Consider the following 134,030-nt stretch of genomic DNA (forward strand, 5'->3'; position numbering starts at 1 on the left):
CTCACCTTCTCCCTTCTTCTTATTCCACTGACCATGCATGTTCCAAAAACAGATCTCATTTTCATCCACTGCATGACCCCCCCTTCACCCCCTCCAGCCCCTGCACCACCACTCTCCTGCATTGCCTCCTTTCCAAATCTAAGCCTTGTCCTCAGTTCCTGTCCAAGTGCCCCATCTCACCTCCCCATTGCTCCACCTCGAGCTCCACCCGCGCCAACCCCCCCACCACCACCATGTCCTCCAATGCTGGAATTTGGAGGCGTGTGTCGGCGGGGTGTCCACCAATCCTGAGCCCTTTGGTGGTATAAAACCCTGAGCATGTATGTGCTTATTCGCTCTTTCTGTCAGTCCAGCACTCTTGAATTGGAGGGTGCCACACTTCTAGGTGCGGGTGGTGGACCAAAGGTAAAAACTGCAGAGAACAACAAGAAGTAAAAGAGCGCGGATAGGTACGGTTAGACAGGAAATCCCTTGTCTCTCCAGAAAGGATGGAGAACGCACACGCAAAGACCCCGGCAGAATGCCTGGCTTACTTCGGGGTGAATGAGAACACCGGTCTCACTCCTGACCAGTTCAAGAAGAACCTGGAAAAGTATGGCCACAATGGTGAGAGTGCGGGCATCAGGGATGGGGTGGGAGGCCTACTGACAGAAGAAAGGGACCACATAGAGAAACTTCTCTCTTCTTTCTTTAACATCACAGTTAAAGAAAGATCTGAGTGTTTGCATTCAAAATATTCAAACAAAGTACAGCGACTTTTGCTAGAACAGTTTCTGGAAGAGTCAAAACTTTTCCAGAGTTTCCAGAGACACTTGTTGAGTTGGAGCTGGGTTGAGTTTTTTGCATGGGATGCTTTTTTAGAGAGGAGTTGCAACAGCTGGTAGAAATGCAGAGACATTGAGAAGCAGAGACTTTGAGGGCTTTGAAGAGCTATTTAAAGATAGCCAAAGAAGATGGCTGAAGAGCGAGAGAGACAGGTGATGGCTCAAGAAGCTTCCTGGGTGATATATGGGGCAGGCATTAACAGGAGAGATGGATAATTTTAGGCTGGGTAAAAAGGGGGGGTCCTTAGATGGCTTATGGCTAAATTATCTGTAATATGATTGCTAATCAATAACCAGTGGAATGGCAAATTAGATAGCAAAGGCTCTGTAATATAGTTCAAAAGCAGCAACATTCTTGTTGTTTCTGTTGCCTTGAAACAGTTAGAGAGCTGCTATTAAACATAGTGTTTGTTTAAAAATTAAGGAATTTATAAAGTGAACAGTCACTGCAGCGTCATCAGGCCTAGGTTAGAAATCAAAGGAAGCTGATTCAATATCAAATAAGTGAATACAGTACAATGTCTTTTTAATACCAGGCATCCAGGTACAGTGCTTAAAGTCACCAAGTATAAAGCACACAGGGATTTTTGAAAAGGTGGAAGTTTGAGAAACCAAAGATCTTGAGGTCACATGTATCATCTTACACCAAGAAGTGTAACTTTTCTCCTGAAGTTTTGTTGGAAGTGTTTCTCAATGAAAGCCATCTCTCTTTTCTGAACATTTGAACTAACCATCCTTTTTCCTGTCTTTCTGTCTCCACACCCTTTCTCCTCCTTCATCTTTCTGTCCAACTCCAGAGCTGCCTGCTGAAGAGGGTAAGTGTTTATCCAGCCACATTCACAAAAATGTGTAAATCTGAACAAGAACATCCAGACACCTGATTTGACCCACATGGGAAGACCATCATTAATACTCTAAACAATAAATACATGCAGGCAGCATTTTGATTGTGTGATGCCCACATGCTAATGACATTCTCCTGGCTATGTATATTATATTTTGACCATCTTTAGCAACAAAGATCACAAATCCACACTATAGACTGTAAACACTTCCCTTTGCACCAAAATGCACTTTCACTTTCACATATTTCAGTAATTGCATTTAGATTTTGTGATAATTATCCATTGATTTATATTGATTTTTTTCTTTGTCTCTCTTTGCCTGTCTCGCTCAGGTAAGAGCATCTGGGAGCTGATCGTTGAGCAGTTCGAGGACTTGCTCGTCAGGATCCTGCTGCTGGCTGCCTGCATCTCTTTTGTAAGTAAACAAGTGTTAGTATTTTTTTTAATCATGTCAGTAACTTTAAACCATGGTTATTCCTGTCACGTTCATTTTAAACTCAAGTAACAGTAGTAGGATTTGTAGTAGACATAATAGTAGCAACAAATTCCACAAGACACTGACAACATGTGGGATCAGACACTTCACTTGACCTTTTTTCTAAAAAAGAACAGGTGCACACTTTTACAAATCTCATTAACAGGAATAAACTCTTCAGATTAAAGTCTGGCAATCAACCCCAAATTACTTTTCTCACATTTCCATTTTTGCCACAGTAATCTCTGGCCCCTCTTACATTCTTGATTGCCATCTTGAAACAGGTAATTTATTGCATTTAACTTTAAAAACCCACCACACAACCTCTTCCAGTGAGCATGCTGTAGGTGATCATTTCTGTCTGGTCACTATGTCAAGATAACTTCCCCCTCCAAGTCCCTCCACCCATCCGTGTATTTTTGAGGACGACAACTTGAGAGGAGGGAGACTGCGAGTGCTTGTAGGAGGTGTATTAATTCCTATACCCAGCTTTCACCCCTTCGGGCAGCTGTCATGATGGCCTTAGAAGGCGAATATTGAGGAGCTAGTGAGAGATGGGGGTCAGGAAAGTATAGGGGGGCTGAAGGGTAAGGGTTTATTTTAAGAAGGCCTCAAGCTGAGGAGAGAAACTGAATCCTTCGGGAAAGGTCAGGCCTGAAGGAAGGAACGAAGGGCCTCCACAGAAAGAGGTTTAAAGTCAGAAGGAGCAAGGAGTTATGGGACATTGAGATCAAATTAATATCAATTATGTAATCATATTATAACATACAAAAGTGCTATCAAAATAACAGGCGCTAACACTGGAAAAGAAAGGAACTGATTAAACATTTTAAAGTAAATGAAGACATGGTCTTGAATATGGCAGTATATTTGAGCTTTTAAAATCATTCATACATTTTTTTTTCGCATTGTTTGCATGTTATTATATACTATATGCCATGTGAAACCATGCTACATGCATACAAAGCTATAAATGCCCATGGCAGCCTCCATAATCCCAGAAAATGTACCCTCTTATTAGTCAGACTTTACACATTATATATGTGAGGAATCTTTTCATTCAGACACAATGCAAATATTTAGTGCAATTTTATTTAAGGTGCATTAAATACAGAGGTTCAGACATATTTGCATGCTGTTTCACAGGAGCAATATCACCTGCTGTCCCTGTTGTCTCCATTTCTGTGCTCACACAAACACTGATTTGCTCTTTACCACTCTGACCTCAGGTGCTGGCCTGGTTCGAGGAAGGCGAGGAGACTGTCACCGCCTTTGTGGAACCCCTCGTCATCCTTCTTATCCTCATCGCTAATGCCGTTGTTGGAGTGTGGCAGGTCAGTGACAAGGCCCAGCACATTGCGCAATAAGACATATCCATTGCAACGATGACAGAAAGTACACAGGTTCCAGTTACTGCTGTGTTTTCCACCCAGACGCGGTTGCGCAACTGTAACATTATCACTTTTACAGCTTTGAAGCTCAAAATAGTTAGTGTGTGCTCTAAAGTTGCTGTTACAACATAGAGTAAATGTTAAATAAACAATTTTATTCACTCTAATTTCAATTCAAGAATATAAATAAATGAGTTACTATTTTAGCAATTATTTGCAGACCTCATGCCCAGTTTATGTTTGACTGCAATGTCTGTTTTGACAGCAGGCCGGATGGATAATTCACATTATGCAAGTCATGCTCTTCTACATGGATGCCATTAAGTAATTGGCACTGCTGTCAGGCATCAGTCACTATGGGAACATTGTTATAATCACATCCACGACATGTGTCTAAATCAGCTGCTTCATTCCTGTTTTTCTCAGCGAAAACGTAACTGACTTTGGCAACCTGCTATAAGAAGATTTATGTTGTGCTTCCCAGATCAAATTTTAGCACTCCCAATATTATCTCTAAACACAGCATGTGTTTTTCTTGTTGCAGAGTCCCTCCAGTTATATGATGTGTATAAACATAGATGCACCACTTTCCACACAATAATTGGTATTTATTTGAAAAAAAGACAAGAAAACCTGTCATAACATATGGTAACTTAAGATGGAATAGCACACATCAGATCATAGATTTGACCTACTCATGTGTCATCAGTAGGTTGTGTATCAGTGTGTAATTGCTGTGTGTAATGACTGAAAGCCTGCTAGAGAACATTGCCAGATCAAGGTCAAAATGAGTATGGTTTACATTCAAGCAAGGATAAACAGGCGTGTTGACATCAGTTAATTGATCATTTTTAGAGTGTGCATTAGGTTTTTTTCTCCATGAAGTTTGGCTCAAAGTCTGTGAATGTGTATTTCTGTTGTTGTTTTAGCTGACCCCCTTTACTTACTTTGACTTTTTAATGAGTGTTTGTGTCTTTTTGTCTGTGTGTGCGCCACAGGAGCGTAACGCTGAAGATGCCATCGAGGCTCTCAAGGAGTATGAGCCTGAGATGGGCAAAGTTTACCGCTCTGACAGAAAGAGTGTGCAGATGATCAAGGCCAGAGAAATTGTCCCTGGAGACATTGTGGAGGTGTCAGGTGAGAAATGTCAAGATTGTCCATTAGTTGTCTCGGTTTTTTAAAGGCGGAAATGTAGCTGTGAAAAGATACAACAAACATCCAGTGAGCTACATTTCTGTTGAGGGAAAGAAAGACAGACACAAATTCAGGATATATGTGTCTGCTAAAGGCTGATGGCAAAGCCTCATCTCTTTTTAAGGCAATGTGAGTGAGGCAGGATGGACTAGCAAAAACATGCTGACTGAAGGAAAGCAAAATCATGAGTATAAATACCCCCACTAGCACCTGCCGCACCTCTTCTCCTCTCCCTGCCATCGCCCACTTCTGTTCATTTGTCAGCGTACACCTGTTGCCTCTCTAGCTGGCTGTCCCCACCCCCCACCATGTGTGGTTCATTCTCATTGGGCCATGCAAGTGTCAGTTTAGGTTCTGTCTAATTATGGATGAAGTATAGAAAGTTATTCTGAGCATTTGGCCCTAAATTTGGAATAACTTCTACCACAATTTTGGATGTTTGTTCAAATATTTTTCAGTGAGGGATTTCATTATGGGCGACATAAATTGTGCTACTTACAACTAATACAGTCACTAACTACGCAAAAAGTAGTCTGCAAATATACACAGTCACCATAGCTGCATTTATTTTATGTTTTATGTAAATTAAAGAAAAATATTTATGCATTCTATGACAATTTAGTAAATAATAACAATAATTAATTTTAATGATGGCTTCTTTGTGATTCCCACAGTTGGTGACAAAGTCCCCGCTGACATCAGGATTGTTTCCATCAAGTCCACCACCCTGCGTGTTGACCAGTCCATCCTTACTGGTAAGCTTTCAAGAAACCTTAAATCTGCCAAAACGTGTTTTTCTGTCCTAACTCCATTGGCAGTTTTGAGTTAATTTTCTGTTTTCTCTCTCAGGTGAGTCTGTCAGTGTGATCAAGCACACTGAGTCTGTTCCCGACCTCAGAGCTGTCAACCAGGACAAGAAGAACATGCTTTTCTCTGTAAGTGCCACAATATCAATATTTTATCTTCACTGTTGCAGTGTTTTCTCCCTGTTACTCCTTACTTCATTTCCCTACTATTACCTGTATTTTTACCCTTTGCTTCTTCTCTCCTCTGTAGGGCACTAACATCGCTGCTGGCAAGGCCATCGGTGTGGCTGTGGCCACCGGAGTCTCCACTGAGATTGGCAAGATCCGTGATCAGATGGCTGCCACCGAGCAGGAGAAGACTCCTCTGCAGGCAAAGCTGGACGAGTTCGGCGAGCAGCTGTCCAAGGTTATCACCTTGATCTGTATTGCTGTCTGGGCCATCAACATTGGCCACTTCAACGACCCGGTCCACGGAGGCTCATGGATCCGCGGTGCTGTCTACTACTTCAAGATCGCTGTCGCTCTGGCTGTGGCTGCCATCCCTGAGGGTAAGGGAAGCACGATCAGAAAGTGACAGTCAGAGTGAGTGTATGAGAAGAGTGTATGTTTGTTCTTCCTCTGCTTGGTTATCACACTCAATGTGTGGGAACACAATGTTCCTCAGGTCTGCCCGCTGTCATCACCACCTGCCTTGCCCTTGGTACCCGCCGTATGGCCAAGAAGAACGCCATTGTCAGAAGCCTGCCCTCTGTGGAGACCCTGGGCTGCACCTCCGTCATCTGCTCCGACAAGACTGGCACCCTTACCACCAACCAGATGTGTGTGACCAAGGTGGGTATCAAAAATGACATTGTGTCGTCAACAGTTCGTCTACAAAACTAGCATACTGTACTTCGGACACAATTAAATCTTTCTTTGTTTCCTCCGCCACAGATGTTCATTATCAAGAGTGTTGATGGCGACCATGTTGACCTTGATGCCTTTGATATCTCTGGCTCCAAGTACACCCCCGAGGGCGAGGTGTAAGTTGGCCATCATCATTCAAATCCAGGATCAGCCATACATTAAAGTGCACATGAACCACCTCTCATTAATTTGTAATTCTCTCTTTGTCCTTCAGTTCCCAGGGAGGTGCCAAGACCAACTGCAGCGCATACGACGGCCTTGTTGAGCTGTCTACCATCTGCGCCCTGTGCAACGACTCCTCTCTGGACTACAACGAGGTAAAGTCATAAAGTTATGCAGTGTATTTGCTACACTGAAACCCTGTGGCCTTCCACAGTTTAACCAATTCTCTCCATCACCCTCCTTTTCTCCAGACCAAGAAGATCTATGAGAAGGTTGGTGAGGCTACTGAGACCGCCCTGTCGTGCCTGGTTGAGAAGATGAACGTGTTCAACACCAACGTGAAGAACCTGTCCAGGATTGAGAGAGCCAACGCCTGCTGCTCAGTAAGTTTTCTCCTGCCGTTTGCCACATGTTGAGGATAATTCACATTTTTATTGTTAATACAGCTAATTGTGAACCACTGAAAACTATTAGTTAATTAGATCAGTCTTAGTTGTCCCAAAGAATTGCAGTGTTTAGTGTTTAACCTGTGGCAAGGTGACTGCCTATCTAATAGAAAAACCTTTTATCGCTGTATCCTCCAACAGGTGATCAAGCAGCTCATGAAGAAGAACGTCACTCTGGAGTTCTCCCGTGACAGGAAGTCCATGTCCGTGTACTGCACTCCCTCTAAGGGTGATGGTGGTGCCAAGATGTTTGTGAAGGCTAGTTTCTTTCTTTCTTTCCTCCTTCTCACAGCCTTTGGTCAGACACCCGCACTTTTGACTGTGCAGCATTCATCATAACACAAAATAATCATCCAGTTTCCTCCACAGGGTGCCCCTGAGGGTGTGATTGACAGGTGCACATATGTGCGTGTTGGCACCACCCGTGTGCCCCTGACCAACGCCATCAAGGAGAAGATCATGGCTGTTATCAGGGACTGGGGTACCGGCCGCGACACCCTGCGTTGCCTGGCCCTGGCCACCCGCGACACCCCACTGAAGATGGAGGAGATGAACCTTGAGGACTCAACCAAGTTTGCCGATTACGAGGTGAGAACTAAAAAACTTCATGGACTTGATATTGAAATGCGTGAATACAACTGTGACTACATGTAAAAACTTGGATTGAATGACTCCATTCACACGTCTCTCCTCAGACTGACCTGACGTTTGTTGGCTGCGTGGGTATGCTGGATCCCCCTCGTAAGGAGGTCACTAGCTCCATTCAGCTGTGCAGAGATGCTGGAATCCGTGTCATTATGATCACTGGTTAGTATCATGGGTGGGATGAATTATTAATACATAAATGTGCTATGATGTGTTCTCTTATAGAACATAATCATACATTTTTATGTATGTACATAGTATTTTTGGCAACAGTTGCTATTTTGAGTTAGCTGTTAAAGGGAAAATCTATTATCTAAATGTTAGATAAAGTGTAGCCTTATAAAGTTTTTGATTCAAATTTAGTATTTTTAAGTATTTAAAAATGAAGTTTTTAAGTATTAAAAATGAAGAGAGTAAATACAATATACTGTATATTCAATTCTCCTCTCTTTTAAAAAGGCCAGTTGCCATTTTATTGGGATGTTTTCTTCATCAACTACACAGAAATGTATCTTAGATCCTGGTATATCTTACACCACAAAGATACCTGTGTTAAATACCATTCTTATTGTGTGTAATGTATTTGTAAAAACATCCACTGTAACCATGTGTATCTACAGTATACAGAATGTAAAACAGCTGTATCTACTCCTGTAGTTTTTTGATATGTTATCCACTCCCCCGTGGTGCAAAATGTGTGTTTTACACCTCAGAAACATCAAATGTCATTTCACCGACTCTCCACCAAACTTCTCCTTCGCCATATTTCAGGTGACAACAAGGGAACCGCTATCGCTATCTGCCGTCGCATTGGCATTTTCACTGAGGAGGAGGATGTTTCTGGCAAGGCCTACACCGGACGTGAATTTGACGATCTGCCCCTCCACGAACAGGCCGAGGCTGTGCGCAGGGCTTGCTGCTTTGCCCGTGTTGAGCCATCCCACAAATCCAAGATTGTGGAGTTCCTGCAGGGCTTTGATGACATTACTGCTATGGTAAGAGCTCAGCAGCATAGGATACAACCTAAACTTGACACAGACACAGTACTTGTCTCTTTTAAGTGTTTTTCAGCTGTTCTATAAGTGGTTTTTTGCCCAGTATTTACAGTATGTCTGTCTCCTCCCACCCAGACTGGTGATGGTGTGAACGATGCCCCTGCCCTGAAGAAGGCCGAGATCGGCATCGCCATGGGCTCTGGCACTGCCGTTGCCAAGTCTGCCTCTGAGATGGTCCTGGCTGACGACAACTTCTCTTCCATTGTGGCTGCTGTTGAGGAGGGCAGAGCTATCTACAACAACATGAAGCAGTTCATCCGCTACCTCATCTCCTCCAACGTCGGTGAGGTCGTCTGGTGAGTGGCCTATGTGACGCACATTCTGATCCACACCTAAACGCCATCTTTCTCTAATCTCGGCCCCCCGTTTGTTCTTTTATTTCCTTTTTCACTCTCTCAGTATCTTCCTGACTGCTGCTCTGGGCCTGCCCGAGGCTCTGATCCCCGTCCAGCTGCTGTGGGTCAACCTGGTGACTGACGGTCTGCCCGCCACTGCTCTGGGCTTCAACCCCCCTGATCTGGACATCATGGGCAAGCCCCCACGTTCCCCCAAAGAGCCCCTGATCTCTGGCTGGCTGTTCTTCAGATACATGGCTATTGGTGGTAAGTAGGACTTTGGACATTGCGTTTGGATTTTGTTTAAATGCAGGGAAAACACTTGCCTAAACTGACACTTATCTTTCCTAACAGGATACGTCGGTGCTGCCACTGTTGGTGGTGCTGTCTGGTGGTTCCTCTACGATCCAACTGGCCCCAATGTCAGCTATTATCAGCTGGTAAGTAATTGTCTCTCTTTCATGTTGTCTTCCACAAACACTCACACGCAGACACCGAATAACCTTACCTCTCCTCTGTACAGTCCCACTTCATGCAGTGCCATGATGAGAACGAGGACTTCGCCGGCATTGACTGTGAGATCTTTGAGGCTTGTCCTCCCATGACCATGGCCCTGTCCGTGCTGGTCACCATTGAGATGTGCAACGCTCTCAACAGGTAATACTTTACATGTGTTGGAATTGGGTTTTACAGCTAGTACAGAAAAACACTTTTCAGCATTACAAATTTAAAATTTAAATGACAATCCACCAGGCTTCGAGTTCTTCTTCTGCTTTTGATGATGACTCCAGTGGTTTCTTAGGTAACACAGATAGTTATTCGCATAATTCCTGTTTTTTTTTTCAAGCTTGTCTGAGAACCAGTCTCTGCTGCGCATGCCGCCATGGAGCAACTTCTGGCTGATTTCTGCCATGACCCTCTCCATGTCCCTGCACTTCATGATCATCTATGTTGACCCTCTGCCCGTAAGTCAGCCACCAGTGCTCCCCTTTTTGTTGTATTCGCTTTCCACTGTAGTTTCGCAGCGGTTCTGACTCCCACACTTTTGCCCCCCAGATGATCTTCAAGTTGACCCATCTGAGCGTAGACCAGTGGATGGTAGTCTTGAAACTTTCCTTCCCCGTCATCGCCATTGATGAGGTGCTGAAGTTCATTGCCCGCAACTACGTTGAGAGTAAGTAGCCTTGCATTTTTGCACATTCACTCTGACATATTAAAAATATAAAGATCTACCTAATTTCCCAAAATAACAGTTCTGATCTCTTTTGAAAAGCTTTAATATCATTTTAATGTATTAATACTGTCATCTTTTTTGTTAATTATTTATTAATATTTTAACAAAGTGTAATCCTTCTTCATCCTGTACTGTCATTTCATTTTATCACATCATCTCTTCATCTATCTACAAATCTATCATAAAAGTTCGATAATGCCTCTTTTCATCTGTCTGATCTTTCTCACTACTCCCTCCTCTCTCCATTCATCATTTACTCACTTAACCCTTTTTGTTTACTTCCAGACTAAATTCAGTCAACCCACCACCATTAGCCTGTAACTAAAGAAAGGTATTCCAACAACTTGCACTGCTAGTGGCTATCACTGTGTATCTAGAGTTTGTGTGTATGTGGGTGTATTTTCTGTTTTGTGGCGTATATTCCTGCTCTTATGCAAATCTGTCTTCAGTGGTGTCTACTATATACTATGACACTCCTGTTGAGAACTCTGGGTTCTCCCTACTACTTAATGACATAATGGAAAAATTCATCTAACATCTGTCACAAAATGACAAGGTACCATGCTATCTCTATCTGATGTCCTCCTCTGAGCTTATTTCTGATGTCATGTCGGCTCATGAGATGCCTCAGAAGGCGAGTTAATCACCTCTGAGTTGCTGCTGTCAGCGTCAGCATTACAGCGTGTTTTTTGGGTTGTTCCTGTCTGCGGTACGAGTGTGACCAATACCTGTCCTGGTACCACTTGTAAAAAGGCTTGATATTGTCGGAGTCCCACAAAACCCCTTAGCAACACTTTATTTTAACCCTCCCATTTAGCATTTATAAGCAGTACATAAGTACATAGAATAAATGTTTCATAACACACTATAATGTAGTTGTAAGCAGATAAAAAGGTGTTTTAAGTGTTTATTGATGCAGTTATCAACAAATGTATCTCTTAATATATGCAGATGATGAATGACAAGATAATGTAACAGTTGTAATTATATAAGATGTGTCTTAATAGGAGAAGTTATAATTGTTGAAAATACTGTACATTCATAAAAACTTAAAAATGTCCATATATCTGTTTAGAACTGCACTATATATGTTATAAACAGTTTATTATATGTGTACATGCTGCTTATAAATGATAAATAGAGCAGGATAAAGTTAAGTGTTACCAAACTTTTTAATAAAATATTGAGACTCTTTAAAAGGGATTGCCATGCACGTCCATGTTTAAGACCCTCTTTGGGAAAGTTCTTGTACTTTCCTTCCTGGAAAATGGTGTTTTCTGTAGAGGACTAACACTGTGATTATCATTCAGGCCTGGTCAAGCTACTTTTGCATGCCATGTTTCTTATTTTACAACATTAAATTTGCCTTTTGCTTTAAGGGCCAGGTGGTTACAGTTTGTCCCATTTAATGATCTCTATCACTGGACCATGGATGGGCCATCCATGTGAACACGACAATATTATTGCATTGCTCCTCAACCGACTCGAGAAGTTTGGGCCTGCAGATAAAAGCACAATGACTTAAGCTTAGTGTCACACCACTGGCACAGACTTAGTTTGCTTGCTGCTTTAATTAGGGAACTTTCTAACACTTTGACTTAGTAATAATCATGTTTGTCTGCGAAGATATAGTTTAAGTGTTGGTCTATTCGGTTTCCATTGTTGACCAAATCATGTGTCCAAACATCCTTTCCCTCTCTGATTTATCCATTTCTCTTTACCAGGTACAGAAGCTAAATAGAGATGTAGAAGAAGAGGATCTTAAGAGTTGGAGAGAAAGAGGCGGAGAAGAGAGAGAGGAATATCAAAACCAAAGAGGAGAGCCATAGTGAGCCAACCAATTAAAGAGAGAGGAGAAAACACAGGAAAACGTACCAAAAAAAAACAATAAAACTTGTCAAAAATCTACAGAAAAATAGCCTCTATATAAGGAAGGAGATTGAATTAAAATGAAGGGAAGTATCCCTGCCGATAAAGTATAACAATATTTAAGGTTTTATTCTAAGAAATAAAGTATGTATTAAAAGTGATTTTTTGTTAAACTTGGATATTCTCAGCTGTTGTGTTTTTGTGTCCATTTTCATATGATTGACTTTCCAGCTCATTATTTTTATTCTAGTCTTTGTTGCTCGTGTCTCGTGCAGCCTCCCTGCTTTGGCTGGGCTCTGTACAGTGTGGTGTAGGGTTGCAAAATGACTTCATATGGGCAGAAAAATCACATGCCTCCAGCTGCCAGCGCTCTCTATAGGCTCCATGCAGTCAGCGGACTCTGTTGGAGGTCTCATGACATAAAATGGGCATGTCCACTCAGTCACAACACTTTTGGTCTTATATATTGTTTACCTGATAAGCTGCAATAAAGTGATTACAAACTCATGTACTTGTATTGTGGCGCACATTTTTATTGATCCTTTAAACACACACTTGGATGATTTTCCTCTATCTACACATCAGGAGGTGCACTGATTACAGTGTTTAACATCCAGGCTTCAGAAGTGAGTCAAACAAATGTATTTTAATTCATTCATTGTTTTGGTTTTTCGCTTGTGTCAAATTTTCTGTCAGTATTTCTGCCCTCTGAGTGCTGCACAGTGTCAGTTCATCGGTCTTTGGTTTGCAGAGCTGCATCAATTTGGAAAACCCAAAATCTGTTAGATGAGGGTCCTGAATGGTATATTCACTTCCTTCATTTGCTTTTCATAGTCTTCATCAAACATCTTTGATTGCTCGGGTGTGAAATGGTTTGTCCAATCACCTACTTCACCTGTAAAGAAAGAAAATGCAGAAGAGAATACAACAGTGTTAGATATATAAATGAATAACTATATATGTTGTAATTAGCAAATAACTGAGAAGTAAGTTCTTCAGTTATTTCCCCTAAAATAATCTACAACTAATGATTATCTTCCTTAACAATTAATCTGCCAATTATTTTCTCATTGTTGAATTGATTAATTGTTTGGTTTATGAAATGTCAGAAAACAGTGAAAAATGTAGTATTTCCAAGAACCCAAGCTGACGTCTTCAAATTGCTTGTTTCGGCTGAAAAAAAGTCCAAAACTCAAAGAAAGTCAGATTACTATACTACAAGAAAAATAATTTTTTATTATTATTATTAATAATAATAATAATAATAAAAAAAAATTACTTGAAAAAGTATCTAAAAAATGAAGAAATGATCAAAATAGTTGCCAATTAATTTGCAATTAATCAACTAATCATTAAACTAGTTGAGCATAAAGTTCTCATTGTCTATTAAAAAAAAACAGAAGCAAAGGCAAGAAATCCAGAAACCTCTAGGGGGCGCCACTGTACTGTAGAATGTGAAGTACAAGGAGAAGACAAAATATCATGATACAATCCAATACAATGACAGAGTAGTGAGTCCTGTCTGTTGAGTTTTTGTTGACAGAAAGGTTGACTTAACTGTGTTATAATATTATATTACATTATAAGCCATTCATGGTATTTTGTCAGCCCTCCTCCCTGTGCGACAAGATGTTCTTGATATTGTATTCCTAATTTTGAAACCTTGGTACATGCCCTGCCCTGCTCATTTCTAATCATTTTGATCAATATCTTGCTTCTGGACAAGGCTGGGAGCAGAGTGATTCACCTTTTCTCATGAAGGGAGATATGGACTGATCAAAAACAGGTGCTGGCACGCAGGAGTAGTTGGCCATCGGGTTCTCCTTCATGTTCTTAAAGGACGTGAGCTCCACAATTCGGCTGATGACCTCATCAGACACCGACAAGTCCAGGTACCTCATGATGCGCTCCACTTCACGGCGAGGATTCTGGGGGAGTAAATATGATGATAGGAGTGCGTACAACATGATTTGGTAATACTGAGTCGTTATATGTTATAGAAAGGTTCTCCTTACCTCTTTCATGTCCTCATAGAAGAGGTAAAGGATATTCCTCTTCTCTCTCTCCACCCAGTAACCTTTCACATGGTCATACCAGGACCCCCATGACACTGTAGAAACCAAATTCACTGAGCATCTTTCATTGAAACATTACTCCCACTACAGTTAAAGGTTTATGCCAACTGTGACCAATGAGCATTTAAGTAGTAACTAATGTTTTACTAATGTGAATAAATCATTTACTTATGTTTATAGGTCATTAACGTTTGGGTTGCCATGTTGTGAAAAATCCCTTTGGCTGGTGTTTTTGTAGTGAGTTCTTTAATTTTGATGCAATGATTATTACAAAGTGAGAAACCCATGAGTATCTATTAATGGATTATCAACATTTATAATTGCGGATATGATGGCGTATTAGAAAGTGAGACACTTTGAACCTGCAATTACTGATTTGTTTGGCCAATTGGGGCAGCAGAAACAAGCTGTAAACATAGCACTGACATGTTATCACCAACAGTTGCCTATATACACATCCAGCAGTTACGGAGCAGCATCAGCATTCATTTGAAGTCGTGTTTCTGGTTACCAGACAAATGTAAGTCCAAAATTAATTCTCTTTTTAGCTCTGTTGTTGGTCTCCACCAACTCCTGAGGGAAATATCTGGCTCTTTAGCTGCTAAATGCTCCATTATGTTCACCAGCTAGTCGCTAACTGTGTCTGCCTGCTGTTTGGTGCTGAGCAGGAAGTGTGCAGGTGGTTTATCAAAGCTATTTTGCTGAAAACAGCTGCCTGTTGTGGCCAAAAACAAAGGTATGAGAGCGGTGAGAGTGAACCAAAACAATACGCTGAAAGATACTAAAAATGCTCCCAAGAGTTGATGGGGAACTGCAGAGTAACATGATCATTCTCTGTAGGTTCATCACTACGAACGACACCTTTCACATACAAGTAGTCATGTTGTCAATTGTTAGCAGAAAAATATTGATTAGCCACTTTAATAAGTGGCTGTTTTTTACAACAGTCCTTAAGGTCTGCAGTTGCAAATGTTTATAGGTTGTTAATAAATAGATTTTGTTCCAGGTGGTGTGGAGCCCTTTCCCAGAAGATAAGTGTTCAAAAGGTCTTTAATTCATCTCCCTGATTAATTAAAAAGCTAAAAAGACACATGTCATGCTACAGGAGGTTGAAGGGATTTTTCACAATCTGGCAACCCAAAAGATGTTCTTACAACTCTCTGATCTGTAAAGCATTAGCAAACAATTTCTCACACATTAATAAAGGAATTAGTTACAACTTGTGAACCTTTAATAAAGGTGCCTCAATTAAAAAGTACAAAATACAAAAGGCAAAAAGGATTCCAAAGTCCTGACCAAAATTTTTTTAATTGCATCTGTGTCAGTAAAGTAGTTTACTGATTGTAATTGGACACCAAAGAAGAAATAACAAACCCTAAGCGTAAAAAATACAACAGCTGAAATTCTTTTGTAGATCTGATGGAACCTTTTCTTCTGAATGGTATTACCTTCACTCTGCTGCCTTGCAGGGTGCTGCTAATCTTGTCATGGCTATTGAGGCATACTAAGTTTCTCATGGTGAAAAACAGTGAGATAAGGAAACTAACTCATTCTTCTAAGGTGTCATGGATTGCAGAAGTCACCGGCCACTTTTACATGTTTACTTTTTTTTTTAAATACACAAGAACCTCTGGTAAAATGACACTCAGGAATGTGATTTAATCTACTTACACTCTCCTTGCATGAACTTGTGGATGTAACCCTCCCACGGCCCTGGCTCAGGCTGGGTCAGATTCATACAATCAAAGTAGTAGTAGCTCACCATGTTGTCTTTGGCATTGCGTGCCACGTAAATAGCCTTTACACATGATCAGGAGGGAGAGATGAAGGCAAGATTTTCAACAACAATCCAGAGAATTAGTAACCTAATGAGGCAGTTGCATGGTATTGTATTGTTAACCTCTCACCCCATTTGCTTGCATTGTATAACAAACCTTTCACCATATTAACATGCATTTACTGTTCAGTGTGAAGCAATACAAGTCACTGCAGGAATTTGCTCTCAGTTGAATCTGACAGATCAAGTCTTACCTTGCACTTGTTTTCCCAAAATCCAGGAGGCACCAACTGAAAAGGAAGATGTGTCTTGATAACTCTTGGGGGATCCATTTTCTTCAGAAGATCAAGGCCTGAAACATAAGTTCAGGGAAAAGGATATGTCAATCATTCAATCAATCCAACTTTATTTGTATAGCACTTTTCATACAAACAAAATGTAACTACAGCTACAGCGAGCAGCCACTTAGCTTAGCTTAGCTTAGCATAGCTTAGCTTAGCATAAAGACTGGACACAGGGGGAAACAGCTAGGCTGGCTCTGTCCAAATGTAACAAAATCCTCCTACCAGTACCTCTAAAGCTCACTCTCGCTGTTTCCCTGTTTCCAGTTTTTTTAGGCTAAACTAAGCTAGCTGGCTGCGGCTTCATAATTACCGTACATATACCGACATGAGAGTGGTATTAATCTTCTCATCTCAACAACAAAGCAAATAAACGTATTTCCCCAAATGTCAAACTATTTCTTTGACAGTCTAAGCTGCTTCCATCAAACCCCGTAGGCAGCCATTTCTAGCAAAATAACTCTGATAAACAAAGTACACGCTGTCCAGGGGAGCATATCTATGTTCCCAGCGTCCTGTGTTCCCAGGGTGCTAAGTTCCCTAATCCCTTAACCCTAACCCTAGAACTGGGGAACATAGGACCATTTGTCATGTTCCCTTTATGTGCCATATAAATCTGGGGAATGTAGGACCCTGGGAACATAGGAATGACCCCCTGTTGACCACCAAAGAGCAGAAATACAAAGTTAGCCACTAGCTAACACAGTCAAGCATCTAGCAAGGTAAAGAACCAACTCAGGAGATGGTGGAAACCAAAATGTTTGTTCATCAGGTGGTCAGAAACAAGACTCGAAATGAATGCTAAACTTTCTCCATGTCTGAAGAATGTGTAAGTAAGCCCTTAGTGGCCAAAAAATCAATTAACTTGTTTGTTTGTTTGTTTTTGCCACCAGCAGAAACTGCAGTCTTTACATGTTTGAGTCTGTCACTCAGCTGTTTGGGTATTTTGGCCTGAGGGAAATGTTTATGGGTTAATAGCTCATTAACCCTGATTAAAGCGGAAGAAACAAGCCATTATGAAAACATTCCTCCAGGAAGTGGATTTGTGAATTCTGACATGCCACAGTCAGACGTAGTTGGAGGATGTATTTGGATCAAAAGCTAGTGGACACAAAGTGCACTTGGAGTGGATATTTTGGACAGAAGGTGCAGAGGAAAATAGGAGGTGAAGTGGAAATAGCTCAACCCCTAAATATGAATTTATTTTAGAAATGTATTATCCATATAGAATATTGTACTTAATTAAAACTTGAAAATGCAGTCACACACATGCAAAGATAACAACATGACTACACACCTGAGGGGATGGGTGGTGGGGAGCAGATCTCTAGGAAAGGACTGCGGACAGGTGTGGGGGCTCGTTTGCAGACTTCAGCATCTCCGTTGTGAAGAAGCAGGTCAACTATTTCCTGGGTCCACGTGGTCCCTTATGTCCCAGAAACACAAATTAACACTGAGTTGAATGAATAGGATATTTTCCATGTATTGAATCTCACCAGTTTGAGGAGAAATCCCACCTTTCACCCACACCAAAATAAAATACACATTAACTCCTAGAAATGTGTCTTTTCCACTCTGTGACAATTTTATGTCCTGTCAGACACTGACCCACTTTCAGGGTGACACAAAGACTTGTCATTCTTTATGGCCTTAAACACTGGAAAAACAACAAAACCACATTGGCTAAATGACTTGTCAGGTGTCCACCTTGAAAGAATCAGGTTTGCTCTGAAGGACAAACTTGAGGATTTTAGGTAAATTTGTTCCCCCTTTATTGCTTTTCTGGAAGAAGTCCGTCTGGAGGATTGGTCTAGTGTGGTTGCTGGTTTGCTTGAATTTGTTTAGTTTATGTACCTTTTCTTTTATTTTCTGTTTGTTTTGTCAGCTTCACTACATGATGGGTGCATCATGTTCTGTGTTCTGTTATACTAGCTTTATTTCAGTGGTGGAAGAAGTATTCAGATCCTTTACTTAAGTAAAAGTAGTAATAAACAAGTTCATTGAAAATAAAAAGTACTTTAAAAAGGACAAAAGTATCAAAGGTAAAGGTACTCATAATCCTGAAAAATGACTCCTGTGAGTGTTAAACTATTATATATTATATTATTGGATTATTATTAATGTTGCATAATGTGTAAGCAGCATTTTACAGTTGTGGTTTGTCAAGGTGGAGCTAATTTGAACTATTTTATATAGTGTTGGGTAGTGTAATTCATTACAATGCATCACATTTTATAAGATTGTCATATGATTTGTGTGCAAACTCTTAATCTGAACAAGTAACTAAAGCTGTTAAATAAATGTAGTGGAGTAAAAAGTACAATATTTTCCTTTGACATATAGATAAGTGTAAAGTACAAGTGCTTTAAATTTGTACTTGTGTAAATGTACTTAGTTACCTTTCACCACCAGCTGTGTGAACACTATCAGAACCTCAATAAAAACACACGTACAAGTACAGAGTACCTGCTTTAGGGTAAGTGGCGATGAGGAGGTCTGAGGGGTCAGGACGGAAATCCCAGATGGAGTCCCAGTTCTTGGCGATGTAGCTCATGAGAGGAACTCCTCTGACAGGGATGAGAGGGAAGCGAGTGATGGAGGCGCTGGCCTTCTGAATGGCTTCGCTGTAGGACAACTGTCCCTCCTCTGACATGACTGACGCTGTCAAAAGTTTGCTTGAGAAAAACAAAGAACCAGAAGCCAAAATTCGACTGTGAAATGGCTCAAATGAGGCCAGTACAGTGGTTCTTCCTGAAATCCTGTCTTCTGCAGTTCCTCTCTCAGCTGGCTTTTGGTCCTTTGTCAAACATTCACGTCTGACTTGCTTTTGTACACCATAAATTCCAACTGTGTGCAGAGCTCTTCCTGCTTGATTGTCAGGCCCACAATCACTGTGTGTACATCCTGGTCACTCTCTCATTATCTCTTCCTTGTTTCCGTGTCTGCAGGAATCTTTAGGTTTTGTCTCCTCTTGATTCTTTGTGGTTTTCAGCCTAAATCCTCTCCAACATCTGAATCCAAAAGCAAGAATCTCTCAGTAGGCTCTCCCAAAAACAATCCCTCCTGAACTGCTTCAGTCACTGTAAAATGTGTTTCTTTTCGCCTTATTTCTATCTTTATAACCTGGCCGTCTGAGTGCTTGTACCAGGTTCTTGTCTGTGTGCGATCACTGGAACTTGCACAGGCAGACCTACACTAAAGTGCCCTTATGTAACATTCCCAGTTACGTATGAATTCCACTTATGCTCACAATACTATCTTAACTGCTTCCTCTGTAATTTGAGGAAGGGACAGGGGAGGGTCTTAACAGAGCTCTGCACACCACAGAGAGGCAAACTATAATCACACACAAAGAGCACAAAAGAGGTTGAACATTTAATCTGACAGCTCAACAAATGATTATGTTAACACTATTATTTCACTCATGCCACTTGCATTTCTTTCTCTTTTACGAAAGAGAACAATAGTTGTGTCACAGTGAGAGGCTTGAATTTGTCTCAGTATTTCATACAGATAAAAACTAACTTGTGAGAGAAAGAAAACATGTAGGCGCTCTCCGGCTGAAACACACCTTTGGACTTTTTAAGTCAACAAAATGATGACCTAATTGCAGTAAAAGATCGCTTGACAAAGGTCTGCTATTCTCATTTCAGCTTGTATATAGCTTGCAAAGAAGAAATATTTTATGTGTGTAGACATGCAACTGAAAAGTTAGCTGGACGTGTTCGGAGCGCTGTGTGCTCAGTTCAGCCAGAAGCAGCTGTTTAGAATTTACATTCCAGGATTCAAACACTCAATATCCTGCCAAAGATTGAAGCAATATTTTCAATGAAAATAAGCTCATCTCAACAGTAGAAACATTTAACAGCAGGCAGTCTGTTAGCAGAAACCCATTGGAATAAATGTTTAAAGCAACCTGAAGGATAATGCTTGAATTTTGAAATAAGTTAAATGAAGGATACAATTCTAAACAACTATAGTTTGCTTCTGTTTCGTTGTTTTTCTATAAAGATGAAGAAAGTTAACACAGAAATAAAAATAAATCACTGAATTCATGCTCTTTGCCTCCATAAGTTTTGAATTTACAAAACATACACAGTGTATTAGATGTTACAGTACAAAAGGCAGGTTTACATGTTAACAGCATTTACAGCAGCAGTCTCTTGTTGATTGATTCGGAATTACTTCGGCATTACTGTTGCTTGAGCTGACAGGAGCTAACTGGTTAAATTAGGTAGCATGTGTTAAACTTGCTAGCTTAAAAGAATCAGGGGGCATGTGATTGGCTGAAAGGTGAGAGGGCTGTGACATCACTGTCATGGAAAATGTTGTTATGAAATAAAACTTGCCAGAATGAAATAAAAACACATTTAAATAAAAATGTCTATACTGAAATAAATGTAGTGAAAATGAAGGCTTAAATAACATTTCAGAATGAGTTGAGTTTTAATAATTTCTTCAGTTATTTCACAAATTGTTGGTTCATTCATATTATTTTATACGATATATTTTTTAATAATGGCTTTTTTTATTTATTTAATATTGAACACTTTGGGGTTCCATATAGAACAACAAAAAAGTAACCCTAGCACAGACAAGTTTTACGCAAAGACATTAGTGAGCAGATCTGGCACTGGACTGCAGTGGCTACATGCAAGTACATGCTTTTGTCACCTTATGTGAATCATCTACAGCATCATGAGGAATTTTCTTTCCAAGAAATAGTCACAGACCTGAGAGGTACCAACACGCAATAAATACAGACAAATACTTGAGTAATCAAAGTAAATGGAGAGGTCACATTGTAATGTTTTCATGTACATTTATTAATTTTGCCCCTGGATTTACGGAACAAACAAATAGTTCCTTGTGTTGCGGAAGGACAAAATGTTTTTCACATATGTTTGTTTACATCACTTTATCCGGATGAAGGTTAAGTCACTAAAGATTACAGACTACAGATGCTTGCTCCAGCAACATCCTGATTTAAATATGTGTAGTTCCACACGTTCACATCTGAGAGCTCAGTGTTTTCTCTTGGCTAGTATGCAGCTCCACCAGAGGAGGAAAGTATTTCTGGAAACAAAACAGCAGTCAAATGAGATCCATTAATAAAACAACAGTATGGAACCATTAAAGATTAAGACAGAGAGTAAGAGTGAGTGAACTTGAGGTTAGGGCCATGTTTCTCCACAGTCACAGAAGGGAACAGTGAGGACGCAGGCGAGCAGTTCACTGTCACCACCTTCATCTCTAACACGATGTTCCTCCTGCATACAGTAAAGCTCACTGACAGCCAGGACTGTTAAAGATGCTGGGTTTTGTGAATCTCAGGCAATCAGAATGCAAGCCCAATGCTCAACGCTGATTTCTGGTCAGATCTGATGTGACTCACATGTTAGTTTTGAATGTAGCCAAAAACTCTCTATTATTCAGGCCTACACTAAACTTCTTACAATCATTTTTTAAATGGTGGGGGTAAACTTTGTTTTTCATGACTGTTAAAACAGTAAATAAATATAATTCATATAAAAATATAAATAATTTCCTAATTTGGTCAACAGAGATACTAAAGTCTCTTTTCTAGCAGTCATGCAACCACCGGGGGGGGGCACAGCTGAAAAGGGTTCCCTATGTACGCAGTCATTTTTACAACAACAAACCAAATAAATGGTTTGACAAAGCTGTACAATAAAAATACGTGATCCATTTCATAATTGGCTTTTTCCACCTGTTTGTTTCAAACATTTAAAAGAGATGAAATTAAGATTCATTTTAGAAAACAATGTTGATTTCTTTGTTATAGCATATTTGATATAATTGTTAATTTTATTATTAGTAGTAATTGTAGTAGTAGTGGTCGTAGTAGTTCTAATATTATTTATTCATTTTTTATGTTTGCATACTTTTAAAGGGGCACTCCACTTTTTTACACATAAAGGACAATTTACTCGTCATGATTAGTACTACTCAGTCTGTGAAAAGAGTTTGTTTTCTGTGTCAAGTCTGAGAAAGTCTTGAGTTTGGTATGAGACTCCAACTATTTGACAGGAAAGCTGCATTGTAAACTGGGAGTTTGAAAGATGAAGGCATCTAACTTGAAGTGAAGGTCTGACAAAAGCAATTTCTATAACTCATGTTTTGCCTTATGTTCACATTTGATTTGAACATGTGAAACACTTTTTCTCTCTCTTTTTTCATATTCATCATTTATTCATCATGTCCAAAACATGTTTCTTAAAAAACTTAAGAGAGCTGAACTTTCTTAAATTTAAGAGCATTTTTTAAGTCGTTAGAAATGTAACAAATAGTCTTCACTCCAAAATCTCCCTTTTGGCAGTTTGATAAATACATTTTATCTTAAATGGGAAAAAACATCATTAACATCATTTGGATTGAAATGGGGCAAAAAATATAAATAAAATTCTTTTGTTACCTGGTGTAAATCTTATGGAACATTTTGTTCCCCTCTGATTGGCATTCACTGCAGTCTGCAGCCTTGCAGGGTGCTGCTAATCTCATCATGGCCATACCAAGTATCTCAAAAGGAAAAACAGTAAGGTCAAGAAATCAGCTTATTTATCCATAGTGTCATGGATCCCAAAAGTTGAAGTAGAAGCTTTTTACAAATATTATCTGTTTGATTGAAGGTAAGCTGACACTCAGGAATGGGATTTAATGTAGGCATACTTACATTCTCCTCACGTGAATTTGTGGATGTGGACAGTCTCTTAATCTCATCTGTATATGTCTTTATCTACATCCTTTTGGATATAGCACAGATTTGAGCTCCTCTTCATTCCTTGTGGTTTTCAGGCAATAATTCCAAAATCTGAATTTGAAAGCAAAATCTTTCAATAAATTCTCCCAATGACAATCCTTCCTCAGCCCCAAGATGAAGATGAAGAGCCTCATCTACTCTAAAAGGTGGCCCAATTGCCCTCTTTTTACAACTAGTTTACAGAGTGTGTCTACACATTTACTTGTGTTCATTGCACTGTACTCAAGTTTTCTGCCACGAATAGACAGCAGTCCAGAGTTTACATTTCAGGAGTTCTGCACATTATTCTACCAAGAGAAAAGAAATGTTTTAATTGAAAATAAGTTCAGCTATATCAGTGGGTCAGTGTTTCTGTTCCAGCTGTTACAAATTACGAACAAACAAACACAGAGTATACATGGAAAAAAGAGCCTATATTATTGGCTTTTACAAATATTTTACAAATGCTCACCTGCTTTTAATAGTGCATTTGCACTCAAAAGTCCTAAAACAAAATATGCGTCTGAGAACAAATCAGATCAAACTGACCATTTCATCCTCTTTTATTTATTTTCCCTCTACGTTGTCTTGTTCTGTTTAATTGTTCAATTCACTCGTGTATTTGTTCTTCTTCTCAGATTGTGGCATTTATGGTTCTAGGAACAACACTGCGGATTGATTACATGACTCCAAGAAGTTGGAAAACATTTCTTTCTTCTCTTTTACAGGTTTTACGGTAGTAATATCTTAGAAACGGAAGTCGCCATGACAATTTCCTTGGTAACAAGAAGGTTGCTCTTCGGCGTATTTGTCTAGCATGTTTAGTTAAATGCATCCATTTAAAACTTTTCTGAATTACTTATTTAATTTTAACGTTGTTTTATTTTATTGTACGTGTTCATGGGTCTCAAATTATAGCGAACGACGTAGGAGAGATAAATCCAGCTAACTGTCAGCTAACTAGTTAACTAAGTTATATGTAGCTAGCCAGCTAGACTTCGCACTGTTGACCGCATTATGTCGCTTTGATGAAATGAATTCCCGCCAGTGGTGTCGCTCAGTTCAGATATTTATCTTCTTGTGTGGACGTGTGGCTAACGCAGTCACAGAATCAGGGGTCACTTCCAGCCCTACAAATGGGGAGCCTTTCAGCTCAGCAACCCCTGCTCCGGGCGGTACAGGTACAGTGGACTCCACCACTGAGGCGGTCACTCTGGACTCCATGGCAACCACGACGCTGACCGTGTCTGAAGCTCCCACTGTGGTCACTGAAGCGCCCTCTGCAACATCCGGCCAACCTGTGGTGATTTCAGAGGGTAACTTACACCTGCCTGCTTTTTCATGTTAATGGACATGGCCTCATGAACTGAAAATCTCAGTCCAGCTACCTTTGTTTCCTCTTTTGTTTGTTAGGCCAAGTAAGCCTCTTACCGTTGTTTTGATGGATTCATAAACAGAGGTGGAACACGAATTAGTTCTCCCAATTTATTCCGTTTATTCCAGTAAGATCTAGGTCATTTCCAATAAGATCAGTTGTCACAAACAGTTTTGAAATCACTTTTTACAACTATAGTTTATTTACAATAAAGTCATTAACATAGCTTAAGATTTAAAATAATTTCACTGACAGTGTATGTGTCTTCTTATGTGCTCTTGTTAAACCAGTTAACCTCGTAACATTCTGTAATTTTACACAAAACGTAAGTTGTCCTGACTAACACAAGTCTTTTCTGTTGTTATCCAGGTTGTCTCTGTGATTTAACCCCTGATTTCTGTGACATTGGCTGCTGTTGTGACACAGTTGATTGTCGTATTGCAAACTTGAGCACTGTCTTCACCGGATGTCCACAGAAAGCCATGTAAGTCTTCTGCACATGCTCTAAAGTTCTAACACATTTTTAGCATTTAAAAGAATTTCAACTCTTTTATTTTACAGATCGGGCGTTTGCATTGAGAAATGGCTGATGTTCAGGGCTAATGTGGATTCGTCTCTTGTCACTGTGACCGACTCCTTGTTTTGTGTCCGGCCTGAAGGTAAATAGATGTAATAAGAATATATTAATTTAAAAACACTATATAATTAATCTTTTAAATTAATTAACAGCCATCAGTGCCATCACCGTGGGAATCGCTGATTATTTTCCAACTAATTTCACAAGAGCGTATCAATGAGCAACATATAAGTGTTCCTTACAAATGCTATTAAAAATCTGTATTTCTTTAAACCTCTCAACAGATAATTCAGCCCAGTCCCTCCCAGCTCTACCTCGGTATCCAGCTTTAGGGGACTCGTACCACTTCTCACCACCAACACCTAAAAGCAGCAGCCACAGCAGAGATTTCTACAGGGTAAACAGATATTGTGTTTTTCTGCTCACAATATTGTATCTAAAGTATTAAAAGTAATTTTAAAAGATTTTAGGCTGCTAGACAATACTAAAGCTGAATCAGAGAGTGTATCTTTAATAAATGAAATGCATATAAGTCTCCTCATTTTTGTAGGTTGATGATGTCATCCAGACATATTTCTCCAGCTTTTCTGTCCGGGGTCTCCTTCGTCAGCCATCTCCAGGGGCTGCTGCTGCATTCTGTAACAGCCGCAATCCTGCAAGTAAGTTCACACCAAATAAAATGTATGTTACACTGTTGAGTATCACAATGTAGCAGAGTTTCCCCCAAACCTTTTCAAATCCGGACCTGCCATCGAGGTTAAGCTTTGTGTCAGTGACTCCTGTCAGAATGAGCAGTCTTTCTCATGTCTAATAACAGCAAAATTACTTAAAAATCATATTTTGCCAGAAGGCCTTTTTATCTCCCTTAAGGATTTCCAACAGTCCCTGAAGTACACTCAGTGCAGTTTTGCATTGATAGTAACTTTTTCCCAAATGATGACCAGGCTCAAACTGAATCTGCAGGCATTTCCTTTTGTATATTTGTGCTGCTTTTTGGAAAAAGACAATATGTATGAACAGTCAACACATTGCTATATGTGTAGTATAATGTGCCTGTATATCACAACCATATCAACCACTATAACTCTTTTTTTCCCTAAAAACCTTGTTTTCCTCTGCTTGCAGAGTTCCTGAGGTCTGTGTCTCTGTCTTGTACCCGCATGTTAACTCCACAGTCATGCACCACCGACCCAAATCTCAGCGCCCGCTCCTACGTCTCCAACCTGAGATTGATCAAGGTCAGCGAGTCTGTCTGCACTAAATGCTTTTATGTAGCTACTTACTGGTGAGAATCTCACAGCTGATAGGCTAACATCAATATTTTTGATTACAGATTCCAATAATGGAGACAACACCAGTGTCAGACTTTCTGGTAAGTCACTGATTGTACATGCAGCTCAAAGCCATACATGACGCTTTCATTTTGCACTTCACATGCCTCTGCTCGAGTTGGTCAACAGTCAGCCTACAAACGCAGTAATTTTCTCCTGCATGTCATAAGGCAAAAATGCTTATATTACATCCCTTATACTGCATCTACTGTATGAAAAACTGTATCTGTAGCATAAAAAATTAACTTGCTAAGTGTTTCGTCAACTAACAAATATGGCCTCTTGCATGTGGATTTATCAGCCTGTAGAGGTACAGTATGTGCATTAAAAATATATATCCTTTATACAAACAGTTAATGCCATTTAAAGATGTGTTTTTTCTTTTTAAAGTAAGGAGCTGTACTAACTCTTGTTTCAGATCGAAGTTACTCCACTGTCTGAATGGCCTGCACCAAGTCAACAAAACAACTCCTGTGTCAATGTGGTGAAAAAGGTGAGTAGATGAAAATGTGTGATGTTTTTTTTCCCCCCACACAATTTATTTCCTAATCACAAAACTTAATTCTTCTTTTCCTGTTTCTCCCATAGGTGGAGTTTGTCATAGGATACACAGGCAGAGGGGAACTCACATATGCATCAGTGAACGTAGTCTTAGCTGATGTGGATCCAAATCAGTTGCTGTTGCAGACACACTCTGTACAGTTCCAGGTAGCCTGTTAAAGCCACAGATTTAATCACTAAATAAACTATAGAGTCAAAGCTTAATTCCATTTCTCTCTTCCAGCTGGCAACACCCAGCCCCACTCCAGGAGGACCGATCCCTGCAGTCGGACTTAGAGCTGGATCTCCTGTCATTGGTCGCTTTGATGGAGAAGTGAAGCCTGTATCCTCTCAAACAACATCATGAACTTCTCTTTAAGTTGTATTGTCATTTATCCAGCTAGCTTTGAGTCAATCATGCATCATAGTTCCTTGACAGTGAGTCAGCTGACCACATTGGGGGTGTCACAGAGTGGGGAGTGTTCCTCTGACCCCAGCAGACGAGCATCCATCCTCTTTACACACAACACCATCACTGGCTGCACATTCAGGTGAGTCTACACTATTTTGCTTCGCCTCTATCATCTCTAGTTTGAATTGATGTTTCTTACATGAAGAGTGGTGGTGCGATAGTGAGTTTTATTTCATCTTCCACGCGTCATTTCACTCTCTCCTTCTGCTGTTTAGTTCCCCATCTAGTGACTGTTCAGAGCTACGTTCCCAGATTTACGGGATCTTGCAGGGGCTTGCTACTCCTGATGTGATCGCCATGAACTTGGGCTCCCAACCAGACTGGACGAGAGTCATCACCCAGGAGTGTCCTGTCAGCCTGCAGGTACAGCTGAATCAGGAATTTAAAGTATTTAATAAAGAAAGTTTAATAACTTTGAGTGTTATGTTTTTGGATGATCTGAAACTTAACATTGTGACCACTGACCTTACACAGTTACTGCTGTGTGCCTGCGTACAGTAGGACTTGAAGATCATTAGACTTGAATAAACATGGAGTCTGTTTGGCTCTGCAGCAAGACCCAGATTATTTTGGATATCTTGGATGTAGTTGTATTAAAAGATAGTTTTAATCTATAACCTTGTGTTCCCTCTCTCAGGAAACATGTGAATCAGGCTGCTTTCTCCCCAACTCTCTCTGGATCAGAGTGCTGTGGGCGCGCCAGGGTCTATTAGACCTTCCCCAGAGCTACATCCTTGGGGCCAAATACCTTTTCCAGTGTCAACATGTCAAGGTAGGCACATATACTGTGAGGCCAGCATCAAAAATTCTTCACATGTTGTTTCACCTCTATGAAATATGTCCAAATACTCTCCTCCCGTCTTTTTCAGTGTCCTCTGTCATCCCCTATCGCTCTAACCACCGAAGTGACATTTGTGGACACTACAGTTTACCCAGAACCCCCCAGGGGCTTGCCTCAGCCTAACTGGAAGTTTCCATTTGGTTTCTTCACTAGAGGCACTGCTGAGCTGGACGGGCACATTGTTATTAATGGCAGTGACACTGAGAAGGTCACATGGAGTTTAATGCTGTTCACAGTAATGTTACTAACAGGATTAGAATTCTTCACTAGGTAGTTGGATAGCTAACAGTGGAGCAGTTAGGGCAGTTTTGAGGGCTTCTTATCATGAGGAAATAGTTGTATATGAAAGAATGTTTACTGCAAAATTTTATTTTGTTAGCCTTTTTCTTTTTTATAATTTAAAGAGTAAAATATGAAATTGGTTCATACTGTATCACTCTTAAAATACCTTAATTTATTCTTTTGTACATTTTCAGGAATACAAACATTTTTACACAACATTTTACGAGTCATTTCACTGAGGTAAAGATGCATTTCTTGCACACCGCTCCTCTTCACCTTCCTCCTTTTGGTCTGGTCGGTTTCTGTGTGTTCTTCTCTCTTTTTGTCCTGCGTGGCGCACATAGTTGAGGAGATGGACGATTGCAGCTGGAGTTATACCTTGCAAACGTGTAGCAGCACCCAGCTGGAGAATAAAGCGTGGTATTAGTTGCATATTCACTTGTCTTTTATATAACACAAATTTTTACTGAAATATAGGCTCTTCTGCAGGAAGACAAAATGTCTTTGGAAATATAAAATAGAACAAAAAGTTGGTAAGCAATAAATACACTATACTTTGAATGTACAGACTCACAGTGCTGGGTCGAACTCTGTCCAAAATCTCTCTAACTTCCTGAGACAGTGACACCGGCAGAGAGAAATAGTCTATGTCCTGGGGGAGAGACAAGCTCTCCTCCTTCTGAATTCTCTCAATCTCTTTCTTCTGTAGGTCACAGTGAGGCCTGTACACAGCTAAATAAGAGGAGAAATGTTATAATAATTATTATTATTAACTATGTTATGGTAGCTTAAAAGACCATAACACCAAAGCAACATTTGAATTTATCACAGGTATTCAGCTCATGAAGGCAAGGTTCCCCTTTCCTGTTGCTTCAAAATGCCAAAATCAGCTTTTACCCTCTATCTTCAGTCTTTGTGAGAATTCCAAGTAAGGTGAAAGGCACTCTGGGAAGGCAGATGCCAACATTTCAAAGGACACATCATTGTACTGCAGCACATGCATACCACTGAAAAAGATGCCACAAAGTAACAGTCAGGACCAAAAATCGATCACAGATGTACTTTTGACTGTATGTTGAGACTAAATATTTGTCTCTCACGTCAGTAAGGTGCTCTTGGCCTCACTCATACGCATGTCGGGCAGCTTTAGTCTCCAGTTGAGGCTGGACAGATGGAGAGACTGAAGGGCTGCCAGTGCTTCCTGCAGACTGTCCCTAACTCTCACAGCCTCCTGGTAGCGCAAGGAGGACACACATTTCACCTCCTCAAACCCTGACAGAGGAAAAAGTTTATGAGAGGAGAAAAACTAAAAGACAGAAAGTAGAACAACAACTCGTGGGATCCCTCATGATTACAGGTTGTCTTACATCCTGTAATCCTGTCTTGTAAATCACGCTGCTACAGTAATACAAGACCCCCGACACTATGCCTACCTTTCAGAGTGAGGCGGAGGTCAGCGTTGTCGGGCCTCAGAGAGGTTCGAAACTCAGCCCGGCTGGTGAACATGCGGTAGGGCTCTGTAACGCCTCGACTCACCAGATCATCAATGAGAACTCCAATATAACTCTCTGTCCGAGACAATGCCGCTACAGGCATGCAGAGCGCCCAGCGGCCAGCGTTCACCCCTGCCCACAGGCCCTGCACAGACAGCAAAAGAGTTTTCCTCCTCTGTTATTATGGAAACCTGTTTCACTGTAATTCATGTACAGTGTCAAGAAAATATGATGCAACCACGGTGCAGTTCTACTATTGTTTTTAAGCCTTTTGCTATATATGGGTGTCTTTTGTTATACAAATGAGTACTTGTGTAAGTATAAAGGATTGTGTGTTCCTAATTAGTATACAAACTAGATCCCCATTTGCCACAAGAAAGAAGAATCCACCCCTCCCCATCTCCAAGTGATACAAACAGCAACTACAAGTAAGACAACAAGCTCCTCATTCTGTTACTCCTGGAAAATAAAAACTACATGATACGCCTAACATTTAGATAACGCCTGCTATTCAATTAAAATGTGATTACGAGGTTCAACAAGCTGTTGCATAATTGCAGGGAAAAGTGATACTACTTATTGATTCTGGATTAACAATATTCTTGTCAAGTTACAGAGCAGGTTTGGAATGAAAATAAGTGATTATTGATATCATCATATCCCACTTTTCTTAGGCCCAGATCATATACCACTAGGCAGAAGCAGAAGACATCGCTGCAACCACAAATAATGGAGGAATAACAATCAATTCACTGGCATTACAGAAAAGATCATCAGCATAAATTATTTGAGAAAATATGTTTTATAAAGCAAATACATCACCTGCTTAACCTGATAATCATACTGAATTGGCAGTTAGTTTCACTTAATTCATTTCTGCAGTAGTAGAAACTATGTCCCCATTCTTAATCCCGTCTACTAAACTCTGAATAGTCGATTGTTTCTCCAGCTAGTGGAAATAGCCATCAATGACCACAACACTAGACCTAATTGAATCGCTGAACAAATATGTTGGCAGTGAATCAGAGGCCTGTAACCAGTCTAACTAGTTCTGTATGGGTATACAGTAAGCTATGTATGTGTATGTGTGTATCTATCTATGTGACAGAGTGTGAAAGAGGGAAATGATCACAAAGTTGATTTGTGTTTTATGACCCTCAATTGCTAAATATAGTGTACAGAAAAAAAGTATCTACCTGTGCAGCAGCCTCCTCGTACCCTGTTGTTCCGTTGATCTGACCGGCTAGAAAAAGACCTTGGGTGCTTTTCACCTGCAGGGCAGGGCTCAGCTGAGTGGGACACACAAAGTCATACTGCACACCATAACCTGGAAAAATATAATAAGAAACATTTTACTGTCAGATCCATTAACTGCAGGCAAGAAATTTCAATACACTTTTACATCAACAAAGGAGTGATGTAACTAGTTTGTAATTTCGTGCTGTTTCATTTTAACTGAGTGACGTGTCAATTGTTACTATGTAGATCAAACGGGATTAAGGCAGCGTACCAGGTGTGTGGATCTCAGCTCGGTGCATGGCAGGAATTTCTCTGATGAGGCGGAGCTGCGTGTCAGGGGGCATGGTCATGGACAGACCCTGAGGGTACAAAAGGTCAGAGGTCACCCCCTCAGGCTCCAGCCACACCTGGTGCTTTCGGCCTGGAAAGCGAAGCACTCGCGACTCAATGGAGGGGCAGTATCTGTGAGTGACGAGAACTAGAGTTATTACTTCTGGGTTTCAGAAATGTGTGTGTGTGTGTGTAGACATTTTTGGAAAGTGAGGACATTTCGGCCGGCCCTCACAACTGCAAAGGTTAGGTTTGAAGGTTAAGACCTGGTTTTAAGGGTTAGGTTATGGTTAGGGTAAGAGGCTAGGGAATGTATTATGTCAATGACGGTCCTCACAAAGATAGAAGTACAAGTGTGTGTGTGTACCTGGGACCCTTGGTGTCTTGCTGTATGTGACAGTTGAGATGAAGACTCTCCCTCACCACTCTCTCGACACCAGGAGTAGTATAGGTCAGGTAGCAAGGCAGCTGCTCTTCGGGCTTAAGAAGAGTTTAGTTTCAAAATAGAGCATTCATTAATTAGAAAGGATTAAATTAAAAGGATATAATGTAGAAGTCCTTTACACTTTTTAGATCTTCTACACTAATGAAACTATGAAGCTTTTCCCTTAATACTAGCGCTGAAAAAACTGTTGGTTAATCAGTTAGTCAACAAAATTCTTGATTAACCCTTTACATCATATATCAAGTAAAAATACTAAACATTTGTTGGTTACAGCTTCTCAAATGTAAAGATTGGCTGCTTTCATATCACTGTAAAATAAAAACCTTCTCTTTTTTGACTATTGGTAAGACAAAATGAGTAACTTCAAGACATCACTTTGGATTTTAATTCATTATTTTTGGTGAATAAAGATCACACAGGTCTGAACCTCGCTCTGTTTGTGTTCTCAAAGTTAGAAATTTATTTCATAACATTTTATAGACTAAACAATTCATTAATTAATAAAAAAAGGTTCACATAAACTTCACCTTGCAGCGTGTGTGTGTATTAAGGAAGCTGAATGGAGTTGGATGACTGTCAGGAGGGTGAAGGTCAGCCAGGGAAAGGTCCACTGAATCCCTCACAATCCTGGGAGGGGTACCAGTCCTCAGTCTGCCTATCCTCAGCCCCAGCCTCTCCCTCAGCGTGTGGGACAGCCCAGCACACGACGGGGCATCTCCAATCCGGCCCCCGGGTGACGTGGTTTGGCCCATGAAGAGGGAGCCAGACAAGAAAGTACCAGTAGTAAGAACCACGGAGCTGGCTGAGATCGGGTGGCTTCCATTTGCTAAGAAGATGTCAGAAGAAGTGCAAAATCATAAACCGATCAACAAACTACTTTCATCTGCTATTACCAACTTATATTGTAAAACTTTGAAAGTGCATTTTACCGGTTGACACATTTGTTAGAGATAGATATCAGATGCCAAACAAACTCCAGATTCTCAAAAAAAATCTGTTATTTAGAATTTAGTTAGGACATATATAAAATGATAGCTAGATAGAAATAGAGAAAGAAAAATACAGATTGAAGATCGGATTTACAAGTCTACTGCAAAAACATTTGTTAAGGGGAAAAAAAGAATAAATAGAAGATGATGAAAATGTATCTGAATTTGATACTAAATATTAACAAGGACAAAAAGAGTCGAACATAAATAAAATGTGTTGATACTTAAACATTACAAAACTGAATATAGAAATTTAAATCAAAGTAAAGTGGTTGCTAGTGTTAATCATTGTTGCTTTACATTTCAGAATTTTAGATAACCTTGTCATTGCATGAAGCCACATTTTAATCTACTGACCACAGTGATTGACATTCAATATACAGTATGAACAATCAGCTGCTCAGGTTTCACACAAAAAAAATTAAGGTTTTGAATAGAGTAGTATTACTACAGGTTTCCTGCTAAACCGACAAAGAAACAAGTAAAGACACACCAGCCATGATTTATAAGAATAGCTTGGCTGCAAAATGTAATTTAAACCCTAATGGTAATAGTAAGACAAAAAGGTAAACATTGGCAGATGGCTCTCATTCACTCCCTACCCAAACGTATCCCAGTGACTCTGTGGTGTCCAGGCTCCTCTGGGTTTGGTTCTGTTACCAGCAGCTCCTCCACTGAGCCCTCCAACACCGTCAGCCTGGGAGTGGACAGCAGCTCAGACTGAATGAGAAACAACAGGCAGACATATACAGCAGTTAATGACATTTTTAATTAATCCACAGAGAAACAGTCCATTAGACTAAATGCAGAAATTTACATCTGTGTATGAGATACCTGAATAAATTTGCGGTAGCGCTGGCGGTCCAGCTGGGCCCTCGGGCCCCACACAGCAGGGCCTTTTCTACGATTCAGGATGGAGAAATGGATCCCAGCCCAGTCTCCTGCTCGACCACACAGCCCATCCAGGGCATCTACCTCCCTCACAAGCTGGCCCTTCCCTACTCCTCCCAGAGACGGGTTACAGGACAGGGCACCTAAAAAGAAAAAAACGTTCTCAATCAAATTGATCACAACAATATGTCGCCAAAACCGTGGCACATGTTTAAAAAAAACTATCTTGATGGACAGACTGCACTAAGAGGAAAATAAGTTTTTTGTAAAGAGCGAGCTGCTCTTTAAAGAAGCCCTTCCTCTCACCTATGGTGTGTATTTTCTGTGAGACCAGGAGTGTCTCAGCTCCCACTCTGGCTGCTGCTGCCGCCGCCTCAGTCCCTGCATGACCCCCACCCACAACAATGACATCATACTGCTGTCGAGCAAGGTGACTTGCACGTCTGGAAACCAGCACCAGGAAACTCTGCAGGGGGGGAAGCTTCTTTGTCAACATGTGAGATGCACACCTGTAGAGTAAGGGTTACATGGTCAGAAATGTGGACATGACAGTAGAGCGTGAGGGCAAAACTGCTTTAATCTTTAGTTAAATAGAACTTACTTGATACTACAGTGGGATATTACTCCATTAAAAGTGAAAGTCTTGCATTCAAAAGTTTGCTTAAGTATAATAAGAAAATGTAGATTGTGTGTTACATCTTCATTGCATCAGGCCTGACAGGTAACAATTATTTTGATATTTAAGCTGATCTTTCTAAGCTGCTGCTAATGTACCCCTTCAAAATAATTTAAAGAAAATAATAAATAAGGAACTATTGCTTCCAAGGCTTAATGATTCAAGCAGTAATGAATCAATAACTATATATGAAGGACAGATAAAGATTTTACACTTAAAGTTCAGTTTACTCATCACAATTACTACGACTCAGCTCAGTTGTATATTGTTGGATTTGAAAAAAATAACCCTGGTGATGTCATCAGGGTTATTTCTCGGCTTGGACTCTACACTTAAAATTTTAAACAGGAAACAAACTGGAGGTGAAATGCAACCGCAAGGGGTCAAATGCAACCGCAAGGGGGCACAAGCCAGTGTCTTCTTGTGCCAGTCCCAAGTCTGGATAAATGCAAAGGGTTGTGTCATGAAGGGCATCCGACGTAAAACACATGCCAAATTTAAAATGCGAATCGTGAAAATGACTTCCATACCGGATCGGTCGGGGCCCAGGTATAACAACGACCGCCACCGGTGCTGTTGACCTACAGGGTACCGGTGGAAATTGGACTACTGTTGGTCAAAGACGAAGAAGGAGAGGAGGAAGGTGTGTTCGTAGGCAGAGAGAGAAGAGGAAAGCTAAGAATGTAGGACTGACAGTAGGGACTTTGAATGTTGGGACTATGACAGGGAAGGCTAGAGAGTTGATTGACATGATGCAGAGTAGGAAGGTGGACATACTGTGTGTCCAGGAGACCAGGTGGAAAGGTAGCAAGGCTAGAAACTTAGGAGCAGGGTTCAAGTTGTTCTACCATGGGTCAGATAGGAAGAGAAACGGAGTAGGCGTTATCCTGAAAGAGGAGTTTGTGAGAAATGTTTTAAAGGTGAAAAGAGTATCAGACAGGTTGATGAGTCTGAAGCTGGAAATTGAAGGGGTGATGTTCAATGTTGTGAGTGGTTATGCCCCACAGGTAGGATGTGAGTTAGAAGAGAAGGAGAAATTCTGGAGTGAGTTAGATGAAGTGATGCAGAGCATCCCCAGAGGTGAGAGAGTGGTGATTGGTGCAGATTTCAATGGGCATGTAGGTGAAGGGAACAGAGGTGATGAGAATGTGATGGGCAGGTTTGGTCTGCCCATCACAGACTGTGAATATATTGGTAGAAGGATGCTGAGGTTGGAGCTGCCAGGCAGGAGGTCTAGAAGAAGACCAAAGAGGAGATTTATGGATGTAGTGAGAGAGGACATGAAATTAATTGGTGTGAGTGAAGAGGATGCAGAGGACAGGGTTAGATGGAGGCACATGATTCGCTGTGGCGACCCCTGAAAGGGAAAAGCCGAAAGGAAAAGAAGAAGAAACAAACTGGAGGTGTGGGGTTTGGAAGAGGTGGGCAAGGGCGGTCTAAAGAAAGATGCTATCAGTTGCATTAGGGGAAATGTGGGCTTGAGCATTTGTGGTCCATACTAGGGACTAAAAGTCATGATATCATACGTGTTTTCTGATGCTTAAATGTTGACTGTTCTTTTTAAAATCTGTCTCTTGTAAGTCCCCCAACTTTATGAAAGTGCAATACTAAATTGCTGGTGTTCCCCTTTAATTGACAAAATACCTACATTACTGCCTGCATTTTCAAATTAAATGTTCTTTGAATTATTAATTACATTTTTTATTTCTGAAAATGTGTGACAATTAACATCCACATGAATTCTAGTTGATCACAGCCACTATAGGTTAGGACATAACTGCCATCTTTCAAGCCTTCAGGATGTGTTTATTTTATATTATTTTTAGATTTTCAGTGGAGCAGTACTCGGAATAAATGAAATGTATGCACAGAACTCATCAGTTCTTCTGCATAGGTATTGGGTGTTGGTCTACCAAATCTACAAAGATCGTAGCATTCCTTAGAGTTCATAACGTTAGTGAGGTAACTGTTAGCTCTCCATTTTACTTCAAATGGGATTAGAAGAACATTGAGACTTAATTTCACAAGCACATGTAACTTACATATATTTTACGAATGTGTTGGTCCATTGCAACTAATAAGCAACAACTATTCAAGGTACTTACAATTTCGGCAGAACACGAAGGAGGTCTTTTGCTTAATTTCAAGGTTGCTGGCAGAGGACAGTCAGATTTAAGGAAATATCAAGATCCTTGGGAAACTCCTGCTATGTAACACAAACGCATTTCATGGAGGCTGCCATGCTGTCTGTAGCTTACAGTCGTAATAACTGTTGTATAGACGCCCTGACAAAGTTGTTGCACTAGGTCAAATCGGTTTGCCTAAGCATTGGCTGTCTCTTTAAAGAAGCCCTTTAGATGAATGAAATGAAACCTAAAGCAAGCAACAGCAACATTGCACATGAAAAGGTGGAAGGTGATGGTGGAATTAATAAATAAATAAACAAAACAATACTGATGTTTTGTGTGGTGACTGCCACGTGTACAGTAGAAACCATCCATGTTTTGTTTATATCAGAGATAAACCATTATTAATTAAATATCGATTCAATGCACAGCACACATCATTCCACGTACGCGCGCTCACTGGTAGGTCAAAGGCGCACGCGCACGTCAACGCCCCCTCCCCCTTCCAGCCGGTTTCCAGTCAGCCGCGCGCGGATTGAGTCAAGTGAACCTACCGAGAGGTGGTGTTGACCGACCGCAGCAGGTTTTCAGTAAGAAACCTGAAAAATCTTACTTCCTAAGGCAACTGACAGTAACTCTAAGACCTTCATTTTTAACGGAAAGGTCAGCGGTGCCGGAGTTAAGGCGACGCGACAGAGAGAGGAAAGTAAATCCCGGAGGGAAAGCGGCCGAAGTGAGCTTGAGGATCAAAGCTAATGCTAACTCAGCTAGCCATTGCTAAATAATTATACGGAAACTCGTGTCTTTTTATTAGTCGCTTGCTTTGACATAACCACGGTGGTAACAAAGTAGATAGTTGGGGGAAATTTGTTAAGTTATATGTTAACGTTACATTTAATTAAAATAGCAAGGCGTGTTGCCTTTACATTTTAGGCCACAAGCGACTGGTATTCACTTAGCGAGATTAGCTACAATAGCCGGTCTTACTGAGGTTACACCGGCTCTGCGCTCCTTAGGACAGGCGATATTGCTAAAGATAGTTCGCTTTCAAAGCAACTTCACATCGACAGGTATCAGTGTTCATAAGTTAGCTTACTCTTGGTACTGTCTAAGCCGTGTGCTTCGCAATGCTGAAACAACAGCAGCAACCCGGCTCAGGCGGGAGAAAAGCGTCTAACGGAACCTCGGGCCCCGGTGGTATGTCTTCCCCAGTCAGCGGCATCAACAGCGGGAACAGGACACCGTCCGGGAGGTAAGCGGTTTGGGGATTTCCTATCAGGACAGTCCGTGGATTGTCCTGTGACTCGGAGGCCTACCGGTTAAAGCGCTGTGTGCTCAGTGGGTGTGTCTCGGAAATAGAGCTTATCTCCAGGCCAATGACATTAGTTTGTGTTAGATTGACAATTGTTGTGGGCCAATCAGAATCCTCAAATTGAACCTAAGCCAGACAAGTGAGGTTGGCCTAAGTTTGGTGAAAGCAAGGAGTAGCAAATCAGCATACAAGCGATAAAAAGTTTATCTGGCCTGTCAGTGCCAGAGAAGGGACGTTGATGTTTTGAAAAATATTAAATTACACGTCTTTGTAGCTAAGTAAAGCTTGATAGAGAAACGTTATAATTAACATCGAAGAGATTTAATGGCCAGCACAAGGTCATATGTGGTCTAAATCTTTGGCATGAGTGTGTGCTTACTGAACTCTTGTCTCAGTTTTTTTTTTTTTTACCGTGTATGTGACTAGCAGTGTTACCATCCCATGTGCGCATTCTTTAGAGGGTGCGTTAGCATCCAGATTGATCTCAGTCCCTTTTATTGAATTTATGAAGATGAACGTATTGTAAATGATGTAGCTGTCCCTTTTTCTTTCTTGAAGAGATAAAAATATGCGACCCATTTTAAAGAGATAATTAAAACTGGAACATGTTTTTGAGATGTTAACCAGTATTAAAGTTTTCTTTAAGATTGAAAATAATGCTACACATTACCTCCTTGAAAAATGGCTCAGTTCAGATGCCATTGTTTTTGCTCAAAGCCATAAAGGTGGCAGGTGGAAGCCTAGCACCTAACACAAGAAAGGCTGACAGTATCTGTAAGGTTTCAATTCATAATAGGTGACTCTAGAGAACAACTATGTATATATAACTGTAGATTGTCAGTGCAGTAGGAATGTTGATTTGAGAACTTGTCAGGCCTCTATGTAAGCTTGTCTAGCCATATGCTGTATATGCGCAATGTGGAATGTGACACTGCCTTGACAGGCTTTGAAAACAAGTTATACTCCTTTGGCTTCTAAGCAGACAAAGACGTTTTAACTGTGTTGTTTCTCACAGGAATCGAACTTCTGCAAAGCCATTATTCCAGTCATCTCCTGTGAGTATCCTGATCCCCACATGTTGGGCAGCACACAAACACACAACATATTGTGAACATTGTTACAAATTAAGGGGCGATACTGAAGAAATGTCTTATCTTTAAGTCTCAATTCATCACCTTTTTGATTACATATTTAAGGTGTAATAATATACATAGTTGAAGATTTTAAATTATAGATGTGCCATTAGCATTTTGCATGTTTTCTCAAGTGTTCATAATTTTAAAATATAAGTTAAATATATCACAATGATGTTTTTTTTAGCATCAAACCATGCTCTTTTAAAAATATCACTGTGATGGTTTTCTTATGGCTTGTCTTAGTGAAACTTCTCTTGATGGATACTTGATACCTTTTCCCATATGCAGGTGTTTGAGGGTGTTTACAACAATGCCAGAATGCTTCATTTCCTCACAGCTGTTGTGGTAAGTCATTTGGCTTATTATCAATGTTCTTCTCAGACCAGGATGATTATCTTAGAAAATTAATGGCTTGCATCACCCCCTTTGACATGTACTATAATAGTCAGAGGTAACATGTAACTTACCTACTGTAAAGCTGCCTTTTCTTTCATGATCTGCTGTGTCTGTCACAGGCAGTGAAGGGTTACAGCAGCTGGAAGAAGGTTGCTGGTTAAAATCCTTTCTCCATCTGACTGCGAAAAATGGGCATATATTATTTTTGTTTGTGAAGAGGCACACTGTATACAGTGTACAAAATAATTAATCCACAAATGCTGTTCCAGTTTTGGGTGTATCATTGATCTAAATAGCTATTTGTTTTTGACTTACTTTTCTGGTTAAATAACAAAATCTTTATCTCTCTCAGGGTTCCACCTGTGACATAAGAGTGAAGAATGGCAGTGTATTTGAAGGCATTTTCAAGACTCTCAGTTCTCGGGTAAGAAGCTCATGTTGAGCGCACAGGCAATTTAATGAAGCACTGCAAGTAATCCTGTTACCATTTTAGTATAGTAATGTTAAACTTGTGTCAAGGGAAAATATGGCTTTCTGTAGTTATTTAATTTCTGCTCTGCAGTCTTCAAATTTCTGCTTCCTTCCCAATGTTTGGTCCTTAGTGTGAGTTGGCTGTGGATGCTGTACACAAATGCAGCAAGGAGGAGGAGGGCACAACATCAGCTCCGCCACGGAGGGAGGACATCACCGACACTATGATCTTCAGCCCCTCAGACCTGGTGACTATGATCTGCAGAGATGTTGACCTCAACTTTGCCACCAGAGGTACAAACACACATTTGCTGGGAGACAGGGTAGCGGCGAAAGAAAGTAACATACAAGTTTTTACAGACCTGCAATGCATTTGCTGCAAAGACATGTAGTTACTCCTGAAAAACAAAAGAGGGCTTTGGGTGAAAGTAAGCATTAGATTGCGTTCATGCTAAGAGTATCCTTGATTTATAGTAAATGGTTTTGTAAATGATGTCAAAGTGCACACTTTGAGTAACAAGGAGTAAAGTATCTGAGTTGACTTTGTGTATGGCTGGTTTGAATTGCCTCTTGATCTTGAGGAGAAAAAGGTTCAGACCCAAATGCAGGCAGCAGACAAATCTTGCCAAAGGTAACACTTTAAGAAAGCTTCATCTTTTTCTTTTTTTGCCTTTTGATTTTAGACACTTTCACAGACACAGCCATCAGCTCCAGCCGCATCAATGGAGATCACAAGGAGAAGGTTTTGCAGAGATGGGAGGGAGGAGACAGCAATGGAGAGAGTTACGATCTGGAAAATGATGCAGTGAGTCACTCTCTCTTTAACGCACACAGAAATGCCAACTAACCATCTAATAATAAAACTGCCCTCAGAACTGGTATAACGATATGCACCCTCAATTATACATACTTTATACATACAGTCTCTTATTTAGTTTATGATTCATAACTCAATCTTTTGAATCCTTTTAATCTGATATGCCACAAGAAATCAATCTATTTTTAAACTGTTCTACTAATAAAGCATTATTATAAAGTACTGATTATTTCTCCACACCATTAATCTCCCCATTTTTATTTGTTTTGTTTGGGGTTTTTTCTTCTTCAGTCCAATGGCTGGGATGCCAATGAGATGTTCCGTTACAATGAAGTGAAATATGGTGTCACATCAACATATGATTCCAGCCTTTCCATGTATACGTAAGTTTCCATATGGATTCATTGCCTCGAATAATTATTGATTAATTATGATTACTTGGATTACAAAAACAGTAGAAAAATCACACCTGAAATTTTGTTATGAAGAATTTACACCATATTATTTTGTGCATTTGTGCTTATTTCTAAAAAGATTTAGTTTGTTAGATTCTGTTTGTGGATTTTTGGCAAGGAGACCAGGAGAAAAATAGAAGTTGGTGGTTCTTTATTTTGTGGTAATCAAGTTAATCAAAACAGGCAATCTAAAGGTGTCAGAATGTAACTTTTTCTATATATATATATATATATATATAAAATGGTGTATTGTGAAATTCATTTTGGTAGCATCTCTGGTATAATTACAAATCAAAAGTGAGAATCTCTTTATAGTTATTTTGGGCCCTAAATGGCAGTATTGTCTGATTATGTCGTTGTTGACCAGGAGTTTACAGGTTTTCATACTAACCAAATACTATACCACTCCTGCTGATCTCACTAGTCATTACAGCTTAAACCAGAGACAAGGGAAACGTTGTACTGTAATCAGATGATTTATTACTTTGTGGGAGTGAAAACTGCAAACCTGCAAACTCTGCCCTTACTGAAGTTTCACTAGAGATACCATCTCTACCTTGCATCAAATTTGATAATAGTCAAGCTTGAAATATATATTCAAGTCAACTTAAGGTAATTCAGAAATACACGTCCTTGGGTAAGACGCTGAATCCTTACCAGCTCACGAAATGAAAAAAAGTCTTGTTGCGGCCAATAAGATCATTATTTCCTTTAAGTCTCAATAATTATGACAGTATGATGCACACATTTGACATGAAAAAGGTTTTGGGCTCACTTTGGGTTTATCAACTATGTAAAAGGTTTCTAGTCCCTCTTTACATTTTGTTTCTTTGTCCCACCTTTCTCCCGCTGTCCAGTGTGCCACTGGAGAAGGGCAACACCGAGGTCTTCCGGCAGAGGGAGGCACGCGCCGCTCGCCTGGCCAGTGAGATTGAGTCTAGCCCCCAGTATCGCCATCGTGTCGGCCTTGAAAATGATGAGTGCAAAACCGAGGAGGACAAGTACAGTGCTGTGGTGCGGGATGGCGGAGATCGTGAGAGGGGCCGTGAGAGCCCCCGTGACAGAGAGCGCGAAAGGGGCCGAGACAGCCCTGGAGCCAACAACAGGTGAGAGGGGCTGCTTGTTTGTTGGGCATGTAAAGAGTGTGTTTGTCTCACCGTAGATTATAGATTACAATCCACCCAACTGTAATGCAGCAGTGTGATCCATAGGTCTTTTTCACAGCAGACATTTTGCCTTTTAATAGTAGGAAAAGCACAGGCGTTAATTAATAACATTAACGATTATTATCTTTCTCTTTCAGGGAGGGCAAGTACATTCCATTACCTCAACGTCAGAGAGAGATGAACCGGGAGCGGGAGCGAGCTGAGCGAGGTCCTGGAGGACCTCCACCCCACAACCGTCTAAGTGGAGGTTATCGCTCCACCCCTCCATCCTCCTCTTCCCCCAGACCCCCATTGCCCTCTGCTGCTGGGCCCCAGCCTGGCGCCTCCCCCTCAGAGAGAAGCAGCCCTCTGTCAGGTAGAGGTGGGGCCTATGTTCCCCACCACCCCCAGGGAAGCCCAAGCCCAGGCCCGGGCTCTCCAGGAGGACCAGCACCCACGCCAGCCTCTGCTTCCGCTGCCCCATCCGCAGCCAGCCCCCCTGCCTCACACGGACACACAGTCCCTCATTCCCACTCACTCCCACACTCGCTGTCTGACGCTGGCAGGCCTGTTAATGGAGGTGTGTGAACTTGTGTTAGAACGTGTTTTAACAGCATGTGTGCATGTTGCTAAGGCAGTATGAATTGTGAAAAATAGTAAAGAGATTTGTTTGTGCCTTTCAGTGTCTGCCAGAACATCTCCTAAAGCCCAAAGACCTCCACAGTTGAGCAGAACAGTCCGCACTTCAAACTCACACTCTCAGTCCACAGGTACATTCAGTCAACTGCTGTTAAAAATTCCTCTTCTATATTATTGATGGATTTTGTCTAAAATTTAACCTTTAATTCTCCCTGTCCTGTCCTTGCAGCTACTCGCTCTCCTAAATCAGGCTCTTCCCAGGACACGCCTTATTTGGACACATCGTCTGTCTCCCTGCCTGCCCAGAAGACGTCTGGCCCCGCCCCTCTCTTCCCTGTCGATGGTACCGTCTCGTCTGTCGTCTCCTATTTTTGTTTTATCATTAAGAGTTTGAAATCAAAGTCAAAACCATTTTTTCTGAAATGACGTGAGCTTCATCTGCCTCAATGAGACATGAGATATGTGTCACTTCATAGCAGTAAGCGACAGGTATTGAAGGTGGAATCTAATGAAGCGCTACAACTAATTAGTTTGTCGTTTGTCTCGTCTTTACAGTTAATGAGATCCTTGGCGCAGCTGCAAAAGAACGCTCAGCCGAGAACCCCAGCAGCACAGAGGAAAGCAAGAGTAGTAAAGGTGTGTGTACAAGACTTCAAATTGGTACCAGCAAAATACTGGAAATAAGTCTTTTAATTTGGACATATAAATCAGAGGACATACAATACAGCATGCACTGAGTTTGTCATTTTCACATTTTCATTAACCTTTGTTTCCTCTCTCTTCCACCAGCTCCCTCAGTTCAGCAAAGGTCGCAGATTGAGGAGCTGCGGAAATTTGGCAAGGAATTCAGGGTAAGAGTGCAGTTGCCTTTCCATGATGCGTGAAATGAGAAAATCTGTGACCAATCAAGAGGCTGTGACCTCAGACATCACTGATGTTCGATGACTTCCTTAAAAAAATCACTTGTCTTATTTACTTGTTGCAGACCATTAACATGTTTCATATGACATTGAATAGTAGATGGCTTACTCAATCTTTACTGGGTGCTGTGAAGATCAGCCAGGACTGTATGCTACTGATGGTGTACTCACTTTTTATGCAACACTTCTTCGTGTAAAAATGAGTTGTACATGAGGGACTCTGCTTTCTATAATGCAGTTATTTGATTACAATATGTGACTATTTACTGTAGTGCCATTTTTATTTCTGTCACCCTGGGAAGAGGCAAAGTTCAGACATGTCTCTCGTGTCTTCACATTTTGACTCAAGATTCTCTAAGAAAACACACTTGTGCAAAATATTTAATGAAGTGAAGTTATGGCTTGGGTGTCCTCTCTTTTTTCCCAGCTCCAGGCGAGTGGAGGCAGCTCTAGCTCTCCCAGCTCCCCAGCAGCAGCAACCCCTCCTGCCATCAGTGAGGTCGCCCAACCCAGTGCAGCCAAACCCTCATCATCAGATGCTCACCCTGCTTCAGAGCCCATAACACAGCCTCCAGCTCCTAGTCCTTCCCAGCCCCAACCTCAGCCATCACCTGCCCCTGCTGAGGACCCCACCAAGGACACCACAACTACACCTGGCACCACAACAGCCGCCACGACGGCACCGGTGTCAGACAGGCATTCACCAGCCGTCCCGCAGCCAGCCAGGACCCCGGGTAGTGAAGACGCCAGGTCTGAGACAACGGAGCGGCCAGAGGGCGTGGCAGAGTGAGTTTCAAAGGATTAGAGATTTCTCATTGTGGAGTATTTTATTTAGCTTACTTATTTCACTGTGATTGTCATTTGTTAATACATTTGTTTTCTTTTTTTATATCTTGTAGCCAAGTAAAGAAATCAACATTAAACCCCAACGCTAAAGAGTTCAACCCTGTCAAACCACAAATGCCTATGGTAAGTCAATTTATTCCTGAGAAATCCTTGAAATGTGATGGGAAATCATTATCTTGGCTAAAGTTAGAGTAGTATATAGAGAGCACTTTAGTAATGTGATATGTAGATCCAGGAGTGTAGATAAAGTGGAGTTAATTTCTTCCCATGACATGAAAACTATGCACAAAAGTATAAAATGGATGAAAAATACTATTGTTTGGTCCAAATACTTATTGCAGCATATATTTTATAGTCAAAGACCCGCTGGCACTATGCTATCATTTCACTTATTGTAATATATGTAGGAAATTGTCATATATTGGAAAAATAAAATTTGTTGAAACCCCCCTGTGGGTTAGTTAAGTGACATGCAGGTTTATTTACCTCTGGTTGTGTTATCGTACAGACGAAGCCCAACACTGCGCCCACCCCACCTCGGCCGACTCCTCCAAGCCCAGTGGTCCTTCAGCACCCAGGCGGACAGGGACCACTCTACAACACCCCCTACCTCTCCTATGTATCACAGATCCACTCTGTGCAGGTACATAAGCCAAAAAACTTTTATGTGCAGCTGTGTTTCCTACCAGAGACATTAAGCCTTTGTACAAAATGTTTGGAAGTAACAACCACGCTATGAACCTAACTCCCTTTTCATACCAGACACGTTGGCATTTGGATACATGATTTTAGAAGCAAATTTATATTTACTACCAGTGTCATTGTAAGACATGGAAAATCTAAACACAAGTATAGTACAGCAGCTGTACGTGACCAGCCATGTTAGAGTATAATTCAAATTCCTGATGAGAGTGTATCTAGTTTTATATTGAAGTTATTTAGGGCTGCATCCAACAGTTATTTCCATTATCGATTCATCTTATTACACTGATTATTTTCTTAATCAATCATTCAGTCTATAAAAAATAAAAAAAATAGTATAAAAATGCCCATCACGGTTTAACTGAACTCAAGGTGGCGTATTCAAATGTCTAGTTTTGTCTAATGAACAGTTTAAAATCCAAAGATACTCCTTTTACTATAAGAAAACTTAAAAAGTCAGCAAATATTAACATTTGAGAAGCTGTAATCAGAGATTTTTGGGGTTTACTTTAAAAATGACTGAAACGATTAATCACTGATCAAAATGTATGCCAATTAATTTTCTTTTGATCAACTAATAGTTCCAGCTTTAAATTACTCCTCTCAATGCAGCAAGTTTTTCTTGTTGACTCTTGTTTCTCTCTTTCAGCCCCCACAAATGTACCAGTACACCATGTCTACAGTCAGCCAGGGAAAATACCCCAGGACCAAAGGTAAAAGCAGCATCTTTCTCTCCAGTGCTGTATGCCTGGTTTTAATTTGTTGTTTCCATTTTAAAAGTTGACAAAGTGCTTCTGAAATTAATGTCCTGTCAGCTCTTGTCAAAGGCATGAAATCCACTTCACAGAACAGAGTACTGACATTGGAGCCTTTAAGTTTAACTTTATGCTTTAATCAATGTTCATGGTACAGAGTGAAGTGATCTTTATTTTACGAAATATTTTTCCCTCCACGTTTCTGTTGTTTTTGATAATTCTTTGCCTCCACCAGGCTCAGTAGTGGCTCAGCGCTCTGACCATGGTACTGCAGCTGCCCCCATGTTGCAAGCTGCAGCGTCAGCAGCTGGGGCCCCGCTGGTAGCGTCCCCCTACCCCCAGTCCTACCTTCAGTACAACCCACAGCAGTACAGCCAGCAGCAGGTCATCCAGGCCATGACACCCTACCCTGGACAGGTAAGAGGATTATCTGATTCTGAGAGCGTACTATTCAACAGATGTTAAAAACACATTCAAACATTTGCCTCCACATTTAAAACAAATAATATTAAAAATTGCTAATTTGTTCCTCTCTTCTCTCCCCCTCTCCAGCCAATGTACTCCATGCTTCAGGGTGGAGCCAGGATGATAGGTCAAGGCGGGGGTCCCCACCCACAAGCCCTGGGACCCCCAGGAGGCCCCCAGTTCCCTTCACAGGGAGACGGACCTCAGGGACCACAACAGGGAATCTACGGTGAGTGGAACCAAACCTGCAGAGTGATTGATGTGAAACGCAAAATATCATATGCAAGGCATAAAATGTTATAAATTTTAGGTCATACTACTCCCATGTACAATCCGTTTTTTGACACAAGGTCTTCAGATGGCCTGATGAAGACCTAGACTTGAGACATTAAAAACTTTGAAATACAGACAGTTTCAGTTGTTGATAGGAAACATCACTATTAGTAAATTCCATACTTCCATTAAGAGTCCCACAATATATTGACATTAAAACAACTGTATAAAGCATTATCTTGACACTGATTATCTCTTTTTCTGTGTAGCTCCACAGTCCTTCTCCCACCACTCGGGTGCAGTTCATCAGCCCCAGCCTTCTAGTACCCCGACAGGCAACCAGCCCCCTCCCCAGCACGCTGCACCTAGCCCTGGACAGGTGAGATACCCCCTACAGGACTGCTTGGATTTTCCAAAATATTCCAAGACCTATTTGCTTTGTGCCAATTCAGAGATGGGATCCTACATTTCTAGATGAACTACATTTATAACAGGTAGACAAGCTTAGCCCATTAAAAAAACCCATAATGTTTCTTCTTGTTAGTAGCCTGGATGTTGTTAATCTCAGCACACATAAATGGAAGTTGTATGGATATATTCACCATTAATACCCATACACCATTAATACCCATACTTTGTCAGTTGTGTGAAGTTAAGTGCTTGGCAAACTAGGGTAACTTCCATAATACCACAATTTACAGTGCATGCTGGTATTTATAACTGGTATTACACTTGGTTAATAGTTTAACAGTACCTTTTGTGGTGATAAACCTGGAAATGTAGACTTTATAAGGTCAATAGGTCGGGGAGGAGGTACCTGTTTAGCCCGGCATGGGCCATGTCCTTCAGGGGATCTAGCCTCTGGGACGCAGGTATTGTGATTAATTTATTCTTTCTTAACATTTTGACGTCATTATCTCTCCTTTCAGAATGCCCAGTCAGGCCCACAGCCCCAGTCCTTGTACCACTCAGGTCCCCTGTCAGCACCCACCCCACCCAACATGCCGCCGGGCCACACGTCTCCACAGGGCTCTTACCCCATTCAAGGTTACAGCATCCACAGCCACCAGGGCATCCCACCAACGTATCCCCTGGGACAAATAGCACAGGTATGGATCCACGGTGTTGCTACTTTTTCTGCTGTATGGCTACTTTTTTCTTAACTTTGCAAGTGTTGCTTCATTTGGAAAGTTTCATCTTGATCTAAACTTGATTTGTCAATCTCCTGGCTCCCCCAGGCCCACGTACAGGGAGCCATGTCAGGTCCCCACCACTCAGGGGGCCACGGTCAGCCCCAGTTAGTGATGTTGCAGCCGCCCCCTCAGCAGGGCCCTGGCTCAGTGCCCCAGCACCCCCAGCATGGACCTCAGCAAGGAGCACACCAACACTTCTACATAGGACATCCACAAGGTACTAAACATAATGCCAAGTAAAATCCTGCCCTTGACCTGTCAAATAAAGATGATTCCGATTCTCTCTTTGGTTTGAAGTGTAGCATTTATAGTTTTTGTTGTTTTTTGTTTACCTCCCACAGCAATGCAAACACACCCTGCTCCCTTCCATCCTCCTGGAAACTAAACTCCATCTGCCCCCCCTCCCCTCCTTCCTCCCAAACTGTTCCCAGGAATGAGCCCCAACATCCCCACTGCCTGCTGGATGTGAGGCCCAGACTGAACGCGACTCATTAAAAAACTGACAGGATCGTACAGAGGAGAGAAGAGGACAAAGTCTCACAGCACCTTATTCTTCTGCTGTAATGTTCGTCATTGGTACAAACCTTGGTGTCAGCCCCAGATGAGGAGGACCTTTTTAATGCTAATGATGAAGGTGGCAGACGACCGCAGCAGTGTCCGACTCTTGCTACCATCCTGCTTTCCTCTCCAACTCCTTCTGTTTTCAGAGACATGAGGCACCTTGCTGGGCGGACCAGTTGGAGAGGAAAAAACATGGATGATGTTTGTGGGGTTTTGTATGTGCCATGACACACATGGGAAACAGACTATCGCGGGATTCTCATGAATACAGCATGAAAGGAGGGATTTGAAGAGGAGGGTATTTTTAGCAAATCATTTTTCTTTTCTTTTTTAACTCAATCCAGTAGTTAAAACCACTCCTTTGCCCTTCTCTCCTGTAGGAAAATATAATAAAAAATGGACAAGACAAAAAAAATATTAAAACAACAATGACCAAAAAATAAAGTTTTCAACTCAACTACAAAGCTTTGTTTAATTTATTGTATCGTTAATTGTGCTTGTCTAGAGTATTGCAGTTACAGTTAATTATAATGAGACACAGAAATGTATTTTTCATTAGACAATAACAAGAGCACGTTTAATTTGAAGCTCACTAAGCATTTGCTATTATGTCAGGCTGACAAAACGAAGTAATTACCTCCTAGGGGACTTTTTGTATTGTCGTCACATTCTCATTAGTTTGAATTCATTCCACTCGCTGCAACTCTGCATGTTAATTTATAATGGTCACTAGGGGGACCCCTCTTTACACACCAGCCTCAGTGCCAATATCATGAGACAGTCGTTGTGGCAGAGATGACTCTTTGGGTTAGCGGGACACTGCTTCCCCTTCAGGCAAGTATGACACCACACTTTGTGGCTATGTGACAGCACTAGATCGATGTCCTGCCGAGCGCACCAACTAGCTCTACATTAGTGTGTCAGAGTGCGAGGCTTAGTTTCAAGATGCAAGATGTTTGGACACTGTCAGTGCAGCAGGCTGTGGCGGCCTTCTCAGTGTGACAGGGCATAGAGTTGCTCGGCGCTGCGCTCCAGTCGGTCCCGGTATTCCAGGTTGGAGTAGTTGGCTTCAGGGACGCCCTGGGTGCCGTAGAGGAGACCCCAGCAGCAGCAGGCAATCACTGCTGTGCTATCACTGTCGCCTGGGCAGGAAGAAAAGGAGATATAAAACAGCATGAGCATAAGTCCTGTGATGACACAGCTCTATAGTCTGTTTTTAATTGAAATAGATCTTTTTTGGCTTTAAAGCTGTTTAAAATGTATTCAGATTCCAGATGTCTTTCAAATAGATAGAAAATGTCATTTGTCATGTACACATACACGATACTCAGCTTTAGGTTCATTGACAGTTAATGAGCAGGTCACCACGGGGCTGGGTGACGCAGGAAATCAAAAACCTGAATATATTCTAACAGTATCAACATATCATTTATCATGATATGTATTTAAGTTAGTTGCTTATCACACATTACTGCATGATACTGGGAAGTTAAAAGGGAAATGGGAAAAGGAGTTTTTTTATTGGTAATTTACATGACAAAATATTTATCAGTAATTTAACTTTTTTTTTCTTTTTCCTTTTAAATCTTACAAAATGATTACAGCAATAGATACTACTTGTTACGTATCGACACAGCCTTAGTTCATGCGCTGACATATAAGGCTTTAGGAATTGAATCTACTGCCAAAAGGGAGGGTGTATTAATCTTTGCAAATTCATTGTATCACAATAACTTAAGCCATGGACAGCTATGGCACTTGGGCCAAATAAGAACATCTGTTAGGGTGACTTAAATTCCCAGGGTTCATATAGCAGATTTTTTTTTAATGCCAGTCTTTGTAGTAAAGAAGGTTTGTTCACTAACAGCTGTAAAAAAAGTTTCCTTTACACTTAATTTGTGTCGCTTCTACAAAGCTGCTTTTGTCCACAAGACAGTGACAGATGAGGACCAATTAGAGTTTAGACCATTAGTCCATATGGCTTGTCTGAGTAAAAAGTGACCTGATAGAAGTTGAGAAAACATTTCTGTTTAAAACGAGAGGAATGTTTGCAAAAATGCAAAATGATGTGAAAGTCCACCAGGGTTATGAGCAGAAGTATAGTGATTATCAAGCTAAACCAGAAGGCTGGGTTAATACTAAGACTTAATACTAAAACAGGCTCTATTTAGTGAAGTTTAGGTATAACGTTGAAAATAGTTTGGTTTAGGCTCAAATTTGAGGTTTGGTGGGATTAAGGTAAGGGTAAGATATATGATCCATAAGAACACCAAAAACAGACATTTTCTTGTTTGAATCTCTGACCTCCATGGAAGCCCGCTCTGCTCATCAACTCCTCCCAATCTGAACCCGCCCCCAGCAGGGCGTCCAGCGCTATCATCGGAGCGTCGTGGCCGCTGCGTCCCGCCCAGCCCGACAGGCTGAAGCTCTTGTAGGCTTCGTCTCTCTCAGCTGGGCCGTAGGAGGAGGGCCAAATCGCAGGCCCCACCCCGTGAGAGATGCCCCTCAAATCCAGGTACCTGTGGACAGCGGCAAGAGATTTTCCTGACATGCACACTATCCTCCAGTGTAATGTGACTCTCCAGAAGTCATTCCAAGGTTCATAGACATCCTGACATCATATCATTTTTACTGTAAAGACGAGGTGGAAACAGCTGTTTATGTCTGTGTTAATTCTATATATACACAAACACACACACACACACACACACACACACTTAACCTTTAAAGTAGAAAAGCCAAGTAATATTTTTCTTGTATATCTTATATTGTCATAAGGAACAATACTTAAATAAAAATGAGCTCAGTGCTGCTGAACTGAACTGAACCAGTGACATTTTAGTACAAATCTCATGCCATCATGTATTAACCTTAGGACTGAAATAGGTTAAAAGAAAGTTGCTGATGTCGGAAACCTGAATTTGACATGACAGCCTAACAAAGCCTGATTTCAGCAGCTCATACCACTGCCACTTATCACAGAAGTAGCCCCAGTCTCTCTCCGTCTCCTCCACTGCGAAGCCTCGACCTTGAACAAAGCTCTTTGCTATTGGACAGGCCTCATTGATTAGGCCTAGACCCCAAGTCGTAATAGGCCTGCGCTGAACAGCGTACGCCGTAAAAAGGGCTGATGCTACGGCTCCCAGGAAACCAGTCGGGTGAGGATGGGTCATCCTGCCTGTCTCCACGGCAACTGCTACCAACGACAACAGCTGGTCAGGCTTTGGATACCTGGTGGGGGCAAAGTATTAAAGTCCTTATCAGCACTTATTATTGAGGATATTTAGCCGAAGTTCTCTCCATAAACCTAATGACGTCCATTACATAGCTGAGATATATGTTTAAGCATTCTGGGCAGCATTTGGATACAAATTATGTTTACACTAATTACTTCTTTTCATGCTTTAATTGACTCTACATAATGTTTTTACTGGTTCTGGCTAATGTTCTAACCCTGGAACTCCATTATTTATTTATTTATATTCTGCTTAGTTTTCAAAGAATGTGATCAACTGTTGCATTTATTATAAATTACTTCGGATAATAGCGGCAGCCACGTGCCTCAACTGTAAATTTAAATGTGAAATGTTCGTTGTCACGTTTCCTTCGTGTCATTGTGTAACCAAACCAGCTTGCACTGTGCATTTTTAATAATACTACTTAATCCTCATCATCCTAAATGAAGATGAAGAGAACCTGCCTGATTTCCTTTTTTTTCTACAATCAAAAAACTGATTAATCCCATCCAATCAATTCCTGATGAATTCCTCTCTACAACCAAATGTGATGAGTTTAGAGCTGAAATGATTAATGATTTATCAATTAAAATTTAACGCAGCTATTTTGTTAATTGATTAATCATTTAAATCGTGTTTTGAGCAAAAGCGTCTCTCTGATTCCAGCTTCTCCAACCTAAAGATTAGCTTGTTCTCTCTGTCTCAAACCATTGTACATTGACTATTTGGGTTTTGGACTATTGTTCGGACAAAATTAAGATGTCACCTTGGGATCTGAGAAACTGTGATGGACATTTTTGTCTACATTTTACTAACTAAACTAGAAAATAATCAGAAGATTAATCGATAATGAAAATAATCATTAGTCCCGTCATTTCTTTCTGAGAAAAGACAGGTACTTTTTGTAGGTCCTAAAAACTAGAGTGAGGAAATTAATTCACACTTAAAAGTTACTGTCTCTGAAATACAGTGTAAGTCAGGAACCTCAGAGCTATTTTGGACTCTGACCTTAACTTTGAATGTCACGTCAGTAACATAAGAAGGGCAACTCTTTATCACTTTTAAAACATAATAAGTTAGAAGATGTATATATCAAGCTGATTTTGAGAAACTCCTTCATGTTACCAGGTGGGACTATTGTAATGCTCTCTTTGCTGCTATAACTGTGTCCACATTCAAAAGCAAGCTGAAAACTGTAGTGACTGTATGTATGTATGTATCTGAATGTCTGAGGGGTGAGTCTGGGTTCCTTATTGTCTTTGGGTGGATGGGTGTTTACACGTACATTTTAACATGAAGCACATTGAGTTTACTTGTAAAGAAATGTGCCACATCAATAAAATGGCCTTGCAGATTACCGCAAACACCAGGTATGCCACAAACAAAACCAAAACCCCACTTAAATCAATTTGTAATATATTTCTTTTTCTCTACTTATCCCTCAGTTAGTCATTAAGATGCTACATACCTGCTCAGAAAAGCAGCACTGCAAGGTCATTGACAATTAAATAAATAATATCCAAACCCATGGAGGGCTCAGGCAAAAGACAGAAAATCGAAACTGGAATGCATAAGGATTTTAGTTATAATGTATTTATTCTCAGGACAGGTGTCTTACCTGAGGCCAATGCACATGGACCTCATGGCTGCTCCACAGCCAGTCCCCTCTGGGTTATAGGGCACTCTATAGCCCCCTTCATCTCCAGGCTTCAGCTGGGAGACTCCTAAAAGGGCAAATGAGCATAAGTCAGATCTCTGCCATAGCTACCAATAAATGTGATGTGATTTTAAAATGACTTTGTCTCACCCAGAATGCTTGAGGGCCCTGGTTTCCTCCCGTCCATGTCTTTCATCCCCTCCACATATCGAGCAGCCACCTCATGCATGAGCTCCTCCCCCGTCTTCCCTAAGAGGGAGACAACTTGTTCAAACTGCAGACGTCCATATTATCTTTTTAAAAGATGTAACGGATCTGTTAACAAGGCTGGTTGTTTGCCTTATCACAGTAAAGGTCAAGTTGAATTTCTACCATTTTCCTTCCACTTGTGCAGAGCCATAATAGAGCAGCAAATCAAGGAAAGACTGGAAATTAGATTTAACCTTTAGTTGGGGCTCATGAGGAGGAGGAGGAGGAAGAGGAGGAGGAGGAGGGTGTGGTGTGTGTGTGTGTCCTGATGAGGCCTCATCAGAGCGGCACTGACTATCAGATAAATCCAATCAAATCCTTGTTTGAAACAAAATGAGCAAAGGAGAGACAGAAACCGGAGAGAGCAAATGGGTTCAATGTCATTTTGACCTCACCAGTTGCCAGCCCTTCAGCCGTTGCCAGATGCAGAACTGTGTCGTCGCTAACCGGCCAGTCAGGGAGCTCGGCCTTGATGTTCTTCAGACCACCAAGCTCCTTCAGTTCCTGCAAGGACAGAAAGGACGAAGCTAGACATTTTAGGTTAAATACACCTTTAGTAGTGGTTTAGCTTTATCACAAACTCAGCCCATCAGTTATTATTTAGTACAGAACTAGATAATGTACACAGGACATTAAGATTACTATGAAAGCTATGATTAAAGATGAATCTTTATACATTCAGTTAAACTTAATGGGCCCCCTGAAACCCTTTCTAGGACCCCTGGAGGCCCTCGGAACAACTTTGCAGTAGTATGACTCCCCTTTCCATGTTGGTCCTGCACTGACCTGGTGAATCGCTGGTCCAGACTCATTGTACTCCCACAGCTGGTTCCTGTATCCCAGAGCATCACCAACACCACTCAGCAACATGGCTGCCTTATAGTGCTCCAGTGTAGCAGATCCGCTGGGAAAAAGGCACAAAGAGACTGTTACCAATTGTTGTATAGGTTTTATCAAGATCGTTTACTTTCTATCTTATAGTAATTTCAATTCAAGTTGTTTTGCACATTTTGTTGTTTTGATTTGAAAGAAAAAACACCACTAATGTTATCTTTCACTGTTGCTCATAATAAGGTTAAAGAACCCTGTGTGGTAACAGGGCCCCCAAAAGCCTGGTTTGGTGCTGCCACTTTGATGTGGGAAATGCAATGAAGAAAGTATGATATTAGTATTTCTGGAAATGTCTCACATTGGGAAAAGATCAATATGCTTAAAGGAGGGCTTCAAAATAATTAAAACGTTGTCAATAGCCTATATATATTTAAATGAATACAAATAATTCAAAATATTTATAGTAAAATACAATCATGGCAACACAGTGCATGCAAAAAGCTGTGTACGGTGAGGTATTTTCTTACATTAAGGTATATTGCAAATGAATGTCCCCAGAAATAATGTTTTGTCATATGTAACCATAAATTCAAACATCGATCAAACATAGTCAAAGATCAACGTCAACTTAAACATTAGGTTACTCTCTGGCTTGATTTGAGAGTAGTTTAAATAAAAACGTTGCACTTGCTGCAGGAAATCCTTCCTCCATGCAGTTGCACCCTCACCGGTCCATTGCAGCGCGCCGTTCCCCGAAATCAAGCTCCACCAGGCGGTCACACACATAAATTGACACCGGGGCTGCAAACAGAAGTGCTCCACAGTCACCTAGTCTCTGCTACTTTGTTGTTGCAAGTTTTAGCGCAGTCGCAGCTAAGAGGGTCCTGTATCAAACACCAGCGTCCATTCACTAAAGTTACTGCACGCTGCTTTCCAAAACCCAAGGCAGCAGGTTGGACTCCCTGAAGTCCGTGGCAGCTAAAAAAAGACGCAGCTGCAAACCAATTTTAGAAGCCTGCTTTCCAGCTGGCAAGATGGAGACACAACAAAACAAATGTCAAATCTTTTCTGTAACAACAGGATAATCATTGACTCGTTCCCAAGCACTCACCATTCACACAGCTGCATCACCCGTATTTCTATCTGTATTAATATGTGTCGTATATGAGCACAGTGCATACATGTAACGATTCCTCTCACAAACAATAACTGTGTCATTACTTGAAGCTAAACGGAATTATTAAACCCTAATTGACTTTACATCAATATAATATCTATAAAGTTCAATAAATATAAAGATCTCTATATCTGCTTGTTACAGCACAGCTAATTGTAAAGCCAACAGGTATGTCATTTTCAATTACATTTCAATAATAAATTCACTCATTCCTGTTCCAAATATATTTCATGTAGGCTACGTTAGCCAACAGAAGCTAAAAGTTATGGTGTTTATCAATCACACTGCATGTTCAGTTTGTCCAAAAGTAACAGAGTTAGCAAATTAGTTCCATATTATTGACTGAGTATGAAATTTGCCTGAAAATACAACAAAGCTTGGTCATATTCACTGGAAGAGTCTACAGCCGCTAACAGCTCTGGAAGCTGTAGGCTGTAGGTATTTAAGCTAGTCCTAAACCAAACTGAACTAATTTAAAATTTGATCTGATGATGGCGCTAGATACAGAGATCAACAAAGCCATCCAGTGGGGAACGTTAATGTCTACTAAATTTCATGGAAATCTATCTAATAGTTATTGAGCTGTTTCAGTTCAAATGAAAGTGGTGGACCAACCAAGCAACAGAACGACTTTGCCATCCCTAGAGCCATATGCCACTAGCATGGCTGAATAATTATTATTGTAGTTAGGCATGTACGGTATTTGGAGCTGTTGAGGTTAGGAGAGGAATTGAGCTCATGTGCTGTAAGTCCATATTCATGTGAATTTTAGCATAGGTTAAGAAAAACAAATCGCTGTTGGGCTGCCCACAGTTTTCAATGGTTGGATAGTGTTTTAGCTTGTTGGACCTGAAAACTAAATAATTCGATGAAAGGAGCAGAAAGCTTCGTAGAGCTACAGTGGAGTGGTGATTCTCAGTCGAATTGGCAGGATTAGCATCTCCAGGCTTTAGGCTATTTGCTATTTATATTTCCTCTCTTGCTGTCAGGAGTGAGTAACTCTATCCCTGTTGTCTTTCTGACCAGATGTTGAACTCTGTGTAACCCATGGCGGGAGTCCCTCCTCTGCTCTCCCCCGCTGGCACTGTCACCTCTACACCCAGGTGAGATCAATACACTTCTTAATCCAATCATTTCTAAATGAAGTTCAACATATAACTTTCATCCAATGATTTTATCCAACAGAGGATATTCAGTTTGGGCTAAAAAAGTCATATCATGCAGTTGTTGTCATCATGAAATAATTAACCCAAACCCTGTCAAAGGAATTTTTCAGCATGATGGGAAATATGCTTATATTCACTTTCTTTCAAGAGAAAGATGAGAAGATCAATACCACTCATATAGCTACAGCCAGGAGAGAGTTAGATTAACATAAAGCCTGGAAATCAGGGAGAATGTGGAATGTGTGTATGTGGAATTGACTCAAAATAAACTGCCCATGTTCATCCAAGTGAGGGCACATGTCACCCAGTCCAATGCTGTGGATTACTGATGTATATTTAATAATTTCTGGACAACAATGGAGATCTACAGCACAGAGGAATAAGATATATCCAGCCTTAGCTAACATAGGCAATACTGGTTAGGATGAATTCATTGTTGGTTTTGGTCTTTTCATGGGATTTGATGACAAAAATAAAAACATAGATTTAAAATATGAATGTTAGAAGCAATGAGGAAAATAGAACCGTAGTATTCTAGAACACTACCTATCATGGAGTTTATGACATCACAATAGAATGAAAATGGTACACTGAAGCAACACAACTCCGCACTCAGATCAACACGGATCAAGACTCACAACACATTACAGCAAATGCAGTTTTACCTAGACAAACAATTTTTCAGAAATACGTATTTCTGCGACAGATGACCATCAATTTGTAACTGGTCTCTAATTATTTTGTTTTCCAGGCCAGTTTCCTGGAAGTAAGGTAAGACTATAACCCTGTAAATTAAATATAATTCCTCAATAATCTAGTCTGTAATTGAAATATTAACATGACTCTGTTGATGTCTACTTATTGTCTACTAATTAGTCACTGTCATAGCGTTAAATTAACAATTTTGTTTTGTTTTGCAAACTCGTTCACTATTTAAGAGCTGCTTTTATCTGCTGGTAAGGACTTACAGCCCACACAGACATAATGTTAACCTATTGAAGTCCTATGGCTAAAAAGAGTATTTTTAAAAATCATATTTAGTCTTGTTCACAAGGAATGACTTTTACTGAAAGAAAGTAAGTTTTGCATATTACGTTTTATTGAATTTAAACAAAAAAAAAAACGATCTGGAGGGTTTTTTTTTGCACAAACGTGTGAGGCTTGTGTACTAGACATTGTGGGGACAAATATATATTCACACAATCACATTGTAGGGGAACACCTACGATTTGGGCACAAAAAGCTCGTCCTCACAATATAAACTATTACATTTCTGGGTAAAGAGGTGTTTTTTGTTCAAGGTTAGAGTAAGTATTTGGAGAATGAATATGTCACTGCAGTGGTACAAAAATATTTGAGGTAGGATGGACAACATTTTGATATTGTTAAGATAACTTTTGATTTCTTTGTCTGATTTATTTAGTGAAAATGGACGGAAGAGGAGACGGAGCTCACAATGGTAGAAACCGTAAGTACTTTCAGTTCATCATTTTACACAGACTGATGTTCAGTTTTTTCAAAAGTTATTTAAGGGAGAAATTTTTACGGTTCATTTGGATGGTATTGGTAACATAATTCTCTAACTGATCTTGCAGGTCCACATTTTCACCTAGAATTTTTTCCAAGAGGCAATCGGCCACCAGCCGATCAACTTAATGCTGAACTCATTGCCTGGATGGAATTTCTCTTGAATAATGGAATAGAGGAAGTTGGCTTTGCTGTGTTACTGGAGCCAGTACTGGAACCTGGCAACAATGTGAACAATGTGAACAATGGCAACAATGTGAACAATGAAAACAATGGCAACAATGGCAACAATGTGAACAATGAAAACAATGGCAACAATGTGAACAATGAAAACAATGGCAACAATGTGAACAATGAAAACGATGGCAACAATGTGAACAATGAAAACAATGGCAACCATGACAATGTTGACAACCTCGACCACAATGACGACATCCACAACGGCAATATAGATGACAATGCTGACTTTGACAACATTGACAATCCCAATGTTGATAACGTTGACAACAATAATGAAAGTGCAGAAGACGCTGGTGCTGGGGATGAGGTTGCCATAAGAATCAACCAGGGTATAGAAGAAAACAACACTCTGTCTGGACGATCCAGGAGGAGGTCAAGAGAGGAGGATGACCAGGACGTTGAAGAGAGAAACAGCAAACGATTCAGATGGTGGGACATTGACTGCACCTCTGACAGTGACTCTGACAGCATTAACAGTAACGATTTCAACAAGAATACTGGAAATAGTCCAGTCAAACATGCAGGTGCTGAGGTTGCTGGAGAAGACAATCTGCCTGGTCCATCGAGGAAAAGGTCAAGAAAGCACGATAAAGTAGAAGATGAGAGAAGCAGCAAAAAATCAGGACAGTATTATGAGTTCGGCAACAGCACCTCTGACACTGTTACAGTCAGAACTGGCCACGATCTTGCTCACAGTAGTATTGATCTGGCTGAAGGTGCAGGTGCTGTAGAAGAGATTGAGGAGGAAGTCAACCAGCAGGCGGACGACAAATGCCCACAGCCAGGGGGATCTAAGAAGAGATCAAGGGAAAGTGATGAAGAAGAGGATAGGAGAGGTCTGCCTGGTCCATCCACGAAAAGGTCAAGTAAGCACGATAAAGTAGAAGATATGAGAAGCAGCAAAAAATCAGGACAGTATTACAAGTTCGGCAACAGCAACTCTGACACTGTTACAGTCAGAACTGGCCATGATCTTGCTCACAGTAGTAGCAAAATTGATCTGGCTGAAGGTGCAGGTGCTGTGGACGAGACTGAAGATGAAGTCAACCAGCAGGTGGACGACAAAGACCCACAGCCAGGGGGATCTCAGAAGAGATCAAGGGAAAGCGATGAAGAAGAGGATAGGAGAGGTCTGCCTGGTCCATCCAGGAAAAGGTCACGTAAGCACGATAAAGTAGAAGATGAGAGAAGCAGCAAAAAATCAGGACAGCATTATGAGTTTGCAGACAGCAACTCTGACACTGTTACAGTCAGAACTGGCCATGATCTTGCTCACAGTAGTAGCAATATTGATCTGGCTGAAGGTGCAGGTGCTGTGGAAGAGACTGAGGAGGTAGTCAACCAGCAGATGGACGACAAAGACCCACAGCCAGGGGGATCTCAGAAGAGATCAAGGGAAAGCGATGAAGAAGAGGATAAGTGAGGTCTGCCTGGTCCATCCAGGAAAAGGTCACGTAAGCACGATAAAGTAGAAGATGAGAGAAGCAGCAAAAAATCAGGACAGCATTATGAGTTTGCAGACAGCAACTCTGATACTGTTACAGTCAGAACTGGCCATGATCTTGCTCACAGTAGTAGCAATATTGATCTGGCTGAAGGTGCAGGTGCTGTGGAAGAGACTGAGGAGGAAGTCAACCAGCAGATGAACAACAAAGACCCACAGCCAGGGGGATCTCAGAAGAGATCAAGGGAAAGCGATGAAGAAGAGGATAGGAGAGGTCTGCCTGGTCCATCCAGGAAAAGGTCACGTAAGCACGATAAAGTAGAAGATGAGAGAAGCAGCAAAAAATCAGGACAGCATTATGAGTTTGCAGACAGCAACTCTGACACTGTTACAGTCAGAACTGGCCATGATCTTGCTCACAGTAGTAGCAATATTGATCTGGCTGAAGGTGCAGGTGCTGTGGAAGAGACTGAGGAGGAAGTCAACCAGCAGATGGACGACAAAAACCCACAGCCAGGGGGATCTCAGAAGAGATCAAGGGAAAGCGATGAAGAAGAGGATAGGAGAGGTCTGCCTGGTCCATCCAGGAAAAGGTCACGTAAGCACGATAAAGTAGAAGATGAGAGAAGCAGCAAAAAATCAGGACAGCATTATGAGTTTGCAGACAGCAACTCTGACACTGTTACAGTCAGAACTGGCCATGATCTTGCTCACAGTAGTAGCAATATTGATCTGGCTGAAGGTGCAGGTGCTGTGGAAGAGACTGAGGAGGAAGTCAACCAGCAGATGAACAACAAAGACCCACAGCCAGGGGGATCTCAGAAGAGATCAAGGGAAAGCGATGAAGAAGAGGATAGGAGAGGTCTGCCTGGTCCATCCAGGAAAAGGTCACGTAAGCACGATAAAGTAGAAGATGAGAGAAGCAGCAAAAATCAGGACAGCATTATGAGTTTGCAGACAGCAACTCTGACACTGTTACAGTCAGAACTGGCCATGATCTTGCTCACAGTAGTAGCAATATTGATCTGGCTGAAGGTGCAGGTGCTGTGGAAGAGACTGAGGAGGAAGTCAACCAGCAGATGGACGACAAAACCCCACAGCCAGGGGATCTCAGAAGAGATCAAGGGAAAGCGATGAAGAAGAGGATAGGAGAGGTCTGCCTGGTCCATCCAGGAAAAGGTCACGTAAGCACGATAAAGTAGAAGATGAGAGAAGCAGCAAAAAATCAGGACAGCATTATGAGTTTGCAGACAGCAACTCTGACACTGTTACAGTCAGAACTGGCCATGATCTTGCTCACAGTAGTAGCAATATTGATCTGGCTGAAGGTGCAGGTGCTGTGGAAGAGACTGAGAAGGAGGGATCTAAGAAGAGATCAAGGGAAGATGATGAAGAAGAGGATAGGAGAGATAGCAAATGATTCAAACATTAAGATGAGACACCAGTGATGAAGACTGACTTCTGCAGTGAGATTTTAGATAGGTGTTGACTTTAAATGAATTAGCCCCTGATGCAAGACAGACAGACTTCTACCTTAACTCTATGGTCAGCCAATTCCTTCTCTGTTTATAGTATTGTCTTACCCAAATACATATCATAATATTTTCACACAGTAAATCAGGCAATGGGTAAGACACACAGACAAAAATTAGTTAGCAGCCCACTTTTGACACCCATTAGCTAATCATCCTGGAGGGGGATACCTCTTTGAGTGGGCCCTCCCAAGGTTTCTTCCTGTTTTGGGGAGTTTTTCCTTGCTCTCATTGAGGGTCTACGGTCTGGGTGGGTGTCAGTTTCATTTAATTTAGTTAATTTAGTTTATGATCCTTTTAGAAATGTAACATGGTCATTATAAAAAACCTCTGTAATTATAATGTATAATAATGATAATAAAGTTAAAACTTAATTTAACTTGCTGGCTCATTGCCATTGCTTTCAAAATTCAAACTATGTTAGTATTTGAAACAAGAGTAAAACATGTTTTGAAACTTTCAGTGCATGAAACTACAATGTGGAAAACTTGTGTTTCCACTTCATAAGGGTGGAGACCATACAGATTTAAATAATTACTATCCAATTTCCAAGCTATCCTGTTTAGCCAAGACCCTTGAATCTTTAGTTAATCTTCAGTGTCATTTGTGAGTAGGAATTGCATTTTAAATCGTTTTCAGTCTGGTTTTAGATGTGGTCATTGTCACTATGTGACTATCACTACATCAGCTGCATCTCTGGTTCTAAATTATACTAGCCTCTGCTGGCTTGGATCTGAACGGCTACAAGTGGTTTGCAAGCTATCTCGCATATAGAACCCAATGTATTGTTGCTGACTCTACTCAAATCTCCTTTTTGGAGGTCACTAAAGGTGTACCACAGGTTCAATTTTAGGTTCCTTACTTTTCACCTTGTATATTAACAACAACATTCCTATTAATAATGGCTATAAGGTGCATTTATACGCTGACAATACTGTGCTCTTTTCATCTGCTTTTACACTGGGAGGAGTGTTATCTATTTTGCAGACAGCATTTGATTCGATCCAGCGCTCACTTCTAGAGCTTAAACTAGTCTAAATGGAGCAAAAACAAAACATATGCAGTTCTCCAGATCCCACTCTTTGGAGGAAATTGATTTCAACATTTGCACTTTAGATGGCTCTGAAATTGAAAGAGTGTCCTCTTACAAGTACCTCAGGATATTTATTGATGAAAAGCTGTCTTTCAAAAGGCATGTTAATGAGCTAGCTAAAAGGTTAAGGATGAAACTCTGGTTCTTTTTTAGAAATAGATCATGTTTTTCCATTGAAAATAGAAAGCTGTTAGTACAGTCTACTTTCCTATCAGTACTTGACTGTGGTGACACTTTATATGCACGCTGCCTCTACCACTTTGAAACAACTTGACAGTATTTCTGCACTTTGTTTATTACCGGTGATCATTTTAGAATGCATCATTGTAAGCTTTATCAGGCAGTGGGTTGGCCGTCCTTGGCCAATAGCATTTGCTCCTGTATGTTTATACAGCAATATTACAAAAGCTACCTAATTATCTGACATCCCTCATTACATGGCGCTCCAATCATTACCAGACAAGATCTCAGGACTGGTTAGTTCTTGAGGTCCCTCAAGTTAAGAGTGAACTGGGAAAAACTGCTTTTAATTATTGTTCTCCTAGAGTTTGGAATAAGTTTTTAAACGTACAAGTTTTTTAAAATAATTTTGTTGTTGAGGACTGTGCTTGTTTTAAATAGTGATACCACTATGTCTTTTGTTATTATTGTTTTATGTGTTTTAAATAACCATGTATGATATGCCTATTGATGTTTGATTTTTTTTTATCTTATTGTTTTTGTGATATTAAAATTATTGTATGTATGTATGTACCAGAGCTCCATCGAAAATGAGACCTCGGACTCATTGGATTTTCCCAGGCTAAATAAACGTTAATAAATAAATGAAAGCATTATTTTAAAAAAGTAACAGGAAAAAGCCTCTGAAACCTTCACATGGAATATGTTTTGTAAACCACATCTATGTAGTCAGAATACAACCTCAGTCATGCATCATAGATCCACTACAAATAGTCAGCAAATACTGATGTTATACAAGCATAACATCTAATAGACGTCCCAACAGTAATGTATACACATTGTGCAGAAATAATGTATAAAAAACTTTCATTGTGGCTCCCCTGAGGGTGACTTCTGGATGTCTAAACAATGAACATAAAATCTTTTGGACGTGATTTAGAGGTGTTTGTGCTTATCTTATGCAGTATGCAGTTATGTGCAGTTATATATATTTCATTTGGCATGACATATCTGAAACTTTATGACCTTGATATGAATCTTTAGGATTGGCATGATGAGGTATAAAGAACCCTCAGTGTAGTAACTACTTTACAGGCTGTTTAAGACTCATTTTGTTTTTCTTTCTTTTTTTCTTTGCCCTGTGTACAGAACAAATATGTCTAAATTGTTATGAAGAAATATAAAAATTATTCAATACTAAAAACAACAAAGATTTAACCAATTTTATTATTCAATATCATGTGTACTATTGCAATATTTCTTATTTTACTAAATGTATCTTACTTTTATTGTTATATTCTATTAGGCACTGGTGTTAGCATTTACTTCTTATACACTTTACATCTATTACTTCATTGTTTTTATTCTTATGTTGTTCTTATTGTGTAATTTTTGAGCAATCTGACACAATTTCCTTTGGGATTCATCTTAAAATAAAAATGGCTACTTTTAAAGGAATAGTTCTACATTTTGGGAAATATGCTTATTCGCTTTCTTGCTGAGAGTTAGATGAGAAGATCGATACCACTCATGTTTGTACGCTAAATATGAAGTTACAACCGGCAGCCAATTAGCTTAGCGTAGCACAAGACTAGAAACACGAGGAAACAGCTAGCCTGGCTCTGTCCAAAGGTAACAAAATCCAGCTCCCAGCACCTCTAAAGCTCACTAATTAACATGTCACATTTGTGTACCCCGTAAAAAAAAAATGGAGCTAAGCTAACTGGCTGCTGGCTCTAGCTACATATTAACGGTATAGACGTGTTTTCTTACATAAATTTAAAATACTGTTCCATGGGATTAAACAAAGTTTGTCCAAACATCATGTAATGATTGACCTACCCGCAGGTCAGCAGGGTTGAAGAGGTTATTAAACCAATGAATCCAGAGTCCAATAGGCCAGGTCCCAGTGCCAGCCATTACACAGATTAGGTCAGAACCACAAGTATACAAGCAGGGTGCAGAAGGAATTTGGCCTAGTTAATTGGTGCTTACATTCTGCAAAATGGACCTCACATGTGCATTTTGTGGAGGAATAAACCCACTCAGGTTCCTCATTTGTGTGGAATAGTTTACCTGCATTTGTAGGTTGACACAAAACCTGATGAAGGAATTTCATGGTGTAAATTATAGTATCTCACTGATGTATAAGTTGCTTTAAAATTAGCCCTTTTAAAAGAGAAGGACATTCATGAATGTTGGTTGTATTCAACCTAGAACCACTGACTTATTTATCCGAAAACATCTCTGATTTCACATATAGTGCAGGTTGCACCCACTGCACAGAAAGACAGCATCTGTTTTATATTCCCCTGGGATCCAGATGTGAGCTTTGTATCTTTGAAGAAATTTAAACTCCGATCTGGATTGCAGTTTGTCCAGCCGGGTGGTGATTTGAATATGAAGACCATCGTTCCACCAACGAACTCGGCTCCAAGCTGCAGTGTCAGCAAGCATCCATCCTGCTAACATGTCCTTGAGCGAGACACGGCTGTTTTGTATCTGGTCCAGTGCTCTGACCTAAAGGTGGAGGGAGAAAATTGAAAAGAGAATTCTCCTCCAGGGATCAATAAAGCATTACATCGCATTAAAATCAAGTTTTGGATCCTAGAACCAGTTTTAAATGGCTCTAGGATCTTCCCTCCACAGGGTGGCATGGTTTCACTACAACACGCAAACAGTGGCTTAGAAACAGACTTAATGATTTACACTGGCAGCTGGTGGATCGTGATACCAGAGAGTGATTCCCAACGGCTGATGCACATGGTCAGTCTTCGCTACCAGACGATTATCATCAAAGGCAAAGTGCACATTGTGGGGGGAGCTGAGGTATCAGGAGAGAGGTGGCCTGGAGGCTACTTGTCACATGAGTTGTCAGGGGCCATGAAGGCAGATGGCAAGCAGAGCCAGAGAGAGGCACAGTGGTGAAAGTGGTAAAACAAATGGTCCATGTGCAGATATGCCTGGGCGGTCTGTGATGGTGCCAACAGTTTCAGATGTTGTCACTATATCACTATTGTTGTAGCTGAGGGACCTTGGTGTGTTGCAAGCATGTGTTGAGTATGAGTACTCCAGAGAGGATGAGAAAACGTATGACAGTAATGTAAAACAGATCTCACACCAAGGCTGTTGGCTACTGACTGAAAATCTCAGTCCAGGTTCCAAAGAGCCATATTGATTAGCTGCACACAACACTCTAAATTAAAGAAATACAGTAGTTCAGTATTTTGGGAAATGTGCTTATTTTCTTTCTTACTGAAAGTTAGATTTGTCTGTTAAATATATGGCTACAACCAGCAGCCAGTTTGCTTAGCTTAGCATAAAGAATGGAAACAGGGAAACAGCTAACCTGGCTCTGTCCAAAAGTAAAAAGAAAATCCACCTACAAGCACCTCTTGTAGGTGGACACCTCTTATCTCTTTTGTTTAGTCTGTACAAAACTGAAGTGTAAAAACAACACATTTTACGTTTTACGGGCCTTCAGTTCATCACTGTGAGGCTGCCATGCAAGACTTCGCCTGGCCAAGAAATAGTCCAGCATATAACCTCCCATAAAACCACAACTGGTTGATTTTACACTTCAGCTTTTGTAAACAAACAAGATATAACATGTTAATTAGTGAACTTTAGAGGTGCTGGTAGGCAACCAGGCTAGCTGTTTTCCCCTGTTTCCAGTCTTTATGCTAAGCTAAGCTCACCGGCTGCTGGCTGTAGCCTTATATTAGGTATCAATCTTCTCATCTAATTCTTGTTAAGAAAGCAAATAAGTCTGTTTCCCAAAATATCAAACTATTCTTTCAGCTATTTTGTCATTTATAACATGCATTGGATTCGTTTTTGCTGTACTTGAAAACAGCAGTGCTATTATGGATGGTTATGGGTGAATTTGCATAGACAGAAACAACACAGTGTACACTCACACCTTGACAAAAGACCATTACCGTAAAACCTGCATGAATTATAAATGCATTTCCATACTCCTGAAAGTGCTTCGGAGACAGCTGGAAACAGGATAATGAAGAATCCCATTATGCTGTTGCACTGCAGCCAAACCAAACCGCAGCAAAGATATCCCCCACTTGCCACTGCTAATTATCTAGCCAGAGACATTTTTCCTCATGTGATTATAATGTTTTTTAAATTGCCCCCCTTTGGCACGGTTGAGCTCCAGTATGCAGCGCTGCTTCTCCACTGTGGTGGTTGGTTTAGTTCTGCTTGGCGACAGGCAGAAGGTACAGTAAGTTTGACTAAGCCTGACAAACTTGCTCCCAGGTTGCCTCTTAGGGATGAGGGATGGAGTGGAAGAGTATATCACATGGGTGCTGGCATGACGTGTTGGCAGCCTCGACTGCCTGAAAGGAGGATGGGCGATGCAGCTTTGCAACCAAATCCAGCTCCCTTCTTTCTATTGGATAAGACACTCTGTGTCCTTTTTTCTACATGTCTTTCCTTGATGATGAACAATGATCACTTCCTTATACATCATCAATTTATCAATGTGGAGGTATTTGATTCAAATATTGTGATATTGAATCTTTTTAGTAACATCCAGCCTTTTTCTCAAAGATGTCGCAGACTGCATAAGATATTGAATAATTAATTTTGCTGACTATATTAATAATCGATTAATCGTTTTAGTCATTTTTTAGTCATAAATCCCCAAATTCCCTTGTTCCAGCTTCTCCAATGTGAGTATTTGATGTTTTTCTTTGTCATATATGAAAGTAAACTTAATATTTTGGGGTTTAGTTGGTCGGATAAAACAAGAAATTTGATAACATCGCCATGGCATCTAGGAAATGATATTGCAAATTAGTCTTATTTTCTGGCATTTATAGACAAAATGATCAATTAGTTAATCAAGAAAATAATCAGCAGATTAATCTGTAATGTAATTAATCTGTAAAATAATCATTAGAAGGACTAGCATGTATTTACATTTGGGGGCTGGAGCCAGAGAATGTTTGTTTTGCTTTTAAAGATGACTAGGATGATTAATTTACTATCAAAATAGTTGCAGATTGTCTTTTCCTGTTGATTGATTGGTCGACTAATTGTTTCAACAAATTTTCTTTAGGACTATCTACATCATAACTATCATAACATACTTTTTCTTTTCATTCCTTTTATTTTGTTGTGAGTGCTATGTGCAGCTTGCTATGTTTCTCTTTCTATTTTAAAAATGAATAAAATATTGCATAAAAAAAGAAAAAAATCGTTGCAGCCTTAGTTTGGTAAAAAATATTGTGATATTTAATCTTTTCACTATCACCAATCCCTACTCCTCCTACAACTACTGTCAGAACATACTGGAAAAAGAAATGCAGGAGACATCTTGCCATCTCTCCCTGCTGTTTGGCCACTCATTTAACATCATAACCCCGCTTGTAAAACTGCTCATGTCAGAAATGGCATTAGTGTTGACTATTGGGTCCCATGACGGTTCAAGAGATGGTTGGCTGGTTGGAGGAAGAGCTAACAAATCTCCATTAGAGCACCAGTTGGAGCGACCGTTGTCATTCTCCCCCCTAGAAGCTCCCTAACCTCCTCACCCGGCACCCCCAATCCACACCCTCACCCCCACCCCACCCCCGGCGGGCCATGATACCCGAGTGCTATTACAAGTTCCAGTGTTGCCTAGCAACTGGCTGGCGGATTACAATTGGGGCTGTACATGGTGGAGATTTAACACTCTTTATGGGGGTGTCAGCGTGTGTATACGTGCGTGTGCGTGCATTTGTGTGTGTATGGGCGCAGAGGGAACTAGTGTCTGAGTGAATAATGTGTGTGTGTGTGTGCGCATATGTGAAACTGTAATGACTGACGTGGATGTGTCACCAGTTCCCTCTTTCCCCTACAGCTTCTAGGCAATATACTGTTAACTTGGCCTCACAGCGGTGATTATAACACCAGGTGTCTGCCTTGTACATTTTTGAACATATTCAATTTTACTGATGCTGGGATTGCAGGTTGATTTCACAGTCGATAAGCTTTAAAGCAAAAATTCGCCATTTTGAGAAATGCACTTATTTGGTTTCTTTCCGAGAGGTAGATGAGAAGATTGATACCACTCTTCTATTTGTCTGTTGAATATGAAGCCAAACGGCCAGGAGACAGTTAGCTTAGCTTAGCTTAGCGTAAAGACTGGAAACAGCTAGCCTGACTCTGTCCAACACTTACAAAATCCAATTTCAACTTTTTAACTGTAATCTCTGGAGTCTTTTACACCGTTTGGTCCTCTCTGAATGTCTGAACTCACCGCCGCCCTTCGACTCACCCATGCAATCGCCTCCTCTTTCAAGCCATGACGTTTTACTCATGATGGCCTAGGGCTTAAACAACGATATTAGATTGTTTAAACAAAAGACTATCCTTATCTAAATATATGGAGTGAAACACAGTAACATACTATTGAGTGAGGTTATGTCCAAGGCTGTATTTGTAGTCATTAACGTAGTTACAAATGTCTATGGGATTTTGAACAAGGTTGTCTGACTTCAACAAAACCCGGAAGTTCTGGTTTCATTTCGACTGTCTGTGGGGGGTTATATGACTATTTCCTGGCTCTGAGCAGTTGCCTGGCAAGCAGGGGAGATGGCACAAAGTTACTTGACCCAAATAGTCTGGCAAATAACCCCCGTTAAACGATGAATTGCCGTATTTACACTGTGTTTTTTTGTACAGATTTAACAAACAAGATGTAACATGTTAATTGAAAAGTGAGCTTTAGAGGTGCTGATAGGTGGATTTTGGACAGAGCCAGGCTAGCTGTTTCTCCTGTGTCTTTGTGCTAAGATAAGCTAACCGACCGCTGTCTGTAGCTTTATATTTAACAGACAGATGAGAGTGTGATATCAATCTCCTCATCTAACTCTCCACTAGAAAGCAAATAAGCATATTTCTCAAAATGTTTAAATATTCCCACTTCCCAGCAAAGGACTTTTGTTTCGAGATCCTCCAACTTTCTTCTAATTCTGACATAAACCTTAATTTATTAGAGTGCAGCTCTCTATGTCAGTCTGGCTCAGAGATTTGTCCTGTGAGCTTTGCTATGAAAGCTGAAGTGGACTACTTGACTTGGCTGACAGACCTAATTCAGCTGTTTTTAAAGAGCCATTATTCCTCTGACTGGAACATTCAGATCTGAAATCTTGATAGTGTTTTGCTTTATCTTACTCTCTTCTCATTTGTCTTGTTTCCTCACTCTTAAATTAGACACTTAAATTGTTGTTTAACATCCAACGTTGATTAATAATAGATGAGGGTGAGGTGTAAATTCAAAGGAATGTTAATTGTGTAATTTTTAAGGTAATTTGTGAATGGAGGGGTTGCAAATGTTGTTTGTGAGGAATATAGTTTCTAGATGGCTGTGTAGAATATTCATGTGTTATTGTCCTCATGAAGTAAAATGTTTCACAATAAACTACATAACACATTAACGACTTGGCTCTCCTCGACAAAGGCACAGCACTCTGATGTTTTCTCCAATACATCCTGAATCCCTGAGGAATTTCAAAAGCACTGTGAGAGTGAAGGAGGTGTCCCTGATATGTAAAATCAATATCTCAACACAGCCGGAATAACTTCAGTCTCCTCAGTGATGCATTTTCTAGATGATTTGATTATTTTACTGTATTCTGGTGAAGGCTTCTCTTATTCTCATATCCAGTCTTTCAGAGATTTCAGGAGATTAAAAAAAGACAATTTAAATTCTCTGAAATTATCACGATAACTCTCGGCTTCGGCAACGTTTATCTGACAGCCCTTCTCTTCTTCTTCCCATCCCGTTATGTTCGTCCTCCCTCCCTTTCTGTTTCTATTTCCTGTTTTCCTGTATTTCTTTTCTTTCTGCATGCCTCTCCTTCTATTCTGTTTCTTTCTCTTGCTCAAATTCATAATTCATTAACACTGCACTTTCAAACACTTCAGCAGACTTGCTGATTACAGCCCCAAGCTCATGTCATGTAATAAAACAACCAAATAATTATGAAAAAACTGAACATTTCATGTCAAAATAACATTTTAATGTTTATTAATCAAGTTTTACATAATTAGGGTCTTGTTTCACGTGTGTTACTTTGCAGTATGTCTGTCACCGCCTCAGTCTAAAATTAGCATGTGTCTGATATTTGAAATTCATTTGATCAGATGTCACCCTCTGATTAGAGCTTCAAACAGAAATCTGTTAAAGTCCTCTGAGTCCCTTGTTATCTCGATTCATACACTGAGACATAAATATTTTTTAATCTCCAGATAAAAATTGCAAGATGGTCAGATAACACACAATCACCATTGTGATTGCACTGGTGGATGGCTCTGTGATTTATTTTGTGAAATCATAAAAAGTGATTTAAAATGAGATGCCATACTGTCATTAGCATACATGTGGTTAGAGGTGACGTATTTTTCACACTGCTTAAAAGTTAATAAAACCTTATGTTTTGCCATGAACGTTTCATCTCAAGTTTTGAATCCTTTGTTTCCTGTGAAATGGTACAACTTGAAGTACAGACTGCCTCAATCTCAGAGGCAGTTTGGCCATGGCAGCAAGCCAAGTTTTGTACAAAATATTCAGTAAAACAGTAATTTTTCTTATATAGCCAAGTACTCCTTCTGTACAGTGACTTGATGAAGACTGCAAACCAACCATCAGACAAAGAAATCTTCATTTTCAAATGCCCTTTCAAGCCTTTTTGCATATCAATGTACTTTTAATAGAATTCAGTTTTGAATATGGCTGGCTGCACATCACCTGAGGCTGTATGTATGCACTTTTGAGCAGAAAAAAAAGAAAGCAAGTCGATGCTATGCTCCCATTCTCAGGGAACATTTCAGCACTTTACACTTTACACACAGATTTAGACATTGCTGACATAACAGCTTGTCAGCTTGCATTTTGTAAGCAAATGTATGCAAAGCTGTGTGAGATTTAAATGATGCAGGACTTTAAAAACTCAAGATATTATGACTGATGTGCGAAATACAATATAATAATACTGTAAATATTAATTTTATAGTGTTTAATTATAACCACAGCACCTAAATTAGATTTAAACAGCATGGCACTGACACCTCTACAACTGCAGCTTGAGGCAATTTCTGCTAAAACATCTTATGTTTTGGATGTAATCAGGTACCAACATGAATATATTGTATATATTATATATTATTGCATATATATTGTATATTATTTTAAATGTATATTAACGATTGAAGAGACAGTTTCATAATTTTGCTGCCAATTATCTCTGCTTTTTGTCACATATGAATTGCTTTGAACAAGTTCAGAGAACGTTTTTGTCAATTAACTGCTTTTGCACCCCATCACTCCAGTATAGTTCAAAAGTGCAATTTAAATACAATCCAGTGGTTGAAGATGACCTGGAATCAACTTTTTACAAGAATATACTTTGATATAAATCACTGCTTCACAGCTTTTTTGTGTCCCTTTAAAACAAAACTACTTCTCCGTGTGACCCTTTCTCACGGGTTTAATATGTCTGTGAGTTGTGAGCAGTTGAAGTGATCTTCCCTTCTGAGATTGTTTAATTTAAATATTCTCAGGTTTGAAAGACAAAAACTCTCCAGTAAGAAAAATAATTGTTAGAGAAGTCAGAAAAAAACAGTTTTGAGGGATAGAAATGTGTTTTTGATTCTCCCCTATCCTATTTAAGTCAAAGTGAAAGTTTACTTTTGCTTAGCCATTGCAAATTTGTACCATCTTTGATGTGAGCTTGATGTGTGTTACTCCGTGACGCCACAAGTTAGTTACTCCGCGTCATAATTCGATCACCACAACTGAACCCATGGAAGAGAGACAGCTAATGCTAGCTAGACTCCCTCCTTTCTATAATGCAGGACATACACTACATTGAGTATGTGAGATCTGCTGATGACTCAGCAAGTGCCGTAAGGCATCAGAGTCTCTCATCGAATGGGAATCAGTGCTAACGTTAGCAAGCTAGGCTAACTAGCATCCACTCTTTGAGTGGAATACAAATTTAACAGCACGATGGCTCCTTCCTAATGTTGAATGTTGTAATTGGACAGACAACTTAAATCGCTAACAGATGATAGTTAACGCTTTGTGGACTTGTTCTGGTCGGTAGCGAACCAGAGAAGTTGACAGCACATCTCATAACAATGCTGACCATGGGAAACACCCTACCAGAGGTTTAGACACTGTTTTCACACATATGTCCAAAAAACGTCTTATTGTTTTATAAAATATGGAAAAGTATCCACAACAGATGCAGTATAATTATAGTGTATATGTCCTTACACAAAAAGTGTAAGAATCATCTTATGAGCCCGTTGCAGTTCCTGGTGACACTTCCAAAATCTGGTCCCCAAGTTGTGTTTTTATACCATTAAACACGCAGTTACGGTGATAGATAATCTAAATTTAAGAATCTGACTATGTAATGGTTTGAACTCCAGTCATTCGGGGAAGGTGAGAAGCCATTACTGTCCAGTAAGGCTGGGCAATGGCAGTAATCTTTAATAGATGCCTCTCTTCAGTAATTTCCTCATTTAGTTCAATGAGAAAATTAGCAAGCTGAAATAACCTGTGAAGTTATGTTCATTCCTGCTTTTTCCACAAAGGTTATGTTATGTGCTTGTGTATGTTACAGATCTCCATGATATTGATTTTTGCAATATAATACTTATCTAATAAGTCCTAAAAAACGGGGGAGGCTTTCTTCTCTTCCACACAAGAAATTACTGTACATGATTGTATTAACTGGAATACAATCCCCTCTATTCCCCGCACAGTTTTAGGTACATATTTTATATCAACAGGCAGAGGAAGCTGTTGACATACTTGTACACACACGCACACACACTACATACATAACCATACTACACATATCCCTTTGTTATGAGCAAATGGAAGTATGCGGACACACAAACATGCCCGTTGTGTGGATCTGCACGTTAGGCTGCAGGGTTCATAAGCTGCTGCACACTCATCTGCACACGTCGCAGTCGGTCATGCACTCATGTAAACTTGTTCTCTGCCTTCAGTGACTGTTCCAGCAGCTCGTCTCCATATGGCAACCAAGGCCGCTCGATGAGTGACTGCGCCGTCAAACATCTCTACGGTGTCTGTCTGTTTATCATCACGCAGCATGTTTTCCTCTTCTCCTTCAAAAACAACTTGAAATGAAACAGCTTTGAGATGTGTTTTGGTCCTGTCCTTCCATCAGGAACCAATTTACACCTGCATGAGTGGAAGTCTAATAATGTCTCCCTTAGTCGGAGACTCTCTTGTCTCTGGATGTAAAGCTCCATAGGGGATGAGATGGAAAAATAGAAAAGGTAACTGGGACAGCACCCAGGATGATTTGCAGTGAGTAAAGGCACATCCTATATGCAGTAATATAATATGAAGCTTTTTTTTTATGTTCAGTTCAGAGAAGCACATGCTTGAGGCTAAAACTTTGTGCTGTTTCCATTTATTGTTTCACACTCTCTTGACTGGACTTATGAGGTAATGTAATAAAAGTGGGTGTATTTTTCCTTGAGCGTGTGCTTCCTTTGGATCTTTATGGATTATCCAGTCATTAGATTAAATGAACAAACCCTGCAAAGACAGTTCCTTAGGTAGTCAGGACTTCATTGTGAATTCTCTGGTGTTTATTCTTCATCTTCTTACATATTGACTAGGTCGTCTCAAGTGATACAAATTGTGTAAAGTGTTTGGTTGAATGGTACTAATCACCTCAATTAAGACAGGATACTCTGCTGCTGACATTCTCCCTCTACGTTTTCAATTTTTTAGGGAAATGTCAGCAATCCACTTTTGTGAGGCTTATTAATTACTCTGCAAAGAAATAAAATTAATAAACAATACAGTTCAGTCAAGATTTTAATCCACACGTTTCCTGAATGTGTTTTTTTACAGTCTTTACCTCCTTTTTCAGACACCCTTCCCTCTTCTACAACTGTAATCTTTGGACGCAGTTTCCTCTCCTATCTGTTACTTTCCGTTCTCTTGCTTCACAACAACTGCTGTATTTCTTTATTCAGTGTTGCTATCAGGCTCTTCCCTTTTCATTTCTAACTTAAAGGTGTGCTAGCATTTCCATTTCACACATTTACGGGCCCGTGAGTCATGCAATACATCAGGGTAGCTCATCTCAATGAGCGGTAATACTGAAGAAGCAGTGTAGTAGGGTGCTGTGAGAAGCTTGAGTCCTTTTCTTTCTAATCAGTACACGATGACCTTGCAGTCTGAGAGTCAGAGAAAAGAGGACCTTGGTGTTCTCAGATTGTTTCTTTTATTCTGCTCACCTATGTTTGGAATTATTATTAGAGGAGTTTATCCCCTATACAAATCTAGAGGAATCACATGCTCTTCATAAGAACATTGTGTCCTGTCTTTTTATATTTTGTCTTACATGAGTATGACACAAGGATATTCTTTATTTATACTTATATTTTGTGTATGTGGCACACATATACATAAACATAAACATATACTACCACTGCCACCTGAAATAAGAAATAAGAACACCTTCACACAAAGTGAAAAAAATAGCTTCTGAAGAGTTAGTGAACACGCCTAATGCACAAGATATATTTGCTTATCATTATTTTGCTAACTTGCTGCTAACATGTCCCATGTCCAAGTTGAGAAAAAAGGGTTTGAAGTTGGAAGGTGGCTAGCCAAACTGTGTAACAGACATACAGTATAAGGTGATAATTTTATGCCCTTTTTTGCTGACTTTTAATCATTGTCACAGACTTTACATACAGTAAAATCTAAAAAGTTTTTAGATACTTCACTCTATGTTTGGACAATCTAAAACAATCTTAAAGGCGCAGGGAAAATGCAGTAACTACAAATAAAATCTTCAGCTTTTTTGTCTTTCTTGTCTTTTGAACTAATGAGTTAGTTTAATAAATTAATCTTTAATTAAATACACTTAACTATGTGATTTAAATGTAGCGTAACCACATGAAATCATGTCAGTTCTTCTAGCGTCAGAGGATTAAGAGACGAGCAGTTACTCTGCTAAGCTGGGCTAGTTAGCTTTTAGCAGGACTTGCTTATCTGGTTACTTTTTGTTTCCATTATGATTTAAGATTTAGCTGCTGTCTTATTTATGTGGTAACAAACTCAATTACTAAGATTTTGGAGCTTCAAAATTAATTTTTCAATTCTAGGAAACATGAGTAAATTAGCTTCAGCTAAGGCTATCACCAGCTAGCCAAGACTGCAATCTGCAGTTTCTGTTTTCTAGTTGTTGTGAATTTTTCATGCTACCCCTCCAAAATTACAGATTCTATAGTTTAATAATTTTTATGGAAAACTCTGGTCTTAATTCAATTTTTATGTTTTTTTATACCAAATAATAACCAATGATTCATACAGCTTTGCATGGCTACACCAAATGTTATCATTATATTATTGCATCTATATTTTCCTGCTTCATGTTGTTTTGCATGATTTGTGCATCCTTATTAATAAAGAAAATGAAATGAAATGAAATATATGTAGGGTCCTAAACCAACATATACAAAACAAATAGTACAGGTAGGCCTATAATAAAATGAAAATATGTATGAAATCTGTATGAAATTGGCTATAATCATGTAGGAAACACATATCACATTGCACTATGTATTTATTATTGTAACAGAATGCATAGATTGCCGTACAGTATAAATGACTCCCATTTTATAATTGGTTTGAGAAACCAATCCTGTCAGTGTTTGTCATCTGAGGCCGACCAGTTCGCTGATGTCATTTGTTCTTGTCAGAGCCATTGTGGACTCTGTTGTGGTCAGCTGTTTTCACTGAAGCACTAGCACCCGTCCCTGACATAGCCGGTGTGGAGAGAGCACGTAACGACTGTGCATTTATAATGAGGAGATTTTCAGTTCTCATAAACAGGAGGCAGGGGAGTATAGAGATATGAGGAGGGGGAAGAGAGGAGGGAAGTGGAATAAAGCCCAAAAAGGTGATATAGGGATTGAAAGATCTTTTGACAGAGTGGTGACTATAAATTGCAGTGTGTGTGTGTGTGTTTGTGTTGTTGCAATGTGTGTGCCATGAGCTGTTTGCGTGAAGGAGTGGGAGTCATCCTTCTCTGGAGGCTTGTGTTTGTTTTATTGCCGTGTTAATACATTCATGCATGTCTGTGCCATGGCATCAATTTAATGGAACCAGAACATACATGAGCATGAGTGTCTGTGTGTGTGTGTGTGTGTGTGTGTGTGTGTGTGTGTGTGTGTGTGTGTGTGTGTGTGTGTGTGTGTGTGTGTGTGACAGAACGAGAGAGAGAGAGCTGGAGAGGGGGCATGAGATAAGTAAGGACAGAGACATGAAGAATGCCACTGAACAAAAACATCAGGCATTTTTTGAAGATAACACAAAAAAGCACCAGTATGTCTGTTCAACAGCCTGCGCTGTGTAACAGCTTCCTGGCTCCTCTTTGTGCTAGACGGAGAGTTTCAGAGACTGTGTGGACTCGAAGCTGAAAGAAAGACGCAAAAGAAAAAAAGAGAGGCATAAGTCAGATAAAAAGAGACACAGAGAGAACACCAATTTTGGTAGGGGAAATAGCATGTTTCCCCTTGTCTATCACTGACTCAAGAACCATTAGCTTAATTATATAGAGGAACTGAGACTGAAGAGACTGTGTGTGTGTGTGTTTGAGAGAGAGATTTAGACACAGTGTATTAGTTTGGAATTAACATGCAAAGGAAGATGGAGAGATTTAATTAGATGTCAAGTTTTTTTATCCTTGAAATTAACACAAGACCTGCATTTAATAAGAGATGCTGTTTGTGTGTGTTCTTGTATCACTCACATTATGGGGACACAAACCAGGTCCGCACAAAGTAAACCATTGAATTTTAGGGTTAAGACTTGGATTTGGTGAAGACTAGGGTTAAGGTTAGTCATATAACATGATTAAGCAATATTTCAACATTTTGGGAAATATGCTTATTTGCTTTCTTGCTTTCTTACATTAGAAGGTTGATGCCACTCTCATGTTTGTATAATATTTTTGTGCCTATTCAAATGTTTTAATTTTGCTCTTTTATATTTTGTTTTATCTGTATGGTATTGTATTTTGTGAAGCACCCTGTAACTCTGGTTTCTAAAGGCGCTATAGAAATAAAGTTTATTATTATCATTATGTCTGTACATTATGTACGGATCTAGAGCCAAGACTGGAAGCAGGGGGAGACAGCTAACCTGGCTCTGTCCAAAATTGAAGAAATACTGTCTTATTAACAAACTGTACCTCGTTTTTTTAATTCGTACATTAAGACAAATGTAATAACGGGGGCTGTCCTACTGCTAGACAAGAACATCGATATTGGATAGGTTTTCTGCACTAAAGTCTGACTGGGCACAGTCACTCCCCCTGGCTGTTGTTTTCCAGTTATTAGATCTAGCTCATAACACCCCCTAAAATTGACAGAAACAGCTCATTTCTGTTTTTAAAATTATTTTTTTCAAATATAGAGGCTTAATTCTGCATTCACGCAATTCTGGCAGAATGGTAAGAACAGGAAAACTTCCCTGACTTGTTCAGGCATTATTCCAAAATGGCTACACCCACTGGCCACATAAGCCAGGTTTCCATCCAAATATAAAGCAAATATCCAGAAAATCAGCAGAAGAAAATGTGAATTTCTACGTGTTTCCATCAACTACTGTTATGCATATATATATATATTGGGAGTTGGTTCATCGAGATATGCAATAAGTGGCACTAATACTCCAGTCAAGTACCATTAAACCTTTATAGAAGAAGAGGGCGCAACGAGATGACATAATTAAAAGAATCAAACCCTAAATGGCGGTAACATTTTTTAGAAAATATGATGGAAATATGACATTTGTGCTTGTTTCATGTATTAATTTGAGGAAGGTTACAGTCTCTTCATCGGTCCACACAGATCTGATGTTTTTGTCTGCTATTTTTCTCTCCAGGGGATGTTTAAGTCACATGCTTCATATATATCATAATTTATTCGCCAAGTAATTTCTATTACACTTTGTCGCATTTTGCTTTTATCGATTAACCAATTTATCCATCTCAGCCAAGGGTAAAAACAGGTTGTTTTTTTTCGGCATTTCCACTCACTGTCACATCATTTTAATCTAATTAGCTACTGCTGTTGTGTTATGTATTTGTAGCAAATGAAGCCAGGTACAAACAACCAGTGTATAACTCCTTTTAAATTAGCTGAACTGATTCCATTTGTGTAAATATTGGATTTTATTTTGATGTATCAGGCAATTCTTGTTCGTAGGATAAATCCATTGTTGGTTTTGCTCTTTTTATGGAATTTGTTGACATTAAGAAAAACACTTGAGAGTATGGCCCGCAACATAATAGGTGCCCGTTAGTTAAAAAAATACCAAGAGTATAAATTAAAGTTCCCACATTGTTACCATCTTATTCCTTAACTTCACATCTTGTTCCCTTACCTACATGTATGTATCGGTATGTACTGTACTGGTACTGGTACAAAAACATTACACTGTAAATTGGGAAGAATGCAATGTCCTCCCAAGTGACAATAACAAGTGTGTGTGTGTGTGTGTGTGTGTGTGTGTGTGTGTGTGTGTGTGTGTGTGTGTGGGGGTGGAGGGATGCAGGAGGGAGTGAGACGAAACAGTCACATGCACAACAGAATGTCAAGGAATAACTCCCCACTGCCTCTCTCTCTCTCTCTTCCTCTTGACTCCCTCCATCCTCCTCCTCATCTTCCTTCTCCAGCATGCCGCTCTCCTCTCTCCCCTCTGCTCCTTGTTTTCATCCCAACTCTTGAACTATTCGTGCATTTCATTTTTAATGATACGCATAGAGCTCATTCAGCCCCCACACCACCCCCACCCATCTTTCTTTCTCTCCCCCTCTTTATCTCTATAGTTTCTGCTCCTCTCCTCGCCACCTGTTAGTTAGTCTCCTTCTTCTCTCCGCACCGGAATCCCCTCTTTTTTTATGAGGAGTTTCACACATGCACCATCAGTGAGGTAAGTCAACATTTTTATTCTTTTATTTTGAAATGCAGACAGGTTGAAAACATTAATTTTGTGATTTACTAATTTCTCTGCATGCATCCTCTTCTTTTAAAAATGTTTTCTTTCCTTCTCCCTCATCCTCTATTGCTATCATTACATCTTCACTTGTCTGTTTGGTTCATGTATGTGTGTGTTTTTTCTCGTTAACTCATGCATGAGACAATGTAAAAACTAATGCAGAAAAAAACCAGACTGAGAGATGGGCACATTTATTCTACATCATCCTCACACAGCAGGTAGGTGCAACATGTGGCAGTCTGTTTTTGTATCTTTTTACCTGCTACTTCACTTTTCTTTCACACCTACCAACACACACAGACACATGAGGCTCACACACTGTCACACACTTTGAAGTTCACTCATCCCTGGTTGCTTGAAAATAACTTGGCTCTAATTGACAAGTGCTCACTGTCACTATGGTTAGCTACAAATGATGTGCTGACTGTAAAGCTCTAATGAGTAGCTACAGTGTGTAGCACTGTACTATACCATCTGCCTGTCAGCCAGCAGCTTGTTATTTAAAGGTGAACGGAGCCCGCTGCAGGGGCCCATTGTATGTAGGACACGAGAGCCTCTTGTTCTCACATACCTACAGGTAGAATGATGGGTGTCTGAGAAAGACTGACGGAGAGATAGTGACAGAGATAAAGAGGGGAGAAGAAGAGGTGGATTATAAAGGTGGAGATGAGAAGGTAGAGGAGGGGGGTTGTGGGAGAGATTGTCCACGATGTGATGTGACTCTAATTTAAAGTGAAGGAGTTGAAAGAGGAGGAGGGGTAGTCGCATGTTGCACAAAGATATTCCTGCCTGCTGGCAGCTTCATTCCTCCCTCTCGAAGCTGGAAACCTATGTAACCTCACAAATATATGTACAAGGGGGCATGGTATGCTGTGATGTATGTCATTGCATTACTAAAAGCCACAGCCACAGCTACTGTATGTAGCTGCTGTGGACAAGTTAGGCCATTGTCTTGTGGCTTATAGGAATTATGTAAAGTAGTTCAGCCATGTGCTCCAATACTAAATGAAATTTAGCCCAAAGAAAATCTGGGAAATCTGTACCTCATTATTGTGAGTGTGCCACACTTCTCTGCAACAAGATGATGATGAAAAGAGAAGATGAGAGAGAGATTCCAGCTGGCAGCATGAGAGCGATCAATCATGAGCTCCCTGTGAGCTTCTGCCTCCCCGTGAGCTGCAAGCCACCAGGCCTCCAGGCTGTACGTGTGCTGCTGCTGCTGCTGGTGCCGCTGGTGCTGCTGGTGCTGCTCAGGCTGCTCCAGCTTACGGCCACATCTGCCAGGACTGGGAGGCGACTGACTGCGCGCATTAAATCAACAGACACTCGCTCACAAGCTTGCAACAGCTGCATAGTGTGTGTGTGTGTGTGTGTGTGTGTGTGTGTGTGTGTAGAGTGATGAATTAATGATCTGACGCAATGTGTATCTGCACGTACGTTTGCTGGCATGCTTGTGCGAATGTATTGTCATATTTGTGTGTGTGTGCTTTGAGGGATTATATATTACTCATAAGAACAATCATTATTATCTACTCGTCCAAGTTAATTAATCTTTTAATCAGTTCTGACCATAATCATCATCATCACAGGGAGTTTCATTAACTTGTTTTCACCTTCTCTTTAATGTCTTTCAATTGACTTAATTGAAGATTATTTTTATGGGTGGGCGGCTTCACTGTTGTTTTATTGTTGTGCCAGACTGAAATTATTGACGGCACAGTAGCTGTGATAAGCACTGGTCCATCTTCTCTCTACATTCATCTCAGATTTGAAAAACAGTGGTTTTAACGAGAATCACAGCGCAAGAGTGTGAGGTTATCTCTGTGTTGCTTAACTGAGCGGTGATGAACTCTGACCAGTTGTTCAACGCTTCAGAAGTCATTCATTTGTGCTACTGTGTTCCTTAGTGGCACCAAAATGGCTGCTGCTGGTTTTCAAAAGGCAAGATGTCCATCATGTTCCATGTCCTTTCAGTCAAATGAGTGGAGGAAGTTTGCAGGCTGGCACACTGCAGCGTGTTTCAGAAGTTTGTTTCATCTCCATCCAAGGAAAAGCTGGATGAGCTGTGGTGTGTATCACCTGCTGCTCACAGCTGAAAGACTGGGCCATACATGACAAATGACCCTCACTGCCTGTAATTCTGCTGAAGGTCAATAGTCAGAGCCAACAACTACAGTGCCAGTTTCTGCCAGGGCATCATTGGTCATATTGACTTTATCCTGATGACTGAAGGGTTTGAAATTAATCTGTGTTGACCCCACAAACAGAAGTGAGGGGAAACATTAGGAATAATTACAGTTTTGACGATCCTTATGCAGTCATTAGAGGAGCAGATGAACTAAAACCTGCATTCATAATAAAGTTATAGTTCGACATTTTAAGACGCTTGATACCACTCTCATGTCTGCATGGTAAATATGAAGCTACAGCCAGCAGCTGGTTAGCTTAGCTAAGCATAAAGAATGGAAACAGGGGGAAACAGCTATCTTGACTCTGTCCAAAGGTAACAAAATCCACTTACCAACACTTCTAAATCTCACTAATTAACACATTACATCTTCTTTCTCCCAAAAACGTTGTAAAAACGATGTGGGAGTATCTCTATTTTATAACTTTGATCATTAGTGGGCCGTAATTACATGTCTGTTCGTATAGACATTAGAGTGGTATCAATCTTCTCATCTAACGCTCGGCAAGAAAGCAAAAAGTGTATGTTGAATTATTCCTTGAATATGGATGCAGGTTTGAGATCATCCACTCCTCTAATGGCTGCAAAGAGGCCCTCCAAAAATACTTCTTCCTGATTTTCCACGTACTTCTGTTTGTTAATTTCAGGCTGTTCAGTCACCAGAATAGTCAATATGACCACTATTTCTTTAAACCTCCCTCTCTGAGTCCTGAGATTCTCTTCATTTTGATATTTCTAAACTTCACAGATGTTCAACTTACAGACAACACAGACGAAGTGCATATACTCAGAGTGCAAATATTCACTTCTCAGTTTCAATCGATTAATGCAGAAGAGAGCAGAAGGTAGTCCATGGGGGGATTTGCTCAGTATTGAGGACAGAACACCCCCTCAAGGCCTGCTGTCTTTAGAAAACAAAAGCTGTGAGATATTTGTAATCCACCCCCCTCTTTTTTATTTTGGGAAGAGACCAGACACATCAGCCTTGTGGTCAACTCCACTCCCTGCTACCACAACTTTATATAATCATCAGGACTCTTCTCTCCAGCCGAATATACTGAAGAGCATTCCAGCCTGTAAAGACTTCATCCTGTAATTACCTGTCCGTCTATGGAGGATTGTTAAGCACTTTAGATAACACGAGTGCCCCTACGGCTCACACATACTGAGAACCCTATTGTCTATAATCCTTTATTCTCCCTCATAGGCATGAGTTTATTCAGATGTATTCACTTGAAATGCAAATTGTGCACATCCTCTACTGTATTTTGTCATCTTATGAGTAATGTCTTTCTTTTTAAGAGTTCTAATTATGCTGAAGGAGGTTAGTGTGAGAGTAGATAAACGCTTCCTATCACGAGTTCTTCTTCTTGACTATATGGCAAATGAGAAACTCCTATTATGTGTGATGATATCTCAGAGTTGGCCAGAAACAGGAAAAGATTTTATTTATTACCATCTTACTAAGCTCACCTTGTGATGCTTGGAATAGTAGAGGTGAAATTGAGAACAACAGCTCATATCTTTGGATCATTGTCTTCGCTCTTACTTCGGCTGAATGCGTTCTGAAATTTCAATTGTTGTATTGCTAAAAAGTGATTTAACATTTCCTCCATTTATCTGTCTCTGTCCCTGTAGCCCTATGACTGTGCGAAAAGGAAAACGTTTAGCCATCTCCATCCAGGAGCACATGGCCATCGATGTATGTCCGGGTCCCATCCGCCCTATCCGTCAAATCTCTGCCTACTTCCCTCGCCTCTCGCCCACTTCCTCCTTCTCTGAGCCACTCTCTCCCAATCAGGTGGCAGCTCCCGCCACCCTCAGCCCTGGCAGCGCGGGCCAAGGTGTTGGGGCCGTCAGAGGGTTAGGAGGAGAAGGAGGAGGAGGAGGGAGCAGCAGTCTGTTGTCACCACTGTTACCAGGGGCGGCGGGCGGAGGGGGCTCACTGTCAGCCATGAGCAGCATGGACACCTCCATCGAGATCGACAGCTGTGACAGTGATGATAACAGTGAGTCACCTCAAAATAAAGACCTGGTTTCACTAAAGCTGCTTGAGCCAGAGAATAAAAAATAACTCAACGCAGATGTGGATTTGGGAGAAAAGGCCTAGAATGCTTTGACCCTTTGCTAAGGTACTGTTGTGTGTACGTGTAAAATGAGCTTTAGGCGTGCTGGTAAGTGTTGTTTGTTACCTTGAGCCAGACTGTTTCCCCCGTTTCCAGTCTATGTAAAGCTAAACTAACCAGCTGTTGGCTGTAGCCTTATATTTACCAGACATTTGTGAGAGTGGTATCAATCTTCTCATCTATCTCTCAGCAAGAGAGTGAATAAGGTTATCTTACAAAATGTTAAAATGTCATTTTCTTAGTCTTTTTTTCTACAATTAAAGGCAAGGCTAGACAATTTCCTGATGGTCCATATTTGTATTTCGTTCTGCCATCATTCTCTGTACAAGGTAATAAAGTCATCAGCTGAAAAGCAATTACCAAAGTAACTGGCACATTTTTATCAACTGTCTTCCAGCCTCCTTGGGGACGTTAGAGTTTGACCTACTGTATGAGAGAGCCACCAGCTCCTTACGCTGCACAGTACTGAGAGCAAAGGTAAATACTGTCCTCTGAAAACTCCACTAGAGCCAATACAGGCAGTTTGTCTTGTATTAGTCCTGTTCACATGCTCACCCAGTGACACAAAAAAGCTGTTCAATTACCTTTTATCATAACCCCATACATCAAAAAACAACTCCTGTTTTTAGCCATGCTAGCGTCGTGGCTCTGGGGATGGCAATGTCTGTCAATCGGTCGGTCCACCACTTTGGTCCAGATTGAAATATTTGAACAAATATTGGATGGATTGGCATAACATTTTGTACATACATTCGTGGTCCCCAGAGGATAAATCTTACTGACTTTTACTCTGGGGTCACGTGAGGTTGACATTTTTGTTTTTTAATGAAATGTCTTGACAGCTACTGTACTTTGTGTTGAGTGCTAGTTACCAAATGTTACCATGCTAACATGCTAAACTAAGATTGTGAACATGGCACATGGTAAACATTGTTTGCATTAGCATGTTAGCACACTGACATTAGCATTTATCTCAAAGCACCCCTGTGCCTAAGTACAGCCTCACGGAGCCGCTAGCATGGCTGTAGACTCTGAAGTCTTGTTTCTTTTTACCTTACGACTTCATAAAATAGCTGCTAAAAATGTTGTTACTGGGTACAGTCACTTTAATTCAAAATTAAAACCTGCTGTGGTCATGGGTCAAAGATACCTGTATATCAGGAATTACAGCGACAACGTCAAAATGAAGAATTCATTACTCCCGTCATGCACCTGTTCATATGGTAGGTAAACTTTACATGAAAATGAGTCCCCCATCTGAAGGTATGTTTTGCTAGATATTCAATCTGCAAATCTACAATTCTTACAGCAGAAACACAGCTGAACAGCTTTTTGTTTCACTAATTTATGAAAGAGAAATTAAATGTCTAATGGTACACAGACTCTAGGCTAGGTATCACATCTTATTAGTGTGTAGCAGAGGATTTCAGTTTTCATCCTTAATTTTTACATTATTTTTCAAAGCCTCTACACTATGTTGCTCACTGACCATCTGAAACTCTCCGCCCCCAGGTTTAGATTCAATTTGTAAATGAATCTTTCACCTCTCAGTCTAGTTATTGTTTAACAGTTCATTACTGGTGTTGGCAGTTTGCACAATGTTCTCCACCAATTATTTTAGATCTTTTCCTCATATCTCTTCTCTCTGTCACTATTAGGGTCTGAAGCCGATGGATTTCAATGGTTTAGCTGATCCTTACGTCAAGCTGCACCTGCTGCCGGGAGCCTGCAAGGTCTTATTTTATTATCAGAACATGGTTTTGTCCTTGCATTTTTCTACAAAAAGACCTTAATTAACCTGTTGCCCAGGAATTTTGAGTGCACATTTAATTCTTGCTATAATTGTGAGCTTCATTATGAAAGAGCAAGTGCAGACCAGTAAATCTGCACTAAAACAAAATGACCTTGTAGCCAGTAAGAATTTGTTTCCTGTTGAGGTTGTTTGCTGTTTACAGCTCTGAGAAAAAGCTTTGAGTCACATGATTGTGTTCCTCTTCTCTCTGCTGTGATGTGCAGGCCAATAAACTGAAAACCAAGACTGTTCGCAACACGCTGAATCCTGTGTGGAACGAGACGCTCACCTACTGTGGAATCACAGAGGAAGACATGTACCGCAAAACACTCCGGTAAATGTTTGCTGTAGAGGCTTTCTTGCTATTTCTGTCTCCTTCACTTCCTGCCTCTCTGTTCTGTCTTGCCCATCAGAAAGCTGCCTCTTGCTTACAAAGGATTTATCGTCTATATCAATCAGTCTTTTGCTCTCAGTTTATAGGCCTTTATCTTTTCTCCGTTTGTCACCTCACCTTCATTCCTCCCTGTCCTCACATCTCTCCTGCCCACTAGGATCAGAAAAGATCTCCCCTCACTCCTTCTAATACATCCATCTCTCTTTGTCTTTCTTTCCGTCTCGCAGTGTTGCAGTGACAGATTGAGGTCAGACTAAGCACCGCAGGGTGTTTTAATTTCATTGACCCCCTCCAGAGGTGACGAAAGCTGCAAATTGTCTCTGCCTGTGACTAAAACTTTGCCAAGTCACACGTGGGATTGGGATTTAAATAGGTTCAACGGTTGATCTCTTGGGGGAAATTAGAGAAACCAGCCTACGACACTGGGTTAATTCAGCAGAGGTGTTCAAAGATCAGGAGACACAAAGTTTAAACTATTGAAACATGTTGATGTTGTTTGAAATTGTCAATATTAAGTAATTTTTTTCAGAGAATTTTATCGCTTTTTTACCTCCACGTAAATCTTGATTACTTAATAGATATAATTAAACTGCTGTTTTTAAAGGATTAATCCAATCCTAAACAGTTTCAAACATTTGCATTTTTGAGTCAATCTTGTCTTGTCTTGAAGTGTGTTTTTGAAGTGTGTTTTTTCTTTGCACAGAGTAATGGTCCAATGCTAGGCTACTTTCAGTGTATCTACAAGGTTAAACAGCAGAAAATATTTCAGCTGTCTAAAATATTAACAGTCAACATTTGGTGTTAGTCACTCAGAATTTAAGTGAAAGGGTTTCTTCCCAGACTTTTTTACTGAATGTCAGCACTTTCAATACAGGAAGAAATCCATCACAGAAAAAGGTTTTCCAATTCCTCCACCAGCAGCAGCTTCATTCGACCAGAACTCAATTCAACCACACGATATGCCACATTTTGAAAAAGGGCAGAACTCTCAGTTTTTCAAAACTGGAAAACCTGCAGCTCGTTTATAGCTTTTTCTTCCGACTTCAAACCAGCAGATGCAGGCAACAAACTGCAGTATATTCCCTGACAGATCTTAGAAGTAGAGTCGAAAATGTAATTCATAGGTAGCAATTGTGTATTTATATAGCCTTATAATGACAGGACGTCATGATTTACAATCCTTTTTTATGTCAATTCACAACTGTCTGTTGGCTATTGGCCAATTAGCTTTTGTACAATAAGGACCAGAGCCTATAGAAGGTCATACCTGCCCAGAAAATAGATACAAAGTTCTGAATGATACAAATAAAAACACTGATGGTTAGGCAAAATGTGAAAGAAAGTGAAAATTCTGACTTTTCTGCTATGATAAATAATAAGTAAGTGTAGTCATATATGATCATGGTAAGTCAGTTTTTTGTCTTTCTAACTCAATTTTAAATAATGATATGCAAAGTTCAAAAATTCATTTATCTCGTAATTTTGACTTAGTATCTAAAGATTTTGACTTGGCAAGTCAATATTTTGATTTATTATCTCATAGTTTTGAGTTAGTAAGACTACATTTTCACTTGCCATGAGTATTTTATTTTGTCTAACTTTTATATTTTTTTTTTCCTGGCAAAAATGAGATTCCATAAAAGCCAGCATAAAAGGTATCATTTTTTATTCATGACTTTAGTAATATCCATCACTTCATCCGCCTGCTCTGCAGTAGCAGAAAAGCCTTAAAATTGACTCTTGAGCTGCATCTAGTATCAGCAAACATTTTTAGTCACATGTCTGACATGGACATTTAAATTGGGGACACCATGTGTGGATTAGATTTATCACGCTGCTTTACTGACATTATGAAGTCTATTCAATGTAGTAGGACATTTGAGCTGTCATAGTGACAGTAAAATGTGTATAAAATGTGCGTGTAACCTCTTGCTGTGTAACTGCAGCCTGGGCTTCACATTTAACTCTTTGACCTATAATACTCTCACTCACCACTCCATCCTCAAGCCCTTTTCATCACCGTTGTCCTTTACTCATCCATCTATCACACCATCTTTCACCGCTCTGACTTCATCTCTTTTTATTCTCCTCTGCTCCTCCTTTTTTTGACTCGCCTATTTTCTTCTTTTTATTTCTTCCATTTTAATTCTTTCCTATTTTTGCTGCCATTCGATTGTGAACGCTTCTGGTCTCCTTTTGGCTATTAAGCTACTAGACTAGCAATTTCCTCTGGGGATGCCAACACATGTCTCGTGTCCCCAGGCAACCAGCCTATTGCACCTTCTGCATTTCGGCAATACAGCAGGTGACTGCGACATTTCATTCTTGTGGTTGTGGATAAAGAGGCAGCACATTTATATGTGGATTTCTCCTCTGACAGATTGCGTTCTTAGTTTTCTTCTCCTCGTTGCATGTCTTTTATTCACATTTACATGAAGCACAGAAAAAGGCAATCACACTGGATCGACTGAGCCTGTAGCGTTCTGATTTTTCACTTCTGTCTATAGATGGGCACATTTGCATGCATAAATGACTCCTCACACAGATTTAAATAAATTCTTCTGTTTTATTTTCTCCCACTCACCCACATCACTCCAATCCTCGCTCTGCGGCTTTTGATTTCACATACGCAGCCTCCCTGCATCTCCTTCACTCCTCTCTACTGCTCCCACCCTCATGAATTTCGGGTGACGTTATGGCAGGTGTAAAAGTTTGCCATGCCCATAAATATGGATTGACTTAACCTTGCATGATGCACTTTCACATTATCTAAATTCCCCTGGGAGGGAAAATGATAATTACTTGTACAACGTGCGTATACAGATGCTGGATTTATACATGAGTGATTTTTCTGCGATCTTTAAATCAGGTCAGGTTTATATCAACAATTTCCTTCCCTCGTTATAATGTTGCCACAACATTAGGAATAATTAAATGAGTCATAATAAGTAAAGTTGTTTGACTACCACCCTCCCTCACACACACAAAAGCAGACTATCTGTCTACTTTCAATTCTTTAACTTTGTCTCTGCCTCATTAATCAGCATCTCTTGTTCTTATTCATCTTTCCTTCTCTCCCCATCTTTGTCTGTCACTATTTCTCATTTTCCCAGGGTGTCCGTGTGCGACGAAGACAAGCTGACACATAATGAGTTCATCGGGGAGTCGCGGGTGGCCCTGCGCCGTGTGAAGCCTGACCAGACCAAACACTTTAACATCTGTCTGGAGCATCCACCTCCTGTGAGAAGAAGAGAGGGGGGCCAGAAAGAATAAAAGGAAGGATAGGAAAGAAAGACTAAAAGGAAGGAAAGAGGAAAATGAGTGTGAGAGACAGAGATAAATCTGAGGGGGGGGGGGCAGGAAATTGTTTACATGCCAACAGGGAGGTGGTAAAATGTCGATATTTAGTAGATTAGTATACCAATCCACTCCAATGATGACCACACACCTGGGTCTCTCTGTACAATCACTGTAGCTTTGTTAGCAAAAGAGCTGAACAAATACTTCCTGAAAGCTGCTAGACAAAAGTTCATTTAGAACCGTAAACGAAATGTAGTAATTATGATGTTAAAGGAATAGTTCGACCTTTTTGGAAATACGCTTAGTCATTTTCGACAGAGAAATAGATGAGAAGCTCAATACCACTCTCATATCTGTATGATAAATAAATACAGCCAGCACCCAGTTAGCTTAGCTTAGCATAAAGACTGGAAACAGGGGTAAACGACTAGTCTGGGTCTGTCCAACAGCACCAAAATCCGATTACTAGCACCTCTCACTAGCACGTTGTAGCTCGGTCCTTTAAACCAGAGTGTAAAAATTACAAGTTGTAGTTTTACGGGGGGCTATGTGCCTGACTATTTTTTGGCTCTGAGCTGTTGCCAGGCAACCAGGACTCCAGGAAGTTACTGCTCCCAGCCAAGAAATAGTTCGGTAAATGACTTCCTGTAAAACAGCAACTTGTCATTTTTACACTTCACTTCTTGTACGGATTAAACAAACAAGATATAACATGTTAATCAGTGAGCTTTAGAGGTGCTGGTAGGCTTATTTTGTTACCACTCAAGAGAGCCAGGCTAGCTGTTTCCAGTCTTGCTGTGCTGAGCTAAGCTAAGCTAACCGGCTGCTGGCTGTAGCCTTAAATTTAACAGACAGATATGACAGTGGTATCAGTCTCTCAACTATTTCTCTGCCAAAATCAAAAAAGACAAAGATGAAATGGTACTTTCTAATACAACACCCTTTATAAAAGTTTATATGTTGTGACTAATGGCTTTATTAATGGTTAATAAATCACTTTTTAATGCTTTATAGATCAACTATTAGCCATCATTAAGAACAACTTTTGGGTTGAGAGGCTGTAAAAAAATCCCTTGCCCTATGTGTATCTTTTCTATTTGGTAATAATGTTGTCATAATATTGGTAATCATTAATAAATAAAGTTCTTAAATTCTTAAATGGATTTTGGTCCAGATCCTCTGCAGCCCTTTTCTGGAGAGTAAGTGGGTGGTTATTCGGTTCAGTCAGTCAAATGAATCTATTTATTATTCTTATTAACTATTAATAAAGTAATTTGTTACAATTTATAAACTCTAAACGCATAAGGGCCTTTGCAGTTAAATTACATGGCCAAAAATATGATAGGATCAAATAAAGTATGCTGACACTCGAGCATGTCATTCCAAAACCCCAAAACCACGGGCATTAATCTGCTGCTATACCAGCCTCCACTCTTCTAAGAAGACTTTCTACCAGATTTTAAAACCTGGCTGCAGGCATTTGATCACATTCAGCCACAAGCATTAGTGAGGTTGGCCACTGCTGTTGAGCAGTAAGGCCTGGCTTACAGTCACTATTCAAATTCATCCAAAAGGTTGTTGGATGGGGCTGAGGTCAGGGCTCTGTGCAGGCCAGTCAAGACCATCCACACCAAATTGGAACATTTCTTTATGTACCTCGCCTTGTGCACAGCTGCATTGCTAAGTTGAAACAGGAAAGGGCCTCCCACAAACTGTTGTCACAAAGAACAAAAACTTCCCAAAGGACAGTGTCCACATAATTTTGGCCACATGTTATATTTTGTATTTAGCCAATATCAGCTGGTAATATTGGCCTATTGACATAATTCAGATGATGATTCTGTTCTTGTAGCCCACAAATAGCTTTTTGTACAGGATAAATGTCACCCGGGTCACACATGGGAAAAGGGTACATAGAGATTTGGGAGAATAAAGGGAGAGGAGAAAGAGTGAGAGGCTGGGGGGGGGGAGCATCAATAGACAGAGAGAGCAAGTGAGAGAGATGAGAAACAAATGGATTAAAAAATAAAAGTGGTGGAGAGCGGGGGGCATGCGTGTGAAAAGGGGAGGGTGCTGGGTTTTTGTTCTTTGTGAGCTGGAAAAAGCTGTTGATATTAGATTGGCCCTCAGAGGCCAGTGGCCACTCTGCGATCAAACGCTAAAGCCCCTCTGTCATCCTGCGGACCAGATGCTGTGTCAGGCCTGTCATTTTCAAAGTGGCTTCACCCTCGACTCGATACATCCATCCCTTTCTCATCGTCCCTGCTTGTATAGCGTTTCTGTCAGTCGTATCCCCTCCCCCCCATTTTTTATCTCTTTCTCTTCATCTTTCCTTCTCTGCTTCCAGCTGCCTTCACCGACTGCGATGAGCACAGCCCTGAGAGGAATCTCCTGCTACCTGAGAGAGGTGACAACATGACTCTGTCTGTCCTTATAGTCCATCTTTCAAGGAATACACTGAGTTTTGTTCACTTTAATACACACTATGAGACTACATGACTGGCTCCAAAATAATATCCTAAAAGTATGAGAATAAACCTGTTAATATTCCAAGGTTGCTATTAGTTTTCATGCTATGCCCTGTATATTCTTCTGGAGACAAAATATCATTCAACAGTCTTCATTTAACAATCATCAAAGCAACAGGTTTGACTGTTTACGTCTAACAAGTGCTGAAACAAATAGTCAATTAATCATTAATTAGCAAATTAATCTACAGGATTTTGATAATTGATTAATCATTATTGTCTTTGACAAGACGGTGTAGTCCCTCATTCGTCCAGGAGTGTTCCATCGTAGAAAAGGTTTCAGTCGTAGTCATCTGGACACTGTTTTCAGAATCAAGACATTTTGGCTCCTATCCGGAAGTCATTCTCAATTGTGAAAATGGTCTGAGAACTCAGAAATGTAAGCTACTCTGTGTTGCTTAAGCCCTGCCCTCAGGAAGGAGTCTTCCAGAGTGTCTGCTGTTTACCCTGCCTAGTTTCACCTGAAACTGACCTTCTTTTGTTTCCATGATGGCCCAGTAATCAGTAATCAGGCCTATTGTTTTCTGGCTGCACCTCCCTCATCACTGTTAAGTACCTGATTAGCATATGATTGGCTTGACCATGGTGTTAATACACTGTGGTAAAAGGTTGGCAAGCTGAATCTCAGACCACCATTTCTGTTCAAAGAGGGATTTTCTTTTTTCACAAAAATGGCTTCTTTGACTCCTCTTTCAAACCAACTCTTCTCTCTACTTAGAATCTTCACCTCACTGTCTTCAAATGTCGTGGCATTTTGGCTTGAAGGGTGATGACCATATTATCAAACTAATGGATTAATCAACCAATCATCTCAGCCCTTATATATAGTTGTTTTATGCCTTCATGTAATGCTACTGCCTCATGACTAACTTAACTAATCTATTGGCCATGGCCCTTCTGTACTATATTTTTCCAATGTGTTTTTTTCTGTTTTTTTGTAATTTTCAGTAATTGCTTTATCAATAATTACATTAATTTATTTTTCTAAATTATTTTATCATTAAATTGTCCATTTATATGTATATATAATATTATTATTATTATTTGTTGTTATAAATAATAATAATAAAATGTAATTTTTTTGTTTTTTTAAGACATTAGCCACTATAGGCTACTGGTCATACCAGACCGAATTAGACTGTAGCAGCAAAACCCCTGAGTGTACAAAATTGAGCAATGGTGTTATTTTATTACCTATGAATTCAACCTTTAATTTGTAAGAGGAAGAATGGTATATTTTTCTCTTTCACAAGTTACAAAAATGTCAAATCATGTATGATTTCTAGTAAACACACTGGTCTGGTCCTTTAACTAACAATCCAAATCTCAGAGATGTTACAAGATCTTAATGTTTCAGTGTTTTTAGACAGAGCGATGATTTTACAGCCAATCCTCTCATCATATATTGGGTAAATTAACGAAAGGACCAAACCAAAGGGCTGGTGTGGTCCTTTAATTCCATTAAAATAACTGGAGTAAGAGAGCTGCCTCTGTGTTTCTCACCATAGTCAAGATTGTGTCTTGGCTGTTCTCTCGCCTTGCAGACCCACCCACAAATTTATCTCTTTCCCATCCGTCTGTCACTGTGTGTGTTTTTAGCTGTGCGCGGCTGGCTCCACATTGATGCCTGTTTATTTCCACCTCCCTAATGAGTTGCTCTCTATCGATCTGTGAAGGTCTGAGCTGTTTCATTACCAGATACCTGGTGCAAATTATCCTCACTAATTGTGAGTTTTAAAGTCTCCTACTCAGTCACACAGATGGTGAACTGGCTGTTGGCAGTAATGATTATTCCCAAAGAAAAACACAGACAAGGAGAGGAGAAAAATAGGAAAGAGAGAATTAGGGGAAAGAAAGGGGGCAAGCTGTTGAGACAATTAGGGAAAGGGAGAGAGGAGTGTGGGGCTTGTAGCATATTGATCGTCCTGGCTGTGTCCACCTCTCGCCTGAAGACTTAATGAGAGATGGAGAGATACAAAGGAGAGGAGACACATTTAGTGAAAAATACAGTAGAGGAGTGATGGAACTTATTTTACATTATAGGCAATAAAAGAGAGCCTTTTCCATTTTCTGTGGTGAAACAGAACTGGGTTGGAAAAGATGCACCTGCAGTGATGAAAATCCTGAAATAGCAAACGCGCGTCTTTCCTATAAATAACATACATGTATTGGTGCTGTTGGCCATGAGGGTGAGTCACGGTCCTGTGAGAACATCATCTTCCCCTTCTCCTCCCTCTGCTGCTGCTTCCTCACTTTCTTTCATCTGTCACTTTGAATCTACTCTGTTGTTCCGCTTGTTGTCAAATGCTTTGGTAACAGTCTGATGTTGTCCGCGGAAAATACTCAAGCCAGGAGCGACGAAGTGCATTAATATGTCTTTAAGGTTTGTCCGAGACAGGTCTTTGCCATCGGACCGACTGCACTCCTGTTTATTACAATGACAGTGGGGTTTTGTCTCTGAGCTGTGGCAGATGAGCTCAAATGTTAGATGAAAGTCACTGAGCTCTTTAGGTGCATCTGCTTATGAGAGGAAGAAGAGAGATGAACTATATCACAGCAAAGGACATAAAGTACATTTCTAAAGCAAGAACATGTAACTATTGAAAGAAGAAGTGACACAAATAAAAGGTTGAATTCATAAACAATAAGACTCACCCTTGCTCGGTTCAATGCACTCTGCAGCTATAGTCTTACTTGGTCTGGTATGACCAGTAGCATATAACCTTTAGAGAGATATTGGTGTATTATGGACATCACTGAGTCATTTTGCTGCCTTGATGACTCTTCTTTACTTGTATTCCTGTTTACAGTTATGCTACCCAAGTAGAACCAGAGTTGGACCAGGTCCGGGTTTAATTATCTTAAAATGTAATTTTAAAACTTTCTGACGCCATTTGTCTGTAATCGTGGATGTGTTGCAAGCAGATACACCAGTAGGCAGAGAAAAAGAGTGTAGCCATTGCATTGCATTAGCTTGGTAAGCTTGCAGTCAGAAATAAAGCAAAAATATAACCTTGAGTCTCGGATTGGTTTTGGGTCTCAAATTTGGCAGTAGGGTTCAGTCTGGTTGGGTCTTAAAGACACGTTGGGTATCGGCTGGAATCGTGTTTTAGGCCCGTACAGGACTGTACTACTGTTGCACTTTGTTTTAGCATTTATCCTGTCACTTGAGGCTATAGTGGCAAAAGTTACATAAGCTTGCTTTGATTTCTGCTGTGCTGCTGCAGGAAGATCTGCACTGTATTGGAACATATTTTCGCTGCAGCTTTAAATCTGCATCATTTGATTTATTGACCTCAGTAAACTCTTACTTCACCTCATGAAGTTGATATTGCGAGCGTGTTAGCAAACAGCTGTGGCTTATTTGCATATCAGACAGGCACAGAGCAACATTAGCATTCATTTGATGTCGTGTTTGAGTCCACAAGTCCAAGATTCACTCTCCTTTTAGCTTTGTTTTGGTCTCCACCAACTCCTGAGGGAACTGCTCTTTAGCTGCTAAATACTCCATTATGTTCACCAGATAGTCGCTAACTTTGTCTGCAGGTAGTGTACAGTGGGTTTATCAGAGCTGTCTACTGCGGCTGGAAAGGATGCTGATGAGAGCGGTGAGAATGAACTAAAACAGTAAAGTTGTGGGCCATAAAACCAAAACAATAAGCTAAAAAGCAAGAGTTTGGTGATAATTCTCTGAGGGTTCATCACACCCAGCGACCTCTTTTACATTACACACAGTCAGTGTGTTAATCCACTGGTAATATAAAAATATTGATTACAGCAGCTGAACTTGATGCATCATTTTCAATATATGAGGCATCCTTTTAACCCTGAACTTTAAGTCACTAATCGAGCAGCTACAAATGCAGCTCACGCACCTTTATCTTAATTTATGCTAATGCTGTCTCTTCTTTCTTTCTCTCAGTGGGAGACTGAGCAGCAGAGAAGTCTAGAGGAGAGAGGTCGTTTGCTGCTCTGCCTGCAGTACCTCCCCCCGGCCAGTGATGGCGATGTGAAGGGAGAGGCCAAGGAGAGAGCTCGTGGCGGGCTGTGTGTGGGAGTCAAACGCTGTGCCCACCTGGCAGCCATGGACGTCAACGGCTACTCAGACCCCTACGTTAAAACGTAAGGATGACGTGGTGCCATGGTGTATTTGTTGCTACCTGAACGAAAACAGAATTATTTTAGCATATAATTGGACACATTTAAAATAATTAATACACCATACTCAACTTAGATTGATGGATTGACATTTCACGACCCTCATTTCAGAACAATTTCCGCATGACCTATCCATCTCCCTTTCCACCGTAATACCTGTGTTTGGTTTTAACTGGCCGTTGGCTTATCACCTTTTGTCGCGAGCTGAGTTTACCCCGTATAAGGTAACTGTGACAAATGAGGGCAGCTTTCACACAAGTGGAAGCCATTATGAAATATATCACTCATTCATCAAAGATAATGATAACAGTGTGTGGGTGTATTGACAGCCTTCGAAATGGACTGAAAGGCAGAGACATGATCTAATGTTATGGGCGTGCTGTATCCCGAACGAGACAGTGTTGGGTGTGATTGTTTGTGTCATAGAGGTCCTTTGGAGATTCATTACTCACTGATGAAAGAAAACCAATACTGTGTGTGTGTGTGTTTGTGTCATAGAGGGCAGGAAGGTCCCTGGGTTTAATGATGCACCCTGACAGAAACTCATTGTTCTCCCGTGGTTGTTTCTGGAATGAATAATACACTAAACAACCTCCCATCACACACATTCATACATACACACAAAGTTAGGCATGCCAATCTCCCTTCTCCATTCCTTTCATGCTCCTTCTTTACACCCACTGAACCTACACATACATCCTTCACACATCCACAGTAATACATCACTCACCTTGTTTCATTTCGGATGCGTGCTTGCATCTTTGCCCTTTGGCAGGAGCTTTTTCCCAGATGCTTTGTTGTGTCTGAGAGCGTGTGGGAACATACGCTTTTCGAGCTGTGGGTGTCGGGTGGAAAGCAAATGTGTATAGAGATTTCGCCACGCTCCTTCCAGCTGGCTTAAAAATATCCTGAGAATTTAATGACACCCCACGAAGGGATGCTGAGCTTTTTCAATCTGTGCTGTGCTGGAATTACTGAACAGTCCTCACACTCACATATGGTTAGTTTCACAAATAATACAGTAAACCTTTGAGGGAATAGTTCGACACTTTGGGAAATACATGTGTTCACTTTTTCACAGTTAGATGAGAAGATGTCATATCTGTACGGTAAATATGAAGCTACAGCCAGCAGCTGGTTAGCTTAGCTTAGCACAAAAACTGGATTCAAGGGGGAAACATCTAGCCTGACTGTCTAAAGATAACAAAATCCACCTACCAGCACTTTTAAAAATCACTAATGAAGATGTTATATCTCGTTTGTTTAATCCATACAAAAACCGGCTAGCTGTTTCCCTCTGTTTCCAATCTTTATGCTAAGCTAAGCTAACAGGCTGCTGGCTGTAGCTTTACTATACAGATATGACACTCGGCAAGAAAGCAAATAAGTGTATTTCCCTATTATTCCTTTAAGTAAATACTTTTTCTGAATCGTCCATCAGTGAAGAAGTCACTAAAAATGAAGTAAAACACTGAATCTACGCATGATTGAAAGAAATTCAAGAGGAAAAATAATGATTGAACTTACGCTGACCTTCATATAGTCATCACTTGTATTTGCAGTTACCTCAAGTGCTTTTCTATTCCTTTCTGCAGTACTATGACCTGTGAATGATAATGTGATGGTTTCATATTCCTCTGTCTCAGGTACCTCAAGCCAGACGTTCAGAAGAAATCCAAGCACAAAACAGCAGTCATAAAAAAGACTCTCAACCCGGAGTTTAATGAGGTAGACATCCATGTTTGTGTATGTGCATGTGCATAACTGTGGAAGCGGGACGCACATTTGCAGTGGTTGAATGTAAAGAGACGGCTCATTTAGACTTACAGTCTTCAGAGACACTGCATGCAAAGTTTCTGCAACCTTTTTGACAGCCAATTACAGTTTGCATATTATTATCTGCTGCCTCATTAGTGAGTGTTTTAGAGGTTTATAGAGGAAGGGCAACATGTGTGTTACGTGTGATCTTCTGACCTCTGCTCTCGTCCCTCTCCCTCTTTGTTTTCACCTAGGAGTTCTTCTATGAAATCACCTTCTCAGAGTTAGCCACCAAGACGCTGGAGGTCACAGTGTGGGACTACGACCTGGGAAAATCCAATGACTTCATAGGTGAGCTGACACCTCAAACACACTGGCAGCTAATTTCCTGCTGGTGCTTTTTGGATTACTGATTAGCTAGCTGTCTACTTTATTAGCAATCTAATAATGTTGTACCCATAGCAGATGTTGCCAAAGATATTTTAAGATGTTCTCTATTATCTGCTATCATCCGAGAGCAGCAGTGTGTGTAATTTGCAGGGTTTAGTCGCCAAAAGGGTGTCAGTGACATTTTGGCTGAAAATGAGCTTTAGACTATACTTGCTCTATGAGTAAGAGGGAGTAATTACATTTATTCCTGTTCATATATTTGAGCAACTTTTTTGTCCACTTCTACTTTTGCTGGGATCTTTTAAAGTCAAGACGGAAAAAAGAAAGTCATTTTTGTTTCTAACAGTAGGTCAAGGTAAGGCTGGTGTTTTTCTGTATTTTTTATTTTCAACAAATCCTATAAAAATCAACACTGTGTTAGTCATGGCACTTGGCACCAAGGCCACTTGTTTCTACTGAATACGTACACCTTTAAAAACAGGTCAGAAAAATATAGTTTCTTTTTTTAAAAGGGCTCACTAATTTTCTAAAACAGCTGGGTACTGTTTAGCAAACTTTGGAAAACAGTGCATTTGTTGAGGGACTATTTCCTTTCTACACATTTCTAGCAGCAGGACGGTTTATGTGGGATCGACTCAAAATAAACTTGAGTGTGTGTGTGTGTGTGTGTGTGTGTGTTTGTTCATGGTAATGCTTACTGATGTGTTTTTAATAGTTTTTCCACAACAATGAAGCTCTATGGGACAGAAGAATAATTTATATCAGGCTTTGGTTACACAGACAATACTTGTCAATAGGATTAATTCACTGCTGATTTTTCTCTTTTCATTGAATTTGTTGACAAGTAGAAAAATATAGAAAATTACCAGACTTAGGTACATTTTTTATGGAAAGAGAGTACCTCATCATAGTTGCAATCCATTAAAGAATGAAAGTATTAGTAAATGTCCATGTCCTGAAACTGGAACTGGGAGCCATTCACAGTGGGCAGTAACCTGACTTTTATCTTGTTTGTTTTCAATTTCCACTTTTGCCTCTTAAACAAATCCAGTTTGAACTCTGTCAGCTTTTTGAAGTTGTAAAGACCCCATGCAATAATAGATAACTTTTATTGTTACATTTTATAGAATCTACTTATTATCCATCACTCAGGTAGATTTTTAATGAAGTGCAGACAACACTGTTCAGCTCTATCTGATGGCCAAAAGAGCACTTTTGTATCATTGGATACAGTTACACAATCACAGAAATGTTAGTTAAAAACCAGTATTAAAGGATTTTTTTTAAATCACGAACACTTTAAAGGTATGAACACCGCCTTTATTTTGCATTGAAAACCATATTTTAAAGTTGATTTTTGCTTTTGCTATAAAAAGAAAACAACATTTTCGGGTCTTTGGGTCTCAGCCCTCGACTGCTTTTGAAATTGAAATCTGTCTGCAAGTAATTACACAAACAATTATGGGAAAAAGACAACAAAATATGCCATTACTGCTACTAAAACAACACAGCAGAAAACAAAACAACCCAATAACACAATGTAGAAGATTTTCTATAGACCAAAAAGGTGTGGGTTGAAGCTAGAGCTAATTATGCCTACTCTTCTTACAATACACAACCTATTTGGCATCAAAATCAGACAAAAACTAATGCCAACATGCCATTCTGATAATACATGTTTATATTTGTTCAACTTTTTATTTTACGTGCAGAGTGTGCTCACATTTTCAGTTCCTCACTACAGCTGTTACACTAAATTCACCCCTGTAACTTCAATACAGTTCTCACATCAGTGCTCACTGTTTGTTTATTAAACTTATCTCTCAAGTCATATTAACTTTCTTTTCTGTCTCTGCACTGGTTAGGGGGTGTGTCCTTAGGGTGTCACTCACAGGGAGACACTCTGCAGCACTGGATAGACTGTCTGAAGAACAAGGGCAAGAAGGTGGAGCGCTGGCACACACTGACCAACGAGCTGCCTGGATCCACACTGCAGGAATGAACTGATCCTCTTCCACTGCACTGACACTGTAGAGACTGACCTGAAGATTCGGGATGAGAGACGTTTCATCGCATGCTCTGAGGATTTTCTGCATGACTGTGAAGAATTTCATATCCTACTTACTTTGTGTCATAAATGAGACCATAATTCATAACAACATACCCAAAGGGGTCACTTTCAGAGATCAATACTCTAATCTTAGATCTAAATAGACCTGATGCAAATCTGGGGAACCGTCCCCACCGGAAAGCTAACCGTATGGGAATTTTCATAATCATATTCATAGGGATCCATGTCCCTTTTGTGGATTTAATGTCAATCTTAATGCTCCTCTGCGCTGCTCCAAACTGGTCAGATCTCAGTCAACAAGAAAAATTTTAATCGCGCAAGAAAATATAATGAGGGAGAAAGCTGAATTATTCTGCAGGTCGTCTCTCGTGTCCGGTTTGCTTGCTCTTATTACATTCGGCCTGTTATTTTCATTAACTGCTGACATTAAAACTCTACCGTTATGACCATGTGTCTGACAGCGCACATACCTCTCCCTTGCAATAATGTTTTGCCTAATGCTTCCGAAGATTTCCAAGTGGTCTTAATTCTGTCAGATGTTTTGTATCTATTGATCTGATCGCCATTGGATTGCCTGCAGACAGCACAACCCAATACGATAATTGGTTCTTCCAAATCGATGGTTTGTGTCAGTTATCTGCATGTTTGGTGTTGATGGAGCAAAGATAAATATGTGCCAGGCTCTGCTGCAGGATGAAATATCCATCATGGTGTTGTTCCCAATTCTCCTGAGGTGTGTTGCTCTGATTAACTGAAGAGAATTTTTATTTAATTCAACAGTTTTTTTTTTATGTGGTTCACAGTTGTTTAATGTGTCAGCTCTAATATCACTATATCCGTTTCTTGTTGGCGACACGTTCATGAAACTAATTTTGCTTCACAGTCCCTGATTTGTATGGAAGAGAGGTGTAATTAACAGAAACGTTTCAGAGCAGATTGTTTTGCGGAGAGCTGTGCATGGTCATACTCTGACACACAGTAAATAAAATCATCAGCCTTTGTTGAATATCTAAATTACACATATGAATGGTGTAAAGAGCACAGTGTTGTCTGATAACTCTCCATGGCTTCTATGGACTGCATTAACCAAGCTGCAGGTTTTATCTTGGTTTCATGTGGTTAAGGAGGCATGCTGAAAATACCAGTGGTGTTTATATATAAATATATATTGTGTTTCACTTGCTTTGGATGTTTGTCTTTTGGAACTTGAAGTGTGCATGATTGTTTCTTTTTTTCATAAAACATTCATATTGATTGATTGTGTGCATTGCTGAATTTCTATTATATTTGCTCCATGGTTCCAAAGTGGCCTCTTTGAATCACTAATGTTTACTTACAGCTCAGTGGCAATCCAAAAAAGCCAACACTGCCACCTAGCCTTCAGGATCTGCAACTGCAGCTTCTTCTCTGACAGTAATGTAACTGTGGGAGGAGGCACAGACCACAGGTAAAAGAAAATCCACAAAAGAATTCCCCTCTGTGAAAAATTCAGTAGGTAATTTTAAGTGGTGCAATTTCAAAATCTGGATTAATGTGTAAGTCAGATACAAAATTCAAGTGTCCAAAATACAAAAAAACTATATTCAATTCATTGAAATTTAATTAGTCAAATGCTGATCTGAAAAATTCAAGTCATATCAAAAATCAGATTAACCCACACCCAAATTAGATTATTTAATTCAGACTGAGGATACTTCTTATTTTGGTATTTTGGGCAGATTAGGTGCTTGGATCACATGACTGACAGAACACAACCTGACTGGACACAATCTGATTCCATTCAGACTCAATCCGCAGCAGCCCAGATGTTAAGGTTTGAATTTAGCATCTTGAATTTTGATAAACCAAATAATTTCTTACTGGACTTGAATTTGAGCAACTTGAATACAGTTGAATTTCCTTTTTTTCTGACTTTGTGAACCCTAAAAAACCCTGAAAATCTTTAACGACAACATGAGTTTTTCTTTTAATGTCACATAAAAGGCATTCTGTAGCTGACATCTATCTATCGATCTACGTTTTACTTATTCCATTTGACAGGGAGGTCAGAGGTCAGCATCAGGACATCAGGATGTGTTTGATAAACATACTGCTGCTCAGTGTCCCACCACAGATGGAGCATCACGCTGTGAGGCTGACCACAAGCTGACCGAGTGTCTGAAGCAGAGTCATGGACGTCGGGATAGAGGCTCAGTCTAGATTTGGGGGGGGGGGTTGTCATAAAAACTCTTTGTGGCTGTACAGTTTCTGATTACTGTGCATTTTCTCCTGTATCCTGAGTGGGAAAGAAGCTCTTTGTGAAATCAGAGAAGGCTCCTACTGTTTCATCTTAGTCACCTCCCTGTGCTCTCGGTCTGACTGACAAACACAGATGTCTGTCCTCTGCAGGTACTAGACTAACACTGTCTAAATGTGTAATATAAAAATTATATTACACTTATATCTGTTACAATACACGTAGGCAATAATAACATAGAACAGAAAAACACAAAATACAAAACTATTTAAATTAAAGCTGGCAATGTCGGTCAGTTGGTTGGTTGGTTGGTTCATCACTTCCAGACTGAAATATCTCAACAACTATGAGATAGTTGTACAGACGCTCATGGTCCCCAGAGGATGAATCCTATACTGACTTTGTTGATCCCTTGACTTCTTCTCTAGCACCACCATGAGGTTCACATTTGTGGTTTTGAGTGAAATGTCTTCACAGCTTTTGGATGGATTGCCATGAAATTTAGGTGCAGTCATTCATGTCCCCTGTCAGGATGACTTGTAATAACTTTGGTTATCACTTAACTTTTCACCAGCTAAACATTTTGATTTGTCCAATACTTTGCTTTATAACCTAATAATTTCAAAACATGACATTTACATCAGCCTCCGCTGTACGGATGGTGTTTCGTGCAAATTAGCAAATGACGGCATGCTAACACTAAACTAAGATGGTGAACATGGTAAACATTGTCCTGCTTAGCATCATTATGTTAGCATGCCAATATTAGCATTTAGCTCAAAGCACTGCTGTGCCTAAGTAGCTACAGCCTTACAGAGCTGCTAGCATGGCTGTAGACTTTTAGTCTTGTTTCAAGAAATTTAAAAGATTAAGAACTGTCTTTGTTATTCTCCTCCTGCAGGCCGTTACAGAGTCCAGGTTTTAAGTATTTAACTAAGAACAACCAACAATGATCAAATGATAATTTAAATCTTAAAATCATCCATACGTGGCAAATATAGAGATGCTAAAACTGGGGTTACACACACACACACACACACACACACACACACACTCCTGCTTAAACTCGTGAGAAGTAATTTTGAAAGAGTTTATGTAAACACAGATACAGATCATTGCAATAGTCCAGATACAAATGTAATAAAAACATGAATGAGTCTAATCTTATACATTTTAGGAAGCTACAGGAAGGAGGAATGGACTGCTGCTTGTTCAATGATCTAAAGATTGCTGTAAAAAAATAAATAAATAAATGAGAGGGGACACTTGAGGGCAGTAAACATTCAATTTTCAACCTTTTTGAGGTGGCTCTGCATCTAAAATAATACCAGAAATAGTCACTTAGTGATACAGATGCGTAATTAAATTCACATGATCATCAGTGTCAGAAGCTGCAGTAACATCTAAAAGATGGAAGAATTTATCAGAATAAAACTCCATGTGATGACTTTAAAAGAAGATAAAGGAAATGCCACAAAGTCCTATACAAAAAAAACTCACTTGGATGCAGACAGACTCAGACTAATATAGCTGTTAAAAAAATTATAGTAGTTATTTTTGCTCAGGGCGGGTTAATCTTAAATCCAGTGGTTTAGTAGATTTCTGTGAAACCACAAACATTTATTTAAACCCAAGCCGTGTCCTCTCTGCAAGTGCCAAGCATTACCGTTGATTGAGAAAACACATAATGGATAATGATGAGAGCTAGCACACTACGTCACAGAATAGTGAGTTTCAGCACCAACCATCTGGCTGTCTGATGCTCTGAAATGGTTTTGATTTCAATAAACACTCTATATCTAAAATATAGAGTATATATATACTCTAAAATATCTCTTTATTTCAGCCCACGTTATCAAGCTACTGTTGGTAACTCTATTAAAAATACAAATATTCATAATCTTTGCATGGTCATCTCATGACAATAAAACCGTCAGCATAATAAAAGGCTGCTGCTGTGATGCCACTGAAGATAAACGATAAAAAAAGAGGAATGAAGACACCACAGTGGGAAGTCCCTCTTGGATACTGCAGACAAACTAAGAGCCTTGATAGAAATATTAGTGATATTTCACCACAGAGGGACTAGAGTCCATCCACTGTGTGATGATGAGTAGTTTTCATTAAAGAGCCAATAATGAGCACATTACTGCCACCTAGCCAGGATTGGGATGAAAAGTTAGCAGCTAGCAGACGACACTGTAGTGATGCAGTAGGGCTGCACAGTAATAATGGGCCAAGTATGAGCCTGAAGCTCACATCACATTTCAATTAAGCTTCATGCAGATATTATAAAGGTACTCAATTATAACACAGTTCATGCAAGTTCAAGTAGATTTATGAGTAGATTTGCATGGATTAGCTAAATTTCCTGTCACCCTTTCTTCACATGTTTATTAGTGGGGAATTTTAGTCACAATTAATTGTTCAGAAGTTGGAAAAACTGCATTTTTGTACCACACACCCTCAGCTTGGAGTAATTTAGGAGATGCACTTTATTTGGAAACACTGCCTTCATACCAGGCATTCAAACACCACATTCAAAACATGTTTTATTAAGATTGTAACAAATAGTCAAGCTCTCTCTTTCATGCCTCTTAGGTCCTATGCTATTGTGCTATATATGTTGTAAATAATTATTTTCATGTGACCCAATTTGGTAAAAACATTGTTATTACATTATATAATGTAGGCTATCTCAAGAGACGTCCTAGTTGAATGAAGGTAAAATAAAAAAAAATAATGGCGTTCATCAGGTACAGATTCGAGGTACTTGTACTTTACTTGAGTATTTCCATATTATGCAACTTTGTACTTCTACTCCAGTACATCTCAGGTATATATATATACATATATATATATATATATATATATATATATATATATTTTACTCCACTGCATTTGTCTGACAGCTTTAGTTACTTTTCAGATTACAATTTTCATACCCTTCCTGTCCACTGAAAACCATGTATCTCCAAATGTGATGATTTTGAATTTGAATTTGATCTGATAAACTGAAGGATGAAATGTTTCTTTATGGGTTGAGGGAATTCTCCTACTTCTTAAGCTAAATAAACTATTTAAAGAAAAACCTTGGATCAGCTGGAAAGTGCATCGTCACAGAGCTTTTTCTGAGCTCATGAAAGGTTGACTTGCTAGAGATACGTGGTTCTCACAGGACAGCGACGCAAACATGTGATGATCTTATAGACCATGATGCTTTGCTGTAGATTAAACTACCCAACAGTATATAAAGTAGTTAAAATTAGCTCAACCTTAAACAACTACAGCAGTAAAATGCAACATACACATTAATGCAGCAGTAATATGAATCCAGAAACATCAGATATAATAGTAAAACACTGACAGGGAACATTTTGCAGAATGAGTACTTTTACTTTGATAATTAAGTACATTTTGCTGATAATACTTACACCTTACTTAGTTAAGGTTTCAAATGCAGGACTTTTACTTGTAGTGACAAGTACTTCACAGTGTTGTATTGTTACTTTTACTTAAGTAAAGAATCTGGCTACTTCTTTCACCACTGCATTCAGGTGTTGAGGAGGATTTTAGTCCACTTGGCTATTGTGGTGCATGGTAAAATGTAATAAGATTAAGACTGATGAGTTTACATATACAAATAATGAAAATAAATCATTCAGAATGAATTTGTCTCTCATTTTGAAGGTGACAAACATATGGCACTTCATGGCAAATCATTCACTTTTGACACATTGCATTCATTATTAATTGTGTCTTTAGACAAAAACAAATGTAGATTATGTTTGAAAACTTCTGATCCAAAGACGTTTGAAGAAAACATCTCCTCCTTTTACACAGAAAACCCATAACAGCTTATTAAACAATGTGTAAAAATCAACAGTCAACAATTGACCTTTTCTACAGCAGACATTTCAGCACGTAGGAAAAGCACAGGTGTAAATAATAAAATGAATGATGGCTGAATTCCATTTAGCTGCTTCAGTTTCAGGGTCCGGATATTGTGCATGCTGGCTTGCTGTCATGGCTTACTGGGACACTTGAATATAACGGGGCCATCGTTAATGTTATTAGCATTACATAACACCTGTGATTTCCCTACTGTGACAAGTCAAAATGTCTGCTGTGAAAAAGACCTATCAACAGTTTAGTACACGACTGACCTTTTTCAGGACATTTTTACTTGTCATAGTAGAAAAAGCACAGATGTAACAAATAATATTAATTATGGCTCCGTTCCATTTAGGTTTATTAGTAAGCCCTGCCAGTGAGCCAGCATTCAAAATACCAGGGTCCTGGAACGGAAGCAGCTAAATGGAGTGCAGTCGTAATTAAAGTTATTAGTTACACCTGTGCTTTTCCTGTTGAAATGTAGCTGTGAAAAAGGTCAATGTATCACTGGTAGCTACACAGTTTTGACATTTTTTGACAACAAACAGTGAAATGTTTCTTCAATAAACATGTGTCAGATAAATAATAAATAAATAAATAAATAAAATAATTCTTGTGTGTCATTGTATTTTAAAAATTAATGATAATTTTTCACTTTTTGAGTTTCAAAACCAAGTAATTCCTCTTTCCAAATCCACAACAATCTATCAAAGCATCCATTCACACTCATAATGATTTTTTTATTTCAGCCCTAGTTCTCTTTGCAAATTAAGCAGGCACTTCGCCACAGGTCAGTATATCTCATTACGCTGTTATTTCCTATGCGGACTGACAGGAAGATCATGATGCATCCAAACGCTGCCAAGCTGAATCACAGCCTCAGTGTTTATGTGACCCAGCTGGATAATCCCTGACCCACTTACTGCATCTGGATGTGACCCTGTCTGGTACGCTGATCCCTTTCCTAGCCATACTCTACTGTATATCTACTTTAAATTAGCTGAGTAGAAAGAAAAATACCTTTTGCTGTCAAAATATTAACATGGTTGAGGGGGAATTTGCTGTTGTCAGATGTTGTGAGTGCTGTCATATTTCTGCTAATGTAGTAGATTTTTTTCACTGTGAGCTCTGGAAGTTCCCTTATGAACAAGGTTTGCTTTAGGAAAATGTACATACTGAATGTAGTCATGTTTATTTTGAGTGTACAGTATTTTTTCATGTTCATTATTACAACAGAGCATGCACTTCACTGGGAGCTATGCACTTCTTTATCAAGCCCATGACGTTACTTTAATTATCATTTCCATGTAACATATTTAAACATAGCTTCTGTCCCAGCAAATAGCATGCACTTGTGGCAGGTGTGACATTAAAATTAGGACTGCAACTAATGATTATTTTCATTATTGATTAATCATTTGGTTTATAAACAATAAAATAAAGTGCCCATCACAATTTCCTAGAGGCCAAGGTGACATCTCTAAATATCATGTTTTGTCCAACCAACAGTCCAAAGTCCAAACATAATCAATTTGCTATAATGTAAGACAAAGAAAAGCAGCAAATTGTCACATCTGAGAAGCTGGAACACGGAAATGTTTAGCAGTTTTTAGCTATGCTAATAGTGTGATGTCAGTTCAACCTCAACTGAAATATCTCAACAACTACTGGATGGATTGCCATGAGATTTGATACAAACATTCATGGTTCCCAGAGGATAAATCCTAACAGCTTTGGTGACCTACTAACTTTTTATCTAGCGCCACCATAGGGTTCACATTTTTTGTTTTAACTTAATTGTCTTGACAACTATTGGATGGATTGCCATGAAATTTGGTACAGACATTGATGTCCCCCTCAGGATGAAATGTAATAACTAATGACTTTTCATGTAGCACCATCATCAGGTAATTTTAATTAGTCCAGTATTTTGGTTTATGACCAAATACCTGCAAAACTAATGACATTCCTATCAGTCTCAGTTGTACTTTGTGTTTAAGTGCTAGTTAGCAATTGTTAGCATGCTAACATGCCAAACTAAGATGGTGAACATGGTAAACATTATATTTGCTAAACTTCAGCATTTTAACATTGTGATTGTGAGCATGTTAGCATGCTGATGTTAGCATTTAGCTCCAAGCAATGCTGTGTCTAAGTGTAGCCTCACTTAGACACTAGCATGGCTGTAGACACTTGTTCCTTGAAAAATGACTTAAACGGTTAATCAATTATCAAAATAGCTACAGATTAATTTCCTGTCTTGACTAATTGACTTATTGTTGCAACATATTTTAAATAAATGGTATGATATTGTTAACGTATCAGTTGACCATTGTGCAGAACATGCTACACTTTTTATATAACAATGCAGCCTTTAAATGTTCATTACTGTCAGTTTGGATCCAAAAATCTACTTTCAAAACAATACTTTTTCTTTATGATATTACAAAGATTTTTTGCCCATTCACTGTTCTTGTTATGGATGCTCATAATTATGAAATAGGAAAGCCTGTGCAACCAATAATAATAGCTTCTTTAAGGTTTTAAAAAAAAAACCTCAGAGAAAATAATGAGGGATATTTTGCTTTGATTTTGTTGAAGTCATCTGAGGCTTTAGTTCTCATTATAGCCGATCATGCAGAGTATTTCCTGGCTCTGGGCTTCTCCCTTCAGCATTTTGCCTGCTGCCTCCGCTCCACTGCCTGACAACAGCACGCACTTTCAATCCCTGCAGCTTACACACTATCACAGTACGGACAACTACATTAAAACTTCCCCGTTGTTTTCTCTCATCTGCTAAACTGTCTGCTAACAGTCTCTCCTCAGTGGCTAAGCTCTCTGGTTATCTCTCCCTTTTGACACTCATTCTCTCCCACAAAAACTCTCCTGCTACCGCTGCTCTTTGTCCCTTCAAAACAACAATGAAAACATGTTGCATGCATTGTGTCTTTATTATGAATGTGCTGCAGAAGTATAATATTCCAAGTTCCAGCTCATCTTTGTCATTTTCAACTTCTATCATCATACATAAATAAAAATCCACAACATGCCCATAACCACAAAGATTAAAGAAGCCTGGTGGTAATACAATGACTGTCAGGAGGCTAGCCGACAGTTTCTGTGCCTACGTTAGATCATAACTACTTAATGCTAACTCATATCAGCTAGAGAATTATCACAATATTGAGATTTATATCTGCAGAATACATTGATTATAATTAAATTTACATATGAAGTACTAACAGAGGAAAAAATGCCTTAATCATTACAGAAATTTGTCTGCAGGTGTGAACTCATGATGAGAAATTGTGGCGTTTCTGTACATGATTCAAAATGCAGGATATAGTAAATAAGGAGAGTTTTATCCATTCTTGATGAAACCCAGTTGTTTTATATCACAGTGAGAATCACAGGTAGATAAAGATTACAGTTTAGTTAAAGACACACAGGAGATATGATAATAATAATATAGCAGATTTAAAAATTAGTTCTCCACAGTGCTGCTATTCATATCACCCATAAAACCATGGTCCCCTGAACCAGTGTTTTACAAATTAACCATCAAAAGACAGCATCCTCCTGTGTATGACAACAACATGGGCAAATATTAAGGTGTTTGTTGCTGTTCTAGGTTTTTTACAAGGGACAAAAATGCCACAATCTGTCTGGTTTAAAAGTACAGGCTACCTGTGGACTGAGGCTACAGTCATAACTTTGACTGCAATCACAAGCTATTTAATTTGTTAACCAAATAGTGATGCCCATATGCACACAATACTACCACCACCTGTCAACTGCAGCACAGCACTTTCAAGAGCATCACATTAAGAAATCTTTCTGTTTCAAAACAATGTTTTACAAACATTATCAAAAGATAGGACATAGATGATGAAGCATAATTAGCTTCACTGTAAAATGAATGTTTTAAGTATCTCTCTACACTTGGTTTTTTGCGAACATGTACCCTTTCCCGGCTCACAGTGGTGTCGAGTGGCTATACAGTGAAGTTGCAGCAGAGTAAAAACACTTTTGATGTTCCTCTCTACAACAGCAATTCTGTGATCAGATTGGGGTCTTTACAAAGCAAGAAACTTTCCCTCTAAATTTTTTTTTTTTGGCACATATTTTTCCTTGCAGTGATGACTGTGCCTTCTGTGTGAGACTTTCCATAATCCCTTCCATTTTAGCACCCATAGCTAGTCCTTGGTAAGCCTCTTTTTCATCCTCTTTTGCCACCCGTACGCTCACTCTCAAACACAAGATGTATGGCAGGAGTCATGAGAACCACACAGAGGAGAGTCTGAGGACATATTGTGATTGAAAGGGTTTCTGCTCTGTGATTTCCAATGCAACAGAAATCCCAGAGCCTCTCCACGTATCCGAGGGGATTTAACGGCAAGCTGAAACTCTGATGCATCCTGTCGTCGGTGCAGTGAAGGATGGACTTCACGGACATTTTGTTGGGACTTGCGTGTGGCGCTGAAGCTGGGAGACAACCCTGCCCGTTTCACGTTCTGTAACCACCTCCACAATCTCCCCATTTTCTAGTCCACCTTGTCTGAGTCAGTTCTGTGGGTGATGATGGGATTCTTGCAGAGTTTGTGTCTTTCTCAAGAATCCTTCTGAATGTGTTGACCAGAATACGAAGGGACTGATTAGACTGCCTACTCCCTTCTCCATTTATCATCAGACAGACAACCCCACCCCCTACCCACCCCACCCCCACCCCAATCAGAGCGCAGGATTTGCATATTTTATTTTCTTCCATTAGCAAAAGGGATTTATATAGATTACAGAAATACAAGTAAGCACTGTATATCGGGTGCATATTTGTCACACATCCAGGTAATGACTAGGCGGTAAAGACGGTGGTGCAGGTGCGGGCCAGATGATCAGTTGCCTTATCCAGTTTCATCATGGGATGAAACTCAGGTTTTCACATTTACTAAAAAAAGAAAAGGAAGCGTATTAGTTGAGCTATATATTCTGCAACTTAATATGGATGTATAAACTTTCACAGACCACAGAGGACAGTTATATCATGAGAAAAACAAGGGGCGTTGAGTCCCAGAGCCCTTAAACTCAAGTTGTATGAACAATTGCTCTTCCAGTCATTAAGTTAATTAGGACATCTCTTGGCTTAATGAGACCCAACAGGCTGCAACTGTGTGCATTCAAAAACAAAGTACAGATAAGTATCTGCTTGAACTGAAGTGAAAAGGCAAAGAATCATTTAACTGGCTGGCCCTTCATGCATGTATTCAAATATACAGCACTGCAAAAGACAAAGTCCCTTTCTTTACAAGTCACTAATAAGTAATAATCACTGATCTGTTATCAGAATCCCTTTATTTGCCAGGTACAATAAATGTACATTTAATAGTCTTGTGAGCACATCAACAACTCACACACTGACATACATTATATATGTATAGATATGGTACATATAGATATATGGACTTCACATTTTATACAAGCAAACAGGGCAAGGCATACAACAGACAGCAGACTACACATATCACTCTACAGATACACACACAGCAATCTGAGGCATGCAGTTGCTTACAGCTGGCAGCTGGAGGCCACCCGTGCAAATAAAGAAACATGTCATAAAATGTAGATTTGACTGATGCAAATGTGATTAATATGCTTTTTAATATGATCTTTGTGCAGCATTGACATAGTTCCTAAAGGCTAAAGTGCCGCCGTGTATAAAGACTCGTGCAGGCATTGTAACTAGTGCAATATTGTGCAAACATGGATGGTAATAATATCAGTGATTACAGTCAGATTGTGCTAACAGAGCTAAATATTATATCGTGATGGAATAAACAGTGACAGTAGCAGGTTTTTGGGCCAGGAGGATCAGGATTCAAGAAAAAAAAAACAGAAGTTCAGAGGGACGAATCAGCTGTGCGCAACTACACAGGAGGTAATAATAAGGTGAGGTTAAGGTTTAAAGGTCAGATTTGGGACACTCACTGGCCAGGTTGACAATGCAGGCGATGATAATGACCGTCCCTCCTACTAGTGACACCATGGAGAGCATCTTGGCCACACGTCCCAGACGCACAGCACCATCCAGATTTCCCTGCTCGAGACTGTTCTTGGACTGAAGGAGAAGATTGAACCATCTGTTAAATTGGGTTTGATACTGTTGCTTTTTTTTTTTTTTAAAAAAACACTAAACTCAGCAAAGTCGCTTTAGAACAACAAAACTACTGTTGGTGAAAATATAAAAAAACATAAGGAATAACAAGCCAGACAAAAGATCCTGTTCTTACCATGATGGAGTAGACGAATCCCACGATGTTGATGGGCCAGACGGGGCAGAAGCAGGCCAGCACGGACAGGAAGAGGTAGTCTTTAACTTTGGTCCGGTCCAAGGGTGGGTTGGTGGCGATGCTGGAGTGGCGAGAAAGCGACGGCCTGGGCGAGAAGGCGGTGTAGGCGATGGAACTCGCCCTGCTCCCCTTCCTGGTCTTGCTGTGATGGGGGTAAGAGATGGAGTGTTGTCTTCTGGGAGGAGAGGAGATGACTGGAGAGGTGCTCTCTGCAGGTGCTGGATGGATCCCATTACCTACACATGAGGGACAAAAAAAGGGGCAGGCAAGTGTTTGAAACACTGGAAGAGGTGAATGTGTGTGTAGTAGCTGACTGTCCCTGAGCTGACTAAGCAGCTGTATGACAATATGAGGTTAAAGTCAGTCACTTACTGTTCTTGAGCTTCTCGTTGATGACTATGACTAGCTCTCCTTTGGATTTGCTGCGGGGGAGCCTTGTGCTGGCCGGGCTGCTGCTGTGTTCACCTCTGACTGGTGGGCATGGCTCAGAGACAGGAGCTTGGCTCGCCAGAGAGCCCTCCTGGTCCAGCAGCGATGGTTGTTCCTCCCCTGGCCAAATGTCGGGACATGGCATCATATTCACAGCCATGCTGACAGCAAGATGAAGCCTGTTTGTGGTCCAGTCCTGTGTGTGCTGCCTGTAGTTACACCTGGGGGCCAGAAAATGGTTTTAACCATCTTTGTAAACAGAAACTGCTCCCTCCCATCTGCTTAAGGACTGTACAAAAATGATTCAGGTGGGTTGAAAAGGGATAGGATTGTGTATTGTTTTTCATTTTTGGGATAGCAGGGGAGGGCCCTTTAACTTTTCAAAGTTAAATTGTATTTCATTCCAAACAATTAAAATATTGAATATCAAATATTTACATCAAAAAGAATTTTGTGTGCGCCACAGATTATAAAAGGTGCATTTTGCCATACGAGGACGATTGTGTCTCTGTAACAAGGGTTTATTTTCCGCTTCAAAATCAACTAGAAGCTAATAAGGTCAATATGTAAGTTTTGAGAAACAGATGTGGATCTTTGTCATTATTAGTGATTTAACTTTATATTTCTAGAGAGCATGTTATTTTTCACTAATTTAGCTCCTACCTTCACTTTATTCTGCATCTTAATAGAAAGCAGTTAAATGTCTAAAAAATGTTAAATGTGTCATAGAAAGTGACCTCTTGGTTCAAAAGCAAAGAACGGCTTGAATATTTGGAAAACAGGGCGTATCATTTTGTTATGTTTTCCATAATTTTGGCAATTGATAATTACATTCCTATTTGATTTGGGTGCTATGTGAAATGTGTTATTCCACTGAAGCGGGACTCGTTAGAATACACCATCTGAAATTATTTGATATCAATGGCAAAATTAGTTGTACCAATTCAGTAGTTATTTAAAAATATTGGGGCGAGCATGTTCAGCCCCCCCCCTTCTCACTCTAATAACTTTCATACAGTCCCTAAATACATTCTGCTTTAGCCGATTTAGAGTTTGGATACAGTCTCAATATCACCATAATCCTCTTTATAATCCACTCTGACTTCAGTTAACATTTATCCTCTTTTTTTTCTTTTTCTTTTTAAATCGCTCCTTATGTCACGTAGAATAGTAAATAAATAGACTCAAGGTAAACAGATAAAACACATGCATGTCCCAATGTAAATCCAAATGAGCTCGTATTAAAATAGCAGATTATCTTAGTTTAAAAAAAAAAAAAAAAAAAAAGGTCACAATGACAAAGGCAGGTTCCTTTGAAACGGTAGTAGCGGCCATAGTCTCCGTGCAGGTGTGTGCATCCCATTTATTCATGTGTACACAAGCGTTAACTGGGAGGTTGTTGTGAGCACACAACAAAAGGTAAAGGACAGAGCAGAAAAAGGATGAGGACAAAGGAAAAATAATCAGATAGACCAGTGAAGGGGTGGGCATTAATTAGCCTGCTGCTGGTGATTTGAAGCCAGTGGATGTGGGCTGCTACATTGCAATAAGCAGGAGGGGGGAGAGAGAGAAAAAAAAAAAAACACATGCAGCCTGTATTGGATTGTTGCATTTAAAGCAAACTGATTGAATTGTAAAATAAAAATCAATGGTAGCTATGAGGATGAACCAAACTGACCTTTTTAATCCAGTGCCTGTCTCAACACAGCCGGAGCATCCCTGGCTTTACCATCGTGGTAACGTTATTCTCAGGTGCAAAAATCAGCATCAGACGCGACCAAACATCTCCTCTACAGCCACGATGTGTTTGCAAACGTGCGCCGTTTGTCTGAAATCCGAAGATATCCTTTTATGTCGAGAAAGCTGCTGAACCGGCTGCGGCGCCTTGTTCCAGCGCAGTGTGCTGGGAGTCTCCAGGATGGGTTAGGGTGGATCAGAGAGGAGGGGTGTGTGTGAGAAACGAAAAGTGAAATCAACCAGACTACGTGATGTGGGAGGAGGAGGGCGGGCGGGATTATAGCATCCTCCTCACCTCACCCCAGAAAAACAGCTCATAACACTGAAGATGTATCCAGTGATGCTGCATCACATGTCGGTGATAAAAAGGTGTCCTCCGGTCTCTGCCTCGCAGAGGACACGAGTTCAAAAATCAGCCCAATTAGGTGTTCAAACCGGAACGAGGAGAAAACTACTCCCCGGAGGAGGTGATTGATCTGAGAGGCGGTTCAGGGTAGGTGACAGTTAAGCCATATGTGAAAGTGACCATCAGATTTATTTATGATCATGAAATAAACACTCGAGCATTCAATGATACGAGTCATTTATTAAAAAGCAATAGTGCGCCACCAGCTGGAACACATTAGTAACTACAAAAATATCATAAAACCGAGCATAAATGACAAATAAAAGCTTCTGAGAGAAATTATATACACATTGGTATGATAAAGAAAAAGTCATTTTCCCATGGCACTCAGGATGTTTGCCTGAAAAAAACAAAAAAAAACCAAACAAACATTAGCACAGAGTAAACGCAAGATCATCTAAAGCGGCATAATGTGCTACTACTGGCCATTGTCTCCAATTTATTAGTATGAACAAGAGTCTACAGCCATTCTAGCAGCTGTACTGAGACACAGCGGAGCTTTAAGCTAAATGCTAACATTTGCTACTTAACAGCTGAGGCTGTAGGGAATGTCAACAATTTTGCAGGTATTTAGTCAAACCAACTGATTTTTGACCTGATGACACTAGATGAAAGGTCAGGGGATCACAAAAGACTACCATTTATTCTGTGGAGGACATAGATGTCTGAACCAAATTTAATGGCAATCCATTCATTAGTTGTTGGGATATTTCAGTCTGGACCAAAGTGGTGGATCAACTGCCCGACCAACCAATTATAGACCCATTCCGCTAGCATGGCCAAGAAAAATACATAACTATTTCACTGAAGACTTGGCTTACCTTCATGAAGGAGGAAAATCTCTTTTCTGTCATACCCTCAACTTTCCCCAGATCCTCCAACTGCAAAATAACAAATCATACATAAAAGGCACCACAAGAAAAATCTACACCTCTCAAGACAAGATATTGTTGTGGGGTGAGTTACATGATAAGAGATCTAAGTTTGATGTTTTCTCTACCGACCTTTGTGAAGTGACCGTGGATCTCCCTCCAGCCCAGGATGAGCTTTGCCTTCTTGTCGCCGATCTGCTGCAGACCCTTCAGCTCTTTGAGGGATCCCGTGTTGAGAACCTGCAGGATTTTCTGTCTGGACTGCTCCAGCACAGATGAGTCGAGTTGAGACTCCCAGCCATTCTCCATTATGTTCTCTTTACCATCTGGAGGCTAAGTTAAAAAAGAAAAAAGAAAACCCCAAAACATTTAAAATTGGTATTTAACACAATTATAGAAAATGTACAGCACATGACAATCCATTTTTAACTGTCAACATCTATTTATCCATATTGGTCTGGAAAGGAGGTTAATTTTGACCTAATAAATGTGAGAACTTGCAGAGTCTGTCTAGTCAAAAAACAAACAAATTGAAGCTAATGCACTACGTCAGCTTGTTTCTGATGCTTGCAATTCTGCGGATGTGTCAAGCTAAGCACAGCACAGTCAAGGCTTGGATGCTGACCTCAACCTGGTCTGAAAGCTTCCCCTTTTTCTTCTTGACGCAGACAGACTGTTTTTTGACGACTGCAAGCTGCTGAAGAGGCTGGAGCTGGGACACTGGTTGGGAGGAAACCACATATACAATTAACGTTAAATACATTTAATGATACACATTAGAATACAATGTTGACATTCAATTTCAAACCAAATGTTGCACTGAAACAGTCAAAATGTCTTATTTCGTTTGGGGTTTAGTGCTGTTTCAAAGCCAAATGCATGAGACAGGTACCAAGGAAAGTTACCCAGCTCAGTCTCCAAGCTGCAGAGGGGAGTAAATATAATTCCTCCTCATCACCATTTGATATATTCTCTGACTCCTATATTGTAGGCTGAGCTCTTGTATCACATTGCAGGTCATCAATAGCTCCATTGATTCAACATGACAGAATTAGTGAGTGCCTACTCTTCAGCGAAGCGTGAACAGAGGATTACACACAAGGAAAAAAGTTTTCCCACAGTCATTTTTTTCCCCATCTAGTACCGTCTTTATTCAAAGCCAATTTAAACACAGTAGTATCTGAAACGTCTATAGTCCTAATATGGTGGTTCTTTGCATGCTTTGCCATTAGATAAGTCAGTTTACTCCAAAACTGCAGTCATTTCTATTCGACTGTCAGCTAAATTCTTACAACTTGAATTTAAATGTTAACAGGTAAGAAAAATCTATGTAAATTCACTTTGCTACAGTCACATCTATCGTTTCTGACTGACCTTGTAGGGGTTGGACCACAGCCTGCTGCTTATTGGGTTTTGTGGCAGTTGACTGTTTTCTGTGCAGAGGAGCCACGTTGTTCTTGAAGTCAGGCTCCTGTGTGGCACTGGACTTTTCTCCAGCCAAACGGCTGAATAGCATTGCCTTGCTCTCAAACTCCTTCTGCTTCTCTTTGAGCTCCTGCGGGCAAAAAAACAAAAAGAGAGTGGCAAGGTTGGCTATCAAATATCCATGAAGAGTTGATCGATTGGCATAAAAGATCAATCATGACAGTATCAGCATCTGGTTAATCACACACACAGAGAAATTATGACAGACAGAAGAGACAAAAAGGTGTTTCCATCAGTCATCCAGGTAGATAAACTCAAGTTTTGATGTAGGTGTGTTTTCACCTGGATCTCCTTGCGAGACTGGGCCACATCTTTCAGCATGCCGAGTCTATCTTTGTCCTGGCAGTTCATCATCAGCTTCTCCAGAGCTATCAGTCTGTCCATCACAGACGGTTCTGACAGGCTGAGAGAGAGACACACACACACACAAATCAAGATAAGAGAAAAAGTAGGTAGACAACGAGGGGGGACAGTATGGTCAGGGGCTTTGAAATGCACTCAGAAGTCAAAAGGTGGACCGGGCTGAAAGAATGCAAGTTGACGAGATTCATAACCCAGACAGACTTATTAACCTGACAACAGATGGCAAGAAAGCAGTGCTTGTATCCCTCCCAACGAGATCCCAGTAGACACAGCAGCTGTAGCCAATGGGAGCACTGCAGAGAGTTGCTTTCAGCACAAGCTATAAAATCTTGGCCCACTGCTTTGAGGCTTTGGTTTAAGTTGCTGTTGTATGGATTAAATTTGATGTTGTAGCTTTGGGCAATTGCATATGCATTTTCTTCACAGTTCCTATGTCTCTGTGTGTGGTCTTTAACCTCTGAAAATGTGCAGAGGGTGAGGAACCATCTTGTTCAGTTTTCCTCTCGTCTTTCTGCCTCTTCTTCTGTGGCTCAGTGCCAGACCCCCGTGCCTCGTGGTCTTCTCTGGACCGCTTCACTGCAGATGAAGGCAGAGGGGAAATTAACAGTTTAGCATTCAGTGCACTGAAGCAACACTGTTTGTGGGGTTCTCTAAGAGTGTAAAGCAATTCAGATCAAGATGGCACAGCATCATTCAAGGCTGCATCGCAGTGCCTGAATTAAAGCCAAGGGAAGAACAGCATTAGGCATCTATTGAAGACAATGCAAGAGGAAATGCATCATAACAGCAAACGTTTAAATGTTAAAATGACATCCATCATGCCCAGAGACAGCTGGCTTTTTACTTAGTCATCATCCTTTGGGATGTTACACGGGTGCCACCTATTGGCCTTGGATCATATTCTGTCAGAGCTTCCTCTCCTCTGACTATTCCATTTCTTTCTATACTTACAAGCCCTCTGAATGAAAAAGTGAGTGACTCAGTTTCCCTCACCTGGCAGCACAGGCACAGTTTCACGGGTGAAGGGCTTGTTCACGATGAGCTTGGATTTGGCGGCAAAGTTGAGTGCACTAAAGGTATCAAAATAGTATTTGTACTCAGGCGCGATATTGGTGATCATGACGGAGTGTGCCGAGCCACCCAGAGAGTCCTGTAGCAGTCGTGTCAGTTTACTGTCTCTGTATGGTACACGGACGGCAGTGCCGGAGTTTAGGGAGTCCACCACTTTGCTGAGAGTGAAGAGAGACAGGTTGATGGCACCGCTCTCCTTCAGACGGATGCCCTGGTTGCCGGTGCGTCGGTTGTCCTCAGACCCAGCCAGGTCTACCAAGTACAGCTTGCCTGTCTGTTGTCTGTGGGGCAGGGCGCGCTGAGTTCGTACAACCTAGAAGATCATTGAAAAGATTAAGATTTGAGAAGGGGCAATGACACAGAGGTCAGACATGATAGGGAGGGAGGAGAAGAGAGAAATAAAAGGTTAGTTGAGATAAAAGGTAGGCAGCAAAAGGCTTTCATTTGATCATAATTGTGACTCATTATGTAATCAGCAATACAACATAGGTAGTAAGTAAGAATGTAGAAAAAGGACAAAGTAAGTAAGAAGGACAACAGACGCCAGTTTGTTTCTCTCGCAGAATAGTCCCAGAAAGCCCAGAGTTTGCTAGTGGGAGTGTTTTAGGAGAGAATTGATTTCAGCACCAGCTACCAAATCCTGGCCTACTGCTCAGAGGCCACAACCTGTTTAAGATGCTGTTCGACTATCCACTGGATACCCATGCACAAAACAGTTCAGTGAACAAAAGAGAGAAACTATCAAAGAGGATTATAAATGAACAAACAGTCTTTTCTCAGAGTTGATCAGATTACATATCAAACCTTGATGAGGAGGACAGCATGGCTGCGGCTGGAGCGCTGGTTTAGTTTGGTAGAAGCTGTAGTACGATTGAGGCTGGCAGGGACAAAGTGTTTGTCAAAATCTGAGAAGGAGGAGATGGTTGTGTGAGTGAGGCCGGGGATAAGGATGTTCTTGTCCTTGTCCTCTCGGATTGGCAAATCCTGTGAGCCTGGTGATAGAAGATCTAGCACCTGAGAGAAAGAAAGAAGGAAGCATTGATGGACTGCACAATGTCAAACATAAAATAGCACTTGACTAAATAACCAAGGATGCTTTAAAAAAAACAGCAAAGAAAAGTATTACTAGTGGAAAATTAGACAAGCAATCGAAGCAGCACAGAGCTGGTTAGACAGTATTTTTAAGTTTTTAACAATGAGGAGCAGTTGAAGGACACAGGATGAGAGCACAGTGATATCTGGTGGTGGTCTCGGGTAGGGGAGTGCATGAGCAGTGGAGTTGAACTAAAAAGGGAGGGCTGGGTGGAGACTGGTTTTGCCTTTGTCATTTACATTATCAGAAGTTTGGGTCTGATTTAAAAAAAAAAATATTTAAAAAAGTGTTTATTTTAAATATAAAACAAGTTCCTCTCCCCCAAAATCAATACAAAACGCCAGGTGCTAGTCGGATTTTACTTACATTTGCAACATAACAACTCTGTAGCTTACCCATTTCTTGGCAACTTAACAGGAAATGGCTCATTTTAAGCGGAACATGCATATGTTATATGCATATACGTGTTAATACTGACATATGATAGCCTTTATTCTATTTGTAACATAAATGCCAGAAATAGACTTCTAATTCCAAATTAGATGTTGACAGATAAATTGCACTAATGGAACAAAGTGGGCTCAACTTAGATTTTGAACTCCTGACAAAACCCTTATTTCACTTTCTTAACTATGGACAGAAAGCAAGATACTACTGGCTCACACTATACTGTGTAGCCAACCATTCATACCTTCTCATTGTATATTTCCAAATAAGACATGCCAATGCTGTAGTCCCATCCTTCATCCTCATCCTTGGCCTTGACCAGATTGAAGACTTCGCGGACGGCTCGGGGGATCACACCTGGCTGCTCTGAACTGCCCAACATGGTGTGGGTCTTACCTACGAAAGAGGACGGGGTAAGTTAGCAGGGAATAATGCGTTTAGGAAAAGGAGACAAATTAATGAACTGTAAGAGCAAATTGTCTCAGTAAAAACAATATAATGAGAGGCCACAAAGAGTGGTTAACAAAACATCTTAATTCAAAGTATTTTGACTGGTGAATTCAGAATATTAAATAGCTCACACAACCTATGCACATCTAAAATCCCACTGTTAATGGTATAAATGTATGTGATATTAAGTAAAACGTTTAGTGAAAATTTGAGACTGGACATGTCTTGATTACCATCTGTAATATGGAACCAAGTAAACAAAGTACAAGTTAACAAATGTAATATTGCTGTAGCATACCAGCTCCTGTTGGTCCATAGGTAAAGACACTGGCATTTTGTCCTTTCAGAATGTGTGGTAGAATGGGCTTCACTGATGAGAGGAAAACCTCTTGCTGTGTCGTTTGCTCACCGTGAAAAACGTCGAAGCTGAAACAGCATCCACAACACTCTTAGAATTTACTGTTTGTCAATAATTAGAGATATTAACAACATCATCATCATTCAGAAGTTATGCTGAGGACACTGACTGGTATTTGACGGATTCTGTAGCATTCCTCCAGTTGACTATCTCCAGGTTCTGTGAGTCCAGGCCTCTGACACACGGTCCTTCGTCTTTCTCATCTTGCTTGCTCATACAGGGCCGCAGACGAACCGCTACCCGAACCCTGGACGTCTTCTTGTTTCCTCCATCGGGTAACGCCATGCGCTGAGCCATGTTTAAGCTTTTAGAAAAAAAGGCCTGGATAACAACATAAACCAAGTCAGCAGAGTATAACTTTTATCTGTGCAAAATGGCAGTTTAACAATGCACATTATTAACGGACGTGCTTAGATTTCAATGAAATGTCGATTCCCCTCAAACAAAGCATTGCAACAATGAGCCACGTTCTACTTTATTAATGGAGGCTTTAAACGGCTAATAACAAGCTAGCTGACGTTAAGTCACGGTAACGTTACTCTTGCTTCTCAAACGAACGTTACCAAGGTCACTTAGTCCTTTACCGAGTGTATTACTAATGTTTCGTTAGTGCTTACCGATATTGTTTGCGGACTCTTCGTAAAACCAAAAAAACTTTTGTTATCCGCAAAGTTTCACCTTTAGCAACATTGCAAACACCGTCTTTTAACAATGGCGATCAAGCCCCCTAACCATCTAAACTAACCGAACACTTTTCAAATGAAGAGCGCTGCAACCGGAAACGACCATTAACCAATCAGAAACACTGGCGCCTATTTGACGTCTACCGCCCTTATTTATAATATGCACTCGTGCACCGAATAGAGTAGTTAACGTTATGCTATATACACACATATATAAACATTTTAAAATAACACTTTAACGTGAATAGTGAGGCAAAATATGTTTGTTAAAATTTGGCCCGATGTGCATTCAGCCCAGTATGCGATTGCGCACTGCGCAGGAAGTCGTGCCAACAGTAGATCTCTACTACGCACACCTGAACTGCTGTCGGCCATTCGCGCCGTCGATGGCCTATCCATATGATGTTTAATCAGTGGGAATGCGCAGTCCAGCAGAACTAAGCAGTTCGTCACACAGTTCTTCTAGTTCAAAATGGCGCTATGTTTACGTCTCTACATAATCGTGTATTATCCATAGCAAGTCTCATGGAGAGCTTTGGCGTTTTTATTCACTGGGAAAGATAATTTGACCTAACATTTAGCTACAACACCAGTGATCCACGATAAACCGGACATTCGGTAATGACAATTTAAGGCACGTATGTTATCTAATTGTACTTTGCTGTTTAGAAATATCTCACGGTTAGGCCTGACGTTAGCTAGTCAAACGAGGATAAAATTAACGTTACGTTTAATGTGTGGCTTTGTTGACTGCTCACCATTCAGCAAAGTTAACAGCTAGGCTACCTGTTAAATGTTATAGGTATGATATTACTCTTGGCTAGCTATCTTAAAGACCTCTTAACCTCACATGCCTATAGTTACTTTCAGTTGTACTAAAATGTTTGTTTGTTTTTTCATAATGCTTCTGTTTAGCAGATCTGTGGCTATAAAGTTCAGCAGCAGCAGGAAGGATGCAGGCTGAGGCCACAGACTCTTCACTGAGAGAGGGCATAGAGGCTCTGGGTGTGAAGGACACAGAAACACCTGCAGCAGGGAAAGAGGAAGAGGGCAACACAGAGCAACAGGACACGGAAATGACTGCTGCCACAGAGGACGACACAACAACCAAGGATGAAAAGGGTAACTCTATTAAGAAACAGAAAGAAAAAGGGGAAATTTGGTATCTGCAGCGACACATCTTGAAAGGTGTAACTCTAGAGATATCAACATTGCAAAACACTAAACATGTAGTAACTAACATACAATTTTAAACATTTCTAATGAGGCCTTTTCATTCAACAGTATGTGTCGGTTTAAGAAGTGCTTCTTATTTAAAAAAAAAACCCCACAACATTGAAGTAAACACAAGAAAACACTGACACGGTCAAAATGAACAAAACATATTTTAATGTGAAGCAGTATTACTCAGTATTTGACGTAGCCCTCCTTAGAATTAAAAGGCTATATCATTCTTTTGGTAGACTAACACACATCACATATAAAGTATTCTTCAGTGAAATCCGGTTTCTTGTTTAAAGGACTTTCAGCATGTGCATGTGTTCAAAAGATGTCATAACTCACATTTTGACTTCTTTCTTTCATCAATAGCTTTGAATTATTGAAGTTGTTAAAGAGTTTAACCCAGTACTTCACAGTATAATTTATCTGTAGTACTTTAAAAAAGTAATCTACATATAATGTAATACTGAAGTGCTACAATTCTATTTTCCTATCACTCAACAGCTTTTGTTAAACTGCCTTTCTGTGTGTTTTTGCTGCCTTCTCAGATGAAGATACAGATGCAGTGGAAGGAGAGGCACACAAGGATGAACCTCAGGCAGACTCAGGGGTGGATGGTGAAGAGGGAAAGCAGGCTGCAGTAGTGGACGGTGAATGGGAGCTTGCATACAGTGACGAGGAAATGGAGGACCCCAAAAACTGGATGCCCCCTCCTGCTGAGATCAAAAGACTCTATGAGCTCCTCGCTAAAGGGGAGATGCTGGAATTGAACTTTATGCCCCTTCCCAGGAGGCCCCCTACACCTGAACGAACCCCCTCACCTGAAAGAGACGACGAGGAAGAGGCAGCGAAGGAAAGGGAGCGGGAGGAGAGAGATCGCAAGTCAGTATTACTATTTCTCATCATGTCATCTCTAAGGATTTTTGTCTGCATATATGAGAAGCCTCATTACTTTTTTTTTCTTCCAGGCCTCCAAGTCCAACTGAGTTTGACTTTGATGAAGAGCAAATGCAAGCCACTCCGAAAAATGCCTTCATCAACAGACGCAGAACACCAGGTGTGACAGGCGATAACTGAGATTTGAGCTTTCATACTGTAAATTAAAAGAATGATGTTTGGTCTTCTCTTAGCTCGTCACTGTTGGGTTTCATTCAATTCTGAAAGCACAGTAAAAGGGATGGTTTGGTGGTTTTAGGGAAGTCCGGCTGACGTTTTTCCTTCTCTCCCAGGATTTTCAGCCCGCTCGTCTGTGAAAAGGGAAGCTCAGCTGGACAAAGTACTGTCAGACATGAAGCGCCATCGCAAAATTGAGCAGCACATCTTGCGTACGGGTCGAGATCTCTTCAAAAGCGACAAGAAGCTGGAGGAGGCCCTGTCTCCAAACAGCCAGAAGGAGCGGGAGAAGGAGAGGGAACGAGACAGCAACCCCAACACCATCTTCTCCCCGAGACAGAGGAGATACTGAAGTATTAAGAGATGAGGACTTGTCCAGGGGCAAATAAGGCCAAGAGCTTTCAGAGGCTTTCTCAAAACTTGAATTTTTTTATGTAACGAGTTTTGTATGTTTTCTATGTGTGTTTTGTATATTGGCAATAAACATTTTAACCCCGGAGAATGTTAACTGATCCGTTGTAATCAGTGTGCTGTAAGGGCGGGTGGTATGGAGAAAAATCCTCTGTAACAGCATAGGATCGTGGTATATATTGTAATATACTTATAAGTTTGTGAAACTTCATGGATGAAATAACAACATATGGGATGTATTTTTGGCTATTGCAGTGAATTAAATACCTGGCAAATGAAGGTATATGGAGGTGAGTTTTGTCCCTGCTGATCAGAATACTCATTTTCTACAATTTTTGTCAATCTGTGGAATTCCCTTTATAAAACAGCCCATTAAAAGCCTTTTCATATTGTAGTAAGAGTATCATCTAGGCAGTGATCAGTCCACTTTCCAATGCTTAAACGTGGATAATTGGTAAAGCTTTAAAATCATTACATAAATTCATGGATATTGGCACCCTCTAGTGGCTCACTTTCACCTTATGATGGAACAGTGATGTCCAAATTCAGAAATGGCATTTGATTATAAATTTCTACATTGACAAAACTTAGGGATAAAAAAAAAAAGACTCAAGGCAGGCTCAGGACAGAGAAGTATATTTTAGCTAAGTCTGAGTAACAATACAGCCTTCACATAAGGCTCAGAAGCATATAGTATAATATGTATGCATAAATATGCATTCAAAACCACAAACCAAATAAATAAATAAATAAATACATACAAATAAATAACGAGCATTTTGTGGAATATACAGTACATCAGTTGAAATGTTTTAGTATTGTCAGAAGCAGTACCTTATGAGTTCATGGAGCAGGGGGAATGGATGTTCTGTGTTCAACATGCCCACAGTTGTCCAGATGTTCTGGCACACGCTGCCCTGTTTTTATGGTTTCTGAGCTTTGTTTTATTTTTTTTCTTTTAGTTTTATTTCAGTGAAGCTCCTTTAAACGGACATAAAATGATCAAACTAGCCAGTTTGTTCATAAAAGGTTCATAGAACCAGTGGCTCAAATAAACGGCTCAATGTTTGAAGCAAATCATACAATTTAAACGGTTTAAACAATTCATATACTTAATAATGGTTAAAAAATAAATTAGCATTATCAAAATGAGTTGTCATGGACAAATGTGCTGCATGTCAATCACAAGGGAATGCTTCCCTTACTGGATTATGTTTCACTTTTGTCTCCCTTCAAACTGCAACATAAGAAGTCCCCTAACAAAGCTATAAATACTCAAATCTCCTGGATCCCTTAGTGAAATATTACAGCCAATCAAATGGATACTTTGAGATTTACATCAGCACCAAACTAAAAAACAAACAAACACGTAAATTCATTTTAAAGTGACTGCTACCGTGCATCACTTTCTTGTATGCAAAAAACACTTCGTGATACCAGTAAATGGAATGAGATCATATCTACACTGAAACGAGAAGCACTACCATAACGTTTGGGGGTAGTTTGCGTACACTAAGCTGTAAAACTGAAATGTTTTGTTGTAATGCTGAAATGTCATTGTTCAAAAATGTCTGTAGAAACATCAGATGAGGAAATGAGACAAAACCTAAAAAAGAAAAAAGAAAAATCAACATTGACCTAATACTGACATGGAAATAAGGACAATTTTACATTGGCTATGTACACCCATCACATTTGTCTGAGGAAGTCTCGTCCTTCTCCTCTTAGGGTAAAAATAAATAAAAATGTAAAGAAACTGCAAAGAATGGGGAAAAGGATAAGGCAGCAGAATACAGTCTTATGAGATCATCTCCCTTCTAAAAGGTAAATCAGTCTGCAGGTTGATTAAATTTTGTTAGAGTGAGAGTGACTACATAGAGGATACAGATAATAAACACTAACAAGTCAAAATACTGCTTAGCCAGGATTTTTTTTTTGAAGGTCTTCTCCATTACTAAACTGAATTAGGCCTTCCATCTACAGCAAATGTACTAACATACAATATAATACATTCCTATTTTCCTGCTCTTCGAATACCGTGAGGCAGAGAGGACTGAATTTGATCTACATGAGGGAAATAGCCACCTATGCTTGCTATACATCCAGGCAAAATCCTCTCAGGTCAGTACATGTTCCTATCTGTCACAGTGCCTGATGACATCTTTTAAATACTGAGTGCACTAACACTCCATTGTTTCCTACAAACTGAGAAGCTGAAGTACTTGAAGGCCAGCAACCAAATCATTCAGCGGTTAGAGTTTGATTGCTGGCTACAAACACTTCAGCACTATTTGAGGCCATCATCTGTAGCTTTCTTCTTCTATTGCTACTTTTTACAAGTCTCACTTTTCCCTCACAGCTTTCTTTCCTTTACATACTCATTGGTACATTCGCCTTCCTTCCCTCCCCACACCCCTCCACTCTTCTCAGTGAGTGGCCAGCTCGGGCTCTGTGGAGCGCGCGCTGTAGCCATTGGAAGGCTGGGGCAGTGCGTTGCCATCCGTCTGCCGCTCCTTGGTTGCGGCTTTGCTCGCACGTGGTCTCTGAGAGCGGGAGGAGCCCATGAATAGTCGCAGGGCGCCCCTGCAAATTAGGGAAAACCAATAGAGCTGGGGGGCCATGAGCAGAGCAGCACCGAGGTTACAGTGCCAGGGCACCGACAGGGGAACCATGTGGAAAGGAATGGACGCGTACCTGGATCCATATGGAGGAGACATAAAGGATTGTAAACAAATGTTCTAAGTCTTATTTCCATAATCCATAAAATAGAGATCATGTGGCTGTGCAAGTTACCAACCCAAGCTAAGCGAGACAGCAGAACATGAGAAAACGGAGATGGAAAGACAGACATACCTTCCATAGACGTAGTAGAGGTAAGGGAAGAGGAGGACTCGACAGATGAAAAAAGTGATCAGCATAAGAGCCCCATTCACTTTGTGCAGGAGAGTGTGTTGCTGTTTGTACTGAGAGTGGGGGAAGAAAAAAAACAGAGGGAGAGGTCGAGAGAGAGGGAAAAAGAAAAGCAAGCAGTACAGATTGGTGAAAGCTGACGGTGTTAATCTTATTTGCCATCGTCATATTGTTAATGCTAACATTGTTATATTTGTTAATAATATCTGCATGGTCTGATCAAGTTGCGATGGAGAGCACAGTATGCCATGCAGCTGGCTGGACACAGGCTGATTTCTACAGGAGGCAGTAAGATAGTGAAGCAGTCCTTTCTTACATTCTCATTTGTTTACAACAGATGGCTAAACTTTTATCTTGAACTGTCAACCTGCTTTAGTTTACAAGCTTACCCGTATTTCTCTAAAAAGGTTTTTCCTCTTGCACATTCACTAGTCTTGTATCATAGAATTACATGGCATCCCCATCAATAAATACTCTCTTGTCTTTTTTGCGCTTCGTTGTTTCTTCATTCTACAGGTATAAGAGGGCGGCTCTACGAGGCCACAGCTTTTAGCCCGCTGTTTATCAAACATCCACATGCACTGTTGTCAGGGACAGGAGGGGCAGGGTGTTGAGTGATAAAGGGTAGAAGGACAAGCTGATATTATATCTTCTGTATATCCAGTCTAAATACTAGGAGCTGTATTGAGAGGCTAACAGTTGTGGGAGCATCAGACAGGGGACAAAGCAAAAAGCAATGGAGGGACAACCTTCAGCCAGACACTGAAACATTATACACACATCCACACAAACCTAAACAAATACAGGGGGGATGCAGCTCCTACAATGTGTATTCAAGCAAACTGTGTTACCAATTAATGACTGATGTTTCTGACAGTGCTGTTCGTGTAAGATACAGTCAACAGGAGCCGGTGGGCATGAACAAGCTGCATGCCAGAAAAAGACCAGAAATATATTCTCCATTGAATGAAAAGGGGGAGGAAAAGAAGTGGAGAGTGCAGAAAAACTTTAGTGTGATACATGCAACAGCGCACTCAAATCTTCTTTGAGGCTGAACCAAGACACTTACCTGGATGAGTATTTTTCCTAAGCAGACAGATGGAGTGCTCAGCTCAGCCATGAACATTATACCCTGGAAATAATCTCCCTTTCCTTGTCGCCAAAACTAGAGAGAGAAAAAGAGGTTGATTATTTCTCTAGAATGCAATTACAGCTTTGTTCTTCGTGGACTTTTGGTAGATTTGCAATAAATACCCCTCTGAAAATAAACATCTAGCTGGAGGCAACAAGTAAAACATTTTGAAGACTTAAAATTCCTATTTACGCATGGTGAACAGTGACTTTTGCATAACTTAGCTTGTTTCATAGATGCCTTTGGGAACAAGTAGCAACTTCTCTCAAAAATAGGGACGTATACTGTTAAAACTTCTCCAAACATGGACAACTGGTTTAATTAGTTAAGTATAAATTAGTTTATATCACCACTATGGTGCACTGCCACAGCGTGCATGCGTGTGTGTGTTTGTGTGTGTGTGTGTGTGTGTGTATATATATATATATATATATATATATATATATATATATATATATATATATATATATATATATATATATATATATATATACATATATACATACACAAAATTTAGAGCTGCAACAATTAGTTGATTATCAATTAATTTTCTGTTTATTGACAAATCGTTTCAGTTATTTTTTAAAGCACAAAATGCCAAAGATTCACTGATTTCATCTTCTCAAATGTGATTATTTGCTTTTTGCTTTTCCTTGTCTTAACAGTATAGTCAACTGAATATCTTAGGGTTTTCTGATGTTTTACAGACCAAATGACTAATCGATAATAAAAATAATTGTTAGCTGGAGCCCTATAATGTACTTTTAAAAACTTTTTAAGCCAACAGCAAATATTAGGCTAATAGGTATACATTAGTGTTAAAAACATTTGAGATGTTTAAAAGCAAGGTTAACTGCACCACTCAACATACCTTCATACTGTACACTTATAAAAGGCATCTATCTAGTTTGTCGCACTTTGGATTTAAAAAACTGGTACAATTTCCCCATAACCACATTGTCCTTTTAAACATAATGGAAACTACTTAAGAGTGGGTAGTTGCATATAAATCATTTAGTGCTATACTTTCCGCTTGCCTCACTCAGAGCAATGTGTGACAGTTACCACAGAGACGGGGAAGCAGACGGTGACCATGACAACATGGTGCAGCACCATGAGGAACTCGCGACGCAAGTAGCTGGTCAGTGCTGATCTCATGTGCTGGGGTGCTGCCAAGGCCTCCTCGTGTCCTTTGACCCGTAGCTTGTACCAGTAGCACATGAACATTGCGTAGATGTCATACACAAAGTAGGGAACAGCAAACAAGATGTAAGCACTAGTCAGCCAATGCCTGTGGAGAAAGGAAGACAAGCCGGCTTTTAAATTAGAAAGGAAATAGATTCACAACAGAATTCACTCAAACAGCGCTTTGCCTGTGCCTGTTTAGTTGGTACCTAAACAAAATTTCTTGACTTACTGGTCCTCGATGATGTCCTCGCAGGAAGAAGCAATGATGTAGCCAGCTGAAGAAGCCATGACTGCCTGAACTGACGACACCAACCTGTGAGCAGAGAATGGGCAAGTAAACAACAAATAATGTATTTCTCATTAGCCAAGGAAAGGTTTTAGACTGTCTAGTTAACACATGGTAAGAAAGTAGTTCCCTTAAACTTTTATGCAGAAACAATACAGCTGCAACAACCTGCCATACTTGGGAGTCATGCAAAAAAAACTGCACATGAGCTGAAGTCTAAAACAACTTGGATGGCACTGCAGTACTGGAATTTTGGGGGGCACACTGTTGTCATAGACGTATAATAAGTGTGAGCGCAGAGTATCCAGATGACATACATGTCTGTATCCATAAGGTGCTCACATGTAAGACCACCCAGACAACGAAAGTTTTTAGAAGGTCTTACCTGGCAGATACTATGACTGCATCTCCTTCGCTCCACCTCAGTGCTGGAATTGACTTCAGGCATTGTTTGGACAGTAGGAAAAGGCCTGGAAAGAACATAGACCCAGCAGCTAAGATAGTCAGCATGGTCCCTGGCGATCTGTCTGAGAGGCAAAAAGTTCAGTGGGCAATCTGGTCCTTGAGATCTGTCACTCTTTCTCCTCTCTGAAAAACACAAAATACCAATCAGTAAATAAACAGTTCATATTGATCTCACTAGTGGCAACTCCCATGTGTCTACATTTGGCTGCACATACTGCAGTAAGGAACAAAGCTCATTATCAAAGTCCAACATATGTGGCAATACATTATTCTAGCTTCATTGAAGGTCTTGCCATATGTACAATAATGATGAAGTGGGGTACACGGAGTGGGTACTAAAGACAGTCCAGACACAATGTGGAAAACAGGTTTATATTAAAGTCGAAAGTGGGAAGACTATATAAATGCTGAGTACAGTGGCAGGGGCACAAGATCAGATAGAAAGCCCTTTTGTGCAACATGCTGCCCTATCCATTTGATGACTCTGTAAGCCCTATTCACTTTAGCATTTATTCATAGGGCAACAATGTGGTAGTTCCATGCGGTTTAGCAGTTTGCTTACACTAGACTAGCTGACTCATTAAAAAGTTTAAGTCCATTAGCAAAATACGCATTGCGCTATTTTAAAATCCTAAACGTCGAAAATATCGATATAGGCATGGACTGCTGGTGCACATGGTTCCTGGCAACAACGTTAGCTAATGTTACCTGCCTGGAAAACGAATTACTGGCTAAGCAGGTAGCAAACCAAATAAGCGAAATGAGAGCGGCTGTAGGTTGACATATAAGCTAGAACTGTTAACCGTTATTGTTAACGTTTGTTTAAGTAACTTTGTTCAAATTGTTCCGAGGGCACACATGTTAAATTTACTTTGTACTGAACTGACACTAACGTTACCTTAGCTATACAGAACGCTTTCCAATAAACACAAGCTAACGTTAGTTAAGCTAAATTAACGAGCTTTATTATTTTGTTGTCAACTTGTTAGGAAGAAAAATTGGGCCACCTTGCATGCAATTATGCAGGTTTAGTGAACAGAGACGATATTTGTTGCTAACACTAAAGTCATTCCTCGCCTTGCTAAGCATGATCAACTGTCTGTGCTGTTGAATCGCATGCTAACAATGACGCTAGGAACGTTAGCTAACATTAGCATCTCCCGAAATGTAGCTGTGGCAGTTGGTCACCGCTGGCTTAGTTAGCAACCATTTCGTTTTGACCAAATCCATATACCGGTAGTTAGCAAGATGATGACACACAATGCACGACAACAGATACTTAAATGTGCCACTGTCTATGTTTTGTCACTCATTCATGGCAACGTTATGTTGACGATAAACTGTTTTGTTAGCTTATTTGTTTGTAGCAGTTAGCAGTAGCAACTAAGCTAGCCGACACCGTAAACGCTAACCATAGCTAACTGGCTAACAGATTTGAGTTTACACTTTTAGAATAAATGGAGAATCTTAAGCAGCATTTACACAGAGACTACAGAGTCCAGTAAGGGGCCAGTCGAAACTCGTGTCCTGCAGAAAGCGTTTGACGTTAGAGATGTCCCAGGGGTCTCCGCCTCGATGATCCGCATGTTTATGTGGCCACTTCAATGTCTGAAGGGTAGCAGCAGCGAGCTAACGCTAGCTTGCAGCAAGTTAGATCGACATCTAGGGCACTTCACTGAGAGCATTGGTGACTAGCCTGCGATCTAGCCAGTTTAAGCAAATAGCTAATTAAAACACGGCAAACAGACGGGAGGGAAATGCCACGATCCTAATCCAGGTGTCAAGGCAACGTTAGCTGGTCCAGTCGCTATGTCATCTCATCTGTCTCGCTACAGCAGATCGGGGATGCCGCTGCCTCAGCCTCTCAGATGCAACGTTGACTCAACGCTGTGGACTGCTGCGCCAGCTAGTTTCTTCCTACAGGTCCAGACAGCAGCTCATGACATGACGAGAAATTTGCACCAGTTAGCGCACGGCATTTTGTAAAGTGGGTTTTGTTGTTTTCTATTCAGGGAAACGTTGAATGGATTCCTCATAAGGAGGCCATCTATTCCAGCTGCATTCATAGTTTACAATATCCAATCTGCCCACTTCAGCAATAAACATGCAAACAAAAGGACTCGGCATTTATGTATTTAATTCAGAGAACCATTGTCCATCTGTTAAAAGAATTAAAGACAGACAGATAGTTGCCATTTTTGTCTGTAAAGACTTGGAGAAGTGTTTATCTTTGACAGGTCAGGTTATTCATTTGACCTTTGAATGGACCAGCATTTGCAAATAAACCGATCCATTATCATTCCTTAGCTGCACATTATCTGAGATGATGACATTTTGCAAATTTTCAAACCTTGACATGTTTGGAGGCTTGCAGATTACATGCAAATCAATGCAACACTGTTCAGGCTTTGCAGTGAGTTTAGGCCTTGGTA

The 134,030-nt window shown here is 40.2% G+C and overlaps 13 protein-coding genes and 1 long non-coding RNA gene across 28 annotated transcripts; 7 read left to right on the forward strand and 7 right to left on the reverse strand.

The window, feature by feature from the left end:
* The first annotated feature begins 324 nt into the window (after nt 1-324).
* atp2a1l (ATPase sarcoplasmic/endoplasmic reticulum Ca2+ transporting 1, like) lies at nt 325-12,694 on the forward strand. 2 transcript variants are annotated; one of them, XM_044179425.1, is made up of 24 exons: nt 325-606; nt 1,622-1,639; nt 2,002-2,084; nt 3,374-3,478; nt 4,534-4,672; nt 5,404-5,484; nt 5,579-5,664; nt 5,786-6,083; nt 6,200-6,366; nt 6,469-6,557; nt 6,656-6,758; nt 6,855-6,986; nt 7,191-7,307; nt 7,419-7,637; nt 7,745-7,856; nt 8,466-8,689; nt 8,825-9,045; nt 9,149-9,351; nt 9,439-9,524; nt 9,608-9,741; nt 9,932-10,049; nt 10,141-10,258; nt 10,604-10,649; nt 12,043-12,245. In XM_044179425.1, the coding sequence occupies exons 1-23, from the start codon at nt 489-491 to the stop codon at nt 10,606-10,608; spliced, it is 2,976 nt and encodes a 991-aa protein (XP_044035360.1). In that variant the 5' UTR covers nt 325-488; the 3' UTR covers nt 10,609-10,649; nt 12,043-12,245. The 2 variants fall into 2 exon arrangements, with proteins under 2 accessions (XP_044035360.1, XP_044035359.1); XM_044179424.1 differs by lacking the exon at nt 10,604-10,649 and having other exon boundaries at nt 12,043-12,694.
* Nucleotides 12,695-12,699: 5 nt separating this feature from the next.
* On the reverse strand, nt 12,700-19,639 carry sult1st6 (sulfotransferase family 1, cytosolic sulfotransferase 6). Its single transcript, XM_044179431.1, has 7 exons — nt 18,847-19,639; nt 17,678-17,806; nt 16,294-16,391; nt 15,934-16,060; nt 14,203-14,297; nt 13,935-14,115; nt 12,700-13,082 (listed from the first exon to the last, which is right to left on the reverse strand). Exons 1-7 carry the CDS (start codon nt 19,031-19,033, stop codon nt 12,970-12,972), a joined length of 930 nt encoding a protein of 309 aa, XP_044035366.1. The 5' UTR covers nt 19,034-19,639; the 3' UTR covers nt 12,700-12,969.
* A 1,522-nt stretch (nt 19,640-21,161) lies between these two features.
* Nucleotides 21,162-23,754, reverse strand: LOC122867958. The gene is made up of 4 exons (XR_006376028.1): nt 23,613-23,754; nt 23,075-23,212; nt 22,817-22,920; nt 21,162-21,456 (listed from the first exon to the last, which is right to left on the reverse strand). It is a non-coding gene; the product is annotated as an uncharacterized LOC122867958 (long non-coding RNA).
* Nucleotides 23,755-23,909: 155 nt separating this feature from the next.
* LOC122867956 (tectonic-3-like) lies at nt 23,910-28,990 on the forward strand. The gene is made up of 14 exons (XM_044179439.1): nt 23,910-24,456; nt 24,885-24,999; nt 25,077-25,174; nt 25,377-25,489; nt 25,643-25,751; nt 26,218-26,330; nt 26,426-26,464; nt 26,842-26,916; nt 27,012-27,131; nt 27,208-27,306; nt 27,411-27,514; nt 27,651-27,798; nt 28,073-28,207; nt 28,305-28,990. The coding sequence occupies exons 1-14, from the start codon at nt 24,174-24,176 to the stop codon at nt 28,548-28,550; spliced, it is 1,797 nt and encodes a 598-aa protein (XP_044035374.1). The 5' UTR covers nt 23,910-24,173; the 3' UTR covers nt 28,551-28,990.
* On the reverse strand, nt 28,710-37,980 carry mto1 (mitochondrial tRNA translation optimization 1). Of its 3 annotated transcripts, none has more exons than XM_044179437.1 (13): nt 37,844-37,980; nt 34,252-34,454; nt 33,889-34,088; nt 33,657-33,774; nt 32,593-32,891; nt 31,988-32,100; nt 31,562-31,752; nt 31,248-31,378; nt 29,992-30,196; nt 29,659-29,830; nt 29,456-29,565; nt 29,133-29,290; nt 28,710-28,961 (listed from the first exon to the last, which is right to left on the reverse strand). In XM_044179437.1, the coding sequence occupies exons 2-13, from the start codon at nt 34,439-34,441 to the stop codon at nt 28,791-28,793; spliced, it is 2,058 nt and encodes a 685-aa protein (XP_044035372.1). In that variant the 5' UTR covers nt 34,442-34,454; nt 37,844-37,980; the 3' UTR covers nt 28,710-28,790. The 3 variants fall into 3 exon arrangements, with proteins under 3 accessions (XP_044035372.1, XP_044035373.1, XP_044035371.1); XM_044179438.1 differs by lacking the exon at nt 37,844-37,980 and adding an exon at nt 36,727-36,998 and having other exon boundaries at nt 31,988-32,088; XM_044179436.1 differs by lacking the exon at nt 37,844-37,980 and adding an exon at nt 36,727-36,981.
* Nucleotides 37,868-49,297, forward strand: LOC122867954 (ataxin-2-like protein). Of its 2 annotated transcripts, none has more exons than XM_044179434.1 (23): nt 37,868-37,999; nt 39,075-39,114; nt 39,484-39,540; nt 39,944-40,015; nt 40,194-40,356; nt 40,746-40,867; nt 41,171-41,262; nt 42,192-42,440; nt 42,638-43,059; nt 43,163-43,249; nt 43,348-43,461; nt 43,674-43,754; nt 43,908-43,969; nt 44,466-44,824; nt 44,938-45,007; nt 45,393-45,527; nt 46,236-46,299; nt 46,577-46,758; nt 46,894-47,035; nt 47,349-47,458; nt 48,009-48,188; nt 48,318-48,489; nt 48,614-49,297. In XM_044179434.1, exons 1-23 carry the CDS (start codon nt 37,875-37,877, stop codon nt 48,655-48,657), a joined length of 3,144 nt encoding a protein of 1,047 aa, XP_044035369.1. In that variant the 5' UTR covers nt 37,868-37,874; the 3' UTR covers nt 48,658-49,297. The 2 variants fall into 2 exon arrangements, with proteins under 2 accessions (XP_044035369.1, XP_044035370.1); XM_044179435.1 differs by having other exon boundaries at nt 48,704-49,297.
* Nucleotides 49,274-56,047, reverse strand: adprh (ADP-ribosylarginine hydrolase). Of its 4 annotated transcripts, XM_044179442.1 has the most exons (9): nt 55,918-56,047; nt 55,535-55,832; nt 54,762-54,879; nt 54,371-54,479; nt 53,877-53,975; nt 53,688-53,793; nt 51,798-52,064; nt 51,138-51,352; nt 49,274-49,975 (listed from the first exon to the last, which is right to left on the reverse strand). In XM_044179442.1, exons 2-9 carry the CDS (start codon nt 55,540-55,542, stop codon nt 49,827-49,829), a joined length of 1,071 nt encoding a protein of 356 aa, XP_044035377.1. In that variant the 5' UTR covers nt 55,543-55,832; nt 55,918-56,047; the 3' UTR covers nt 49,274-49,826. The 4 variants fall into 4 exon arrangements, with proteins under 4 accessions (XP_044035377.1, XP_044035375.1, XP_044035376.1 ...); XM_044179440.1 differs by lacking the exon at nt 55,535-55,832 and having other exon boundaries at nt 55,918-55,949; XM_044179441.1 differs by lacking the exon at nt 55,918-56,047 and having other exon boundaries at nt 55,535-55,882.
* A 1,669-nt stretch (nt 56,048-57,716) lies between these two features.
* On the forward strand, nt 57,717-60,349 carry LOC122868041 (homeobox protein 2-like). Of its 2 annotated transcripts, none has more exons than XM_044179584.1 (3): nt 57,717-57,920; nt 58,573-58,617; nt 58,745-60,349. In XM_044179584.1, the coding sequence occupies exons 2-3, from the start codon at nt 58,578-58,580 to the stop codon at nt 60,337-60,339; spliced, it is 1,635 nt and encodes a 544-aa protein (XP_044035519.1). In that variant the 5' UTR covers nt 57,717-57,920; nt 58,573-58,577; the 3' UTR covers nt 60,340-60,349. The 2 variants fall into 2 exon arrangements, with proteins under 2 accessions (XP_044035519.1, XP_044035520.1); XM_044179585.1 differs by lacking the exon at nt 57,717-57,920 and adding an exon at nt 57,955-58,105.
* Nucleotides 60,349-61,808, forward strand: LOC122868042. The gene is made up of 2 exons (XM_044179586.1): nt 60,349-61,421; nt 61,715-61,808. The coding sequence occupies exons 1-2, from the start codon at nt 60,559-60,561 to the stop codon at nt 61,806-61,808; spliced, it is 957 nt and encodes a 318-aa protein (XP_044035521.1). The 5' UTR covers nt 60,349-60,558.
* An 18,033-nt stretch (nt 61,809-79,841) lies between these two features.
* LOC122867882 (double C2-like domain-containing protein alpha) lies at nt 79,842-102,199 on the forward strand. Of its 2 annotated transcripts, none has more exons than XM_044179291.1 (11): nt 79,842-80,173; nt 84,066-84,436; nt 84,951-85,030; nt 86,212-86,286; nt 86,570-86,679; nt 89,853-89,979; nt 92,387-92,446; nt 96,490-96,689; nt 98,372-98,453; nt 98,738-98,834; nt 100,739-102,199. In XM_044179291.1, exons 1-11 carry the CDS (start codon nt 80,142-80,144, stop codon nt 100,873-100,875), a joined length of 1,371 nt encoding a protein of 456 aa, XP_044035226.1. In that variant the 5' UTR covers nt 79,842-80,141; the 3' UTR covers nt 100,876-102,199. The 2 variants fall into 2 exon arrangements, with proteins under 2 accessions (XP_044035226.1, XP_044035225.1); XM_044179290.1 differs by lacking the exon at nt 79,842-80,173 and adding an exon at nt 80,386-80,457.
* A 7,807-nt stretch (nt 102,200-110,006) lies between these two features.
* Nucleotides 110,007-116,011, reverse strand: prrt2 (proline-rich transmembrane protein 2). Of its 2 annotated transcripts, XM_044177503.1 has the most exons (5): nt 115,526-116,011; nt 113,791-114,068; nt 113,359-113,654; nt 113,057-113,186; nt 110,007-112,019 (listed from the first exon to the last, which is right to left on the reverse strand). In XM_044177503.1, exons 2-5 carry the CDS (start codon nt 114,005-114,007, stop codon nt 112,003-112,005), a joined length of 660 nt encoding a protein of 219 aa, XP_044033438.1. In that variant the 5' UTR covers nt 114,008-114,068; nt 115,526-116,011; the 3' UTR covers nt 110,007-112,002. The 2 variants fall into 2 exon arrangements, with proteins under 2 accessions (XP_044033438.1, XP_044033437.1); XM_044177502.1 differs by lacking the exon at nt 110,007-112,019 and having other exon boundaries at nt 112,405-113,186.
* A 139-nt stretch (nt 116,012-116,150) lies between these two features.
* Nucleotides 116,151-122,996, reverse strand: kif22 (kinesin family member 22). The gene is made up of 13 exons (XM_044177493.1): nt 122,807-122,996; nt 122,299-122,510; nt 122,070-122,197; nt 121,566-121,717; nt 120,586-120,795; nt 119,704-120,094; nt 119,166-119,286; nt 118,630-118,750; nt 118,237-118,417; nt 117,488-117,582; nt 116,995-117,195; nt 116,812-116,871; nt 116,151-116,330 (listed from the first exon to the last, which is right to left on the reverse strand). The coding sequence occupies exons 2-13, from the start codon at nt 122,484-122,486 to the stop codon at nt 116,301-116,303; spliced, it is 1,878 nt and encodes a 625-aa protein (XP_044033428.1). The 5' UTR covers nt 122,487-122,510; nt 122,807-122,996; the 3' UTR covers nt 116,151-116,300.
* Nucleotides 122,997-123,273: 277 nt separating this feature from the next.
* On the forward strand, nt 123,274-125,896 carry pagr1 (PAXIP1 associated glutamate-rich protein 1). Of its 5 annotated transcripts, none has more exons than XM_044177501.1 (5): nt 123,274-123,510; nt 123,791-123,994; nt 124,642-124,975; nt 125,062-125,150; nt 125,323-125,896. In XM_044177501.1, the coding sequence occupies exons 2-5, from the start codon at nt 123,826-123,828 to the stop codon at nt 125,556-125,558; spliced, it is 828 nt and encodes a 275-aa protein (XP_044033436.1). In that variant the 5' UTR covers nt 123,274-123,510; nt 123,791-123,825; the 3' UTR covers nt 125,559-125,896. The 5 variants fall into 5 exon arrangements, with proteins under 5 accessions (XP_044033436.1, XP_044033435.1, XP_044033432.1 ...); XM_044177500.1 differs by having other exon boundaries at nt 123,274-123,506; nt 123,788-123,994; XM_044177497.1 differs by having other exon boundaries at nt 123,274-123,490.
* Nucleotides 125,897-126,237: 341 nt separating this feature from the next.
* On the reverse strand, nt 126,238-133,490 carry tlcd3bb (TLC domain containing 3Bb). The gene is made up of 7 exons (XM_044177495.1): nt 133,081-133,490; nt 131,519-131,721; nt 131,077-131,160; nt 130,725-130,950; nt 129,597-129,692; nt 128,471-128,580; nt 126,238-128,311 (listed from the first exon to the last, which is right to left on the reverse strand). Exons 2-7 carry the CDS (start codon nt 131,641-131,643, stop codon nt 128,044-128,046), a joined length of 909 nt encoding a protein of 302 aa, XP_044033430.1. The 5' UTR covers nt 131,644-131,721; nt 133,081-133,490; the 3' UTR covers nt 126,238-128,043.
* Between the last annotated feature and the right edge of the window lie 540 nt (nt 133,491-134,030).

Source organism: Siniperca chuatsi, linkage group LG20 (genome assembly GCF_020085105.1).
Source record: "Siniperca chuatsi isolate FFG_IHB_CAS linkage group LG20, ASM2008510v1, whole genome shotgun sequence".
In the NCBI taxonomy this organism is placed as follows: domain Eukaryota; kingdom Metazoa; phylum Chordata; class Actinopteri; order Centrarchiformes; family Sinipercidae; genus Siniperca; species Siniperca chuatsi.

Coding starts and splice junctions, on each gene's coding strand:
- prrt2 (XM_044177502.1), bottom strand. CDS start 114,007: ATGGCTGTGAATATGATGCCATGTCCCGACATTTGGCCAGGGGAGGAA. Junction 113,655..113,790: donor CAACGAGAAGCTCAAGAACA/GTAAGTGACTGA, acceptor CCTCATGTGTAG/GTAATGGGATCCATCCAGCA. Junction 113,187..113,358: donor GATTCGTCTACTCCATCATG/GTAAGAACAGGA, acceptor CTTCTCCTTCAG/TCCAAGAACAGTCTCGAGCA.
- mto1 (XM_044179437.1), bottom strand. CDS start 34,441: ATGTTGACAAAGAAGCTTCCCCCCCTGCAGAGTTTCCTGGTGCTGGTT. Junction 31,379..31,561: donor AGCTGAGATCCACACACCTG/GTACGCTGCCTT, acceptor ATATTTTTCCAG/GTTATGGTGTGCAGTATGAC. Junction 28,962..29,132: donor ACAGAGTTCGACCCAGCACT/GTGAGTCTGTAC, acceptor TTTATTCTCCAG/CTGGGTGCTGCTACACGTTT.
- LOC122868041 (XM_044179584.1), top strand. CDS start 58,578: ATGGACGGAAGAGGAGACGGAGCTCACAATGGTAGAAACC. Junction 58,618..58,744: donor AGCTCACAATGGTAGAAACC/GTAAGTACTTTC, acceptor CTGATCTTGCAG/GTCCACATTTTCACCTAGAA.
- sult1st6 (XM_044179431.1), bottom strand. CDS start 19,033: ATGTCAGAGGAGGGACAGTTGTCCTACAGCGAAGCCATTCAGAAGGCC. Junction 16,392..17,677: donor CCCACCACCCATCCCCTCAG/GTGTGTAGTCAT, acceptor CTTATGTTTCAG/GCCTTGATCTTCTGAAGAAA. Junction 14,116..14,202: donor TCTATGAGGACATGAAAGAG/GTAAGGAGAACC, acceptor TTACTCCCCCAG/AATCCTCGCCGTGAAGTGGA.
- tlcd3bb (XM_044177495.1), bottom strand. CDS start 131,643: ATGCTGACTATCTTAGCTGCTGGGTCTATGTTCTTTCCAGGCCTTTTC. Junction 129,693..130,724: donor TCTGCTTCCCCGTCTCTGTG/GTAACTGTCACA, acceptor TTCTCTCTCTAG/TTTTGGCGACAAGGAAAGGG. Junction 128,312..128,470: donor CTCTACTACGTCTATGGAAG/GTATGTCTGTCT, acceptor ATATGGATCCAG/GTACGCGTCCATTCCTTTCC.
- LOC122867882 (XM_044179290.1), top strand. CDS start 80,396: ATGCAGAAAAAAACCAGACTGAGAGATGGGCACATTTATTCTACATCA. Junction 85,031..86,211: donor GCACAGTACTGAGAGCAAAG/GTAAATACTGTC, acceptor TGTCACTATTAG/GGTCTGAAGCCGATGGATTT. Junction 96,690..98,371: donor TCAGACCCCTACGTTAAAAC/GTAAGGATGACG, acceptor CCTCTGTCTCAG/GTACCTCAAGCCAGACGTTC.
- LOC122867954 (XM_044179434.1), top strand. CDS start 37,875: ATGCTGAAACAACAGCAGCAACCCGGCTCAGGCGGGAGAAAAGCGTCT. Junction 46,759..46,893: donor TGACACCCTACCCTGGACAG/GTAAGAGGATTA, acceptor CCCCCTCTCCAG/CCAATGTACTCCATGCTTCA. Junction 48,490..48,613: donor CTACATAGGACATCCACAAG/GTACTAAACATA, acceptor TACCTCCCACAG/CAATGCAAACACACCCTGCT.
- pagr1 (XM_044177501.1), top strand. CDS start 123,826: ATGCAGGCTGAGGCCACAGACTCTTCACTGAGAGAGGGCATAGAGGCT. Junction 123,995..124,641: donor AACAACCAAGGATGAAAAGG/GTAACTCTATTA, acceptor CTGCCTTCTCAG/ATGAAGATACAGATGCAGTG. Junction 124,976..125,061: donor CGGGAGGAGAGAGATCGCAA/GTCAGTATTACT, acceptor TTTTTCTTCCAG/GCCTCCAAGTCCAACTGAGT.
- LOC122867956 (XM_044179439.1), top strand. CDS start 24,174: ATGAATTCCCGCCAGTGGTGTCGCTCAGTTCAGATATTTATCTTCTTG. Junction 26,465..26,841: donor CACCAGTGTCAGACTTTCTG/GTAAGTCACTGA, acceptor CTCTTGTTTCAG/ATCGAAGTTACTCCACTGTC. Junction 26,917..27,011: donor GTGTCAATGTGGTGAAAAAG/GTGAGTAGATGA, acceptor TTTCTCCCATAG/GTGGAGTTTGTCATAGGATA.
- kif22 (XM_044177493.1), bottom strand. CDS start 122,486: ATGGCTCAGCGCATGGCGTTACCCGATGGAGGAAACAAGAAGACGTCC. Junction 122,198..122,298: donor ACAGAATCCGTCAAATACCA/GTCAGTGTCCTC, acceptor ATGCTGTTTCAG/CTTCGACGTTTTTCACGGTG. Junction 117,196..117,487: donor AGCTTTCAGACCAGGTTGAG/GTCAGCATCCAA, acceptor TTTTTAACTTAG/CCTCCAGATGGTAAAGAGAA.
- LOC122868042 (XM_044179586.1), top strand. CDS start 60,559: ATGAACAACAAAGACCCACAGCCAGGGGGATCTCAGAAGAGATCAAGG. Junction 61,422..61,714: donor GTGCTGTGGAAGAGACTGAG/GAGGAAGTCAAC, acceptor GAAGAGACTGAG/AAGGAGGGATCTAAGAAGAG.
- adprh (XM_044179440.1), bottom strand. Junction 54,480..54,761: donor CTGGACCAGCGATTCACCAG/GTCAGTGCAGGA, acceptor CTGTCCTTGCAG/GAACTGAAGGAGCTTGGTGG. Junction 53,794..53,876: donor AGGGCCCTCAAGCATTCTGG/GTGAGACAAAGT, acceptor TTGCCCTTTTAG/GAGTCTCCCAGCTGAAGCCT.
- atp2a1l (XM_044179424.1), top strand. CDS start 489: ATGGAGAACGCACACGCAAAGACCCCGGCAGAATGCCTGGCTTACTTC. Junction 6,558..6,655: donor TACACCCCCGAGGGCGAGGT/GTAAGTTGGCCA, acceptor TTTGTCCTTCAG/TTCCCAGGGAGGTGCCAAGA. Junction 9,046..9,148: donor AACGTCGGTGAGGTCGTCTG/GTGAGTGGCCTA, acceptor TCACTCTCTCAG/TATCTTCCTGACTGCTGCTC.